This window comes from Sylvia atricapilla, chromosome 3, assembly GCF_009819655.1.
Source record: "Sylvia atricapilla isolate bSylAtr1 chromosome 3, bSylAtr1.pri, whole genome shotgun sequence".
NCBI lineage: Eukaryota > Metazoa > Chordata > Aves > Passeriformes > Sylviidae > Sylvia > Sylvia atricapilla.
The window spans coordinates 44,441,618-44,585,796 of NC_089142.1; the positions used below are offsets into that span (position 1 = coordinate 44,441,618).

Below are 144,179 nucleotides of genomic sequence, written 5' to 3' on the forward strand. Positions count from 1 at the left end.
GCCCAGAGAGGCAGGCAGTAGCAGAGCAAGGAGCACAGCTGAAACCTCCTGCCTCCTGTTACTGCTTCCCCAACTATTTCAGCCACAGGCCACCAACCATCTCTAAAATTACTATTATTTTTAATGCAAATCCTTTTTGCATTAATTCATGTGAATTTTTGCAAAATTCACGTTCTTTTCACCAGTGTCCTGATATTTGCATTTTGCCTATTTTGTACTGATTATATTTCAACCCTTCCTTCTACTGCTTGTCTTCACAGGCTTCTCTGAGGAGGGACAAATCTCTGACATGGAAGAGAAGCTTTTGGGGCAGGTGATGGCATGGTGAGGGACAAAGGACCAGGGCTTTAATGACTAGCCCTAGGAGGCAGGCTGAGATCCAGGGTTTGGACAGAGGGCAATCCACACAGCAATGGGGAAAAGCCCTTGTCCCCAGGGTAATCTCTGCCACTCCCCACAGATACCTTGGAAGAGCCTAAAAGAAGGATTGAGCTACCAACTCTTGCCCAAGTCATTTCAGACAGAAGACAAACCTGGCCATGGTCTGGGCTTTGCCAGGGAGGGATGAGTATCACGCAGAGACTATGCTGGATCCAGACCTCGAGCCACTGCCCCTCCCCAGCCTGTGGCTCCCTGGCACAGGCAGCCCAGCATCCCTGTGTTGGGCATGACGGCACACATCACTCTGCTGCTCTCCATCCACCACCAACATTAATAAACTCCCACAGATTGTCATTTTATTTCAAGCATTACCCCATAATTTAAATAATTTGATTCTTTAAACAATTACATTCAATTACCTCCATGAAATCAGAAAGCATTCAGAGTAAGTGAGAAAGGAAATCAAATATCCCAAAACAACATAAATGTGCACAGGCCAACCTGCTGTTTGGGCAGATGATCGGGGCGGGGATGGAGCTCGGAGCAAGTCTCTGCACCTGGCTGCAGGAGTGACGGTCACCCTGTCAGTCTCTGCAGCACAGAAGAGATCAGCAGGTATTTTGGGGCAGCTGCCTGCCCAGGTGATGCCCTGTACGTGATTTTTTTTCCTGCCTCTTTATTAGGCATTTCAGTTTAACAAGATTTTTGCCTATAAATCTTTCCGGATGATGAATCAATCCCGTGACACCCGCCCTGACCCTCTTCAACCCTGACACGCTTGCACAGACACCGTTGGTTAAGTTATGATGGAGTCCGGTTTAAGGGAATGAATTTAAACAATTACCTTAATTACAAGAGCAGTATCATCTTTCAAGACAGAGGGTCTCCGGGGAGGACAGCTGCTGAGAAGTCATTTAGATGCATGAACCTTTGAAAACAGCGGTGAGAGGAGCCGCGACTCCTGCCCTGGCTGCAATCACTCCCTGCTCCCGCCCCAGCTCCTTCCAACTTGCCCAGCGAAGGAGGCGATGCGGGATGGCAGCGCTGGGGCAGGCAAGACCCCCCCAGGCTGCCGGGACCCCACACCATCCGATAGTCACGCCCTGGCCCTGGAGGTCCCCTTTTGTTTAGGCTCGTCGCTAAGCGGGAGCGAAGCCGCAGAGGCTTCGGATGCGCTCCCGCAGGCAGCTCAGGAGGACGAGCTGAAAATGAAGCCCATGCCTGAGGCAATGAGAACCCGCAGATTTGAGCCTGACAGCAGCCGAGATGGGCAAGGGGTGGCAGGAAACAGGGGTCCCATCCTGCTCAGACCCCCTCCCAGCCCAGCCCGTGCCCACTGACAGCCCACAGCCCCTTTGCCCCCGGGATGGGCTCCGAACCGGCTCTGCTCCTTCCACCCCGGCACAGAGCCCCTGCAAGGTCACCCAGCCATCTCCCTACCCCAACTCTCTCTGCTCGCTTCAGGACATGATTATTTCCCAAATCACTAAACATCAGGAGCAGCTTTGTAATTTGCTCGGCTCTTTATTACGTTTATTGATTTTAAAATATTTTAACGGCTCGTTTATTGCTGTGTTAAAGAGCTCAGAAAGGCAATAAAGTCACGCAGCATCCTTAGTGATAAAAGAAAGAATCCCTTGAGCTGCCGAAAGCGTGCCTTCTCCTGCCCTTCTGAGCTTTTTTCAAGCAAAAATAAAACCCTGAGAGGAACTGCAACCAAGAGGGCAAGTGCCTGGGCAAAATCCCATGCACCAGGAGTGGGTAGGTAGAACAAAGTGAAATAAGCTGTAGCCAAAACAGCAACGTGCTGCAGCTTCAAAGCAACCTGCTGCAGATAAAAAACAAAGAAACCTTATTAATGCCCCAGTTTAAGGTGCTTGACACACGTGGTCATTAGTTAAATGTTTGGTTATACAACTGAGGTGACTTCCCATGGACCATCTCTCTCTGGCCAGTGTCAGCAGCGATGCTGAAACAGAGGTGAGCCTCCAGAGTCCAGAGCAAGGAGCTCCCATCGACGCTTGCTAGGGTGTAAAACACTGCCTTTATCAGCTGCAAATATCTAGGAGCTCTCCTCTCCCCTGCAGGCTTGGGCCCACTTTCCCCCTTGTACATGTCAGCTTGGGGGATCAGCCATCCAGCCCCTGGACACAGCTGCCCCCGTGCTGTGGGCAGCTTAGCAAAGGCCCCTGTGGAGGGGCTGAAGTGGCAGAGGGATGGCCCCTCATGGACTCATCTTTGAGCATCTCTCTCAAATAACTTGTCTCAAGCAGTCTCACTTTCTGCACTAGAGATAACTGGGCCTGAGGAGTAATTAAAAATAAAAAAAAAAATCCTCCAGGTGAGAGGTTTTGTTCCTCGAATTACTCCTCTGTTTCTGTAGTCATTTCCATCCCAGAGCCTCCCCAGGCACGTAACCAATTAAACACCTACAGGCCGGTGGCTCCTCGCTCTGCAGCAAGAGGCCCCGGCCAGCAAGGACCATTCCTGCGTGAAGTACCACTGGATTTTTTGATCAACCCCCCTTTCAGCAGGAGGGCAGCACAGAGGTGCCTGTGCTCTGTTCCTTGTGTGCCTGGCCCTGCCTTACAGATGCACAGCCCGAGGTGCTGGGACGCCCTTGCTGCGTGGATGTGAATAAGAGAGAAGAAATGGCAAGCTGTTGTTGAGCAGAGGAGGTCCGGGGAGAGGAGCCTTCTCCCTCCCCAGCAGCTGCCGCAGTGCATGCCGTGCCCTTGTGTCAGCTTTTCCCCCTCAGGTTAGGGCAGGGGCACACCTTCTCCAGCCTCCTCCCTTCCTTTAGGCTTGGGAAACTGGTCTGACACTAGGAAAGCTGATGTTATATCCCCCGCCCCCCCCCCCCCCCCCCCCCCCCCCAAAAAAAAATTACATCTCTGAGAGCAAGTTAGCACAGATATTCTGAAAGAAATAGTGCCGAAGATGCAGGCGGGTAATGTTAATGGGCAATGAATGTCACACCCGAGGGGATTTGAAGGCCAAGAAAACCATTCCCAGCCAGGGATTCAGTCCCAAAAGTCTGTCGTTTAGTAGTCATTAAGACTCCTGCAAGGAGGGAACTGTGCTTCACCAGGATCCCCCACAGCAGCCACTGCCCAGCCATGGCACAAGGAAAGCTGTTCATCCGCAGCCTAAACACTTAGCTCACACACCAGAGACAGGAAAGACAAGGTGTGATGGTGCCATCTCCTGCCAGAGGAGCACTGCATCTCATTAGCAGGATGGGCTCAGCTGCCGCCTTCAAGCAAAGCTCATCACAGAGAAAGACATTAGTAGCAATTTCATATAATAAAATTTTATCAAATGTCCAAGTCGAGTAGGTTTCATTTTCCTTCATAGAAAAAAGAGCAGTAAAGATATATGTCTCTAGATAAGCTATGTTTGCATACTCCTTTTCCTAATTCAATAAAAAAAAAAAAATAAAATCAGTCGCAATCCAAATTCACTGTAATTATCTCTGTTTTTCTCTCGGCAAGTACTATTTTTAGTCAATACGCATGCATAGCCATACTATAGCACAGCTATCTTTTAAATTACATATGCCAGCATAGTTTCTAGATTTTAATTTGCCAGGGAGTTGGATAGCCATCAGCAGTCAGAGCTGTATGTTGTTTGCATACAAACTCAGTCAAGAAACTTCCCCACACAGCATCTGCGTGTACAACTGAGGAGGGGCAGACCCTCCCCGGGAGCCAAACCTCGGGACAGGTCAGAGCCTGTTCAGCCAAGGGCTCGAATTTTCACGGCTCTTGCAGGAGGGAAGGGGAGCCTGGGTGGATTTAGGAACAGAAATGCAGCGCTACACTTGCCGAAAACCTGACAGATGGTCACATGGGACAGGTCAAAGCATCGCCTCCGACGCCAGTCACAAAGCCCATTTTCTGCTTAGGGTACAACTGCACGTCCCCAGGAAGGAATACAGAGATCCCCCCGCATAAACACTCCGGAGCTCAGTGCTGGGGAGAGGCACGGGATGCCCCAGCACAAGGGATGTGATACCTGTGGGTAGATCCAGGCAGCAGGGCTCTCCTGCAGCCTGGCTGAAATGCAGCTGTGCAGCTGCCCAGGCAGCTCTGGAGCCTACACGTGATTGCCTCACCAAGGAAAATGCCACCATCTCTTAGTCACATATTAACTTCTCTTAACCAAAAAAAAAAAAAAAAAAAAAAAAAAAAAAAACACTAAAAAACCCCCAAAAAAACCACACACACACACACACACAAAAAAAAAAAAAACCCAAAAAACCACAAAAAAACACAAAAAAAAACCAAAAAACAAAAAACAAAAAACCCCACCCTACACCAAAAAAAAAAAAAAAAAAAAAAAAAAAAAAAAACCAAAAAAACCAAACCCACCAGCAGAGATCAGAAATATACCAAAATTTCAGCTCTCAGCTTCAGAAAATAATTTGTATCTGGATGTTATTTTACTGGGTGGTAGGAAAGTACTTTAGTATAGTTTAGACCTAAATCACCCTAAAGCCGCATGAAATTCAGAATCCCAGGACAGATTGTTGCCTCCATCCACAGGTACCTCTGCAGAGACTTGTTGGATCCTGTCACAGGTGGGCAAATAGCTGAATCCAAACTAGTCAAGGCTATTTGAACTCCTCAAGTGGTCTCTGCTGTGTGCCAGAGAAGGCTTCTTCTTTTTTCAGATGTGAAATAGCTGCCAACAGAAAAAAAAAAAAGGGGGGAAAAAACCCCAGAACCAAAACATACTTCCCAGGGATATGCTGAGATAACTGATTCATTGCTTGCAAGCTAAACTTCAAAAATCACATTGTGGTTATAAAACTAATCTAATTTTAGTAGTGATATCTTCCAAATAAAAGGCTTAATTTTAGGGTTTTCCTCCTATTTTCCCTCTGCTGTTTTGACATGTACATCATTTTTGAGGCTGGCATGATGTGCATACCAAAAAGCCTTGCCTGTGTCTAACAAGCTGAACAATTTTATTACTGCCTAGCCTGCAACCTCGCATCTACAGAGACCTGGCTTACAAAGGCTGGTGTCAGCTTCCACATCAGTGCCGTTGTAATGTTTAACACTAAGCACTAACATAAAGATTCAAAGCAGCGTGGTGATTAATTGCTGTCACTCCTGCGAGTCTCCCAGGCTCACATTTGACCAAGAGGTCCGTGCTTCCCTTTTAAGACAGAGTGGGGTTTGAAGAATATTGCTGTGTTTTTTGTTTTAATGGGCTTTTAGCAGCGGGCGCGGAGGATGCTGCGCTGGGCAGGGCTGTCCGGGAGCGTGCGGCCAGCTGGAGCTGGAGCTGACCCACAGCTGTGCCGGGCACTGACAGCCCAGTGACATCCCACAGGCACCGCTCAAGGCAGCAGGTTTGGAAGAAGAGGTTAGAGGCACACTATGCAGGGATAATGTCAGCATTGATGTTACAAGGAAGCAGTGGACTGGACAAACTAAGCTGCTTTTATCCCAATTATTTCTCTTTTAAGCCTTCTGCTTCTCCGAGCTCATAACGAAGATGATCCCCCTGACGTTGTCACCCATTCCTCTCTCTCCTTGTCTCACTGCTCCCACAGTGCTCAGTGCAGCACTCTGCCTGTTGCTGTGTGCCTGGCAGAGCCAGCTCCACTGTCTCTGCAAGGGGCACAACATCATTGCACCAGCACCCCCGTCCAACACCCCCTTTTCCAAGAGACAATCTTTCAGTGGTGGGGACCACCTTTCTGACTTTCATGGCTACCAGGCAAGAACAACAATGGGGAGAAGAGATTCTTCACTCATTTATAAGACCCTGGTCCCTCCTGTGACTGTCCTCAGGATGGGGATGGGCTGGGGGACAAGCAGGTGACAGACTACTTGCTCCCCACTGCGAGGTCCAGCCCCAGCTGCCCTGTCTGATCACCTCCAAGTCTTACAAGCTTGCTGTGAGGTGAGACAGAAGAAGAATGAAGAGCCCATGTGTAGCCATCCCCATATTTAAAAAAAAAAACAACAGTAACTTTTAGTGTACCTACTATAGATTAAATTTGAATATAAAACATAATGGCGCAGTTTTTCATCTTTTGAATGAATTTTTCAGTCCTGACTGAATGAAGGAGGTAAAAAAAAAAAAAAAAAAAAAGGAGATCAAATACACCTAACAAATCTACATCAGGAGGGAACCATAAAAAGATACAACCCAGATAAAACCTTATGTGGGGAAGTTAACTGCAAAGAGTAAATCCTCATAACTTCGGGAAGAAGTACTTGTATGCAGCAGCCCCTTCTGCCCCAGGAGGTTAAAGAGAGCTAATGATGTAAATGAGGTTGCTCAAATTGCCTTGCAATGGGAGGCTGACACCCACTGCCTTGTATGTGAGGCCAAGAGAGCAACAGGCTCTCCAGAGTCTGATCTGATCCAGAGGGACCTGCACAGCTGGGCCATATGGGTGGACCAACAGCTGGCTGCAAATGAAGCAAGAGCTGTCTCATTTCGAGGGAGCAAACTGATTGTCATCTGGGCCTCCAAATCTCACCACCCTGTCATGGTCTGTGTCTATTTTACAGCCATTATAACCTAATCTCAGCCAGTGTGATTTACACATAGTAATTAATGGAGCTTCAGTGGTGAGGAAATTGGTCATTCAATTTGAGTTTAATTTACTGCATGTGCATACATTAGGAATCACAAATTCCATAGCTGTGATCTGGGCACAGAGAAAGGGTTGTGTGCTGGAAAGGAAAAAAATAAAACACCCAGTAAAACATTTCACCACTGGCCTTTCACACCTCCCGCTCTGCAAGTCTCTCCTCAGTTGGGAGCATGACAGACAAATAAACCTGGACATCTCAGTTTGGATGCTTGGAGGTGGAAGGCTGTCACTGCTATCACACTTCCCAGCTGCAGGAAGCATCACCCTGGCATACTGGTGAGTATGGCCTCATTCTGATCCTTGCTTATGTTTGGATGTGTTTCCATTAGAGAAGACAGAGTGGGTTGATGGAGTTCAGTGGTACAGGGTGCAAGGGCTATAAAAGATGCTGTGTCTGTGGCATACACATGAACAATTCCAGGGAAGGAAAATCATACCTAAAAACCAGGACAAACCTTCACAGCAAAGGCAGCATTGCATTTTCAGCTACCTTAAGTTAAAGGTGGCCTCATACCAGCCTGGTCTTTGGAGCACCTGATAACCCCACCCAGCAAAGCCAAAAGCAATGCCTGGGTGATCCTCACCGACCCATGAGGGACCAGGAATGCCCCAGAGGGATTTGGGCTCTTCCAGCTCAGGGACTACGCTGCAGGAGGTACCTACAAGATGTCCAGCTCTTCCAGGGTCTCTCCCATGAATGCCTCCATGCCATGAAGCATCTAGCTATGTTGCTTGCATAAAAGTAAAAGCAGTCACACCTTATTTTAACATAAAGGTGGATGAATTAAAAACAGTTGCTCAAGGTGGTCTCTGCAGGTTCCTTTGTGATGGTAAATTCCACAGATGCAATGTAAATGTAATGTCTTCCCTGTTTAATGATTAGAGAATGTATGTGGAAGGCTTACACACAGTGAAAGGTTGAAAATTATTCAGTTCTTCCTTATTCAGCACACATCAGAAATCAAATTCTAGGTAGAGTGTACACAATTTGGTTTTAAAATATTATCATTAGCTTTACAATCCATCGTGCTAATTAGATTTATTAATAGGTTTCATTGCCAGTGATAGTTCTGTTATTGAACTGAATGAAATATATAAACAATTTTGGCACAAAATTATTTCTAGCAACTCAATAGTGTCTGCTGGCTCATACTGCATCTTAAAACAAAAGATCATTGCATAAAAGAAATCAGGTGCAACCATGAATACCAATAGATGTAGTGTGAACAAATTTGATATCTCAGCTAGAGTTCAATATTAAGCAGAAGCCACACAGTTCCCTCTTCTCTGTCTTCCAGCACTTCTATCCAGCACTTGGGTGCTCTGCCAAGCCCTCAACAAACCCTAAGAAAAGAGATTTTAAAGCTGCTGCTGCCAGGGGCAGTTTTACATGTTTCTCTGCACATCATTTAAAGCTTGAGTGATGACGGCATGCTGTGGGTGCCCACAAGGCACCCCAAAAATCAGCTCTTCAAGGTAGGAGCACCCCGTGGTGGAACCATCTCATGTACCTCACTTTGCAGAGCTTAAAACACAACCGAACTGCAGATACCTGTACAACAATCATCTTCTGCACACGCTTTCCCAAAAACTAATGCAAAGCAATGTTTAAAGCCCAAAATGGAACCATTAACACCCCAATTACCGCTAAAAAAGGAAGCTTTGGCTTCCTGGGGTTTTTATTTTAAAATAAATTCAATAATACACTAATCCCAATATTCAAATGGGTCAGGTTTTAAATGGTCAGCAAGGAGGCTAGGGGAAAACTGATCCCAGAAAAACATATAGAAATCAGTCGTTTCTTGGAAAAAAAAAAAAAAAAGATAGGTCAAAGAAACTTTCATCTAATCCCTCTTAATCTAAAGCCTCCAGAAAGGGGGAGCACAAAAAAAAACCTACAGCTCAAATACGACAGGTATCCCCTGGAAAAATCCCAGGATTTTCTGAAGAAATCCATGCCCCAGTCTCCCCCTGCTGAGCGCGGCAGGGAACTGCGCCTGCTCCTTGAGGGAAGCACCTCGTCCACTACAGCTCGAGGGTTTCCCCACTTCAAGACACTTGCCAGTTATTGAACGACTTAATTTCATATTAATCGACCACTGCCAACGCTTGGTGGGAGGGGGAGGCAGAAGTTTAAATCATTACACAAAACAACCAAGAGAAAACCTCATTCTTGTAAATTCTTGCTTTAAGCTACACCTATCTACTTCAACAAGCAGCATTTAGCAGCCAAAATCTAACTCATGGTGCCTCTCTCTACTAACGGCAGCCACAGCACCCTGCATCCATGGAGGAGCGGGGCCACTTGCACTGCATCACCCTCCTGGCTGTCCCCAGACAATCCATTTGTACCCCTTGGCAGTGCCATAAGCTCTGAAGGCATTGGCAGGTTTGGGAGGTTTTGAAGGTACTCAAAGGCCGGGAGGACAGTCAGGCCCTGCACAGTTGCCTCCTCTGGCATAGAACAAGGGGTTACAAACAGGAGCACGACAGCAAAAGGGCAGAAACAAACCTGTTCAGGCTGAAAGAACAGTAGCTGTTTCCCAGTTATGCTTGAGTCACTATTGTCCAGGGAGCACAGCAGGAAAGCAGATGTTATTTCCAGAACTTTTCCTTTTTTGTTCTTCAGTTACTGGCCCAGAGTTTTAGAACACTTAGGTAGAACACTGGCTAGACTGATTCCTAAACCCTATCAAAAAGTGAGGCTTATACAACAGTGAATGCAAAATGCTGCTTCTTCCTGTAAAGTTTTACCCATCCTGGCAACTGTTAGGAGAGAGTTGATCAATGTTCAAATGATAATTCATAGTTAATAAAAACCAGTTATTAATGGACACACCAGGCAACAGAAGACCAACAACTCAATAATGTTGGGCAGCTGCAGTTGGGTGGTTTTTTAACTGTGTGAATCTCTTCAATACCTCCTCAATCCTCTTCTGCATCTCTCTTGGGAGGTGTTGTGAAACCACACACAACTACATAGCTGGTATTTCCATGAGAAGAAGTATCAGCATGCCTTTCTCATATTACCAACTTTTCCAATACCACCACAATTTTTCTCTTCACATTTTTTCACTAAGTTACTTTGACTATACGAGAGACACACCTTGGAAGTATTAGATTCAGCCTTTGTTGGCTCAACAGAATTATCCCGTTTCCAGACCTAAAGTGTTATCCCAGCTGTCACCTTCAATCTTCAAGAAGAAACCACTTCAGTATTCAGACCAGCGACATGATGATTTTCAATTTTTTTCTTTTTAAAATCATTTAAATGCATTCGTATCTTGCCAGTATATACTTTGACTGTTAACAGCAAAATTTAGGTATCAGTGGCCAGAGCAGCCCAACCCATCCAGAATGCTCTTATTACCAACTCTACCTCCTGACTCACCACTCTCCTACTTTTAAGTGCAGACTTTCACTGTGAGTTGTTCAGTCATCCTTGCATTCACCTTGCTGACTTTGCTTGAGGAAGAGTCATCAAGACTCTTTCTTATCATTTCTCTTACCAGTGCAGTATTTGGCTCAAAAGCCTGTGGAATACAACTAGAACTTTTGCGTTGCTGTTTCTCTGCTGTATTTTGCAAGTTAGAACTGGAGTTAAAAGGCATCAAGTGTGCAAGCCATTTAATTTAAACCTAGCCTTCATTCTTGAGTTTGAACACCTGACACTGCTTATGGTTTACAAGTTTTTCCTGCACAATGTGCACTTCAGAAGTACTTTGAAAAATACCATAATCTCATTAGAACACCTTCAAATTTTATTTGCATCTATCGTAATTACAAAGACTATAACAATATAAATTTTAATTTAAAGTGACAACCCTTTCTAACAAACAAGGTCACAAATTAGTGTGCACCTATTCTGGCTTTTGGCAATTTTTATAGGATGGAAATTTTCCTGCATGTGAATTTGTCACATTTTACAGCATTGTATTTTCACAGTTCAATACACAGGAACAGAAAACATCTATTCCTACTTGCAGATACTCCTAAGTATTTCTGAAGTATAGAAATGCACCATTTCATTTGTTTTATTGAGAGGAAGTAAAGGAAGAATCCATCCCCTGCTTTTGTCAAGTTCCATAGAATACACTAATAGTCCTGACACTCTCCTCCCTGAATTTATTCTCTCATTGGACTTGTTTTTTTTCTTTAAAAGGGCTAGAAACAGAATCACTGTCTTGTTTACAACCTTGCAGAAGACATGGGTAGGAAAAAACCCCAACAAAACAACAACCTCAGATAAAGATGCACACTATTACAAATGCAAACAGCCATCAAATTGTCCAGTTTATTGATGGGAATTCAAAACTGATACAAAACATGCCCTCTCTGCATGTTGTATTTTACCCTTAAAATGTTTCTGACAGTGTCAGGTAGATTCAGAATTAAGAATATAATTCGGCTTTCAGCATGTACCTTTTATAAAGGTATTACACAAAAGCCACTAACTTACATAACATGTGGTCCCAAAATTACTTACAGACATTCTGTTTATCAAAAGACTCAGATCTCCTGCTGATCTGATGAAATAAAGGCTTAAAAATGTTTTAAGCCATTAAGTATCCTATGGTAGAGTCAAGAAAGTTTATGATTTCCATTATAATCTTGGGCATAAAAAGGCAACAGTCCTAAAAAAGCAGCCCTCCGGAGTATATGGAATGTGGCAATGGGTATGATGCCAATTTGTAATGATCGAGTTAAGTAAAACAGATTCTTAAAGCTATGAATGATGTCAGCAGTATCACAGCAAAATAGTTAATGAATACCACAGAACCAATCAAGTTTGAAAGTTGAGCAAATGTTGTTTCAATCAACAGAGATTTGTAATGTCAAATATACAAAAACATTTTCTAAAATAAATTCCTAATGCAGAAAAATTGATTGAAAGTTTGCTCCTAGCTAATAGTACCTTTTATTTAAATTGGACCCTAAACTCATCAGACAATACATAGCCCACACTTTTGGACATTTATAATAAAAAAAGCTTTTATTTTCAATTGAAACAAATGCACCATCCTGCACTTTGAAGGCTATAATGAGCCATAAGCATATTCCAAGGTGTATCAATGGTAACAGATTTGTTTCACCTCCACTGAGAAGTTACGTAATGCACTCTTAATTGGTAAAGAAAATTTAAACTCAGCCTTCTCAAAGCTTCTGTACTGTGTTTCTTGGTTAATTGTACAAGTTCCACAGTCAAACCAAGAGCTTGCACTGTGTGCAGATACTGTAGTCAATCAATAGTGTGTTTAATCGTCATCTTCCTCCTCTTCCTCCTCCTCCTCAAAACTGTCTTCAAAGCCCTCACTGTCTTCCTGGTCCTCATCACCTTCTATTGCTGTATCCCACTGTGGGTGATTTTCTGGCACTGGTTTTGCTTCATGAACTTCCAGCTGTAATTGCATAAGGAAAGAGAAGGCAGGGGGAAAAAAGGTTACAGACAATTAACAGCAATTTGGGAAAACAAACAAATCCACACACACAAAACAAAAGAACAGTTTAAAAAATTAACTAAATACCAAATCAAATCCCATCTCACTCCCCAAACTAAAAACAAAACCAAGAACTGCTTCCAGAAATAAGGCATGCTAGATTTTTCCCATTAACTGGATGAATCTAGGTCTAAGAAAGGGCAGGGAAATGGCATGGCAAACCTCAAGGTATAAAAAGCCACAGCCAACCATATTGCATAAACTGAATGAACGTTAGAAAAACATGAATTAAAATACACATGCATGGGAAAGCATCTCAAATTTTAGTCCTGTTTAGTTCATCATAAAACTACCACTGTACATTAGACAGAAACCATTTGTAAGTCCATCCTTCCCACTTGTTTTAAAATTAGGACAGGTTGAATTCTTATAAACAGGACTTCTGGTGTTTTAATGACCATATGAAGTAGCTTTTGATGTAATACAAGTATATAACACAGTCAAACATCACCTTCAATGGTTTAATCTGGTCCAATCCCATATATGAGTCCGATCTTAAATAAACTGTGTACTGATAGTTTCCAGGCTTGCCTGGTGCTGGGAACTTCAGCTCTACCTACAAAAGAGATTTCATACCATAAAGTTCTTACTGCTTTCAAATGACACATTGAAACAAGTACCTGAGTCCTCCACTGAACACTACTACAGAATAAAAGAAAGTTTTCATTTCTACCTAGGGACACTTCTTTGAATATCTCTATGTAATAAAATACCTGCAGAAAAGAGTCACAATAACTAAAAAGAATACCTGCCATGAAAGCTGAATAATTGAGTCATTCAATCATTTGTTTTCTTTTCTGAATTAGGCCAAGTAACTACAATTTAATCCTGCTGTATATGCTAAATCTCAAAACCTCAAACAGGTTAAATTGTTTAGTCTGTTGAAAGTTTTATCTAACTCTGCTGTTATTTGAAATTGAATGTAACACCTAATTTGGAAGAACAAACACATTAGGTCTTCATTTTTCAGAAAAGTGGCAGAACACCGCTGAAGGTTACAGGTTCAGTAAAGTTCACATGAGCTAAAGCTAATTAATTTGTCACAGTCTCTGGTGTACAGAAAAAGAACACTTAATATTTCTAACAACTTGAACAAATTTAGGGATTTCACTGTGTATGAATACTGCTTTTCATCATCTTTTGATATCAAGAAAAAAAGCCATATTCCACAAAGAAACTTCCAAGTCATCTTAAATTACTTTTTCTTTTTCCACTATCAATTTAAAAAGCCACTTCTCTCCTTTTATCAAGAGAGTAAAATTTGTTTTCCATCTTAAGAGATACATAAGAAAAAAATTAAAATCTACATGTATTTACATACCAGAGACACTTCAACAGTTTTGTAATAGCCCAGAAAGCAAACTCTCCAAGTACTTTACCTCTTCTTTATCTTTTAGTGTACAAACGTGATATGGCATACATATTAACATCTGCTCCTTCCGATCTGCAATATACAGCCACCACCATTCTTGTTTTTCCTTTCAGAAAGAGGAAAAAAAAACAGAAGTAAAAAATTACCAGGATTACTGAAGTCATAGAAAAAGATGCCCCTACACTTTCTGACAGACAATTAGGATTCACTGATCTTTGTAATACAGACAGAAAGGAAAGGTTTGTGTTTGGTGGCTTTTTTGAATCCTTGGATGTGAATGAGTAAAATACATGTACACTAAAAGCAAAGAGGTTATCACAAGTAATTGCTGCTCTCCAAAGGCTTCATTCCATCTATTCAACTTCAGCTACCAGGTGGGACATGGAACCACCCTGAAGAATTGTGACCATTGATGTTAACGAGCAACTTCGTGCAATACAAAACAACCTTATGTCCTTCAACACAAATCCAACCTGAGTAAAAAAATGAGCTTATAAAGCAAGGGAAGTATAAAGACAGATAAAGAACTCTTCACAGAAAAGTCTTTTTCAGGCAAGTATGCTCTGTCCCACTGCTTTCTCCTCCAAAAAGTAAAACAACATTTGAACACACTGAGATTTCACTTCAAGGAAATGACTTAGTATCAGCCAATATTTGTAAAGGATGCCCAACAACTGCTCCCTGTTACACACACAGGTTTCCAAGTAACTGCAGATCTCAAGGTTTTGCCATTGCAGATGCTAAAGCAGAGTTCCTAAATTAATTAGTGTGGTCCTTCATAAAAGACAGCAATACTGTACAAAAATAGTGTTTGTTTCCTTCAGCTGGAGTCAGAATTCTAGGACTGTGACGCAGTTCAGCAGCACAAACACTTTCAAATGGTAAAGAGAGTTCTTTAACACCAACTTCTTCATTTAAGCGCTACATCTTTTTGGTTAACCCTCTGGCACTCCTTTTAGGCAAAATCCACTTTGTTTTAATAGAAGCTGAAACCTTTTTATTGTAAAAAAAAATAGTTTTACAATATTGTAAAACTTGCAAAGTTTTACAATAAATACAAATACAATATTGTATTATTTGCAAAGCAAGTTCCTGTTTTTACACATCCTAAAGCCTGTTTTAAAAACAAGTGAGAATAGTGAGGGACAAGGGGGAAGACTTCTATATGGTTATGAAGAAGTATTTTAGTAGATAGCTAATAGTCACAACAGCATGATCTTATCCTTAGGGGGAAAAGGGGTAAGAAGAAGACATACACTCTTTTTAGACAACCCAAATGTTGAACTGTGTTCCAAACAAACTTTAATCCACCCCTGATGGTTTGGTAACTTTCTATGTTTATAACAGACTAGAGCCTGAAAAAGTGCATCATATTGGAGTTACAAGTAAAAGCTCCCAATCAGGGAGCAAAGTTTTACACATTTACACCAAAAACAATCAGGCAGTTGCTTCACTGTCCCATAAAAAGTGGTTGTTTCGTTTAAATTTTAATCTAACAGCATTAGAAGGACTGAATGAAAGGATGAAGTGGACTTTCAACACCACCTGAGAGCTACTTCTAAACTGCACAGTTTGGAAGCAAATGTTGTTAATACATAGAAATTGAAGAATTCTTTTCTCTACTGAAAGAGTTAAAAGTTCAGTAGTTACAGATTTTTTTGACACTTTGGAAGCCAGTGTTTGGTGATCAGAGATTTAAAGTATGCCTGTTGAAAAACTACAATTAACTCCTTCTTTCTTTTGAAGTGACTAATTGTTATACTATCACAATCTCACTGAAATAGTCAACTATTTACAACAAACAAGACACACACAACAACAACTAAAAATATTGATTAGCACTCCTGAGTTCCTGAACCAACAAATGTAAAATTAACTCAACATGTTGAATTTCCCATTTTGAAGTGCATAAAAGTAAAAGCATCACAGTGAAGCAACAGCACTCCCTCTTGTTTTTGGAACAGGCACAGAGAACAGGACAAAAACCTATTCATATACTATTTAAGACCAGAATGTGCAGAATTCTAAATCCTTCTTACAACTATTCCAAGTGATTTACTTTAGGAAAAACCATCCCATGTGATTACAAGGCATAAGTTATTTTATCTGTTAAGTTTCAACAGTAAATTTATTGTCAATCTTCTTGACAGCTGTAGTGAAGAAGACTCTTAGGCAGTCAAAGTGTTTAGTTCTTAGCCAAGAGGCCTCTAGGAATAGAAAGATGAACAGTATAAATAGTACAGATGAACAAGAGCTACAGAAGCAAGATCCGTTACAGAAATGGCTAATCACCATTTTGGGCCTATGAGGACTGTAACCATAATAAAAAGGACCTGCAGTTGTATCAATATGTTATTTTTGGTTTTACCAAAACACTATGATGACTTACTATACATTGTTCTCCAACAACAACAAAAAAATAATTCCTTGCTGTTGAGAGCGACGGAAACAGACAAAGATCAAAATAATCAAATGGCTTTCCATAAAAGCTAGTAAAAATAACAGCCAAGTGGGGAAAAAATACCAGTGCAAACAACAATCATTGATCTAAAGCTCAAAGGATTCTATAGAGTAAAATTTTTGGAAGTAAAGCTCCTGACCCTGAAGTGCCATCACTTTTTTACAGAAAGAACAACTGTGCAGGACTCTGATTTTCCTCTTGCTTATTGGGTGGAATTTAAAGTTTATGCCTGTGAGAATCTGGCAAACTAACAGGCAAGTGGGCAAAAAGCCCTTTAACAGATGGGTGCAAGGTTTGGCATGCCAGGGAACCAGTATGTTCATGAAATTGGAACACTAAGGCCAGTTTTTACCTAAAAAATGTCAAAGCTACAATCTGTGCGGTTTCTGGACCCATGGATACAGGAGCAGAAGACAATCATCTAGGAACCTGCATAGATTAAAGACATCTCCAGCAGAGTAATCAACTGCTCCAAAACTTGGATTAAACAGCATTAAGGCTGCCTCCTGAGAACAAGTATTATTATGCTCAGCTACTACTCAAATATCTTTAAATTCTGGAACACAGCATTTTATCTCTAATTTTTTATCTTTGAACTGACCATGACCACAGTACAAATAATACTCTAAATAACAGATGGGGAAAAAAAAAACCTAAACCAGAGTATGATAGGTTTTGTTCTTCATATGCTGCAATCAACTATCTGAACATGCTCCAACTGCAGCTACAGCACAAAGTACAGCTGCATTCAACCTCCATGAAACCAAGTAAAGAGAAGTTGGAAATTTTACAACTGCAGTACCATGAGAGGATCTGTGTATCTTTCAAGTTCAAGCATTCAGATCAGCCCTACATTTCTTTTTAGCAGCAAGCTGTATTTAGGTCTTTTATCACAAAACCCATATGTAACTTGGTTACACACAGCTGAAGCTTATGCAGCTTTATACAGAGTAAGTATATCAAAGTCTCTGAAAGGACCCTCACTTCACTGAAAGAGAAATACAAATATTCAGCACCCCTAAGGCACTGGGCATGGCACTTACTACCTGTGAGCTTCAACAGATGACCAAAGCCAGCTGCCTTCACAGCAAGGAGGTATTAAGACTCTGCAGCACATTTCACATGATCTAAGGCAGCCAGAAGAGCAGAATGCCAGCACAACTTTTAATATTATGCTGGTGTAGTGCTGGGAGCTGTACTGAGAGATGGGAGTGCACCCAAGTGTCAGGAAAATACAGCTTCAAGTTCAGCCATTACAAAACTAGATGTCAGCTAAGGCCTTCAGGAAGACAATTTATTCACCTTATGTTCTCTCTGGGTCCTCAGCAAAAAGTCTTGCTTCCCACAATTTGCTTTTTTAATGCTGCTAGCAGGTAAAACCAGCAGGAACAATGTGATCACAAGCATGTGGACAATGGCATACGTTTGCACATACAACAAGCTGTACAGGGTACGGACATAAAGAGCCCTGGGCACTGAAGAGAGATTGCAAATATACACAGGGTTTTCCTTTTCAGTTCATGTTTTACTCTTCTTTCCCATCTTAGTTGTCTTATTTAAACCACAAGAGGAAGCATAAGCCTTGCATCCCACCTCCACTACTGGAAATAGCACAACAATAAAGAAGAGATCCTAGATTAGTTCCATAGTCAGACTGCAAGGAAGCAAAGGAGACCTCTGACCACTGTCCAGGAAAGAAAATGTGGCCAAATACTCCTTCCTCCTGGTTCCAACCAGGTCACCCCAAGGACCTAACTTATCTGTTTAGAACACAAACCCCTCCACTTAGAAAAATCCCCTCTTTTTCAAGGTTCCACTGCTGTTAAGGGCTTCTCAGACAACTAGTGAGTGGCCAGCTGTTAGTGCAAGTAACACTTGATATATCAGATAATACTTTCAACACCAAAGGCTCCTGTAAACACACCTCAGCCTATACTGAGTCATCATTCTCAAATATATCATTTTCTCTGACACTCATCCACACTTCAACTTGTATTTTTGAGCTCTGTAGGAAAGACACAGTTGCCTTCTGCCACATCCAGACCATGCTGTGGTGGCAAGAGACAGTTTTCCCAACCATCCCATGTTCCATAGCTGCACACTGTGCTGCCACCACATTGCTGCATTGAGACTTGAAGTCAACCAGTAAGCCAAAACTATCTGCTGATCCAAATGACTCACAAACTCTCCTGTGATTACACAGGAGGGGTCAGGACCTCCTCCAGTCACAGGCACTTGCAGTGAGATGTAGAGTTAAAAATATCTCAATATTTCACCTTAAGTTTTACACAGGTTTGCAAGTCTTTGGGAACAGGGTAGAAAGAATAATGAAGAAAAAGATTTTAGAAAAGTAACCAAAAGTGTCTAATTTTATAAGTTAGGACTTTATGAAATTAATACTAGATTTTTTTTCTCAGGCATTAAGCTTTTTAAAAGCCCAATATTTACAATAAAATGTAAAAGGACCAGTTAATTTATATTATTATTAAGTTTCATGTTTCACAACTGTAATTTTTTTATTACTGACCTCAGGAAAAAAAAGACTGTAAACAGGATGTGTTATCTTCGACTTCGTTTCAAGAAGGGCTCGCTCCTTTCTCTGTATACTTTGCTGTAATTCTTGCCATTCCTGTCAAAAATAAGGTTAAAGAATTACTGTGCACTAAGCATCTTTTGCATTAAAAAGACAGAAAATGGTCCATGAAAATGGTACATGTGACTAGTTCTTGTGCAATACTAAACATTATAAAGGGAAAAAGAACATCTGTGGGGTTTGCACACATTCTTCAAAACTCAATTTTACAACACTACCTATAGACACTCTCTACCACAGCCATAAGAGTCCTGATTACAAGTTTGATGATTCCTTTCCCATCAGAAGCTTAATCTCACCCTGTATGGACCATCCAGCTGTCACTCAAGTCTTTTACTGTAAGACTGTGGTGCAGAAATCATCTACCACCACAATGTTTCACTCTCTATTACAGTATTACAGATTCAAATGAATAACCTAACAGTTATAGGAGTTTAGTAAGCATCTGTACAAGTTGGTTCAACTACTGCATGCTTAGTATGCACTTTGCAGCATGCAACATCCACTGCCAGTAAAGAAGACATTTCAAAGGAGAGACTTTAAGTCACAAATCTGTAGCAGATAGTAATCAAATTCAGCTGAAAGAAACATTTTTTCACCTGAAGTTTAGCAATTTTTCTCATGTCCTAAGTTTTTTGAGCATGCAGAAAAGGCTCTTCACTACTCACTCTGAAACAAACTTGCAATGACAAAGCTCTTATACCAGAATGAGGTCTGTAAACCGCTAGAGAACCGGTATTACTCCTTCATCCTAGTGTTGCCTAGCCTGAGGGGATGCTAGAGGATTAAAATGCATTTTCTCTCAACCCCAGAGGCAACATTACCCTTCAAGAAAAAGTAAGGCTTACAGCTTCATCATCTTTGTTTTGCTTCTCATCTTGTTCTCTGTCAGAGTCTCTGTCACTTCCATCATCTTTTTCACTTTGAGAGTCCCTGTTTGTTTCTTCTTCTTCAGAGTCACTTCCTTTATCAGAGACCTCCTCCTCCTCTTCCTTCACAACGACTTCCTAATGGGAAAGAAAAACAAAAACCCAACACCTCTAACTTAGTTTGTCTGCATTACTGCAGTACACAGAATTCACAGCACCTGCCTTAAGGTTGGGTCACACAATCTTCACTCTTCTTGTGTCACAGAGTTATGTCTACAGTGAAGATTAATCCTTTTCACCTCATTTGCTAAGAGGAGCATGGAAGCCATTTTCCTTCTCCATATGGCACTTGTGGACACGAATAGGAAAAAAAAGTATTTGATTCCCAGACTGGATGTCTCATCCCTGCAAATGTTCAAGGCCAGACTGGATGGGGCCCTGGGCAAACTCATCTAGTTAGTGGCACCCCTGCCCGTGGCAGAGGGGTTGGAACTAAATACTCTTTAAACCAGATTCTCTTCCAACCCAAACCATTCTGTGACTCTGCGACTGCATTTCATAGTCTTCAGAAAATTACAGAAAACTTAAGAAAGTACAAGCTACTTAATTTATCAGAAGTCTCATTTCAGTTTTTTTTTTCTTTAAATAAAAAGTAGAAGTTATAAAACAATTCACCTCCAAGAAAGTAGCATAACAAGAACTAATAGTAAGAAGGGACTGTGAAGTCAAATTTTTTAAAACAGTTGAGCAGAAATTTCAGCAGGGCACTGGAAACATTACCACAGTGGTTCCTTGATTACTTCACTAGTAATTTTAAAATGTAAAGAAAACAAATGCTACTTTAGAAGACACACTTCATAAAAACATAAACTGAAACATACGAGACAGATACAAAACCCTCCACCAGATTACAAGTGATGAACTGAATAAAATTATAAATATCATTGAATCTGTGATCTACCCCATTAGCTTGTTTTTGCTTCTGCTGTTTCTGTGGTTGCAGTGAAGGTGGCACGGGCTTCTTTTTCACTGGCTTCTTTTTCTTTGATTTTGAAGCTCTCTTGGCTCCTTTATTCTTTTGCTGCCATCCTTTGCTCTTAACTTTGCTGGCATCTCCTTGCTGCAGGAAAACAGTATTAAAATATTTATTCAGTTCATAAAATTTCAGTCATTCAACTGTAATTTAAGTGTTTTAAGCTGAGAACCAAAATTAGAACGCACAGCTCAAAGGACACTTCGGTAGGCATTTCTGAAAAAAAATGCTTGAGAAGTGCACAATTAGCAATTTAAGATCTGAAAGAAAGTTCTCTTTAATTAGCCAGAGGAACATTCACTGTTCACTTACCCCATCTTCTGTCGGTTGCTCTTCTGCTGCACATATAGACTGCTCCTTTTCAAACACTTCCTGGTTAGAGAAAGATGTGAGAACTACTAAGGCCTTTCTGTACCAAGAGCAAGTTATTATTTCATATTTGAACCTAAACTAAATCACCTTAATCAGGTCTGAATTTTCTACTCATGGCAAATTCTTTTATCAGTGACAGACACAAGAGGGGATTAACAGATCAAAGTTAAACACTATTTCAAACATTTGATCTCAGATTTTTCCATCACTAGTATCATAAAGAAATTAAGTAGCAACATGTCATGTTGTTCCAAAGAATCTACTTGTTTTATAAAGCACAAAAATCCTATATCACAAAAGCAAGCAGTAGTAAAATGCTAATTCTGCTCCAGTTGTCAGAGCATTAAAAACTTCAACAGCTGCTCTGTTACTCAGGGACACAGAACAAATCAAACCAGAAATGTGAAACGTTAAGACACAACACAATGTTAGTATTCTGTAGACTGGGACACCTCTATGCAAATGGATTTTCTAATGCATTTCTTTCTTCAAAATATACTATATGCCATTAAAAAAAAATCCCCACCCAAACAAAATAGTCACAAGGAGCTGTCATATGTAAAGATGACAAATAGGAAATAGCACAACAGAAAACATGCATCATACAAAAGACTAGCTCTCATCTTACAGTCATGTGTTTCTATGCCAGACTGCCTAGTGGAGGTCACACAGAAACATCCAAAATTAATTTTCTATACACTGTTAGACATTTTAGTTTCTAAGTACAGTTTGATACCCTCATAATCCTCAGTTTCCTTTATTTTGCAATTCCAGCCTAGTGATAGAGGTCTTTTACTTTCTACCTACTGCACCCTTGGCTACCACAGCATGTGCACATGGAGCTTTCATAAGAGACTTCCTGCTGAACTGGCCTCAGCAGCCTTATCTCCCCTGTAATACTCAGGCTCGTGTGCCTTACCTTAGAGGTGTAACTCAGACCTTTTGTTTACTTAGACAATTATGTCATTAGTAGAGATGCAAAAATTGACACTGTAGTCTTTGAAATGTCAAAGTTTAAGTTCTGTGTATTAAAGTTTTTTTGTTCAATGAAGGCCATTACTCAATTTCAAGCTAGGAAACAGGCACAACTCAGAAGTTTAACTGGTAGGGTATAGCACTGCTTTACTTATGCCATACTGTTTCCTACACAGCAGCCCACTTTCTTTATGTGACACTGGTTACCTCCTTTATATTAATTATGCATATTCAGCATTCTGCTAGACTGTGTTTCTTTCATAAGAGTGTCTAAAACACCCAAGAGATTTGTAACATTCTGAGCCCACATAAAGCAAAAATCAAACACTGTCCTGAGGACTTGAGTATTTTATTTTAGTTAAAGAACCAAGTTTCTGAACGTCTCTTTTCCTGTTGTTTACAAACCTCAGAGCAGTATCACTTGCCATATTATTTTACTGTTCCCTAGACAACTGCAGTGGGTCAGACTGATCTTTGATTGTATTCCAGGAAAACTTTCTCATTCAGAAACAAAACCATAAGGATGGATTAAGAGCACAAGTTTTCAATTTCAAATCCTAACCTCACAGTTGTGTCTACAAAACAACCAGAAATGCCTTTTTACTAGTGCACATCCACAGTTACCATGAAAGAACAAGTATTCTTAATACTTACTGCCATGGTCTGTCTTGTTAGTGTGACCAGAACAGTGACAAGAGAACCTACTGTGATGTTGTTGCTGTCTTCATCATCCAAAACTAGTGCAAAAAGAAAAGCAACACATCTATTAGACTTCTTTAAAGCCTTTTTCTCCATTAAACATTGCTTCTGCTACTTCTAAACGTAAGCATTCCCATTCCACAATTTTTAACAAAAAATAATTTCAAAGTATTATTAAATAAGTCTCTTACAACTTCAAATATACTATCAGAATGAGAACTGATAATCCAGCAACCTATAAAACTGCAACAATGAGTCTGAAATTTTAATTGCATGAAAGTTAGAAAATTCAAAGTTATAGCTGCTGTGGGAACCATAACCCTGTAATACTGTGCATTATATATTAAAGCATAAAACTTCAGAAACATGAAATATCACACATGACCAGAGGGACCCTGTTATATTTGTTCTGGGAATCATAATTTTCATTTTCCTGACTTTCATATGATGAACAACTCAATTTCAATACCACATTAACAATCATGCATTTAATTATTTTTTAAGGAGAAGGCAAAGGAAAATAAAAGAACAGCAATGATTAGTTTAACTAAAACATCAAACAAACCCCACAGGGGACCCACTGAGGAGTTTATTCCTCCAACCTATAAATTGGAGAATGTCTCAGGTAGGAGAGGAAAATCCCAGTGTTATATGCCAGTGTAGACATTTTATTTATTCCCCTCCAGTCCCTCCCTGAGAAAGCAGTCTTACTATTCACTAGTCTTACATATATATTTTCTATAATGGCAATACTGAGCTAAACAGAAAAGCATCTGCATGGTTTAATCCTCCACACCACATTTGAGTGCAGTTGTGTGACAAATGAAGACTACAGGCAGGAAAATATTGTTTGTCAAAATATGGGGAGGTACCTCAAGATTGAATTTTAAGCAGATTAACAAGACCGTATGCAATCCTATGATACAACAACACAGTTTTCTGCTTATTTGTTAAAAAAAAAAAAAAAAAAAAAAACACCAATGAAACAACAAAAACAACATTCAGAAACACCAAAATTAGCAGACGTTTGCTTCCTTAACTGGTATTTCCTCTAACATTTGCTTTTCACAGGGGACTACACAAGTCAACTTACAATCATGCTCCCCAAACAAAGCGTACCACATTTTGAATTTGATCATTGCTACCACAATGAAAATATAAAGTAGAAACAAGAATTAGAACAACCTTTCAAATATCACACATTTACTAGCACTGATCTTCTACAAAGAAAAGGGGACCATAGAACCAATTCATTTTTCCCTGCAAAGCTGTCTAACAGGAACTGCTTACAATATACCTAATCTTCAGAGAACGAGAGCATTATACATTCACTAAAATAGTGCACACAAAATGCAGCTAAACATAGCTTGGACAAATTCTGCCAGACATAAAAACTGTGTCAGTATTATCATGAAGAAACCCATGAATATTTATTCATCAGTGTCTCCAACTCAAAAACCTCACGAATGACTGCATGCTGAAGAAAGATGAGCATAAATTCTAGAATAAGAGTAACTGTTTAAGATAGCTAATAAAAGTGGCATTTCAACCAGAATTCCACATCACTCATGAAATATTGCAATCAAAGATGAAATTTCAGATAAGCTCCTGGATGAGAAACTACTGCTGGCTTGGGAATACACGGAATGTTCCGATGCACTTTACCTCCTCAGACTGTAATTCTCATGTATGAGAACCCACCATTCCAAAGTAGTATGTAATTTCCAGGTCACATAAATAGCAGTGAGTTCTGTTTCAGCATCCTCCAAAAGCTTATTGCCAGCAGACTATCAAAATGTCAGAAGAGTGACATACACTGAACAAAAGGACCTCCCACTCACCCTGTGGTTTTATATCCATAGTGACATATGGAAAGCTGCCAAGGACAGCCATAACTTCTTCATATTTCTTATCTTCTAGGAAATGCAGTAAATTGCGACGATCTGAGCCTTTCAAACTCACCAAATCCTGAATACTTTTGATTTTATACTGAAAAAAAAAAGAAGAAAGGAAGTCCCATGGTAGCACAGAACACAGTCCATAAATAAACTCTTGATAATACATCACTGGTGTCCCCATGTTACTAATACATACACCCCACTACATTAGTTCTTATAAAAACCCCACGCTTCAGGAAACTAGCAAACCTATGATTTGAGAAACAATAAACCAAAGAGGTTGCACTCAAACCAACTAAACAGAACTGCTCTGAACATTGGTGTGCTCCTTAGTATGTCACCCCCTAGAAAAGGCTCTTTATAGTTTCTTATAAAATTGTTATTTCAGATAGGTTTTTCAGAAAGTTGAGCTAAGGAATCTTACCAATAGGAGTTTTTAATCTAGATAGAATACTTGAGTGCCTTCAGATTTACATTAGCAGAAACATCCAAATACAAGTTTAGGGTTTTGATATTTTTTTTTTTTACCGGAACTGCAAACAAATCTAAATCTACTCCTTCTAAGATTTGCAGAGCAGAGCTAAAAGGATAAAACAAACATAGATTTGAATACTTGATTACTTCACCATTGTAAATGCATGTACTTTATTAAAAAAAAATTTAATGCATCCAAGTAGACTGATCACACTACCAATCTAGAGTACTGTATTTTTTAAGAACTCAAGGCATGTGATCCTGTACAAACTAGCGTAAAAAACTGGGATGGTTCCCCTCTTTCACAGCAGACAGAGGTGAGATTATAACATAGCCAAATTATTTGGTTTTATTTACTTAGTTACAATGCACATGTCAAAAAATACATCTAAAATTGCTTATTTTCTCATATGTTCCCTGTAGGCTAAGACTAGATTTATAAAGTATGTCTTTAATGATATCTGTAAGAGAATCTTTTACTTTATCCAAAGGATATGACTACTTGAATATTTCATGAACAAGCATCTTCAGAGAGGATTAAAAACATGCAGTACCTTAGAATTCTTAGTCTTCACACTAACACAGAAGCATTTAAACATCCCCTAAGGCTGTAGTTAAAGCTAAATTTTCATCAGATAAAAAGAGTATTTTCATGATTCATCCAAATTAACCACTGTAATAAAACTATTAGAAAAGTCAACAGCTTCTAGTAGAAGCAAAGAGCTGTTTCTAACCATGCATTCCCAGAAGATACACAAGATTCAAACAAACAAGCAGGTTTAAATGCAGAGAGTTGGTGAAACAGAGTGAAGAAACACATGCAGGTATTCAGACAAGACTGGTTTTTTTCCATCCTTAAATTCTACAAATACCAACACTTACCCAACTACAGTTACCTAGCATAAGCTTTTTAAGACACTCTTTCACACAAAGGATCACAAAACCTGAAATGCTTCCCACCGTAACCGATTATTTTTCTTTTATGAACTCCTCTGTGTAAGCTTCCAAATATATTTTCTATCAAAGTTCTTACATTAAGAACAATGTAAAGCCAAAGAACCCCTCCACCCCACCCATCCCCAGAAAAAAAAGTCCCAGTAGGATAGTCTTGGCACATTCTGGAGGAATATTAAATAGGAGATAGCACATTTTAAAAAGAAAGCAACTGTTTCTGTTGTTACGTCAATACAGACTGATATTTTAAACCTATTTACACTTAATAGATCTCTGATCATAATTCCCACCTCCTAACTGAGATGGACTTGAAAGAAACCAAAAGCAGACAGAACATCTAGGAAGTATTGTATTTAGTTCCTTAAAAATAAATCTATTTCTCTTCTTTTAGTTGATTCATGACCTTGCTTCCTTATCCACAAATAGGTAAAAGAAGTAGCAGATAACATTTAAAGAGGTTACCAAGTATCATTTGTATTTTTATACCTTTTTATGATTGGAAACTCTCCTCAGATTGTCCTCTTCAATGTGAGGCAGCTGTAAAAGGGGAGACTTGAACTGCTGAAGCCCCTGGACTGTCATCTGGGAAAGCTTCATGCAATTTTCCAAAGATCCCAAAGATGGAGCACGGAACTCCCTTTCTTGGGGAGAATGAAACAAATGACATAATTTTTATTTTTTTTCTTCTTATATTTTCCAATTTTCCATACTTCTATTATAGAAAACCTTATTTTCAGTCCACCAACCAAAAGAAAGAGACATCTTAAACTGTTCAGTATAATTAACTAGGCAGCCTTTTTACTCTCACTCCAGCCACACAAACCAGCAGATATTGTTTCCCCTCTATTTAGGATGTCATAGCTAACCACTAAGGAAGGGAAAGGCTTCCATCTAACACTGTCTCAGGGAACAACTGCACAATGTTTCTATGTAATTACTATAGACAAAAATTTCACCAATTCAGTAAAAAAATTCAGCATCAAGCGAACTTATTTTATATTTGTTTGTTTTTTGTATGTTTGTGTGTATAATGTGTTCAGTGTATCACTTAATATAATTTACCATCAAATATGAATATTTTACAATACTACATTATTTATAATATTTTAATCTTGAGGAATGAACATATAGGTAGCAGCCTATCACATGCAAGAAGAAAACTATATTTATAATTGAAGCTAAGCAGGGCATTATATTATGTTAGAAGGCAGTAAGAAGAGCTGCAAAAATATCAAATGCATGACTTAGAAATAAACTTACTGGTTAAAAGGGGTGCCTGAGCAAACACCTATTTGACTTTTGTTTTAGAAATTACCTATAATTCTTTCCATATTTTAATGTACAAGAAGGTCCACACTCATAATTAAAATTATTACAAAGTAGACAAGGAGAAACCTTAGCCAGAACAGAGCAAAAAGAAAAAAAAAACAACCCAAAGAAAAAAACCCACCCCACTAAGCAATTATTAATACTCATCACATCTGCAAAGAAATGAAAAAGCAAAGTAGACACAAACTGCAACATAACTTTGTTTGACAACCATTCATTTATAAATAAATTTCCTCATAAACCCTGTTTAGAGAACTCATTTCAGACCACTTATTATCTTGCTGCAAATTTCTAAGCAGTGATGAGGGCATAGTAACTGCACATGAAAGATCACTGTTCCCTCTGCTTCAGTTGCCCCTCTGCTCTTCAGTTTGTCTGTTTCTTCACTAATTACACCAAGCTATAAATACCATCAGTTATCAAATCAAATTACATGGAAAGACATGCAACAATTATATGCAATGCAAGGAGAAATTTAACACACAAATGGAACTACCTGGCTAGACAGATAGGTAACAAAGAAAGATGTAACTTCAATCTTTAAAAAAATGTAGCAATGGAAAGATTAATGTCTCAACCACGTAACACTACATTTACTTTCCATCTTACCCAGCTTCCACCTCCCCTGTAATTTTTTTGGATGCTGCTGCTAAGGAAAGTCAGAGGATTTTTTTTTTTTAAAGTCAAAAAAACACACTGCAAACCAAGTCAATAAAAGAATCCTAAATAATCTCTGACAAACTGTCTTTTTGCAGGAAATTCACCTAGAGCTTTGAGACCACAGAGCACTAGTCAGAGTAGAAAATATTCTCTTTCTTATAGGATTGACTCATCATCCATATGACAGTAGAAAAATATTTTAAAGTTGGAAAGTTATTACCTTGATTTCCTGACAAGAACACAGGTCTTTATATTCCCTGAGAGTGGACCTGAGGACAGCATAGCTTTTAACATCCCCCGAATGAGCCTACCATAAAATTAATGTCACTTCTGTACCTATTTTGACAGCTTCTGATTGTCAAATTGCACAACACAAGACAACCTTTAATGTAAAGCTATTCAACTGACCAAAAATACAGAATCATAAAATACTTTGCATTGACCTCAAATATCAGCTGGTTCCAACCCCCTGCCTTGGGTAGGAACACCTTCCACTAGACCACGTTGCTCAAAGTCTCATCCAACTTGGCCTTGAGCACTTCAAAGGATGGGGCATCCACAGCTTCTCCGGCAACCTGTGCCAGTGCCTCCCCACCCTCACCAGCAAAGAATTTCTTATCTAAAAGCATCCTCTTTCAATTTAAACCCAACATATGACAGTGAATCCCAAATTTAAATGCAAATTTTAGTTGCTTGTGAAGGTGTGGCATACACTTGGGTCAAGCCACAATGTCTTCATTACACTGCAGTTTCCAACCTGAATTACGGAACATGCTTTAACTGGACAGCTGAACAGATGCCTAGATTCTGCAGACACTTATTGGAGCACATCCCATGTTTTTGGCAACAAACACCTCACTTGGCAAGGCAGCTATCTACTTAATGACGATCTAAAGGAAGCCATGAAAATAATTTACATCTGCTGGTTCTCAGGTATCTCAGGTATCAGTTAAATTGTCACAGAACAATGGATGCAAGCAAGGAATGCCACAAAGGAAAGCTAAGTGCCAAGTTTGAAAAGATTCATATTAAGTGTCTTTCTTTGAAAGACCTGTGACAAGGTAAGCATAAATAGCTGCAGACATTTTTAAGCTTCTAACAGCAACAAAAACATTTCAGAATATTTCAATGCAGGAATGCAGCACAAAATGAGACTTCTCAACCCACTATCAATTTCAGTTTCACAAAGTATGATTTGTCCCCATAATATTTCTTTAGGTAGTATTAACACTTGCTATTATCTTCGTACTTTCATAGAGCTAGAATTGCTGAAAATCTATGACTAACTGTAGCATGTGTTCCTTTTATGTACTATGTCAAGGTTGATTTAAGTGAAAATTAGAACTAACCCCAAAACCAACTGCAATTTAGTTTTAAGGCACTTAAAATTATGGTGACAAATACAAACTTGAGCAAAGCAGTCACTTAAAAATTTCAATCTCTAACTTCAATTTTATTAATCCCAAAAAACCCACAAATGACACAAAACCAAACCAATGTCATCTTTACAATTTCCAGTTGTTTCCTAGGACGACACAGTTCTCTCCCCAGGCACAGTAATCGAAAACAGGGTCAATGCATTTTGTTTGCCAAATAAATAGTAAGTAGTAAATGCAGTGACTTCACTTTAGACCAATGACCAAAATTCTGAAACTGTTTACCTTGAAATCCCCAATTTCATTATCGTTGGATGTTAATGACAACTATTGGATACCATCTTCTCTTTTAACACCATGTGCTGAGAGCACATGAACTGGTTGTTCAGTACAAATTTCTGGCTACTGCCCCTTTCAAACTTTGGAAATAATTATGAGAAAAACTGTTAGAGAAATACCAGACAAGTCCTCAACTATACCTATGATACATACCTACTTTTTCTCCAAATCTAGGGAAGTGATTTCTACCATACATAACAACAGCTATAAATTCTCTTCCACTTTCACAAAATGATTGAGGCTGGAAGTGGTAATGATAATCTCTGGAAATTGTTAGCGGTAGCAGTTGCTCAGATTTGGTTTACAAATAACCATTTCAATTGCTAACAGAAAATTAGTTTACACCACAGTATTTCAAAATACTGTCTCATTTTATTTTAATTTAAGTTAAAATCTAAAGTTCTGGAAACTTCAAAGCAATTTATTAAGAACAATGCATTTATAAATATTTATTTTACTGTCAAATTAAGAATGTATCAGTGTATATTCAGAACTAGAGGAAAAGAATAGAGCTACTTGAAGGTCATTTAAGTTGCAAAGTATATAATGCACTCTCTGTTCAGTATCTTACTTCAGCTTTTACAAGAAGAACTGTAAGTGTTCCTCATTTTTCAAAGACTTCCAATTCTGTTGCATAAAAAAGCGCTTCTGCCTGTGTTGTTTTCGTTGCATTTTGCAGAAGAGAAAACAACTATTTGCTAGTTGAATAATAAGTACATAGGCCATCTACACCATCTTAAAGGTATTTTTCAGACCCTTGAAGTATTTTACAGGATCTCAGAAGTCCAGGTACTTTTTATAAAACACTATCCAAATTTAAAAAAAAAAAATCTAATCTAACACACAACATCCTTATCTGCTCAGATCCCCTATCACACTTTATTTTGTTATGGAGCACTATTTCCAGCATCACTCGCAATAGTTCTGGGAAATATCTTCCCCAAAACAATTCTTACTAGGAGGCTATCAATGCTCATTAAAGGAGTTTCAGTCTAGTAAAGATCAACCAGTAATTATTGTTTGATAGCAAAAAAATGGTCACCAGTTTGACATAAAAAATGCCTTGACTGTGTTTGGTGCAGTAAACGAATGATATCCAAGTCTCTGCTTCCTTGCACTGCAAGGAACCATCTTCTGAGTAACTGCCTTTTTACAGTGGAAAGAAAAATGCTTAAATATTATATTTAAATTAAATTATAATTTCTATGGCAATTACAGCTAAGCACCTGCCCCTACAAGTTCAGAATAAAACTACATAGCAGACTAAAGAGCATAGAATTCTGATGTGGAGAAATATGAGCAACATACAAAGAAATAATGGCAACGAAATTATCTAAAAAACAAGAGGCATTTGTACTATAGAAGTGCAAATGGAGAGAACACAAGTCTTATACTAAATGATTTGCTACTGAAAATTAACCACAAATTCAAGACAAGGTTTTCAATTGCATTTAAGGAAACTTTAATTGCAAAAATTACAAGCAGGACAGAGATACTCAGGATTTCAGAGCAGAGCTTGGCAGCAGCAGCACCGTTTTAATCCCCAAAAACTCTCATTACAGTAAAAAGAGCAAAAGGGCATTTAGGCATTTCTAAATAGCACAGGTTAAGTTTCCCACAAGAACCAAAGACTTTATGAAGTATCACAGTGAAGAAACATATTTACTGGTTTTAATTATACAATTTCTTATCTTACCTTCCCTGCTTCGAGCCATTATTATTAGTTGGCAGATCACATTAATCATTTCTTGAAGTAGTGCAGGACTCTTCTTAAGGATAAACTGCTGATCTGCAAGATATAACTGGCTGCAATTATGCTGTACTACTTTTAGGAAAAACAATCAGTTCACATGAACTGGACCATTTAATTGGAATGGTCTTCACTTCTATTCATTCTTGTATTGCGGCAAAAATGTTGCTTTATTCTCACTGACATGTCCATCTGTTACATTCCTTTAAAAAAACAGGAAAAAGCAAGTGCTAAGAGGAAACAAATTTTGTTTCCACAAAGCTTCCACACCAAATGAAACAAGGCTTCATAGATCCATCTAAAAAAAAGCAAAATGATGGCATAGACAACTTACCAGCCATATAAAAATCGCATTAATTCTTCAGGCAATCACAAATTAAAACCAAGATTTTTAATTTTAAGTAAAACACTAGTTTTACAAAAACATTATCTGCAAGGTATCAACTTCTTTTGAATGCAGTTCTGTGAAGTTCTAAGTACAAACAGTAAACTAAGCATAGGAAAAATAAGATATTTTTCATGACTTCCTAAAACTGATTATTTTTCTTTTGAAAGGAACTGAAAAATTTGAAGCAAAGCATCTTCCCTGGTTTGTTGGTTTGGGTTTGATTTTTTTATTTCCACTAAAATGTAGAACATCTCAACTTTGCTGGTCAGCTGAAAACTATGGCTTTCATGGCTGAAACTTAAGAAATGTATTTAGAAACATTTTGTATTAAAGTATTAAAGTATTGTATTTTGTATTAAAGTATTAAAAATTTCAAAACACAAACTAAAGCTCACAGGTAAGTGATATTTAAAATTCTAATCTTGTCACCTTTACTTCACATAGTGGGCTAAAAACCTCCAAAAATAAACACATAGAAATGCTACAAGAACCAGCATTATGCTGATCTTGGATTTCCTTGCTCTGAAAAGTAAATATACTTCATGTTAAAATTTTTATTCTATTACAAAAGTCAAAAACTATTTATCTAAGCTATATTTGCAGGCAAAAGCATTAAGAAATAAAATACCAGTATTGCAGAGCTGTCAGGAGAGCGAATAAATGCTGAGTAAATGCTCTAGAGGGGACTAGTTGAAAAACTAAGCAGCCTGCATAGAAATTATTGAACAGAGATCCATTCAACTCTTTATAGGACAAGAATCAAAAGTCCTATAGCATGCAGCATCTTGCTCTGCTTCCAGTAATATCCAATTAGGGGAGAAGTCATTACCTTCTTCAAGGACCTCAGGAACTTGCATCCGGGCAAGATGAGTCAACAGCAGAACTCTGGCTTTCAGACTGTAAGGGTAGGTGAGAGGAGGCTCATTCTTCTTTAAATTTATGCCACCAATTTCTCTGATTAGCTAAAATAAAATAGTTAAACACAAACTGCTATTTTATTGCTAAAGACAAGCAAATAGAGGAGAACAGTTCACAAGGGAAAAGAAGTATGTTCACAAAAGCGAGAGTTTAAGTAATTTTTCCTTGGAAATTTCTGCAGAGATGAACATTAGCCATTTTTATTCAAAACCCAGCTCCAAAAAGTTTAAAAGTGTCTTTATATGCCTTTTTTCAATGTCTGAATGAGGGGGTCATAAAGATTTGCATGCAAGAAACTTGTCTCATGTAGTGTTAAGTAAATTTGTATTGACAGATAAATATTTTTAGTATCTGATTTTATTGCCAAGGTTTACTAGATTCAACCATATTTCTAAGGCATTTACATTGAATTTAATACGCACAAGCAACAGCATCTTGAGACCCTTCACCCATCTAAAATACAGCAAATTTCCCTAGGAATAATTTCAGGTAAAACATGTTTACAAGCCTGAAACCCCTGGTAGGCTACAAGTATTTTAACTTCTTTATAAACCACACCAACTTGAAAAAAGTGTAGTGTTCTGTACTCTGGATGACCCTTCCTGATCCCCACAGGACCAATACCCACAGTTCAAACAGGTCTGAGTAACAGTAGCTCAGATAAAGCAGCATTTAGTACATGGCCCAGAGGCTTCACTTTTTAGCTCAAAAAGTTACCTGAGGAGACATAAAAATTCCAGAATCTCAAGACAAGGAGAGAACTTTGGGTATCAACAGCTAAGTGGTAACACCCTTTGACCAGTCTTTTCCCACACTTGAAAAAAACATCTTCTGACAAGAAGTTTCTTATAAGCACATCCTGGCGTAACCTCAGATCAAGAGCAGTAAAACTTAGAATTTTGTGAAAAATGGGAACATTGATCATGGCCCCAAAAACAGGGTACACTAGCAGAAGTTATTAGCAATACTCTGCTATACTGATGCTTCAGTGAATTGTTCTGCCATGTAGTCAGAAAAAACCACAGATGACACCGAGCACTGGACCTTTAGAAAGGGAACAAAATCTGTCATAAAATGCAAAGTCATGCACTTGGATACTAACGAGAACTGCAGCTTGAAGATGGGAACCTGTTACCTGGAAAACAGAGACACCCATGATGGGGAAATCTGAAAATTTACTGCTCCCACTCTATTTGCACTAAACCACCATACAAAACATATGTGGAAAAGAGTATGTTGAACATCATTCCCTGCAGAAATATTGGAACAGTAGTGCCACCAACTGAGGCACTGTTAAGACTTAGCATAGAATACTGTGGACATTTCTAAGCAGATAAAAAATAATGTAAAATTTAGAAATCTATCATCAGGGAACAGTACCCTGTTCAGTACATAGCAGGAGGAGAGAAATGAACCTTTTGGAAAAGAGATGAATGCAAGACAGCAGCTTTTCTAGTTTAGCAAAACAAAGACAAAAAGATAACTAATGGGCTATTGCTTCTGTCCACAGATGCATAAGGATATACATAGCAAGAATTGTTTAGACTCCAGAATAGTGATGACAAAAACCAAAGATATAAATTGGTCATAAACAGGACTCCTAATCACTAGAACAGCTTCTCAGCAGGATATGTTACAGAAGGCTTGACTGCCTTTTAAAAATTGAATGATTAAATGTAAAAGGCCTTGCAGAATGCCAACGCTGGCAACAGCACGGGTAAAGAACCATTGATCAAGGGGATCTTTTCCAGCCTTTTGCTCCCATTGCTGAAAAACTCCACTTTACTGCAATTCCATCTTCTGTTCAAAATCCACAACATGATAAAGAATTTGTAGAAGAGACAGAGACCATTAGTAAAAGAAAATAGACTGAGATACCTCTTACATTTGGGTCATGTTTAAAAAACGAAAATTACATTATGTGCATGCAAAGGTTAAATCTGTGAGACTATTTCCCCCCCTCTTTTTGCCAACTCGAAACACTTTCATTGGAGCATTTTGTATACTGTGCTTTAAAGTTCTTAAAGTGTTAGTTTCTGATAAATAAGACTTTCTAAAACTCTGCTGGGAAAAATTATTTGCCACAGTATGCATTTATGGCAGATATTCATGGAGGAATCTTCATGATACTTAAAGACATCACTAATTCAGATATCAGATAATAATTTTATTTTATTATGTTAACTCACTCAACCAGGTTTGTGTTAATGATTTAAAGGATCATCTCCTTATGTCAATACTCAGAATTTTTATGGATTAACACTCTATTTTCCTATTTACTTTACCCCTCCCTAAAAAGCCCAATGCAGCAGCCTATATACTAAACCAGTTCCATCTAAAACAAGCATTAGCACCATTAATGTTATCTTTTCTTTTAAACAAGTTTAAATAGAGCCTAGCTTCTAACTCCTATTTCTGAAGGGATACAGTTGCCTCTCTACAAAGTTAATGCCTGAAGAACCTGAATTCTGTCAGCTGGTCACCCAGAAGCATCACCTCCCTCTTCCCTTGAAGGGTCAGTTAAAACATCTCTTGCCATAACTGACCTGAGGGATCTGGATGTTGTCTGCTGGTCTACTCGTCGCATCTTTATTGTACTGAGGATCAAATTCAGATGCCCCTGCTAAAACCATTATGAGCCCTGCAAAGATAATTGGAGTCAGACAAAGAAAATGTCAACATCCTAAGCCACCAACTGATCTCTTCAGAATCTTCAGCCATAAAACTTATTCCCATTCCTCCCCCAACAACCATGAATATCCATGTTCTCTAGTTATGGATCAGTTACTACGGCCACAGGGCAAAGTAGGCAGGAATCAATGTCTGGCACCTGACAAAAGAGATCATTCAAGGCTCAGTTTTGCATGGTATAAAATCCAGCATGTGACACTTAATGTCTTGAAAAAAACATAATTAGACTTCATTAGGACTAGCAGACATCACTGCACCGCAGTTTGACTACTTCTGCATGCTCACAGAACCATTCCTCTCAGCAATCCATGTGACTGCAGCAGCACCATGATGTGTATGGAAGAGGGAGGCAGGAAGAATAAAATTTCAGCTCCATTTTCTGTTCAGTCAGCATTGAAACTTCATCAAAAAAATTCTTGTAATTATCAGAAAAGCAGTTCAATAAATAATCCTACAAACAAACTGCACAAAGATGATGGACTGCTCTTTTCTTAATGTGATTAAAAAAATCTGTATTACCACAAAACATTCTGTAGTGTAACTAAAATTAAAGGCCTAGACAACTGACTATTTTAGTCCCATTGTGAGTTTCCTGCTCATGAACATACCAGAGCCCTCAGCCACAGACAATGAGAGAGCTCACAGAATCATTTTCTCCAGTTAAAATAACTTAATCAGTAGTTACTCAAGCTTCCTTCTTAAATTTTGAGCAAATGCTCTTACGAACAAGTCAAAATTATTTTTGCCTACCTGCAGTGCCCAGTGAATTCAAACTACTAACAATGAGTCAAGTTCCCTGAGCCTCAATTTTCATTTCCATGCTCAATTCTCTATTCATTTCCTCAGCCTAGCATATTGAAGACTTCAGATGACTATAAGTATCTCCCCATTATTTAAGATCAACAACTGTAAATCTCCAGGAAAGGAGATTCTGAAAGTTTGTTCATCCTGAAACTTGAAAAAATACCCTAAAACAAGGAAAGTCATGGAGATTTGTCTTATCATTTCCCTAGCCTGGTTTGATTACATTTGCTGACACTGAGATACCACAATACAGTGGAATTCACAACCAAGCAAAAGCCTTACCTGATCACTGTGTGGTTTGTCTAAGCCACCTCAGTTGCACCTTAGTTTTCATTCAGACTGCACAACAGACCTCAGTAGAAAAAAATGACCTGCCTCTGATCCTGGAACTACCTGAAAGTGTTGAGTCCTTAAATAAGGCCACTTAAATCTACAGTTAACTTTTAATATAACCTTTAGAAGAGACAAGACAAGCCTCAAAGCTGGGTTCTGAGCAAGGTTCTATATGAAATTACTGTTAAGAACAAATCCGAAGAAAGAAAGTGATCTCCCCAAACTTCTTAAGGCTCATCTACTCTCTCTTTTCTCATCTAGCTGAAAACAAAAAAAAAACATAAGAGTATGACAAAAGAGAGTATGAACCAGTCTGAACTAATCCCACACACAAACTCATGTGCCTTGTGAATAAAAGGATAACATCTTTTCATACTCTTGGTCCCTACACCCTTTGGATCATCTGTGAAGCATTTCTGCTCTGCAGGAAAAGGATGGATCAAGAGCAGATTTCAGCAATCTTCCAGCAAATTTAAAGCTGAAAAAAAGTGCAATTCAAAGGAGTAAGAGAATATATTTATGAACTCTTTTTCAAAGATTTTGGGGGTCTTCTATTTTGCTTTTCAATTGCTCTGAGCATGCAATCCAGTTAATCCAATCTAGAACTAAGTAGTATTGTGCCAAATCTTCAGGCTCATTCTAGCCCCTGAACTGAAAGATACAATTTTGCACCAAGGAACGATATTTGCAGTTTTCTCTAGAAAAATGGGGGCTTATTCCTTGAAAATCAGGGTGTAGGCAAGAAACGTAAATATACTGAAAGCTACAAACAAGTAACAAAATAACATAGAATTTATAGCAAAATATTTTAACAGACACTTAACTCTCTATTTCTAACATCTAAAAACAAGAAACGCTATTTCATTCTTTATGCATATAAAAATTTTATGAAAGCCCTAAAAAAATTCCAAAGCCTGTCTTTTTACACTAACAGAAGAAAACACACAGATAGAGGTTGACTCCTACTGGCAACTGAAGGCTACAGGCAGGTCAGCAGTTTTTTCCCAACATACAATACCCCCCCTTTTTTTTTTAACGTATAGATATAAATATAGATCTATACAATTCCCTCTCCCAAACATTTAAGTCTTCTTCACAGAGTATTCTTTGCCTGCAACGGAATTAAGTTTTAAAAACACTCTAAAGGAAGCAGAAGCATTACTTTAACCTAGTTAAGGCTTACAAAATAGAAGTATTTTAATGTCAGCAGACTGACACTTCCTGGTGAACACATCTACAGTTGAAGATGCCTTTTACTTACGTTTCATGTCCATGTTCCGGGTTTTATAGACAAAATATGTATAGATTTGAGTGGTCCGAATGAGAATCTGATCTCCACTGTATCGTATTGATCGGTACCACCAGGAACCCTGAAATATTCAACAAGAACAGACTGATGTCAGCTACAAGGAAGCATCAAAACAGCCATACTGCATGAATTCATGTCTGTCAACAAGCAGGTAACCCAGCCCAACTGATATTATTTATGTTGAGGTGAACTGAACTTCAGAAAGGAGAGGGAAACAAAATATATTTGCTGACACAAACTTTAAAAGCACACTGATAAATTCATTTGAGAGAATCTAACACTAAACATTTTTCAACGACCTCTAGCCGAGAGAAATTTTCCCTAGCACGTACATCTGCACACATATACACTGCTTGGTTTATTTCTGGTGTTGTTTTAATAAATCCAATAAACAGTAAATTCACTCGATTTACCACTTTTTTTATATGATGTGATAACTCCTCACAACTCAGCATTCAAATCTAGTTTAGGCAGGCCAAGACCAAACCAAGAACAAAGAGATTTCTCTCACTATGAGAAAGTTTGCAAAACTGTGATTTAAGTCTCCTGACTACAGAATGCTTTTCAGAAGAGGAATCTGGAGGTGGCATGGGGCCCTCACTGCAAATTTTCCAAATTGAGCCATACACCTTCAGGTTGACACAAGAAGAGCAACACTCTTATAAATGCTTAATTAGCATTACACCAGTAACTCAGATTACAGAACTCACTCTACAGTGGTTGTATTCTCTAATTTATTTTCAGAAAAATGGTGTGCTGGGTTATAAACTGCAATCTGTTCATTAAACTCCTCCCTGCAAGCAAAGCTCATTTACCATAAGAAAACACAAAGATACTTCTCAATCTACTGTGAAATTCATTATCAGTGAAGAGCAACAAGCAGTAAAGTACTAAGTGATGCTTACTACTATTAGTTTAATAATAGTGAATTCTCCCACTATGGAAAGAATTCTGCAATGTACCTAATTATGTGGAAAATACTCAAGGACTGGCTCTAACAATATTTTTAATAAATTAGGTTTGATTCCTCCATGAATAGATGACTGCTAACACAAAATACAACACAACTTTCTACAATGTTTTCCTGCATAAAAAATTAATTAAAATCCCACAGTTATCAAATAATTGTATGAGCACAGGTATTGGAAGAAAAATGTAACAAGCTAGTCCAAATCCACATGAAAAAGGCTATTTTAACTGCTTCAGCAGATACAGCTCCTGTCTCTTGCCTCATGTACATGACATTATTTAGGTCAGTGGAAGTCTGGAAAGAACTACTTATCAGTACTGTCCTTTTTCATTAATCTGGATTCAAAGGGCAGAAGTACCCTGACTTTATTTTAGATGCCCATCAAACATAGGATGACTACATGGTATTTAAGTTCATCTTCTTTAGTGATTCATGAAAGAGAAACAGACCCATTAAAGGCATGAATTATCTTGTATGTCTGCTTTAAAATGAAATGATAAAATAACTTGCTCCATAAAAATGACTATTCCTCTTCACTGGCTTATAAAAGAAATTTACAGTGACAAGTCTAAACATACAAGTCGACATCTGGTATGGGGCAAGAAGAGGCAGGACATTTTTTCTGTGCTCAGAAGAACATTTATTTGTACCAACAGCAAAGTTGTTTTTTTTTTCATTTGCACTATGATAAACCTCGTGTAAATCACCAAAAGTATGTGTATACAAAAAAGCATCAACTGAATCCTAAAAGGAAAGGCATGAAAAATTTTTATATCCTGGATTTTAGACTTTCTATTTAACCATTTGTTGAAGTCAGCACATTTATCTTCTAAACTAAATTGTCAATTACACAGAACGATTCAAAGGGAAGGGATAATGTCTCTCTGAGTCTCTGCACATACTGATGGAAGCAGCTGCCAACACCTCAGGACGCTTTTTCAAACAAAAAATCTTCTTCTCAAGAACATGAGGGGGTTTTGGTGTCAGTTTTCTGAGTCTTGTTTCATGCACCCCAAAAGCACAATCACTGGTTAAGGGGCATTGTTCAAAAGCAACACCGCAGGGCAAACCCAAGCCCTGAAACAACACTCACCTATCAATTGATTCCTCACACAAAGCAATGTCAAGGACAAACATCTCATGGTATACAGAAGATCAATAAAAACTGAAGTTATGAAAACAAAGGCAGCCAGGAAAAACCAAATCAACCACCTGCTTCACCTGCAGTAATCATTCTAGCACCACCAGCTAGAGACATCTCAGTCTTTACCACCGAATATCCTCTTGAGCTCATCACCTCATTAATTTTCTTGAGAAAGAAGCTACAAGACAAATTACATAGCTTAATAATTCTTGTGATATCCAGTATTTTCCCTGGAGTCCCCTCTTTATCATGGCACTGCATTCTTCTGGAAACTCTACAGCAGCCACACTTTTCTCACAGTTGAAAAAAACACCACCTTTTAAAAATCAGCTTACTTGGTGAAAGGCAAGAATGAGAACTCTATGGCTAAGACAGCTTTGTTTACAACTTGGTTACACAGAGTAGAGTATCAGATACTACTTACCACAACAACTGGAAGAATAACCATAAATGCTAATCCATACACAAACAACACCTACAGAAAAAATACAAAACATACTCTATCAGATACTGCGGCTACTTAATACCACTCTTGTTTAATCTTTATTCTAAAACATAGTCAAGTAGTACTACCACAAGTTTACTCAAAACTATCACAAGCTTATTGCATAATAGCTGTCATTATTTCTGAAGAGAAACTTAGCAGTAATATAACTAGGTATGGCTTAAATAAGGAGTGTCAGTTTAGTGTGATTCACATATGAATTAGTTTAAATTATTTACACACTGACACAGGTCAGTTTCTTTAATAATTAAAAAGTTGGCAGCTTAACTGTGATGCAGTGGACAGATGATCAAAAGAAATCAATTGATTAGGAAAAATATCTTGCAGTAACAAATACTACAGGCAGAACACTTAGATACTGTATGATTAGAGCATCACTAGTCTAAATGTGTTTCCTTGCAAGAGCAAACACACTTTGTAACAGGGGCGACCACAGCAGAACCTCATTGCCACTGGAATGAGATTTCTCAAAACATATTCGTACTTTAATCTCCATGGTTAGATTTAAACTACTGTAACACTTATGGCTCTTGAAATTTGCTTCAAAGAGGTGCACTTGGACCAAAGTCTTTATGTGTTTTGACTAAAAATTGATTAATATTAAGCAAATATTAAGCAAATTTTCTTTTTCATAAACACTTGAAAGTTCACCTTAAAATCTTGAGCTAAGCAAGCTGACTCACCAAAATTGAATTTTTCTGATCCACAATCCAAGCTGGCAAAGCTATACCAAAGCTTGTAGCTGTAGGATGAAAGAAAAAAATTCACTATCAAATATAGAGAAACGTTTTCAAAGTCACATTACATCTAATAGAGAAACAAAACCCCCAAGCCACAAAAAACCTGTTTTTGTTTATTACTGCAGTAAGCAAAATTTTAACAAATATAGCAAAATCAAGCAACAAATTAGAAATACGCCAAGTATGCAACAGCAGGACAAATACAACACCTGAAATATCAAATATTTTAGCTTAACATATTGCAGTGAAATATATAAGCAAGACATATACATATGTGTATATATATATATATATATAAATAAATTTCAGAGATTGAAAGATTTATGAGTTTTGCATTGCAGAGTTTTCAGCAGTTAAAATGCATATAGTTAAGTAAGCAAATAAACTGCAAGAAAATGGTCTGAGCAAATTATTTCTATAGGACATTCTATTGGTTTGTCTCTCTAAGAAAACATTCTAAGCTATAAACACAAAACTCTCTGTCAGTTCAAATTCTTGCGTGATTGGTAAGAAAGAAAGAAGAACACTTTTCAATTCAGAAGAAGTTAGGCTACAGAAAATACAAGACATGATTCTCTAACATCTCCAGCATACAGATCTGAATAGAGAATAGCATAAAAATAGCCTTTCAGACACAGGTGGTAATAAATTAAATTTTGCAAACACTATTTATCCCAATACTAAGAGCTCCATGAAACCAACGGGGAGAAGAAAAGAAAATAACACTTTGTATATTTCTAGGACCTGCTTAAAAGAAAAACAACATGCTTACCTTAGTACTAGCAGTTATCCATGAGGAGCAATGCCTCAAACAAGGATGGGCTAGAATCCCTACGTATGCGATCTCCAACAGACTGTGACAGTCATCAATTCAGATAAACAGTTGTTGTGCACAAGCCTAATGTGACTTCTCTGAGTTGAAAATTACTATTCCTTGAGTCTCTAATCAAACATCTGAAAAGCCTGACCACACCTTAGTCATAAGAGTTCAACCAGATGATACCCAGTGAATTTACCACATTAAGTTACAGGAAATGCCTTGCTCTGGAGAAGAAAGATCTCCAGACTGTAATCTGTTAATAGTCATGGGTTTTTAGAAGAATCTACTAAAAATCTATCTTTTACCAATTTAATAAATTTCAGTTTACTACAATATTTTTGACCTTTAGGACTGTAGCCTCAAATTGTTCCAGGAACAGAAGTAGCTCAGTACAAAGCTCTTTCACTTCTGGTTTGAGAGTCTCCTTGCCCCCACTCATCCCCACTGAGCTGAAGCACCCAGCAAATACCTAGGGGAAATAGGCCTCAATCATAAGGCACTTCAGTAGACTACCTTTATACTCTTCAGATCCCTCTCACTTGCTTGTAAACACTCTTTGAATGATTTTGCATTTACTTTTCGTAAAGAAGCAAGTCATGCAAATAAAAAAAACCCTTGTTTGCCTGCCTCTGGCCTCACACTGCCTCAGCTGGATGAAGAGGAATGTTCCTTCTCCCTGTTCCTCTGTGCTGGGGTGGGATGTACACAATGAACTTGATTAGGCACATCTAACCCCAGATGTGCTCAGCCCGAAAAATACCTCTATGAGGGACTGTATCCATCCTTTGTCTATACCGAACCAGAAGACGAGAGTACATAGCTTGGGTACACGTTTTTACACTCCAGATGTATAAAGAGAAGATGAATATCACCGAATTAGAAAGCCCCTCACACTTCAATGTGGAACAAGGTTAGAGAATAGAGGAGAGAGAAAATTTAAGGGGCTTCTCTCACCCTTCAGATGTCTCAAACAATAATAAGAGGTCTAGAAATAAACGAGAGAATTCTAATTCCACTGGAGCCTGAGGTAGAGTTTTCAGAAGAGCAGGAGGCTTAACACTCACAGTACTAACTGCCAGCCTGCCAAAAAATCATTTTATTTTGCCCTCTGGGAATCCAAAGTCTCTTACGTTTGTGAATACAACCACTAAGCCAGCCAAGGATCTTCTCAAGTTTTGGCTGAGTTGTCTTTTGAAGTCACAGCTTCAGGTCCATTCAAGGACACTGACTCAACTGCCTAACTTCAAATCCTATGCCTTGTCAACACTAAGTGAGTAGCTTATGGATGTGAAAAACAATTTAGCATCCAGAAAAGTCCTAGGAAAGCTATTAACATTTACTGTATCATTTTGCTGAAATTGTGACAGCATTTCTGAAGAAAGATTTTATCTGTTTTTTGTAGCAAAAGGGATAGAAACCTCTTACTTGCCAAGTAAAGGAAGCATTAGAAGCTAGGAGCTGATATAAATCTGTAATGCTATAAAACACAATGATTGAAGAAGCTAATCCACCTCCTTAGTCCATCAGAAATGCCTTTGTTGGACTGTGATAAAGTTGGCAAAGCTGTTTTTTCAAAGGAAAAGGGAGTATTTTTTTTTATTTCTTTGAAACACAAGTTCAAGGGCTGGGGTTGGTTTTTTAAGTTGAAAAATTAATGTCCTATGTTGGGCGGATATAATTCAGAAGAACTTACAACACAGATGACAGAGTACCCTCATGTCATCCTGTAACTTCAGAATTAAGTTACAAATTCCATTTATTATTTCCACACAGATACATTGCATAATTTGCCTCAAAAAATGGGAAATTTCCATTTAGCCTGTAATGAGTATCAGCTAGAAACATGCAATATTTTTCCTTAGTAGGCCACTTAAACAATCACAAAGGTGTTTTACAAGCAATTCACACAACTGCAAATAGGGAAAAAAATATTAACTTTCAGTCTTAAATTCATTTAGTTTGGATCACCTACTACTCTTAGTTTGACACACCAACACCAGGATTATTTTAATGTGGCTTCCTGCCCAGAAACAATATCCCCATGTACATCCTTTCCAAGTGTGCTTATTGCACTACAGCTAGTTGCCAATTTTTCAATATACACCTCTAGTATTTGATCATAAATGCCAAGAAATGTTCAAAACTGATACGTTTCTGGTCTTTGCTTATATCTCCATTAATATTGGCAAGTCTCCCTAGATACTTACTGAACCTGACTAATTAAAGAATTCTTCTCTTTTTATCATAATAAAAAGCTTAAGAAGTGTAAGGCAAAGTCATTCTTGCCTTTCCCTGCCACACCCCCAGAGCCAGTTTCACAAGCAAAGAATTGGTCAGATGTGTTGCTTTAATCACAGGAGAAAGTTATTATATAAAGCTCTGAGTGCTTCTTGACTGATCAGATATTACACATCTCAAGGTATAGTGATTACAGGACCTCTGTCATTCATAATTGTTACCTTGTGGTCCATCTGGATTACCAAATTCTTCCCAGTTTTTCCGTGACTCTTCATCAGTTAAGCTAGTTACAAGAAGAGATATTAAGTTAATACAGAAGACATTTCTCTAAATCATTAACAAACAGAAACTTTAAAATATGGCAGTCACACTAACCTTTAGAGGTGCTTTGGAAAGCTAAATAGCTTTTGGTATTTTTTTGTATGAAATCTAATAGGAAACAATACTGCTGTATTCCTCCTTGATACACAAATTCTTTAAGGACTCTGACAGGAAATGAGGCACAGAAGAGGCACATGCAGGAGATGGCACAATCACATCTCCCTTTCATGACAATGACTGCATACCCAACAGCACACGGTATTTTTTGATGCCAGGTTACAGCACAGTAAATTTTGAAAGACAGAGGTCTTAATTTATCTCCTTATTGTTGGAAGTAAAGTAAATACGGAAGATTAGTTGATTGATCAGAAGTAGCCCATATGAGCATTTATCTTATTCTAAACCTTTAGCCTTTGACTGCTCATGTTTGGTTTTTGTTGGGTGTTTCCCTGGAACTCCCAAGTTTCACAATTTAATGCTCCCTTTTTAATAAGACACACTTCCTCCTAAATCTTACAGTTTCTGTGCCTGTTCAGCAATGACAGTTTTTTGGCAATTGTATGCCACCCTGACAGAGTCCCTGTTACTAGAAGGAAGAATACTGCTTTAGAAAACAGAATACCTGGCTTTCACTGCATGAAAGATTTTGTCTCACATAAGAAATCCAGTGAAGAAGCCAGGCCTCTCCTGATCATTTCCAAGTCTCCCATTTGTTGACAAGCAGACTCACCGCATGGGCAGCTCTTATATTCTTTCAAGACAGCATAGCTAAGGAACTTCACCTTCATTTATCTCACAATATACCTCTGCCACAGCCCACGCACTAGTGTTGGAAGTATCAAATCATAGCACCAAGTGTTTGAGTACTGGCTTGCAAGGCAAACAATTTACACACAAAAAGTTCAAAAAGGCACGCCAGAATTTCCAGCTGAAGATATTTTCAAAGTGATACAGATGTGTTTAAGCAACAAGTACGATTTCCAAACTGCTCATGTGAGCATGGTGCTGGTGCTACTTCCCACCTTTTCCCAAACAGGGCTCTCCATCAGTAAGGTTAACCACACACACAGGTGACTTCAAGGCAGAAATCACCAATTTCCTAGGTTCTCTGATGATGTGACTGACCCAATAAACTCCAATAACTGAAGAAGTCTCAGAGGTGATGGGCAAGAGCAACATGCTGTGAAGATCTGAGTGACCACAGTGACTAAGCATAGCTGCTGCAAAGAAACTGATTCCACCTCAGCACAAAGGGGACACGAAGGTGGAGTTTGTTTTACATAAAAAACCTATCAACAGGTGAGGGGATCAACTGGTGGTATAAACATGTCTCTTCAAGTGCATCAAAGAAGTCTGAATCTTCAAGTGCATCAATGAATGTCTCAAGTCTGAGACACCAGCATGTGGGTAGTAAATACCTGGCTCAGACCATCAGAGTATAAAAACCAGACAACTAGAATTCTGTAGAGAACAATGGGCTCCAGCTGGCTTCAAGCCCTCCCATCAGCAGCATGACAGTGAGTGTATTAGAGACACCAGTAACGGGAATCCCACTGGTATTATGATTGAAATCGATTGGGTATTGAAATTCCTATATTTTGATTTCCTTTATACAAAATTCTCATATTAGACATCACTCAGATGCTAAAAAAATAAAAATGCTGTAAGAGATAAAACCGAAAAATACTCTAGAGGAAAAGCAGATTCAAGGACTCAGCTTTTAAGAACTACATAAATATTATGAAACAGTCACCAAGTAAAAAATCAGGACTGCATGGCATGCATAAATGGAAAAGGATAGGGGCAAGCTGAGAGAAAACAGATCCAGAATGAAACATCCTCTTCACTGGATGGAACAGTTAAAGTACTGTCTATTACTCTTTAGCTTTACCACCAGGTGAGATGAACAGTATATATATTTTCTAAGCATCACTTCAAAATGCTGTAACAGGATCAGTTGATTAAAAACCACAACACGCATTTTGTTCTTTCTCGTCTTTAAGATTTAATATGTGTTATACTGGAAACACTTTCCTAGCTGACATGAAAGTTAACACACAGAACAAACATCTTGCAGTATTCTGACAGGTGCAAAACAAATTATCCTTCCTAACTCCTACAAAGCAAATACACACTGCAGGAAGACGTTTTGATTTTTGTTATGTATCTGAACACACTTTTTCCTGCCTGCTTAGACCATCTTTGTTCTTACTGTAAAGGCTGTTGTCCCCATAATATTATTTTATCACAGGCAAAAAAGGAACTTACGCTGCATAGGCCTTAGCAATCCTCATGAACATAACTTCATCTCCTCCTTTATCTGGATGGTATTTTAGGGATAGTGCACGGTACTGTTTCTTTATTTCCGATATACTTGCTCCCTTCAAAAGGAAAGGTTTGCATTTATTAATAAACACCTCAAATAAAATTCATTCTTACATATAATCCTAATACACATTGCGTAGTATTTTTCTGAAGAATTCACTGAAAAATGATATTCCAACATAGGATCATGAAACTATATATATATTTCATGAAAACATTATTATTATTTTTCTGATAACATTCTTACAATCACTATGTTTTTAAATGAAGACAAAAGTCACAGTCTAACCAAAAGACACTCAGATGACTGAATACTGGCTTTTTCCGGATTATTTTGCTTATCTATCCAAATGAAAAAAAAAAAAAAAGGGAAGGATTTCTTATCTGAAAGATATTCTTATCCTTATTATGAATACGTTTAAGATTTGGCAAAATCTTAAACAAATTCATGAATACAAGGAATTCTCACTTGCAATATTTTTCTATTTAAGCATAGTCATAGATCAAGTATGATAGCCCACTTAAGTTTAGTAACATGCAGAAATAAATCTGTCAGTCACCAGGAACAGCAGATTTCCCTCTCACCTTAAAATGTGTTTGACTAGAATCATCCTACCCATAAATTATTTCAAACTTCTTGAACAAAGGGAATACATTACCTATAACTGAGAAAGACTGATTTTTATTCTACACTACCATGTTGTTAAATGTAACCAACACAATCCCCTGTGTATTAACCTCCAGCTTGGACTGTGACGTTCACTACTCAAGAAAACTAACAGAACTTTATAGTAAGTTCAGCTAAAGGTTTTTCTATATGTTATCTGCTAAGTTTCGCACAATTACCATAAGACTTTTCAATATTTTGTGCCAGAGAAACCTAGCATTCTGACCTTAACTCTGTAATAAACACACAAGAAGTTATTTACAGTTGATGGTAGTGTTTCAATAAATCTAAACCAGAAATTAAACTACCCCGAGGCTTCATTTGCTGTTACTTTATCTTATTTTATCTTACCATATTCCAACACTATTTTTCAAAAGCATGCCTGCCTCATTTAATGCACAGAGTGAATTTACTCCATCATAAATTAGACTTCAACTAAAAGCAGGTGTTTCAAGTCTAGATGACAAATGCCATATAGGGAGCAGAAGCTAGAAAGTAGGGGAAAAAGAACAAAGGAAGGAAAAAAAATCCAAGCTGTTTGAGTAGAGATGTGTTTGCATGGCTCACATGAATGCCACCTGTAAAAAAACAAAACTAATTTTTTCTCTCTGACACAGAGGGTGCACAAACCACGACAAGTTGGCAAGTTTTCCATCTATGTTAATTGCTTACTCCTCATTTTCCAAAGCTAGGCTACAGAGGTTAGGCCTGACTTACAGACATGCTTAGTAGCCTCGGACAGCTGGTGTCAGTCTGCTTGGAACACAGAGTGTGCCTGTATATAATCACTTTTGAGATTCACCTTTATACCTTGGATCTCATCTCTTAAACTGCAGTACAGATACTTATTAAATAAATCGTCAGTATCTGAGTATCTTACATGTTAGTGAAGTCAAGTGATGTGCTTCAAAAAGAGCTATTCTATGTTCAAAACACAGTGCTGATATTACATATAAAATCTGGTAAGTACATTATCTGGACTTTGTTGGTGCTGTGGTTCTTCTCTGGAGAAAAAAGCCTCTTGTTATAAACTGATATAATACCACCTAATAGAAAAATAATTTTGACTAGAGTGTGAATGCAAAGAAGTGAATTACTGCGCATCAAAACTTTCAAGTGCTTGCATCTGCAACCATTTTAATTTTTCTAAGTTGGGGGGGATTTGCTGGTGTTTTGGGGTTTTTTTTAACAACAATAACAGTTCCATTATCTAACTACACTTCAACGTTGGTAACGCTTCATCACCAGGATAGGCTACAACTCTCAAGGTTCCACTAAATGGTAAACAGAAGAAATCTGTTAATTTTTTACATAGTCCGAACTGAAAGTCTTTCAAGAGATTTAACAGAAATTTCCTGATAGCAAGAAACACACTCTGAGATTCTGAACTCTTATCTTGAGCCCTACTTCAACTGTCTAGCTTCATAACTATCTTTTCATTCCCCTTTTAAAATTTCTGGTTTTCATTCATGTTATCCCCGTGACAACATGCTCCATCCCTCAGAAACCATTCCAGAACTGGTTTCTTTGCCTGGGTAAGTTGCACGACTTGAGTTTTCATCAATAAACACAAAGCTATAATCCACTACATGTGAATTCCTTTCTTTCCCCTCTGGGTTGTTATTTGTAGAAATTTCACAAAGATAACAAAGGAAAATACTCTGATGACCTAATCCCTAGCCTGATTTGTTTAATCAAAGTTAACCCAGTTGTATAAACATTTAAATTGCATGGGTCCAACAGATACCATTCAACAGTAAAAACTTGTATTGCCCCTTCCTGTGCATCAGTGAGAGAACTCAAGCCAGCAATCAGTGAGTCACGGAGGAGCTGAGCAGGGGTTGAATTGCAGTAATTTAGCTCTAGATGTGACAGGCAAGTGTTCTACCTGTCTAGTTAGAAATAAGCTATAGACTTCTTACCTGCTATAAATGGCTTTATAAAAGCAGCACAAGGTGCTGCTTTTCTCTGCTGACAAGTGAACACCATTTAAAGGCAAGAGATGTATTTGCTAATGTTCACATACATGTTAAGCTCTCTCACACTATCAATGTACATCACGTTTAATCAGAACAGGTACATTCAAAACTCATTCATGTTCTGGTGCTGAGCTGGATGCACAGCGTACTTCTTTAGACTTGAGAGTGAACCATACCTCAGACTCCAGAACTGGAAAGATGACTTTACTGTTACTCAAAAGAGGAGCCTTGGATCAGGAAATAATTAACATAAGCAGAGAATCTGCTTAAGGTATTGTGGTTAAGATTAAGAAAAGAATTTAAAAGAAGTTCAGAAAGTCTGTCCTTGGGATATGTAATTTTTTGCATTCATTTAGAATCAGTTCTTCAGTATAAACAAAAGCACTGCATCTGTTTTCTAGATAAGCACTATTTCTTTTTTTTTAATCCCAGTTTAATAAACCTATTGGCTGGGATCATTATTTAGAATTTGTTGTCAGCATCCACAGATACAACCAAGATTCAAGCTAGCATGCACTACATTAAAATGTGCATCACCAACACCCTTCTGTGAAACCTTTCATTTACAAATACTGCTCTGTACAGAAACTGTAAATCAAACAAATTCACATTCTTGTTTATACAGTTTCTTCAGCATCCCTGAAAGTGCCTATTGAGAAGATTTACACAGGGCATACAAAACAGATTTTTTTTTTGTTTTCCTGTACAGAGAGAAAAACGACATCAGAATAAGATTTTTAAAAACCCACCTAAGTACATTAGTAGAATTTTGAAGGAGCTAGATACAGAAGTTATAAATTGGTACAGATATAGGCAAAAAACAAATAACTATCTTTATAACATACAGCATCTACTTTCAAATGCCAAAAAAGAACAAAAACAAGAGATAAATTCACTAAACTTACTTTGTTTAGAAAAAACAGTCTAAGATTAGACATCTACACACAGAATATACAGTTACAGTAGTACAGACTAGTAAAAGATGGTATTACTTACAGGATCCAAATGTAACACTTCATAAGGGTTGTATTCTTGATACTCTCTGTCTGTTTTGGAAACCTTGTATGCAAGGAACAAAAATAATGCCCAGCCAGCAAGGAGGACTATTTTCCTGTTTGTAAGAAAAGAATTTTTTAAATACACAAATCTACTTCCTCTAGCACCATTCTAGTAACATTAGAAGCCATCTTATTATCACTCTTCAAGAAACAGTATTAAAGCAAGAAACAGTACACCAGGTACTAGTATTTCAGTTATAATACTCAGTTTTCAGCAAAATATCACTTTTCCTCCTAGTTTTTAACAAGGACAACTCTCTACCACAAAGTCTCTTTCTATTCTTTAACTGTTTATCCTCAGCAGGTACACATTATTATTTCCTATTTTTAAAGGATGTTTTTAACTAGGTCCCAGAGAATATGTTAAAAAAAAAAAAAAAAAAAAAAAAAAAAAAAAAAAAAAAAAAACCACAAAAAAACACCATGAAAAGCTGACACAGGTGCATATCAGACAGCAAAATATTTGAGAGTGGGAGTAACAAGGAACTGATGGATATAAAGCTTTCACCTTCAAACATACAAAGTTATTATTCTTTTATATTTGCATATATATGTTTACATATTAAATATTTAAATCAAAAGATTGCACTAGCACTACTAATTTCAGTGAGAGAATTACTTTTTGAACAAACAAATATATTCTTTTATTTTTTTACAGCTGAGGCTCACTGGTCTCATTTCTCAGATATTTTATACAGGACAAACAGCATGCATCTTGATTTCAAGCCCTAGCAGACAATAATGATTACCAATTAATTATTCAAATATAGCAGATTGCAAATATCTCTTTAGTGACACAAATGTAACTAATTCCTGCTTTGACTACAAAACAATTCATTTCCATCTTTAAAAAAAAAAGTAAGAATTGCTTTACTAGAAAGTCATGCAAACGAAACGTACGTACTTCACTGTAGGAATTATGTTCTGCTGTGGTTTTAGCAGTCGCAAGCGGTACCACAAACACCTTCCATACACGTTCCTTATATTCTTTAATCGAATTTGTTCTATAAAAATAGAGAGATTGTGATTAACCAAGCTGACAAAATACAGAACAACATGCTTAGCTCACCTCGAGCAGGCAGCACAAGGTTAGCTGGAGGACTAACACAAGGTCCAGCACGACCAGAGGAAAGAATGCTTTTAATCCATTTAAGTGACACTGCACATGCATGAACACAAAAAGTTGGTCAGATTACTCTCTCTACCTAAAAGGAACCCATTCTATTTTCTATATGTCACAGAGTAACCATCACATGTGAATCCAGCCTTTGCCTAACATGCATCTGTAAACTTTGCTTCTACCACGCTCAAGTCCAAGTTTCCCATTTCAGTACGTCAGCTACCGCATGCAGGAAAAACAAACAGACAAACAGAATGCAACCCACAGGCAAACTGGTGTTTGTGTACAAATAAAGAGTATATCAGGAGCAACAGCCTCTTCCTCAATACAAAATATGAGGCATTTTCTTCCTCCTTGTGACATCTGCTTTTTAAGCTGCCTTCATTTAAGTTCTTCTGCTTAAGGGTAAAAGGAAGGAAGATTAAGATAACAGCCACTTGTAAGCCATGCAGCTCAGTAATATACGCCTTCAGCAAGGGAGTTTTCACTCCCTTGATGGAGCTGGAAGGAAATTGCACTTACACTGTCAAACTCACTACGATAAACCATGGAAGCTCATGGAAGTTAAGAGAGTTTTAATTGTATAGCAGAGCTAATCAGAACCAACTCAGCCTTGGTCCAGGAATTTTTTTATTATGAAAAGTATAGTGGGAAGCAAATAACTTGTACAGAATTTCTCCATATATTGAATTTATATGTTATAATTAAACTCCTGTTTAAGTAACTTGTCTATACATAACATATGCAGTCTGACCTGTAACACTTCTGAAGTTAGGATGTCATTGTAATTACCTTACTTGAGAAAGAGTAAGATCGCTCAGCCCTTTTCAGATTAAAGAAAAAGAATCAAGACAAAAGAAAATTCATCCTGTGTCAATACACTTAGATATTGCTGGTGAACAAAACTGAAAAGACAATCATGAATTATATAAATATAGAAATTATATTAACAACTTTGATCCAACACACATGTCAGTCATATCCTACTAAGCCTTAAATCTCAACTTAGCACTTTTGATCAGGTGATGCCCTCATGGAATCACAGGATGGTTTGGGTTGGATGGGACCTTAGATATCCTGTAGTTCCAACCACCCAGCTATGGACAGGGATGCCACCCACTAGACCAGGCTGCTCAGAGCCCCATCCAGCCTGGTGTTGACCTCACCTTAATTAAAATAGCAGTTATGATACATGAAGACATTTTTATCTGGCTGATTTCTAAAAGGTAATAGTGGAAGACAGTGACAACATCTATTTAGTTATCTTGAAGGTGTTGGAAGGTGGGATACGGTGTTGATCTACTCGAATTTCTAGGCAAGCACACAATTCAGACGAAACACATAGAATTCAAATAGCAATCACCAAACTCTGAGGCTGGAGAAAGATGACCATTGTGCTTCACACCAACTAGGAGTTCAGATTAAAGGCAGATTAGATGTGAGCTCTGGATGGTATTTCAAACTCTGGCTGATTTGGCAGAAACAGAGTGGGAACACGGATGACGTGTGGCCACCCATGAACTAGTAAAGCAGACAACGATTAAAAGTTTGTACAGAAAAGGTACAGAAAAAAGTGTTATCACCTTACTCTGAACTACCTAATTATACAGAGTATAGCTTCCCCCAAACTTGACATGACATTAAACAGTTTGATGCAATTCCTGTGAAGATTATATAGTAGTTCCATCACCCCTGAAGACAGAGAGAGATTATCAAGGATAATTCAATCCCCTGCATCTCACTGAACTCTTCCCATGCTTCAAAATAAGCTTCCAAACTTCTCACACTGTTTTGTGCAACAGATAAACCACACAAGTATTTTGCAGCTCTCCCAATCTGCAAAGATTGTTCACATACCTAAAACACAAAACTTTCTAAACAAAAAAGAATATGACTAAAACTTGGTTATGCAATCCCCCATTTAGTTTAACTTATGTAAGGCTTTAGAAAGCACTGTAAAGGAAAAATTCAGCAGACAATGAAAACATTGAAAATGCAACTCTCACTGCCTACCAGTAGAACATAAATTAATTTGACGTTTTGTCTTGGCTTTTTTTATTTTAAGACAATTGTAGGAGATGTCTCTTGGTTTAAAACTGGATTCACCACAATCAGAAGTTAACTGTAACATAAAATTAAATTAGAAACTTAAAGCAAAATAAAAGAGACAGAACTAAACAAAGAATTTGCATTTTAAAAAAACCCCAAACCAAACAAACAAACAAAAAGAAAAGAAAAAAAACCACCAACCCAACCAACCAAACTTGATGCCATTAAAGACTACACTGACAACAAAGTCACGAGGACGAAAAAGCTTTGCAACAGAAAGGGGGAAGAAAGTCCATACTGTGCTGCTTTCATAAAAAATTACTGATTATACTTGAATAAATCAGGCATCAGAAGACTCAGAGAAGACACACGTGCTTAAGCCTAAATGACTTATTTCAAATACTCTCAATCAATTCAGTTGTTTGGTGCTGAAGCAAGATGAAACCAACTGTTCATCAATTCAACAACACGGACCCAGATGAGCACCTGAACCTCCTAAGTGCTTCTGCTAAGATTTTGATGTTTTACCAAACTACACAACCTTCTGTGCCTTGACTTCAAAGACCTATGCCACAATGCCCCACTTCTCAAACCTGTCAACTGTCCAGCCCTCCAAGGACCAGATGACTCTCTCTTTTCCCCACTCTCCCTACTCACTTTTCTCCACATTCTTTTCCCCACTTCCCCACTCACTTTTCCCCACATTCTCCCTACGTTCTATTCTACGTTCAGTACGTTCTATCTCACCATGCCAAAAACCTTCCAAAAATGCCTTAGAGGAAGGCACCTTGTAGAAACAAAACATAGTTGAGCAAGATAAACTGAAGAGCTGACAGAAAGTAAAATAAAAATTGACCACTAAATGTGGTTTACAATAATCACTGAATTGAGGTTTTGGAACAGCTTTCCAGTAACAGCTGCAGAAGACATGTTTTGTGCCCAATCTGCACAATAGCATCTAACAAAAAAAAACCAACCTGAAAACATCAACCTGAGCCAAGCAGTATGAGCAAAAATTAAGCCCTTTGAATACTTGGCAAATGGAGTCCCGGAACTGCTGCGCTGTACCAGGAGACCTCTTCAGCCAAGCACCAAGTTAAGGCACAGTGCTAAGTAGCCACTGCTTTTTTTACACATGCCTCTGAACAACTCTGGATCAAATTTAATTACAGTTGATCAAACAATATCAAAGCAAAAGCATCTTATTAACCTTTTTTTGATCTTTGGATAGCAATGGTCTCATTTGAGTAACAATCCCAACAGGAAACAGTGCACTAAAAAGATGAATGATTGTTTACAATTATCTGTTCAGAACATAAAGAAAAAATCAAAATCTACCCATACTGAGGCTGAAGTCCAGACTATTCAAACTATTTGGAGCTATCCTGAGGCACTTCTTCTGTTTATATCATCATTAACACATGTTAATTTGTGGAATTCAAAAACAGGCACCTACTTGGAAAAAAGAAGGAGCAATACAGACAGCATAACTCCCTGTTTAAGCAGAAAGCCACCGGCAAAATACCATACTAAGAAAGCTATATTCCTACTGTATCCAGGAAAAACAGGTTTCCTGTTTATTTACAGACAAAGCCTGCAATTGCACCAAAGAAAATACTTATCATATTAGGAAGACAATGGTTGCAGGAAAAAGAAAAAGGGGGGAAAAAATGAGTGAGCAAAATTAAAAAGTAGAGAAGAAAAAAATTTTAAAAAATTATAAAATTAGAAAAATTAAAAAAAAAAAAAAAAACCACCGAAGACAAACAAACAAGGGCTTGCAAAGGACAGAATACTAGATAATTTCAGTGCTTAACAAAAGCAGCAACTTATTCCTAATGAGCAAGTTGTGGATAAAACAGATCTTTTTTGCTTTGCCTTTGTCTGACAAAAGGAGCTTCCTTTTTACACAAGTGAATTTACCACACCACAAAACTGGCCCACTCCCCTGCAATATCCTGCCGACCCTAATCACACTGGAGTGAATACCTTACACAATCCTCAAGGCAAAGCTTTGCAGTGAAATATGAATTGCACTTTCTCTGGATCTCAGCTCTGGAATCCATATTCTGTCAGGGAAAGAGGTTCAGAGTTTTAAAAGCAGACAAGCAGAGTTCTCTTGTTTCTTCTCAGTCCAGATCATGGCCTCCCATTACAGTGTAAGAGCACTTCAGACAGCATCCTTTGATATGAGATTACAGGGAGACAAGTGTGTGTGGGGTGGGAGGAAATGCTTTTCCTCCAGTCAAAACCACTTCTCATTCGATGGGCAAAACCCTCCACAATAGTGAATCTCTCCTACAGTTTTAGGAATAGGTATTAAAGAGCCTTGGAAAGCAAAGGTATAATGCACCCATGGGCTTTTGAGTAAATCTCACTAACACTAACCCATGCATCAAGATACTGCTAAAGCACCCCTCTCACACAGGGATTAGACTGCCACTTCATTCCTGTAAATAATCTGGGAAGGCATCCCATGCTTGCTTTATTTCCCTCCACATTGCTCTCGATGCATCCAAAGTTCCTGAGATTCACAAGCAGATTTTCCCCAATACAATTCTTACTCACAAGGGCTCTCACAAGTGCATATTATAGTAACATAAAAGAAGTACATGAATATCCAGGCAAAACTACATTTTAATATACTTTTGAAGTTCAAGAAATGTAACTAGTACTGATACAAAAGAAAATCTGAGTGTCATCTCTTTCACAACTTTGTCAGAGACCTTACAGAAGTTTAGGCAGATGACATAGGCTGGTATTCCCTTGTTGACTTATTCCATACTCCAGGCATCAAAACGGGTATGAGCAGAAAATGTTTAAGTAAATAATTGACTTCTCTTGATCAGAACTCATGCAAAACCTCTTGAATATCCAGTTCTTTAAGCCAGAGGCATCTGCTTATTCTGCATGGATAAACCACACAGTTCATGAGTAAAACAGAACAACCTAATGGATTGGAAAGGGTGAAAAAGACCTCAGGACATCACCTAATCAACCCTGCTGCTGAGAGTCAACAAAGCAGCTGCTCAAGGTCTGGCTGTAGGCCTTTGCAGTAGCTTCAAAGACAGCTCACTGTGCCTCTGAACAACCTATTCTACAGTTTGACCATCCTCATGGGGCAAAAATTTCTCATGTCTGTCTCAACCTCTGTTCTGATTTACCAATCACCCAGTGGGTGAGGACACAGGACAGAATGAAGCTTATTACAGGTTGGGTTTCCCATTTCCAGAGATTACATTCAACCTGTGTTTACAACTAAGTCATGTCTGGCTTAAGTTTGAAGTTCACCCATCTGACATACTTGGTTCCAAAGAAACAGGAGGATACACCAAATCCTCAGGAATGCTTGACAAAAATTACCCCTGCCTAGACCTACTATTTTTGTTTCAGAATCTGGAGGTTGCAAAAGGTGCTTAAAATTATAAAAAAACACCTAAGGGGAGATTATTTTTTATCCTTCTGAGAAAAAAGAAAAGATTACACATTTATTGTTATTGGAGACAGGTAATTATAGAAGAGAGAGAACGGAAAGAGGTACAGCTACAATTATATTGAGAAGTTTCAACCTCCAGAATCTTCTTTCAGCTGCAACAAACAAAGGTCAATTTCAGGGAAAAAAATACCACAAATAAGACTATTTGCATCGGTATTTATATCTAAAGCATATAAAAGTTTTAAAGTCTCAGTCAATTTTTACTTGCCAAAAGCTAATATCCAGAATATGTGGAAGCCACCAGTTTTCCATTATTTTACCTCAGACTGCAGGAAAGAACAGAAATACTTCCTAGCCTTCTGTGTTCTTTCTACCTTCAGCTACTTGCAAAAGCAAAGTCACATAGTCTAAAATACAGCTCCAGTGGACTCTGTCATAAAAAGAAATAGAAGGAGGTGCAAATGAAATATTATGCCCACCAAGCTGCAGGCAATTCATCCAAAGGAGAATGGTTTTGAAAGAAAATTACTTCTTTCAGCAAGGAACACAGAATGACACAGTTCTGCAGCCCTAGGAAATGCCAAGACCACTTTAAAACCAGACTTTCACAAAACTCATTTGTAGTGTGGCATCCTCTCTCCTCACTTGAACGGAAAACTTGTACCTGTGGAAAGCACGAAGAGGTGCAAGTAACACACACATTATGCAAGTCTTGAGTAAAGGTTGCAGGCCAGGGATAGCATGGCTCTAAGCATTACATCTCTTCTGTTAAAACTGATGGCAACAGGCTCAGTTTAAACACTCTCAAGAGTTTACAGGTTCGCTGGATTTTATTCAGGGTTCTATTGTTTTAATCCTCTAAACTGTATACTTAAGTAGGCTCCTATTTACTTTCAACAGTTATGTATATATATGTTTATATATATATGCAAAATATGAACCCCTTAGCTTTTTCCTACTTGAACAGTAACAGAAATTAAATAATTGTACAAACAACCTATTTACTGAGCTCTTGAACGGAGGCTCTCCAAACAAATTTACCTTCTTAAGCACACAACTATTTCTCAGATAAGAGATGAAGTAAGAAAAGGCCACCCTACTGTTTCACTAGGCCATCAATGCTTAACTCAATTGACATTTTCCTTGATAATTATTATAAAATATGAGTCCACATGGATATAATATGTTATCTGAGAATAATTTAAAAAGTCACAGGATTATGAACAAAACTACACACTTACTTTCAAAAAAGACACTGACAAACACTTACAACTATGTTGTGAAAGCAGTGAGCTATCTTTGCCACCAAGTAAGAGGCAGGATTGAAACTTGCAGCAAACCCACAAAGTCAGCAGCTCCTCTGAAATACTGAGTAATCTCAACTTTATTATAATAGGATTGAGTTCTACTGTAAAACCCCAAATTAAGAGGCATGAAGCAAATTAAATTGATTTTAAAGTGTTCTGAAATGCTGTTGTTTAAATGCAAAAGCCTTCAAATAAGCAGTAGTGTTCGCATTAAGATTATTTTTTTTAAAAGATAAATTAAAAATGAAAAGCACTTTTCAGGACTTTGAATAGTCCATAGCAGTGAAGAATTAAACCACCTGATAGATGCTTTCTAACTTTAATGTCTATCATTATAAGAATTGTCCTCATTATCCTCATTATTTATCTATAAAGAGGTCATGTCCAGGTTAGCCTCTTAACTAAAACATTTATAGCTGAATAATCTCACCCTAGTTGTTTTCAAAGAGACTTTTCTCTATAGTAAATATTCACAGAAATAAGCCAAAAAAATCATGTGTTTTGAGTAACATGTTAAGTATTAAAACCCCAAGCAGTTTATTAACTACAAAGAGACCTGTGAAAGACTTCACAGCAAGGCTGATTTTTTCCAGAGCATGTTTTGCAGCAACTAGATAAAGCTTAAAAGGAACAAAAAGTATCCTAACTTTCCATTCCCACAATTCCACACATATTTGCCGACCAAAAGATAGCATTTGATACTAACAGCTTAAAAAAAACAGCAACATAAGACAATTCAATATCTTGAAAGTTCACTTCTTTTCAGAGTTTACTGACTCAAGCTTTCTATTTACAGTCAGCCAGGCACAGTTCCACATTACACTACTGCAAATCAAGCCATTTCCAAACCTTCTCCTTCCTTTTAGTGTCCTGCCTCATTTGTACCGGCAAAACTGTCAGTGGAACTAACTACAATAACCTTTAAGCCCTATCATCTAAATGACCAAATTCATAGTAGGGCTGGATTTATAGGTGTATTGCAAGGCTTTAATAGAATCTGAGAGGAATCAGAAGACTGGACATTTTACTATGGAAAAACACCCACATGAGTCAAGGTTAACAATTTTAGATGAAGGCAACAACAATGCTGGGCTCCAAGATTACACAGTCTTAACTATTAGCTTAATGTTATCAGTCTGGCGTGGGGAGGAAACCAGAACACATTCAATCCAAAACAAATGTAAACAAAAGTCTCTTAGAATATCACCAACCATTAAAAATGCTTGTAGTCAGTATTATTCTGATGCATGCCCTGAAGAAACTCTAACAAAGGATAGAATTAATGGACGCAAGGATAAGTACCATACATCCATTTATCATCAGTAGAGTCTTTGGTAAGCACCTTTCAAGGAAGTAAACATATGGAACAGACCCTGCTGGTACAGTCTGTGGCATCCAAAAGGCTTTTGAAACGTTTCTCTTACAAATCTTTCAGGACAACCATCTAACCTATTGCAAAAATGCATATGTGACTAGAAGACAGTGAACTGCCAATTCTCCCAGCACAAGGAAATCGCCAGGAGCACTGCAGGAATCTGTGTTGGAACTACAACACATTTCATTAATAAGTAATCTGACTAAAAGGGTGAGCAGTAAAATATAGCTTCTGGATGATATTAACTTATTCTAGGTAACAAGGACAAGGGCTTCCTGAAGAATTGTAAAGATCAAGCAAGTGCACTTCTGAATGGCACATGAAATTGAGAGTATGAAAACGTAAAATGCAGTGAGGGCTGTCCTAATTCTACGTATACAAGGATGAGCCCAAGGCTGACCATTATCTCTCAGAAATGCAATCCTGGTGTTGTGAGAACCTGTTCTATGTACACCTCAGCTGAATGCTTATTACTAATAAAAATCAGAGCATGTGTTTAGAGCATCCCTACAAGAAAAGGAAGGGATTATTACTCTACCACATAAACCGGAGGTATGTGCAACCTTGAGGCTGTACATACCTCAAGTATGATGCACAGTCCCAGTCCTCATCTCTTAAAGAAGGACAATCAAAAAAACACTCAATTAGGATGAACAAGGGCCATCAAACATATAAGCAGATTTATGTCCAAAATGTAATTTACAAATCTTCCAGCTGAGAGAGTAAAGTGCAAGAAGAGCTAATGGAAGGCTGTAAGAAACCCTAAGTGACAGCTAGGACTGAACATTTACTGCCTCTTCCAGTAGAGCAAATAAGAATCATTAAGCAACACCAGAAGCAGCTGCAAAACAAACATGATTGATTATCTGTGGTGTGGGCAGCAGATAAGGTGACCACCCCCCACACAGGATGGTATGGATGTTATACCAAAAGTTACTGAACTCAAAACCACTGGAAACACAGAGAATATGCAAAGAAAGCACCACTTATGGTTGTCCTGTTACTGCCTCCTTAAGGCAATTATTTCTGTAATAGTACATAAAAAACCTGATCTGACCCAGTATGTCCATTCTTTTGTTTCTAAAGAAAAAAGGGTATTTGAAACTTCATTGGTAAGGTAAGTCTTTGCAGAAGCCACAGTGCTTACAAATAACCTAGTTTCAAACAGTTCATCCAGTCAAGCAGGATAAAGGAATCTTCTGAATTTAAAATGCTTGTAAGCAATTTCCTGTAAAAGATAAATACTAGGTGAAAATCTGAGAACACCTCTTAAATCTTCTTAATTGTATACTTATTTAAAAACTGGTGCAGACACTAATCTTTTTGCTCAGGAAAGAAATCAGGTACCTGTTTTGTGCTCTTGTACCTGGACCTTGCTCTTGATATTTCTAGCCAGCACAACCCTCCTCACCACAAAACGGAGATGTGTCAGGCCTGGCTAGTAAAGGAGGGAAAGGCCTGTAAAGCCCAGAACAGGAGAAAGCAGCACCACAGAGGGCAAGGATGCAGCATCAGCCCCAGTAGAGACTTGATCAAATTGTTGCAGATCTGAACCCTTCTTCACAAGCATGAATTTGAAACACAAGTTTAAAAAACAAAAAGAAACCACACCCAACAAACCAAAAAAACCCAAACTATGGAATCACTATTGATTCTATTCCTTGTCATTTACCTTACTTCTTTCTCAAAATTCCTGCTCCTTCTCCAGGAACAGTTTAGCTGCCCATGAAACCATAATTGAATCTAATTCTCTAATCCATATATCCTGGTAGTTTAGAGTCATCGCTGCGAGTAGTCAAGATAACCTTGCGGCAACTATTAAATGAACAAAGCACATAATAAAACCTTCAGTACACTGTTTTCATAAGTTTCCATAACGTAGGATGAACTTTTCAAAAACAGAAACTACTTTATTTTTATGTACATGTAATGAAATATAAAATTCTTGTAATGGCTTGATCTTTAACTTGCCACAAAAAAGCTTTTCAGCATTTTGTATTCTGCACAGTCTTGAAGCTACTCAACTAATCTCTAATATAGAACTATTAATTTTATTTTGCTGCTAGGACGCTATAGTGGTTACAGTAAGATTACAATACTTTTTAAAAATTCCATGGAAAGACTGGCTTTTTTTTTTTCTTCAAATAACAGAGTAGTTTGAATAACTCTGTGCAAATGCTTTGTTTTGACAAATATTTAAGAGACAACTGCTAAGCATTACTAGTGGCATCTCAAGATGTTTGCCCCTTCTTCAAACGTTTCTCAAAAAAAACCTACTCCTTCAAAACAACAACATAGTAAAAAAAATTGACAAAACAAAGTACCACCTTTACATTATATTCTGCCTTTAAACAGTATCCTAATAAACTGTATTTTTCTGGTTTTGAAATGGTTTAAGTCAACCATGGTACACTCATTCACTCAAAAACCTCAACTTGTATGTAATAACAGTCCTTAAATGCGTAACTGAGTTTCACGGACTCTCCTCCCACTTCCTGACACAAAGAGGAAAGGTTATATTTAACAGGAAAGGATAAGCACAAACATATGGGCACAAAATGCTTATATTCACAGATATCAAGTTTTCCCACCCATACTTATCCACCACATTAGCAATAAGCATGTCATCCTGTCCTTTTATCCTGTTCTTTACCAGCATCCTGTACCTCATCCTGAATTACCAAATACCAAAATGCTGTGAAATACTTTGGAGCAAGGTTAATGAGATTTCAGCGAGCTGTGGGCAAGGACAAGCATCACAGTTAACCCACTCCAACCAATCTTATCTCACACCAGAGGATTAGAAGCATCACAGAAGAATTTTACCCAGAGTGGGAGCAGCAGCAATGCTGCTTCCTCTCCCCCAGCTGCTGTGAGGTACAAGGGCTCATTACTCCATTACAGATAAAACTGAAGAAGTGCTGCTGCATTCACAGCACTGGCTTGAGTCACGTCCAAATTGCACACTCACTGTTTGTCCTCAGCCAAATAAACTTCACAGCCTTAGTTCTCCCACCTGCTTCTTAAAGCAGAGGTTTAATATGAGAATCTCTGAGGTCAGCCTCAACACACAAAGATGAAAACTACACCAAAACATTATAGAAAAACCTTCATTATTGACAGTACTACACAGAGATATCCAGTATAGTGGGCAGATACGCTGAGAAGTATGGTTCCTAAGACAACAAACCTTTACAGAACAACTTTCTCAGGACTTTTGATCAAGGTTTTGAATGTGAGTGCCAACTACTATCTACAGAAGTACACAAAAAAGCCCTGCTGCTTCAAAACAGCAACACAGTAAAAAAATTACAAAATAATATTAAGTATCAACATGATACTATACTCTCCCTTTTAACAGTCACCAAGTAAGCTATGTTTTTTAAATATTTCTGTGCTTTGACCAGCCTCAATACAAAAAAGGCTGGAATAGTACTAGGGTTCTCTAACTTCCTACGCTACTTCCTACAGGCACAGCAACTTCAAAGATGAGCAGAAAATTGCCTTCTTTAACCAGGTTTTTTTAAGGTTTTCTTTTTATTAGCCCAGTATCCTTCAAGAAAACTTTAGCAACAGCAACCACCACCACCACAAACAAACACACACCAAACAAATAATTTTTTTAAAAAACGAAACACCATAGACTTTGTATGGATTTCTATTATAATGAAAGTAAACTAAATAGCTTTTATCTATATCACATCAATACTTTTTTTTTAGATACAAAAATGCAGCCACTCATCTGGTTTTTTCCCCCCTTCCCTACAGCCGGTTTTACATTTTTCAACTTCAAGAAGGAAGATACTACAGTCTCTTTCTGCCAGAGAGGAGACTGCAAACTTCTATTAGAGTTATCCTTGCATGCACAGCTGTTATTCTTTGGGGTTTTGAAATGTTTTTACCATCTTGTTTTGTTCAAGTTACTATAAAAAAACTCAGGATAGATACTCTTATTCTTTTCATCAGCTTTGTAACAAATTTTGAATACCCAATACCCTTAAAAGGATAATTTATTGAATGTAAATAAACTAAAAAAGATGAAATAGCAAGCTTTCAGATACATGTACTTATCCACAAAGTACATGATAATCTATGACCACCTGTTTCAGCACAGCTTTATAATTATGTGTCTCAATCCAGCAGCACAGGTAGAAGTCAAAAAGTACACAAAGTTCAGCAAACACATCAGCATTGTGCAACAACTGCTGTATTATCCAACTACATTAATTCACCCCTTGTCGTCCATTTCCTTTCTAGATGCTGATGTTTAATCTACACAAGTTTACACCGAAACTTCAAAGCAAGTCCAACAACAGGAAGATACTTTGATGGACATTCCTCCACCACTAACTACTGAGGAAAAAAAAATAAAAATCTTTCTCTTCAACTCTCACTGTTAGTTTTTTGAAAAACAACTTGAACATTCCCATTGCAGAAAATATCTTCTACTTAGGAATGAATCTGACCCAGAATAACTTTCTGGCAACCATTTTTTTTGTTCCAAGAGCAGTCCTTGCAATGGTTTTTCTCACAGTAATTAGGCTAAATTTATACCAGTATTTTCCTAAAACAAAGGTAACCCAGAAAAAGTATGACTTTTTTTTAGTAATACAACATATATATATATATATATATATATATATATATACACACACATATATATGTTTTTAAGAAACAAGTCAAGGATAAACAATATAGCCTGAAGTCATATTCACCATCACCAACACTGAAAGAACCATATTTTTTTTTCCCTCGGTCACATCCTATACCATCCCAGGCACCCAGAGTCTTACAGAGAAACTAATACACATTAAAAGTAAGAAAAAAAAATAAGGGCCAAAAATTCATTTTAGCTAAAAATTACTTTCTTCCACTCCCATACACTGGTGCCCTACTTGGCACAAGGAATGGGGAGAAATAGAAGACTTAACTCTGCTAGAGCACTGCGACTTTGATGCAATTATGAAACTTCAGTCCAAGACACAAAACTGAACAATTAACCTCTTATAAAGGCCTTATTAGCTCTGGAGTGAACACCAGTGAGGTGAAGTCATTTTGACAAATCCAGTTTACAAAGTCAATTACCTGCTTGCTTAGTTTATCAAAGCTGAGGTAATGAAATTATGGGACAATTCACACGGTGACTAGCACACCACAGCAAAACCCTCCGAAATATTAGCATCAGCCCCTACTGCAGGATGCAGCAACACTTCATATGGACTCTTTCAGAATGCCTGGGAAAAGCAGGTTTAGACACTCAGGAACAAAAAAGCAGCTCAATTTTTTTCTCAGGACTTTAGAGACATAAGTTACATCATGCTGTTCTTCCAGACAGTAGGATTGAAAAGGCTTTCCAAAAGTTTATTATAAGAAGAACTAAAAGCAAAATGTTAATGGCTTGCCAAAAAACTATTCTACTACAAATCTGACACAACACGTTTTGAGTTTCCTCGAAGTAGAAAAGCAATATAGATCCAGGCCTACTTTCCATTCTTCACTATGGCAAAAACACTGAGCATTTTTTACAAAATTACAGCACAGAACAAATCCCATGATATTACAGGCCATCAGCAATTCCCAAATTTTTGCTGTACCTCTCCCTCCACTGGCACTGTCCTGTATCACATACCAGCAATCCATGGCAGCACATTTGTAGGTGGAAGCAGCAGGCACCAACGGCGTGTCCTTCCTGCAGTGAGCATTTCACCCTTGCATCAAGCCAGCTCTAGCCTGTTCTTACAACACAATGTGGCTGAAGCTCCACTTCCAACCCAGTTTTGACCAAAAAAGGAATCTGCTCTGTGTCTTTTGGATGCTCTGGTTTGCATTGCAAAGGGGTCTTGAAGTGGGGAGGACAAGCATCTGATTTGCTTCAAACGCTCCCACTGATCTGGTCTTCTTCACTCCCGCAGCTGGAGCTGTAAGAGCGCGCCAGCACAACTACACCTCACCAAGTCCACCAGGGGTGACAAACGCTGGGTTCTCTAAAACAGGTAGGGCAAAACAATTCCAGAACAAAAATGCTACTTGGTCCTACACACAGAGGGCAGCGGTCTCATTCCCTCTGGCCCAATACTGTGCCTCAGTACTGGAAACCCCACTCTAAACTAGCATCAAAATAACATCTCATATTAACATCTAGACATTTCTGCTCATCAAAGGAAGCAGGAGTTATTAGTGTTGAAAGATTTCTCTTCTGAAGACACAGGCCTTTTCTTAGGTTCTAAAATAAGTGGTTTTGCTGGTTTTTTAAACCAGCAAATTACTCTGAAAACAAGAAGCGGCAGCTAAACAATTAAGTATTTTTCATCATCACAAGGTTTTAATTTATTTCTGAAATTTTGTTCAAATCCTGGAACAGGCATGGTCGAATACATACAAAAAGCTGTGAGAAAAATACTGAGAGGATTTTGCTGGAAATTACTTGCCTAAGAGCCATACACTTAAACAACTTGAACATCACAATGTTGTACTACTTAGCAGATTTACTTTGTAAGAACTTGCTCAGTAGATCAACATTAGTCCCAAATGATGATCTGCATGACACCTCAATTCTTTGTTTAAACAGAGCCTGCAGAACAGAACTCAATCAAGAGACTGTAGGCATGCCATTAATGCATATACTAACAACTGGACGACATTCACATTTTAAAATCCATTAAGACAATTATGAAGCAGAAATCATCCATCCATCTCCCTTCATTTCCATTGGTGATTTTCACTTAGTTGACTCATTTCTTCGCACCAAGAGCATAACAAAATCTACCTTTCGCTTTGGAAAGTATGGCTTAATGTAGCTTCATAACAATCTAGCACTGAATGCAGAATAATATGCAGAAGGCCCTCCATATACTGGATAATACCGGCTAGATGGAAAAAAATTAGTAATGTATTTAATGGCCTATTTGGAAACTGGGTGAAATCCATACAGCCAGTCCGAAGTCAGGTTTTAATTTTCTGCCATTCTGTAAGGATAGCTGAGGATCAACCATGTAAAGCTAGTAAAGTGCTTTCAAGTTTGACAGCATTTCTACAGCTTTTCCTGCTTCTGTCAGCCCCCTGAAAACATCACATATTGTCCCTGCTGGCCACATCATTCCACACAGCATCTCAGACAAGTCACAATCATTTTCCCAAGAAGCAGCTTCTAAGAACTACGGAGGAAGTAAAGCATTATTCAAGATAAAAAGTGATTTTTCTCCCCCACTGCCTCCCACCCTTTACCAGAACAAAAATAAAACAAAAATCTTCAGGTTTGGAAAAAGGTTACAGAAGTAATATTCCCTCTCTGATCCCCCGCTCCTCAAGAACAACCCAAAGATTACAAAACATCTTCAACAACAGTAACGCCTCCCTCTTGCAACAGTCAGGATGCAGAAAGAGGAGGCAGAGAAACCTTTCCTTTCAGCAGAGGGAACTAACTCCTCAGCTGTAACAACAGGTAGTAAGTAGCTGGAGGGCAGAGACCAATCCTCCAAAGATGTTCTCCAGCCAGGGCTCTGCCAGAAGCCACAGGCTGCAACCAAGACCGTGAACAGCTGTGATTTAGCACCAAAACAACATCTGTTCCATCCTACTCCTTACTAGAAGGTACAGGATTAAGATTTCATTGCTAGGAATTTCTTTTACATATAAAGCTAAGTTAAGCAGAAACTGGCAAGCTATTTAAAATGGCATCAAAGCCACTGAGTAACCACCAGAAACTGAACGCAAAAAGATGCAAGGAACAAAAGGGACTCTTCTCAGGCTGCAAAGCACAAGTGTTCTTAAGAGGTCAGTAGGTTTCTGCACTAGGAAACAGAATCAAGCATCTCTGTTTTACTCAGCATTTACCACCCAGCCTTTAAGCACAATTTCTACAGCCTTTTTAATGTCAGAACTGCTGTTAAAAACGTGTTCCCGTGCAGCCTCTCTACCAAAACGCCTTCTACTTCCAAGAATCGAGGGATGCAGGAAAGACAAAGTGGAAAATTACTTTGAAATAAAATTCTGAACTAGTGAAAGAAACTTTATAACACTGTTCAGGGATACAAAGCATCACCCCGAAGGGTGAAACAGAAACGTAGCACTTGGGATATTTTACTGATTCGCAATGGGAAAAAAAAAAAAAAAATCAATCCCCATTTTCGCATTCGCTGTGACCTTATGGCACATAAAAGCTGAGCCCGGTAACTTTTCCTCTTTGTCCCCAACTCAATAGCTTGTTCTTTCTCCACCATCAAAATTTAGGTCATCCGCCCTGAGACACTCCGGGAAGACAAGGGAAACCCCAAACCCCAAACAAAGCCCCGGAGCCCGGCGCAGCGATGACTCTGCAGGAGCCGGGCGGCTCCGGGGGCGGCGGGACCCCTGTACCGCTAAATGGCCGCCGGCGAGCGCGGCCGGGGCCGCCGCCCCTCCAGCGGGCCCCGGGGGGCGGGCAGGGCCGGACGGGCGCCCCGACAGCGGCGGCTCCGCGGCGGGCCCGGCCCGGCCCCGCTGTGCCGCGGCGCAGGAGCCGGCCGTGCCCGGGGTTGGGCCGCTCACCGGCGTGCTGGTCCCGCGGCCACAGGTAGTAGGTGGCGGGGATGACGATGAGCCCCACGAAGCTGGTGAGGAAGTAGAAGAACGTGTTGCCGCTGTCGTCGTACTGGAACTGCTGCCCCGCCATGGCCGCGCCGCCCGCCCGTCCCCGCCGCCGCTGCCGCCGGCGGCCCCCCGCTGTCGCCGCCCCGGGATCCCGCGAGATCGCAGGCGCGCCCGCCCTGCCCAGGCCGCGCAAGGAGACGTGTCACCGCTCAGCCACCATAGCCCGAGTGGCGTCACGGGCCCGCCCGCGCCCCGCCCGGCCGCCCATTGGCTCGGCCCAAAGCCCCGCCCCGCAGCAATCGCTAAAGCCCGGCATCCGGCCGGCCCGGCTGCTGCGGAACGGGCTTGGCTGTATGGGCTGGCTTCTCTGCTGAAGCTGGGCTGTCTCAGAGCAAGTGCCACAGATTCACACGTTCCTTAAGGCTGGAAGAGATTTCTGGATCTCTGCCAAGGAGCAGGTGACACAGGAACCCGCCAAAGTGGATTTGGGATGTCTCCAGAGAGGGAGAATCCACGGCCTGCCCGGGCAGCCTGTTCCAGTGCTTTGCGATCCTCCGTGTAAAGTTCTTTGTCATGTTGAGGTGGAACTTCTTGTGTTATAGTCCTCACTCTGTCGCACGGCACCACAGAAAAGACTCTGGCACCATCCTCTTGACAAGTGCCGTTGAGAAATGTGTGTGCATTGATGAGATCCACTCTCCATCTTCTCCAGACTAAACAGGCCCAGCTCCCTCAGTCTCTCCTCCGAGATGCTCCAGACCCCTCATGATCTCTGCTGGACCCTCCTCAGTATCTCCTTGTCTCTCTGGTACTGAAAAGCCCAAAACTGGGCACAGGACTCCAGGTGTGGCCTCCCTAGGGATGAGTAGAGAGGCAGGATCACCTCCCTTGACCTGCTGACCACACTCTTCCCAATGCACTCCAGGCCATGAGGGTGCTGCCAGCTCGTGGTCAGCTTGTCATCCACCAAGACTTACAGGTCCTTCTCCGCAGAGCTGTTCCCTAGCACATCAGTCCTCAGCCTGTACTGATACTTGAGGTTATTCCTCCCCAGGTACAGTATCCTACACTTGTCCTTGTTGAAGCTCATTAGGGTTCTCTCCACCTGATTCTCCAGCTTATCAAGGTTTTCTGAATCCATTCAGCAGGACAGGATTGATCCATATGGTTCTTGAGTATCTCCAGTGAGGGAGACCACGACGTCTCTGGGAAACCTGTTCCAATGCTCAGTCACCCGCACGTGAAGACATCCTGACTCATGTTTGTGTGTAACTTCCCGTGCATCAGTTTCTGCCTGTTGCCTCTTGTTCTGTTCTCAACAAGAAGAGCCTGGGAATAGGAAAGTATTTCAGACATAATACAGTTCTCAGAATTTGGAGGGTGGACCCTCAGCAAACACGTGAGAGCGAACATTTAAAATGTGTCTCATTCCAAATTTAGTTGCGGGGATGATCATGCTCTACAAGGGGTTTGACCCTAAAGGTGTGAAATCAAAAAGCAGGTACTGTGATGATTCTGTTCACAGAGTTAATGGCAAGTTACCTCTTTGAGGTCGACAAGATTGCTGATCATGCCTGTTTGGGGGAATATGTCCATCCCTACAGACTCACAGTCCACTGTACAGCCACCCATAACTTGGATCCTATAAAAAATCTCGCACCTTCAGTTCTTACAAGTTCAGGCTATGGGAGACCACGACACAGAAATGGTGATGACATCCCAGGTAAGACAAGCATTAGGCATACCTTGGAAAGAAGTTCTGTCCCAACATTAATGAAGACTGATAGGAGAAGTGGAGAGAAAGGTAACTCAGTGCCCCAACTAATGAGTAGCCCCAAATACCTTTGTGCCACAATATGGTAATCTGTGAATGGACAAAATCTCTAGTTTTTCTTGGAAATTATTTTGTGTTAATTAATTTTTTAAATAAAATATTCTAAATTTTTTAATTGATATGCTCTTGTAATTGCCTCTGGTTAGATCCTTGTAGAGTTCATAGCCAAAGTTTAAGATATTTCCTTCAATGTCTTTTGCTGTATACCCTGAGTATTGTACACTCTCTGCAAGGATGGCAGCTCTTGCAGTAGATGTTTTGGAAGGTCCCTGAACGCAGTAAAACTTACCACCCTCTGGGTTTCTAGTCCTTAATATTTTACAGCAAGGCAGTGAAAAGCTACTGTGCACAGTAATGAGGACATGACAAGTAAAAACCTACACATGTAATCAGAGCAGTTTTGTAGGCAGAGGAAATGCTCTTCCTCCGTGTTTATTTGCTGAGTTTGCTACTTTAGGCAGATAAAGGGACAGAGCTTTCACAGACCATTATGTTCCTGCAGGTTTGGTGAAAGCAGCCTGTTCGATGAGGAAGGCTTGTGAGGGCACCAGCTTGAAAGATGAGCAGTGGGTGAGCCAAGATCTAACAAGGCACTGTAAAATACATACAGGAAGCAGCATGAGTAAGTGCCCTGTTGAAAATCTCTGGTCAGTGCATTCAACAGATCACAGGAGCCAGATCAGGAGCAAAGCAGGCACTGCTCCTGTTGTAGATCATCAGATGGTTTCTTTATGCCATTGTTTCTGAATCCAGTTACACATTTTCTATCTGTTTTTGGCAACATCACTCTTTTGACCCCATTGGTGTGTGAGGGGATTGGTTGCCTGTGGCATTAGCTGACCTAGTGAGGGAATCATAAGGGGCTGCTTTCAGCCTTACGCCAGCCTGTTCCAGCTATTAGCCAGGGGCCACAGGAAAAAGAGAGCCAGAGAAAAAGAATTCCTACCATCAGGTAAAAACAACCCTAGCTCCTTGGCTTTAAGAAGCAGTGTGGTCCACTGCAGGTGAAGATAACATTATGGGATATCTTGATTAGGTAACGATTTGTAACCCCAGGGGAATCTGATCTTCCCAAAATGCTCTCAAAATACTTTAAGGACCTGTTATGTCAATTCCCAAAAGTGCCCTTTGTTTGCAACACAGCCCTGTCATGCTCCTAGCAGTGGCTGTGAGCCCTTCCACAGGAGCAGAGTCTGCACAGGTGGATCTGCAGCCATGGGGGCTGCCCCCAGCATCTCACAGTGCACTTCTGCCATCCACTTGGCTTCCCTTCAGCACCCTACACTAGCTTCAAATTATTCAGCATCTCACAGCTGGTCATTTGCACAGTGGTTTCACAGTCACCGGCACCTCTCCTGCATATCCCCTGCTGGTGTTTCTGATCTTGTGGGGCATTGTCATCTGCTGATTGCTTCTACCACATCTTCAGGCTTTTATCAGGCTTAGTTACAAAAGCGCAGGTGACTGAGTTCAATCTTACCTCGATCCCTAATCATACAAGCCAGGGACCCAAATTCCTGGCAGAAGAAAGTGTGCTTTGACAAGGTCCCAAAATCCCTGCTGAAGAAAAGCAGTGACAAACCTGGTATGGTGCCAAAGATGACAATCAGACTGGTTTAGTGAGTAGGAATGGTGAAACTTGGAACAGTTCAGCTGTAACAGATACGTACTTTCCAAACAGAACAGAAGATTTTATGACTGTAAAATGGAAATTAAAACCTAGCAGATATGCTGTACGCTGTGGGAATTTGTGTCCCACCTTCCTAATCTTCTCTGAGGTGATGGACTGCCTTCCCACCGTGGCTGACAGTCTGGAGAGCAGGGATCTCGGGAGGTAATGGCTGGCCGGCAGATGGTGCTGTGGAAATTACGCACAGCAGGCACCGAACAGGGCTCGGCTCTAGGCTTAGGAATCAGTAAGTGGGAAACAGACTCTTCTATTAAATCCTGTTTATTAACAGTGCTCCAGATCAAACTAGGCACCTCCGAAGATGGACCCGAACAAAGGAATTCCTTGGCAATTATTCCTTTACAATCTAAGTTCACCTTTCGTGTGACAGCTTGGACCAATGGTAATATTGGAGTCTGGGGTCTTCTTGCTTTTTATTGATTTTCTTGCCGTTTTGTTCGTAGGCAGTTCTAAGGGGCCATCTCCTTAGACAATACAGAGTGGTTCTGTATCCTGTTTCTCATCCTTTTAGGTGGTTTTCTTCTGGTCTATAGTTAGCTACTCGGCAAGCTGTAATAGGGATATCACAGCACATATACCACAATCTACAGGCTCTGCATACTCTATTAATGTTTGAACTGCTAGTGCTAAGCTGAAAATAACATTTTCTACAACAGTCCTCCCTTTGTTTTTATTAACATTGCTCTTATATGGTAGCAGAATACCCTAAGGTGTTGAGTACAGCAAGTGTCACCACATTTAATACAAACAAACATCATTACATCAAACATCAAAGATCATCATTAGAATTAATAACCTATAAAGAATTCGTTTTTCCCAAGCTCCTAATCTGGTACCCAGGAAGGGAGCCTTGCTGAATAATTGGTGAAGAAGTTACCATACTTCTTGGAATCTTGCTGAAATATTGTCAAATTATATTTTATGCATCAATTTTACCTGTTCCCACAACTTTGGACATTGGCTGAAGTCCTTTCACTTTGGTCCATGATATTGCTAACTGTGCATATGCCTCCCCTTGTGAATGTAAGAAAATTAAGCTGCTATCACTAGTGAGTGTTTATATCCACATGCTGCAGAAATATCCATATAATCTATTTGCGATCTTTGGAATGGGAAAAATGCTTATGGTCAATTTCACAAATCAATTTTATACTTAATAATTTGTGACAGGTGGGACAGGTATTAGTAATTGTTTTTGCAGCTGTGTAGACACCCAGATCTGCCCACACTTGCTGTACTTGATTAGCCACTGCTTGCATTCTTCCCTGAGCATCATCATAGAACCACTCAGTTATCAGTTACTTCTTCAGTAAGACAGGTTTCCCCGCTATTGTTCATATTACATTTTCAGACTTGCACTGCTTCCAAATTTTTCCACAGTTCGTTTTCTTCACTTGTCACACCGGATTGATCATAATCCTTCTGGATTGTCAACGTCAGGCCATGAGCTCTTATCTGGAGTAACTGCCAAAATGTTCACTGCAGGTTGATGAACTGTGACCTGTGCTGCTGCTTCAGTTAAGACATTCCCTTGGCTGATTATAGTAGTGTACTCTGTACAGAATGCACAGCAGACCACAGCAACTTCTTTGGGAAGTTGAATTGTGTCCAACAAGTCCCAAATTTCTGTTGCATTAGCCACACCTTTTCCCAAGGAGGCGGGACACCCCCTCTCTTTCCACAATATGCCTATTGCGTGGCATATGCCAAAAGCACACTTTGAATCTATATAAATACTTACTTTTTGCGTCCCAGGCACTGCTGCTCTGGCTAAGGCAATTAACTCTGCCCCTTAACACTAACTCTTGCTGGAGGGCTCTGGCATCTGCAACTTGCCACTGTTCCACAATTGTGTAGCCTGGCTTTGGCTGCCTGTGTAAACAGTAGGATGACCCATCTGCGAATGAAACAAGACCTGAGTTTTGTCTGTCTGTGATCTGCTCGTGTCTCACCAATAGTCTGGATTACCATGCCACATCAGTGGAGCTCTTCCCCTTCTCCTGGTATTGGTAATAGTGTTGCCAGGGAGAGTCACACATCTACATTTAAAAGAGTTTGTATTTATGTGCATGCTGGGGAGACAGGGCTTGTGTCTTTAGTGATCCTGAAGTAATTCAACTTCATGTGGCACATAGATTGTAATTGGGTGCCCTAATACTAAAGATTGAGTGTTTCCCCTATTGTAGCTGTAGGATTTAATATATGTTGAAGCTCCAGCTGCCAACAGATCCAGTTGGACAGAATAAAATGCCACAGATCTTTGCTGGAGTTCTAATTTCTGCATTAATACTCCACTAGCCACTCTCTTTTTTGTATGTATACACATATCAAAAGGCTTTGTGTAGTCTGGAAGTCAAAAAGCCAGAGCCAAAACCAAGGACCCTTTTATAGCTCTGAAGGTTTTTTCCCATTCTGTGCCCCATGTAATGGGTTCTATTTATTCATTTTTTGTTGTTTCTGTCACAGATTCCCCTAATCCTAGTATCCACAGTTGGCAAAACCCAGCTGCACCTAAGAATCCTCACAGCTCATTGTGGGTTTTTTTAACTGGCCAAAGAATTTCAATTATAACTTTTACTATTTCTGTATCTATTATTTGTTGTCCTTCCTTTAAAACAAATTCAGGTTATTTTACTCTCATTTGACACAGCTCGAGCTTGGATGGAGATGTGCCCTTGGTTGCTAAGGAAGTACATAAATGTTTAATATCTTTCAAGCAGTCATTGCAATATCTAGTAGCTATTGTAAATAAATCATCTACATATTGCACTAAAACTGATCCACCAACTCAATATCCTTTAAATCTTCTTTTAATATCTGAGAAAATATGGTGAAAGACCCATTAAAGCCTTCTAAAAGACAAGATCACATCAGCTGAAGTCTATTCCAAATGAATGTGAACAAGGGGTGGCTTCCTTCATCTGTAGGAGTACTAAAGAACGCTGCAGTCAGATCAGTCACAGTAAAACACGTAGCCCAGTGCAGGATTTGCTAAAGTGCAGGAGAGGAATCTGGCCCTGAGAGGTGTGAGACATGCTGGCTAGTTGCTCTCAAATCTGGAATAAATTGAAACTCAGCATCGCCATCTTTATCCGATCTGGGTTTTTTTTTCCAGCTGGTAACGTTGGGGTTTATATAGGAATTCAGGCACTTCCAGGATTCCGAGGACAAGGTGCTGATCTACTTGTTTTGGAATACTTTTCCCTGCTTCCAGGGGATGGGATGCTGCTCACAGCAGAGGGCGCGCCTCCCTTTGTTTTGAGACGTATTTCGGCAGCCTCACGTCAGCTCCCGACTGACTCTGCACCACTTCCAGGGGTTTAGGTATCTCTAGGTCGGGCTTCTGAGCTTCAGATGTTACGCACACCCCCGTGACTGTCAAATCAGGACTCCGAATTACAGATGTAATTGTACATCCAGGATTTGGAGATCTCTTCCTAATAATAAAGACAGGGATGCTTCTGCTAATACAAATCTTCAACACAGCCCTTTATTTCCTATTTCTTACAATAATTTCCACATACCATGAACTCCCATTTCCACAGTATTCTGAGTATTTGCCTTCAGTCATTGCAGATTACTTCATGATTCCTGTCTTACTTCTCCCATGACCAGTTCCCCATGATGCCCCCTTGTATGCAGTGGGCATTTTCTTTGCCACTGACCAGGTTTCCCACAGTAATGACACTTTCCTCCCCATTTATTAAAAATTTTCTTTTTTTTTTTTTTTTTTTTCTTTTTTTTTTTTCCCAAATCTGCTATCTGCCCTCTCTTCAAGGGGGAAATCCCTTCTTTCACCCTCTTAGCTTTTAACTCTTTGCCAGTACTGCCACTAAAAGACTAGCCTTTTTGTTGCTTTTCCTGTTTCTTTTCCTTTGCAAGTTCAGCTCTATGTGTGTTTCTTCCCATCCATCAAACATAAACATGTAACACATAACCATAAACCTTGGGGTCTTTTGCAATGTCCCCCTGTGCCAACCAGTCATATGTTCTTTAAAATATTTCTGGGTATCTGGGGTGACTTGATAAAAAAATATTCTTGCCACTAGCTCATTGTTAAAGTTCTGCATGATCATTCCTCTGTGTTTCGATAAATCCCACCCACCATGGCCATCCCCAATATCACTAAGGTGTTCCTCTAGCCTCTGCCTACATTCCTGTACTTTGCTCCAGTTCACTCCAGATTCTCCACAAGCTCTAATAGCTTCCACTAAATTATACCTCTGTTCAGAGCATCCCCTTCACTGTGCTGGGTACATTCCCCATACCTGTTTACCAGATTTGTCTGCCTTACTCCGTTCAAGACATGCTCCTCTTCTACCATGTTTCTGAGCTGGAACTTGAAGCTGCTTGAAGACAGAATATCCAGAATTTAGTGGTGGAATTCTAGCACTCAGCAGTCAGTGCATTCTCTCCCCAAAGTTCTCAGGTGATGCCTGCAGCTGGACATTTGGAGACAAGAGCATCCAATATCTAGTGGTGGATGCCTAGAGTCCCACTGGGTCCCCAAACTGCTAGGGAAATTACACACAGCAACCACCACTACAGGCTTTCAACAAATCAATAAACTGAAAAGAGATTTTTCTACACAGCCCTTTTTATTAATAGCACTACAGCTTGAGTTGGGTGCCTCCAAAGAGCAACCCTCAGCAGAGAGATCCCTGGGCAATTATTTCCTTACAGTCTAAACTCCCCTTCCCTCATGCAACAGTTCCATACTATTGGGGTCTGGGATCTGCTGGTTTTGCATCAGTTTCATTTTCTTGCTGCTTCAGTACTAAATGGTGATCTTATCCAGTAAACAGTGCTTCTGTATTCTATTTCACATCCTCTTATGGATGTTTTGGCCAATTCTGTAGTTAGCTATTTGGCATGTTGTAATATGATTGTTATAATTCATGTGCCACAATCTATAGGCTTTGTGCACTCTGGCAATTAATGTGTAAGGTGCTAGTAGTAAATTTCTACTAACTTCTTCTACAACAATAGCAATCCAACACAATGCTAGCACATTCTCCAGCACATGCTGCTGCCAAACTGGTCTGATGAGAAGGTGATGAATTTCCAATGATTTGTCAGTTTTGTAGGTATACTAGTTCCCAATAAAATGCAGTGTGGCATTACATAAGCCTAACATATCTGGGCTATCAAAGCAACAAAAGAAGAAGGCTCTTTGTGTGTTTAGGTGAGAAAGACAGGAGATAGCAGGTTTACATGGCATATTTCATTGAAATGGGCTTTGCTAACAAAGCAGCTCTTTGTGAGGGCTTCAGAAGAGCCTGTCACCATGGAAAAGCTACAGACACCAGAAAGGCACCAGGATCTGCACTGTGTGTGTCTGAGATCCACCTCAGGCTGCCCAGCCATGTTGGGTGGGCTTGCAGTCCCTGTTTTGGTTCTGCTCCTGATCCACATTGCAAGCAGTGTCGCACAGTCTTTGTGTTTGGCCCAGCTATTTTAGAAATGTTCTTTCTCTGTGTCCTGTGACACAAGATGGTCCATTCTTCCAATTACTTCCAGTCACAAGTTTAGTGTGACCACCCTGAAGAGCCATGAACCCGAAACAGATTTTCATGAAGGGAAACACACTATAGGAGGGAAGCTGCCCTCAGCTAGTTCCATGAAGGCAAGTGAGTGCATGCACCCACTTCCGTGCAGTCACCTTCTCACTGGCACTTTTTATTACTGCTATTTTATTTATTTCTGACAAAAAAGCCAGAATAAAACTGATGCCTCAACGATCCACCTTGGGACCCCAGTGGATCTGCCTTCTTTAGATTTGCTTGTTGTTTTTGATGGGAATAAAACTGGCATTCTTCAGAGCCATAGAGGAGTTCTAACATGACCATACAAGGAAGAAAGTCCCATGTGTTAACCTTTTCTTAAACTGCCCACAGGAGCATAGCTCCCTTTTGGCCTTGCCCCATTCTTGCATACCCAATGTCCAATTTGCTTCCCAACAGGGGTGTGAAAATATTTGTATCATATTTTCCTTGGCACACTTCCTAACATTTTCATGCAATTTCCACAAATACCTTCATAGATCCACTCCTGGCTAGGCACAAAGATTGTGCCAGACCAGTAGGAATGGGATGGGGAAAGTGAAGGGGAAGAGCTGAAGGGCAGGAGCACTGAAGTTTGTAGGATGAATGCCATGGTTAACCCCGCCTTGGCTGCTGAAGGACAAGGTGAATCCAGTCGGTTTGCAGAGGGAAAGATATGCAGATGGCTTTAAGTATTGCACAGTGATATTCCTTGTGTAAACTGGGGGGCACTGCCCGTGGTCTGGCTGGACATCAGTCAGAAGGTGGTGAGCAATTGCTATATAATATTTTGCTATATAATGTCATCACTACTATGGTTGCTTTGAGCACATTAACCTCATTACAGTAAAAATTACCCAGGAAAAGCACATCAGTGATGAAACAAGGGCTGGTTTCAGCTGGCAACTCTGTCCCATGCAGCCACTCACTCCCTCACTCCCTCCCTCACTCACTCCTGGTGATATAGGGAGGAGAATCAAGAGAGTGGAAGGGAGAAAACACATGGGATAAAAACAGTTTAACGAGTAAAGCAAAAGCACACATGCAAGCAAAACAACTAATTCATTCAAAGTTGGGCATGGCAGTGTTCATGGGCAGGCAGGTGTTCAGCCTTTCCCAGCAGAGCTCCGTCACACTTAACAGTGACTTGGGAAGACAAACACCATCACTTCAAATGCCTCCTCCTTTCTCCTTCTTCTCCAATTTTATATGATGAGCATGATGCCATATGGCGTGGGCGATCCCTTTGGTCAGTTGAGGTCAATTGTCTGGGCTGTGTCCTCTCCCAGCTCCTTGTGGAGGCCCCTCTCTGGCAGGGTGGGGTGAGAGGCAGAAAAGACCTTCACTCTGTGCAAAAGCTGCTCAGCAGAAGCTAAAATATCCCTGAATTATCAATTCTGTTTCCAGCACAAATCCAAATCATACCCTCCTCATATCAGCTACTGTGAAGAAAATTAATTGTATTCCAGGGAAAACCATGACAAGCTTTCCTGGGCATTGTGCTGAATACTGCAGAACTTCATGAACCAGGTAGTTTCAGATAACAGTAAATTGTGGGTTATTCCTGCTGGGAGGTGGCAAATTTGGGAAAAAGGTTCTAGAGCAGAATGTTGGAAGCTTGTTTCTAATAAGGTAGAGGTTAGTGGCAGCTCAAAACCCCACAGTGCTCCTGAATAAAGTGCAGTGCCGAAAGAGCCAGTAAAGTGGGAAGAGAAGAGCTTCAGCACCTTATATGTTCATCTGTAATGTTTAGACTGTGACTTCCTGGAGTTTTACCCTTAGCAGAAATCCAGTGGTTGGGTTCCATCAGGAATCAATTTGGTTGGCATTTTGGCCTACTTTGTTCTTTCTTGTTGTTTGCTAGGAAGTAAATGTGAGGATGCAATAATGAAGCTGAGCAGTGCTTTAGAAGCTGAGGATTTCCAAATGCCCTTTTCCTCTTCTCCTCTTTCTTTCTTTTTCTTTCTTCTTTCTTTTTCTTTCTTTCTTCCTTTCTTTATTCATTTCTTTCTTACTTTATTTATTCCTTTCTTTCTTTTTTTCTTTCTTTCTTTCTTTCTTTATTTCTTTCTTTCTTTATTTATTTATTACTTTCTTTCTTTTTGTCTTTCTGTCTTTCTGTCTTGCTTTCTCTTCTTCCTTCCTACCTACCTACCTTCCTTCCTTCCTCTCTCTCTCTCTCTCTTTCCCCTTTTCTCTGCCTTTCACCCATCTGCACGCAGGGAGCAGCCACGAGCAGCCTGAGCCTTGAGGAGGTGCAGGCTTTGCCACAGGGCTTCACAGGGCGCTAATGCCAGGAATATTAGCAAAAAGCTGGAGCACAGCTGCTGCTTCTCTGGAAGTTGGTAAGTGTTACAGCTAAATCCAGCAACTGGGACTCAGGGGTATTATGAGGATAGGCACAACAAAGATGCAGTAAGTGGATTATCTGAAAAGTTCACACCCCCCTTTTTCCCCCTCTGAGTTTCCCATTTTTGTTTAAATTAACTATTTTATGCCATATTGTTAAACATGACCTAAATATTATGCAATAGTTCTGCCTTTAGAAACAGAAAATAGTTTGTAAATTATGCTCACTGCTTGTCACTCAAAGCTCTCCAAACTATATCTGTTTTGATAGTTGACCTTGCAAATTCAGAAGACAGAAGTAAGTCACAAAGATTCCTGTGGGTTAAACTATTTTGCAAGCTGATTATGAAGCTTAGAGCTCAAATGGTCTTTGCACAGAAACGCACAAAATACCTTTTCTTTTTCAAGGGCTATCACCACCTAATTCATTTTACCTCTGATTTTGCATTAGAGGTATTGCTTACTCCTCTGCTGCTCAGAAATTGCTTGGGAAGTGTGATATTATGGTCTTCCCCACAAGTCTGCTCCAATATACAGCAGCCATCTGTTCACCATGGCTGGGCTTTTTTAAAGGATGTTGTTTGAATGTTTAAAAGAGGCTTTCCCTGACATTTTGTTTATTATGATTACAATCATGCTGCCAGTGATCAGGAAAAATTCACACTGACACCATTGCCTGGTTGCTAGCTGCGCAAGATTTGTCCAAGAAATAGTTGTAAACCCATGAATGTACTAAATCATGAAAGAGCCAGAGAATGTCCTGAGTTGGAGGGGACCCACAAGGTCCAGTTAGCCACCCCACATAGACTCCAGTTTATGGCCCTCCACTGGAGAGCCCCAAGAATCCCACCATGTGCCTGAGAGAGTTGTCCAAACACTTCTTGAACTCTGTCAGGCTGGTGCTGTGACCGCTTCCCTGGGGAGCCAGCCATTCTCTGGGTGAAGAACCTTTTCCTGATAACTAAACTAATCCTCCCCTGACACAACTTCAGGCCATTCCCTCAGGTCCTGTCACTGGTCAGAGGCTTGTCTTGACTTCAAGAGTGTTTTTATCAGCTTTCATTTATGATTTTTAATTAACTACCATTCTCTGATTAACTTTGTCCATTGCTTTGTTTTAAGGGGCAATACTGTCTGGGTTTAGATGAACATTTCAGAGGGCAAAGAATGAAAATTCTTTCTCATTATGATTGAAACCTAATGTCATGGCAAAAATAAAAGGGACTTTGAAAATTGTACCTACTGGCTGAACTGATCTACACATACCACTTGGTGGCTGGAGCAAGGAGGACACCTTGCTTCAGACACCTGTTGACCTTGTACATAGAACTAGAGGAATGTTGGGAAAGGGCAACTGAAATGATTGAGGAGATCATCTGAAGATCATCTTACGAGGAGCAAGGAGGCAGCCTGGGGTTCTGCAGAGGAGGTGGCTGAGAAAGGACATGTTGGAGGTTTACAAAACTTTGGCAACAGCAGCCAGGTGGAAGAGCAACTCACAAATACAGCAAACATCAGTGTAGGGGAGACTGGAGGAAACAAGGAGGATCTTGGTTTAAAAGAGGCATTCATTAGGCTGATGGCAGTGAACTTCTGTTGCTGGCAGCTACATAAAGCTGGGGGAGTCAAATGGCTTCAGCAAGTTGACTAAGGAATTAGATGGACAAAGATCCATGGGTAGATACTAAAAGAGCAAGGCTAGGACATACCCCTGAATATCCCTAGCACAGGTAGCACTAGATGGATATAGCAGAGAAAGGGGCAATGGGCTGCAGGAGGTGGCAAGGTTCATGTGCTCTCTTCTATCAGCTTCTTCCCAGTGAAAACACCAGTTTTCTCATATCCATGTGTACCCACTTGTTGGAGTCCAGAACATCCCCTTGGATGGCCTGGGACCTGAGGAAAGGAGTTTGAGCCCTGGACAGGGGGGTGTGGAGACGGTCAAGGGGGCTCGGAGACCTTGGCACAGAGCCCAGGGAGACACCGGGTTTGATTTTGATCCATGGGAAAAGCTTTCAACATTGCAGAAGTAATTACAAACTCCCAGGATGTGAAAATTGTAGTCTAGCACAGTAGATGATGTAGAATTTAATAGTCTTAGAATTTTTAGAATAGAAGTAAATGGGGACAAGATGGTGGAATTTGGGTGGTACCTTATGTACTTCTCCTTCTTCCTCGTCCCCCATTTTCTGGGGCGGTGATGGCACAAAGTAGTTAGAGTAGATTGGACCAAAGTAGAATGTCACTTCTGGTGTGGGCACTGGGCATTGGCACAAAATAGTAAATAACTAGTATGTAATAATCTGTATAAATGTTAGGGGACGTCCCATCTGTGGGGCAGTCGCCTCATGTCCCAGCTGCTGTCCGGACCTCGGCTGGGAGCAGAGAAAATTTTGAGATACCAAATAATAAACAACACGAGAAACCTGAAAACAAACCTTGAGGACTCTGCTTTCTTACACGGACGTGACTCGGGGCTTTTAGAGAGCCAAGGACTTTAAACCACCTAAAGCTCGGGTGAGGAAACCCCCCCGACACCACTGACTTCAGCCCACTTCTCATTGAGAAGTTTCTTTGCTTCAAAAAATAACTTTTTTTCCCATGAACAGGCTTCTTGGCAGCAGTGTAATTATCAACTTCTTGAAGACAATTTGACTTTTCTGCTTCTGTATCAGAAATGTCCAGCCCAAATCCATCTTCTTCAGGCAAGGTAATTTCCACTTGGTCCCAGCTATTTCAGATGAGATCTTTCATACAACAGGAATTGGCTGTGGGATCAGTCTGGCTACACAGTTCTGTGAGATTCACTTCAGTGCTGCCCATGGTAAAAAGTGGGAAGTCAGCAATAAATGAAGAAGGGGGTGAAGCCTCTTTTATAAGGCCTTTGGTGCCTTTGGTCCTCTGCTCCTGAGCTAAAATAATGGTCATGGGTATTTCAGGTCCAGAGTGCAGGGAGTGCAGAATGAGAGCAATTTAGCCCAGCCTAGCCAGAATGGGGACATGCACATTTTTGCTGTGAATAAAGCAGAGTGATTTACATCAGGCCAGTAAATGCACAGTAGCTCCAGCCCAGACAAGGACAGTTCTCACAGCTGCATCAGGGAAGGCATGCCCACAGTGGGCAGCCTTGCTGCTCAGAGGGGGGGCATTTTAAAGCTTTTTGGGTTTTCCACCATGACGTCTGTCAATCTGTATGAAGTAAAGAGCAGTAAAAATACTGTTATGTGTTTTCATATTTATTTTTCCCTCACTGATTCCCATGTTTTTCCCCTTTTTTTCCCCTCTGTAGCTATGCCTGACAAACCGTTTTGTATTCTCCATCTTATACATCAGGCACCAGGTAATAAAGATCTGTAAACCAGATGCGGAGGCTGTGCAAGCATAATGAAAGGAATAATGTGGTTCTGTAGAGCTTTTATTCTCATTCCTCACTAAAGCACTGTGCTTCGTGACAAAATTCTGCCACCTCAACCTTTTTGAACATGGGCTGCTATAGAGAGTTATTACTTTGGTGAAGTGAGGATGTGAGATTGATTTGTACAGTGTCATCACACTGTGATGACATTGATTCCATTAGCAGTATTTATTTTCGAAGCTTTTCTATTTACAGGTCATTTACCTTTTTAAACTACCACAGTAAATGGAAGGGCTGTGTTCACTGCCACATCCACAGATGTACTTGGGCTCCCCATGTCCCCAGTGTGCCACACACTCCCTGCCCAAACTGCACCCAGAGTTTTGCATTATTCTTTCAGATGTGCAGTGCTCTGCATTTTACTACAACTTTCTGATCCAGTAAGGACAAAAAGGATAATGTACTAACAAATGTTTTTGTAGGCTCCTAAAACCTACTTTAAATTGTTTGAGCAGATTTTTAAAGACCAGTACAAGGACTTTTAGTGCTCTTCTCCGATTCTGACAAACGATTAAGAGAGACCAACACCAGGCTGAGACTTTGTGTGTTGTTATGTTGATTTTTTTCCGCAGCTGAGCTTTATATCTCAAAACACCAGTGTTTCTAATGCAAATGCTACAGCCCTTCACTGTGGCAACTTAGAGGAGCAATGCTATGATTTTAATAAAGCTGTCAGATTAAGTGACTGCATGGTTACACCATGATATTAATACACGTTCTTAACTGTCAATTAGTTAACTGGCTAATAAAAAGAGCCAAGCTTATAGGATTTCACTAATGAATATAATGCTTTGTTTCTGGGCAAAACATATGCTTTGGATATATAATTAGAAAAAGGCCCCCCTTTCTCTCCCCCATCGAGAGAGCATGTGCAGCTGAATAAAGGAGCTCATTATACCTGTGAGGGGTCAAAGTCTGTGGATCTGTAGCTTATGGTATTATGACAGATTACAAAATCACTCTATTATGTTAGTCAATCTGTTTCCAAGCACAAACTAGCAGGGAGCAGGGCACTAGAACCTCCCGAGCAGGGCACTCTTTGGCTGTTCCTGGCAGTCTTATGATGGGTCAGCTGGCAGTGACACCACCTCTGACAGCTCACATGTCAGACCTTCCCTGCCTGACTTCTGCCTTTGTTACCACAGAGCCTCTTCACAGGCAATCAATCCCTGCTTCAGGCTGCAAAGAGCTTCCACTAAGAGCTGAAACAAATTTGAAATCCATGTGTAGCCATCACTCGTGCTAATGAAAGAGAAAAGCAGAGCACTTATGCTCCAGCTGACCTCTCTCAGGCTCTCACCTTAACAAAATAGTAAATAAAAAGTTGTAGAGAGGGGAGCAGCCAAACAGCAACAGCTGGGAATGAAAGCATTGGGTTCAGCTTTGGTGCATGCATCAGTTCAAAAGGAAAAAGGTCATTCATATGGAGGATAAAGAGATTTCAGACATGATAGAGATCCTAAGAAATATTTGACTTTCCTAATCTTTCAGGGAAATTATTCTGCTGGAAAGTCTTACTCAGTCAACTCAGCATAAAACTCCTTGGTACCAAGGGGAAAGAAAATCCTCTTGTATTTGAGAAACTCTGCAGTAGTCAGCACTGTAGGCACATAGATTTCTGACAGACCACAACTTTCTGAGATTCTACTGAAGAGAGGTGGTTCCACCACTGCCTTGAGGTGGTTATTTTGCCCTCTCACCAGTCTGGCAGCTGTGCCAAGAACAGGAGGGCCCCAGGACTGCCAGCGTGGCACAGAAAGTCTGGGGAGTAAAACAGAACCAGCAGGCTAGCTTAGATAGTCCTTAAGGACTGGAACTAACATTTGTGCACCATGATCAATTGATTGTGGTGCCCAGGAAAATGCAAAGTCTGGCTGTAGCTTTCCTTGCAGCTGGGACTTCTACAGGCTCTGTCCTGTGGAATTTTTGTCATGGCTAACCAATGGTGAGGTCAGGCTGCTACATCTTTGAGGGATAATTTCTGGATGATTTCTTCCTTCTCTTCAGCAGCCCTTATCAAGAAACTTGTCTCTTTGTATGTTCTCCCCCAAATCCAGTTTGATTACGATTTGCCAAGAGGTTACAAATGTAGGAGGTCATAATCTTCATTCAAACCCCTTAAATACACAAGCTTGCCTTCCCCAGGAAGTCAAACTCAGAATGTGTCCGCCCAGCTATTAACTGAGAGCTTTTTTCTTGAAATATCATGTAGAGAACACAAATTTAGCCATTCCTTGTTTACAATAGCCACTTGAGTGTCACTCAGCAGCAATATCAGCAGCAGCTTCTTGCATGGTCAATAAGGGATCAAGCTTAGGGCTGGTCCCAAAATGAAGAAATGTCAAATGCTCACCCTGGATTGGAGTTAACAAGCATTTAGGGAGCTCTTTGGCCCTCCCTGAAGCAGACACAAGGCTCCCAGCTCCTGCACAGTGCACCGCTCAAACCTCCAGAGATCACAGCAGGAGCTTTGACACCAAACCCACAAAATGTCCCTCCTAGAGACGCCTGTGCTTGGAGCCAGATGCCACAGGAAATACAGTGCCCAGAGCCTCACCATCAGGAGGAGCCACAGCCCCTGGAGGACAAAGACTGGGCATGGGATCTGACACCCAGCACTCCTTTCTCCGCACCTTCCTAGAGGTTCTGGGTTCACTTTTAGATGTATCCCTGCAAAAACAGGTAACTGAGAAGCTGAGCATAGACTCACCTTGGGGCAACTGTGTCTGGGTGATCCTGCGTGAACAGGGGGATCAGACCAGAGGTCCCTTCCACCCTCAAGTATTCTGTGATATTTTGAGGAGGACCAGTATGAATTTGACAAGTATAACACTACTGAGATGTGGATTCATTTCATAGCCTGCATGACATAAGGGCAATGATTCTGGAATCAAACAACCACTGGAGTGATGACAGATGAATCTTTAAAGCCACCCTGGGTGTTCACAAGTGAAGGGCTGCTCATGGACATGGCTGAAACACTACAAGGAAGCACTGGAGGGAAGAACTGAGGATTTATGTGAAAAGCAAGCAGAGGAAGCTGCATACAGGACCCAATGAGCAGTTCTTCCCACCCTGCAGATTCCAGGAGCTGTGTCAGCTGTCCTGCCCTGAGTGGAACACTGCTGAGACACCCAGTCCTGATTGAACCATGCGCCTCTAGGAGCTCCTGCTTCCCCACAATGTGCCTGCCCGTTTCAGCAGTGATTTCCTTGGCACTGCAGCTCCCTGGGCTCCCAGTGATTCCTGGTCAGTGAGCCCCAGACTCGGCAGCACATGACCACAGTTAGTCACTGTAGGTGTTCTGGGCCCTGCAAACTCATCAATGCTAACCTCTCCCACAAACTTCTTGCTGCACCCCTCCTTGGCTTGCTTGGTGTTTACCAAGCGATCATGCCATTACCTGTTCGTGGTAATAAACTACAGGACTTCACTGCAGTTGCAAAGCACTCTCATAATTTTAACTTTTTCGTTTTCAGTGCCCCTCCAAATTAGCAGGAAAAGTTCTGAAGGGTGAAATATTAAAGTAGGAAACCTGTTCCTTTCTCCTTGAACCATCAGCTCAGGTAAAGATGTGGAAAATTTCCCATAACTGAGTTTTGGTGTTATTATAACAAAACTAGAAGGGAACTTCTTTACTGGGGAGTAGCCTTTCCTGGCAAACACCAAAAAATCAAAATTGATGTCTTTGGAACAATGTTTCATTTTCAGTAAAAACTCCCAAATTTTTAGAAGAAAAAATGTGGTTTCCTTTCTTATCCATCACCTCAAAGATAGGCAGTTTCTCAGTCTCTTTCTCTTGGAGATAATATCTGCTGTATTTCAGGAGCTAGCTTCTCAAATACACCACAGGTTTTCATACACATTTACCCATTTCAATACAGAACATACAGAGTTACCCGTCATACAAACACCCTGTTAATCCCTGGAGGCTGCATCCAGTCATGGCAGGAGTCAGCTCATGTCCTTGGAGACTGACAGAGTGACATTAGTTTACACCAGGCAATGCTCTGATGTACTGGCTAGCAGCCAAGGAGTTCATGACTTTTATATGTTTCAACAAAAGGCGTTGAAAAGAGCTTTTGATATGGTTATTTGGTGAAAGAGATCAAACGCTTCCCCTCTGCATTAATCCATTTCATGTTTTCAGGATATAAGCTAATTTTTAGAAATCTTATCTTGCAGGTGTTTGAGCACATGGTTTGACAAACAGTTATTTGGGGCATATGTGCTACTGGGGGAACTGCAGAAGAGAAACAGCTAAGGTTTAGGAAAACCCAGTGGCTATAGAAAACGTGAACAAAAAATGATGAGTCCTACCCACGGTGCTGGAGTTGGCAGGCACACTGGAGACAGGCTCCTGGAGTAGAGATTACCCACTACAGCAGCTCTGATGTTCTTCAATGGGCACTGCTCATAGGCAGCTGTCACCCCAAAGCCTGTGCCTGGAAACTACAGATGCCTGGGGTCTCCTGCTCCTGCATTGTGCCAGGCTGCTCCCCCAGCCTGGACCTGCCTGGCCACTCCGGGCTCCTGCCAGGCTCAGGCAGGGGCAGGTTTGCCACTGGGTGCAGGCAGCCGGGAAAGGCTCCGGCTTCCATGCGGGAAGGAGGGTTTGCCCAAGGGTCAGGAGAGGTTGAGTTCATTTACACACCACTCAGCACTTGTTTTTTGACCTCTGCAGCCCCTTTGTGAGCCCTGGCCCACACTTGTTTGTATGAGCCTGGCTACTGTATGTGAGCCTGGTTTTACTGTTCTTCTTAAAAGCTGTCCTCAAAATGAGATTTCCTTCTAAGAAATAACAAAGCCCAGGCAGGCAGTCATACCTTCTTCATAATTCCTGGGGTTTGGATTTCTTTTTAAATGACCCCTAAAATATTTTCCCATTAAAGCCAGGTCTATTTTTAAGATACCAATGTCATTTAATTAGTCATCTTGCACAAGAGGCACATCTGACTGGAATTTATGCTCTTTTTATCCCCTTTTAGCAGATACACATTTTTTTCTAACAGTGAGTAAGATGGGGTCTCTTAGTCTCTACATTTTTTCCCTTTTACCTCATCTCCCCTCTCAGATGCTGGAAGTGAGAACAGTAGAATCTGTGCACCCCCATTTCACAGATTTTCTGACTCATGGCACAGGAGCTAAGAAGTAATACACTCTGAAATCAGGAAGGCGCACTTAAAAGGAAAAATAAATACATACATATATATGTACATATATAAATATATATATAATCTATTTTAGACACTTTCTTCTATTACTTCTATTTCTGTCCATATTGTCTTATGCTTATTGTCCCCTCAGAATGAGTTTCCAGTGTAAAAATATGTGAGTTTCATAATGTCAGACCATAAAGATAACTCACAGCTTGATTTCTGCCCCAATCACATAAAGGATGGTGCTGTTCCTTTTACTGAGATATCACAGCTGTCTGAGCATAAATTTTCAGGGGAAAGAATGCAGATCTTGAATCAAAATGATCGGAAACAGAAACCAGAACAGGGAAGAAAACATAGGTTTTCCCAGCTTAAGTGCCCTCAAGATCTTATGGTTGATTCAGAAGAGTTAGTTCAAGTGCAGAGCACACAGGTCACATCTGGCATCCTCGTGCTGAGAGGCCATGTATCCAAATCTCTGTGATGTGTCCTTTTCGCTTACAGACTTCTAGACATGGCAGCAGCAAAAGTATTGAGAAGATGAGAGATCAGGCAGAGCACATCTGTGCCTGCTTTGCTTTTCTCTTGAGGTTGCCTACCTGCCTGCAAGGTGTGTGCTGCAGAGCAGCCATCCCATCTGGGGATGAGCCCCTTAGCCAGAGGGGGAAGCCTGGTCCCTGTCCCAGAGCTTTGGGTCCTCTGCATTCTTGTCAGAAAGCACAGGGCACATGGTTTTACTTCTGACCTCTTACTACAGAGAGCTGCTTTCACTTGAACAGAAGTCAGTGGGCATCTGTATGCATAAGAGGCAGAAATCTGTCCCTGTTACCAGTCACTGGGGATGGGCTTGTGCACACAATCTCCTCAGGAAAGTGAGAGAGAAACCTCATAAAGACACTAGGCATGGTGGGGCCCTTCACCCGCTCGATTTTTGGAGTGGTTCCTCACTATCCAACCATTTGTGAGACAGCCACATGCTCCCTAACAAGGCTGGCACACACACAGCTGCTGGGCCAAAGCAGCCTCTGCTACATGACTCGTGCAGGATGCAGATAAATATCACAGATAAAAACAGGGAAGCTTGTTTTGACCATGCCAGCCAAGAGGCAAGCTAAAAGCCAATGAAATTGTTCCAGGAAAAAGAAAGAAAAGCTTAATCTTAGTAAAAATATAGTCCCTGAGCACTGGCAGGGTCAGGGTCAGGTTGGGTTACGTGTTGTGTAAGTCCCCATTATACAAGCCAAGGCAGGGCAGAGGCTTTCCCAGGACTATTCAATCCTCCTTTCTCCTGCTCAGTTTCACTATTGCTCCCTCATTCCTTCCTTCTCACTATCCCTTCTGATGCTTGCTTGGACATCAAACAGGTCAATCCAAGTGCTTCCATCGCTGTGAATTAGAAGATCACACAAATCACTTCCTCTTTGAATAAAATATGACTGTAGGAGCTTATGAGTGGGCCTAAAGTTGCTCATGTGAATGGCTGCAATAAAGGCAGCTGCTTATCTGTGTAGCAGAAAAAGATAAGTGTATTACGCAGTAGGAACTGACCCTGCTGTAACACAGAGTGACCAGAGCCCAGGGGCTAAATGCAAGCATCATTTAGATCGGTGCATTTGAACAGCAACAGCAAAGAATGCTGAGAGGGCTCCTCTTAATCAAGAACAACCACACAAGTATTCCACAGAAACATGACTGCTACTATTCCTCCATTTTAAAACAGCTGCTTACCCCATGAAGCCTGCATGTTCCTCTCAGGGCACTCCATCATACTCACCTTCAGATTCTGTTCTTGTAGAATGAAAAAGTGTCATATCAGTGGCAAATTTATATCTTTGCCAACACTCCCAAGCCCATTTGTTGCATCCCAGCACTCACCCTTCAGGCAGATGCTTTGAAAGCATCTTCCTTCAGGTTTGTTTTTTTCTTTAAATGGAGCAATGCAAAGTAAGGCTGCTGTCCCTAACAGACTTCCAGATTGCATTTGCTCTTCCAGAAACAGCTTCCTTCAATCCCTCAACTCTCTTATTACCAGATCACTTTTGATTCCGTGTTCTGATCACCTGGACAAAAGCAGCATTCACCAGAAATAACATGCACTTTCCTGAGCAAGAACCACCACTCGCATTTGAAAACCTGTTCCAGCACAGTGCAAATGCACTGTTTTTGGTTTTTTTAATAATTTCTGCATGCTTAGGTAATTGCTGTCAACTCAGCACACATCTGCAATACTTTGAAACACATTTCTCTGGGGTTGATATTCTAAGTTTGACTCCAAGACCCAAAAAAGCTGCTGAAACCTGTTGGCAACTCATCATAATCTCCCAAAGAAAAAGAAACATAACGTACTGCAAACAGAAAATTTATTGCAATTTTGAGAACTATGGAGAATATCAGATGCCCCAGGAAATACAACTTGCTTCTTAATAAACAATAAGGGAAGGTAATTATCTAAAACATGCATTTTCATGAGAGAAAGAACAAAACAGTTATCAAAACCACTCCAAACCCAGTTTGAAATTAGCAGGAAGAGAACACACTTTTACCTGGAAACTGGAGAGCTTAAACTTTTCAGACCTGCCCAGTATTATGGAAAAAAACAGACTTTCTATTATTATGCATTGCACAATACTGGACAGGTGTAAATACCTGTACTCCCTGTCTCCTCCTACAGACTGCTTTAAAAACCTTCTGTCTTTACCACATCTCTCTTGGGACTCTTCCTTGCAAAGCCAAGATGCCTGCTCCTTGCAGTATGTTTTTTGATGCAGCACAGTAAATTGCTGTTCTTTGAAATGCTTGAAAAATGTGTTTTGAATAAAGTCCAAAGGAAGATTGTGATTGCCAGTGGCTGTTCTCTCTGCCTGAACCTAGATCAGTTTGACATAAGCCATTTATTTCATGGTTAACCCCGGAAAAATCCTGAAGGGAGTATAAATTTGTGCATTAATCCTGCTCACTGGTTTGGTTCCACTTAGGTTTGGATGAAGGAGGTGCCACATTGCAACTCTCCAACCCATATTTACCATTTCAAATGCTTTAACCAAATGCCATTTGGGAAGCCTTCTGTGACTCTCACACAAACTCCACGTTGCAGAGGAGAGAAAGTCACTCCACTGTTAAGTGCTGAGCATTACAATGAAATAGAAAGCAGCATTAAAGTTCCTCCATGCTTAATGCGGCAGTTTAAGCAGCTAATCTTGTTTCGGTTGAATGGCATGTTCATTACAGCAAATAAATCAGTAACGTGTAGGATTATTGAAGAGGAAAGGCACATTAAACCAGTTTAGGGCATCATATTGATTTTTCAATTTTTTTTTTTTAGTGTCTGATTTAGCTTGGCGTTTTTCAACAGTCAGTTCTAATAAACGCTTGTATAGCACAGATTAAGCAGGTGGGAACACTGCCCAGAAAGAGTATTATGAATAACTTAATGCACTGGTTTAATTGCAGCAATCCATGATACTTACTGTGCTGGCACCAGAGGAGAATTTTCAGTATTAAAAGTTAAAAATTCAAGTGAGCTACTAGTGAATATCTTTCTTTTAATAATTATTTGGAAAAAAATCCATTATTTTCACCTCAGATGGGAGCAGAGGAAGATTAGCACTCATGTAACTATTTAACTTATTTCTGCCACAACTAATTAAGATATTGTTAAAAAATAATTAGCATTTACTTGACACAACTTTGCAAAGCATTGCAGCAGTGTCCCTGCTGTCTTTGTGCTCACTCAGCCCTATTCTGTTCAATCCCCTTTGCAAACAGGATGCACAGAAGTGAAAAAGCCCAAACCTAGCTCATATTTCAAGCAACGGGCTCCTCTCAAAGCTGTGCTCTAGAGGATCCCCATATTCCTTCCCTACAGCACCAGCTCCCTGACACTGTCCTTACCACAGTTCAGAGCAGATTCTGGGGAAAAACAGTTTGGAGCAGCACCAACTTTCCAGCAGAGCAAAGCACTGAAGCTGCTGCCATCACGGAATAGACGCTAGTCTGACAACTCCCTAAACCCACACTCGGTCCTGGGTACAGACCATGCAACACTCTGAAAGGCCAGCAAAGACGCTGGTAACCTCTTCCAAGTGTGGTGCTTGATACAGATATCACATCATCTGTTTTCTTGCTTTCCATATTATTTTTGTCTTAGGTTAGATTAGGATCTCCAAGATAGCAACTGCACTTCAACGCTCAGCAAAACACAAGGCTATTGTTGCACATGAATCACCCTGGCTGCCTCCAGCAAGTAGCATCAGGCACCCATCACAATGGGAGAAGCAACACTGCAGAGAAGCTGCAGGATTTACTGCCTTCGCTCTTCCAATGTAAGTTTTCACTCTGGTGAAGAAACAGAATGCACATCCTGCACAAACTTAATGAAGGTCAGGCTAAAAATGCTTACATCAGTCCCAGAGGGAAAATTCACAATGAAATATGAACAAAAATTGATAAGTTACCCATACATTCTGATTAGGAGTACAGTGATTTTACTAATCACACAGGTTATCATTCCGGAGGAACTCTATATTCAGGGCATGAAAACTAAGGTAGAAATTAGAAGAAACACAAGATTTGATGGTACTTGATTAACTGGACAGAAAGCACCAGAAACAAAACATTAGGAAACTGAAGCCATTTTGTGATTATAGCAGTTATTTAATGAAGACGCAAAAAGCAGCCATTACACACACACACACACACACACAAAAAAAAAAAAATCTGTTCGTTTTTTTTAAAGGAGTCCTCACTCAGCTCAATATAGAACAGGAGCTTTAAAGAACCTTTGAACTAGGATTATTTCAACACCATCACACAATCCAGGTACCTTCCCAGAAGAAAGCAGTTGCTTTTAACTCAGAAGCAAGTCCCTGTTGTCAGGCCACTACTCACTCCCACTTCTGACCTGTGCAGGCACCACCAGACCAGTGTAGGGCTCAAGCTCAGCTGCACTGCATCCAGCAGTCCCCAGCCTCGCTTCGACCAAGAAGTCAAAGCATCCCCCTTACAGTTTAGCTGCCATCAAGGTCCCATTCGTACCCTCTTTTCTCAGCATCTTTCAACCCCTTCAGCAGCCTCCCCTCTGTGTGCTTTCTGAACCTCTGCTCCGTTCATCAGTTAAAATCCTCTACTCTTTCCACTTGTCTTTCTCCTGTGCAGATTCCCTTTCAAGTTTCTCTCCCAAGCATACAGGCAGCCAGGGCCACACCGACATTGCAATTCCCACCTTCCCGGATGTCCCTCGCCAGGGACACCCCGACACTTAAACTTGCCTTTGCAAATCGCACGGCTAGAGCACAAGGCTCCTGCCACCAGGGGAGACGCCCGGCTCTCTCCATGGTGAGGCACTGCGCTGCTGCTTTTTAAAGCTTGCAGCCCAGCAGCGATCCAACACCGTGCCTGCTGAAGCTCTAAGGGGCCAGTGCAGGACACCAAAAACCTCCCCACAAAGACAGCAAGTTATCCCCATCAGCCTTGCTTCTGCACACCCATCCACAAAACTCAGTTGCAGCTGACACGAGCCCTTCCATAGACTTCGGGAGGCTTCGACACAGGTGAAATGCCTCTCAGCAGCTGCTGTTCTGTTATTCAGCACAGCACTGCTTAGGAAACACCCTTCTGATGCTGCTGTCCTGCAAACAGCAGGATGAAGATTAAAATGAAGATTTCATTAATTAATTAAATGAAGATTAAAAGCAGGTGCTTCTGAACACAAGTCCAGAAAGGAAGAGTATAAAACTACCACAGATGAAGCAATTAAGGAACCACACTGTTCACTGTTAATATTGACAATCTTTATTAGAGCTGACTTTGCACCTTCAAGGGGTTTCCTAGTAAGTATAAATATAAATCAAAGTGCTACTCCCCACAGTAAGAAATCTTTATTTCCACTAAAAAAAAAAAAAAAGATACAAACAACCAGTATTTCAAAGTTTATGCTTTTTAATACATATAATACCAAAAAGGCAAAAAATAAAGATTAAAGACTAGCAGCAAAAGGAATTCTATTTCTCTTTCAATGGTCTGTTTGCTTCCACATTTCTCTAGCAAATAGAGTATAAAGAGAATTCAATCAATTTTTATATGAAATATCCTACCAAAAATATAACACTGTGTAAAGAAAGTTTACAGTAGAAAGTTGCAGGGGGAGGGTGGGGAGAAAAAAAAAGGAGAAAATAGTAGATTTAACATTAAAAATCTAAAGTGTAAACTTTGCTGCTTCTTTAAAATCAAAACCAACAAAAGTCACATGAGTATTTCCGTTTGGCTTAGAAGCCAGGAAAATAAGAAAAGCTGATTTTTTTTAAAGTGCTTAACCACCATATCCAAAAGTAATGACTTTCAGACCTACTTAACATGAATGTGCTCAAAAAGCCACCGCTTACAGTATAAAAGCTGTCATTCTGAAATGCTGCACATACAAACTGGCTTTATCTGCACGAATGAAAGATTCCTTTGAACAGCTCTCAATCATATGATGTCCCAAATCAATGTAATGCTATTAGAGCAGGCAGCTGAATAAGTACCAGAAAGTTGAAGTTTAAGAATGATAGATATAAAAATATTTTTTGTCTTAAAAGGCAGCATGCCTCTCCCAGCCAAATGAAGGTACTGTTACGCAACAAGCAAGAGAAACACAGTTTTGTATCTTTGTTGTAAACTACCTAAGACAAAGTGACTGCTGATCTAGTAATTCACATGTTAAACAGAAGAAGATAGATACTTCTTTCTGCTAAAACACAAAAAGGCAATCATACGGGTGGTACCAATTGCTAACAGAGTATTTTACTTATTATTAAACATACTGTTTAATAAACTTGTTAAAGTTGACTTCAAAACCAACAGCATGTCCTAAGAGAAGAAAAATAAAATAATTAATAAAATCAATGATTTGAAGAGCTTTAGGACTGCTTTTGTTACACTGTTATATATTTATTTGAGCCTTAGTGCAAAGGAAAAATTCAACATTATAGGCTCCAAAGCAAATCAAATACAACTATTTCATGGTGCATTTTGACAGACATCAGACACAGATTCCAAGAGAAATTTGATTTTTTTAGCTGTAATGACCATTTTTTTAATATCAAAGTTAGAAAATATATTTTAAAACTGGAGCAAAGACTCTGGCATTCATTAACCTCAGGTACAGCTATAAATAATTTAAACCCCACCACTCTCCCAAATCAGAAATACAATAAACAAACTGAACTTCCACTATTGCTGCAGCCATTTAAATTGTGCCCACAGCCTGACAGCAGCGCCACCCATCCCTGCAGTTATTGCACAAATTTCTCCATCAGCTTTGGAGTTCTACAGGTTTGAATTTGTTTACATCCATCTGTTTCACAGGAATAATATTTTAAAACTATTTCTTGAAAGTCACCAAATCCCAACACAGTATATTCATGTTCTTCAGAACGGTTTTTAAATAAGAGAACACGCTGGTTCACTTACTGCTAAAATACATTACCTAGAAAACACAACTTTTACCCTACAAAGTTCCTGTAAACACCTCTATATTAAGCCACAGCAAGCTCTAGGCCAGGAAATTCAGCATCTCCAGTGACTTGACTTTACCTCACTTTTCCTCCACAAAAAAATGAAAAAACACCAAAATGTTACAATTAAAAAGGAAAGGAAATGGCATAAGAAACAAAGTGAAACCTTGTTACCCAAGCAGGTATGTAAAATTAGCTTCTGAAAATGTAAGATTTAAAAAGCAATGGTTTTAGTGGTTAAAGTGTGCAAAAGACTAAATATGCCACCAGTTTCAGAGAAAACAGAATACTGTAGCCATCAATAATTACTATTCAAATCCAGCAGTGGTAGTTGTGCTGCTTTTGTTGCCATTTTAGACACTATATATTACCACTTTCTCTGCATATTTCATGCCTCTTATCTAACAGATGCCAGCAGCAGACTTTTCAGTAGTATAGGAAAGATCGGACCTTTTTTAAAGGGTTCCTTTCATCCCAAGTCTGAATATCATCTGGATTTAAAAATAATGTTTTAAGCAGAAACAGCAAACATTATTTGAAATTTTGTCTGTCTATCAAAATCACCTCAAAAATATTCAAAATACCAGGTTTTTGTGAAACAGAAACAGGAAAATACCATGCAAGGGAAGTGCAGCTATTCTACTGATGTGAAGTACAAAAGCTTAGGAACAGAAAAACACCAGCTTCAGCCCGAGACTGAAAAAAAACCACCACAGATTTTTCAAAACCAGAGTCCATACAGTGTCACACAGCCCTGCCTTGTCATGTTTGTTAATATCCTTGCTTAGAAGTCAGACAGCATTTTGTTTAACTTGTGTTGCTCTGTATCATTACACTAAACCATAATTAACTCCTCTTTTGTGCCGGCCTCATTCCAACACAATTGTACCCACTGTATACCAGCAGCAGTTCTCAGGTTTTGTTCCGCAGCTCAGCTGTATTTTTCTTGGATGTTCACAAGATTGGCATTTGACTGGATGCGCTTGGCTAGAAAAGAAAAAATTATATGAAAATTAAACACAAAGAATTCCACCAAACTAGTCTCTCCACTCCCTCTATTTATCCGACACAGACTTGCAAACAGCTTTCTGTTCACGTCCAGAAACTTTAATGAAAAGATATGGCTGAAGCTCTTTACTATCCTTCTTCAGGGGACAGCAGCAGACTAATAGTTGCTATTAGCGCCGTCAGCACAGCTGCAGGCAGAGCTGGCTGGGCTTCCTCTTCCACAAGAGCCAAGCAAATCCCTGGCACCTCCCAACTCCAACAGTGAAATGCCAACACCAGCACTTACGCAAAATGAGTATCCGCTTCTTCTGCTTTGAGTGAAGGAAGCTACTAAGATAAAAAACAATAGGTAGGAAGAGAATAAAGGATGAAACTGCAATCACTGGGACTGTATCACTGCAGGGAAGAGAACAGTTGAAAGTCCTACTCCAAAGCTTCCGAGTGATGTTCATCTAAAAGGAAAACAGAAGTAAAGCATGAAAGCAAGCACATGAATTTTTTCTGTGCAGCATGGCATGGCAAACACTCAGGCCTCAAGACATTCAAGTGTTCAAGTATCACCTCAGAAAATTGCACTTGAACAGATCTCCCTCCAAAAGCAAGCAAATACCCAGAAATGTTGAAGCAAAGTATTTAGATGGAGCCAAGATTTCACGTCAAAACTTTCATAAGCTTCAAAAACATAACTATATTCAGATACATGTAGACACTGCTGCATGCCTGTTTCCCAGAGAACTCACTGATAGTCTGTGGGGACAGGGCTAATCCCATAGTTTTGAGGAGCACTCCTTCAGCCTCGCCACTTAAACCCCAAAATATACCAAAGCTTTTTCCAAACATATGTCGTCAACGCTGAGGATCCCTAGAAACAGCTGCTGTAATAAGGAATTAATTAATACACTAGCTAGAACAATAGCAGCAAAGCCTCACATTAAAAGCCAAAAGATTAAGAGATTTTTTTTTTTAATCCATCTCCTTCACAGTAACAAGAAACGAAAGTGCAGCTACTCAATCTGGAATGCGCTCGGGATATCAGGAGCTTCGGTCACGCTCCCACGGCACTGCCCAAGGACAGGACCCTGGCAAGACAGCCCCACAAAGCACCTCCAAGCAGGGAACATCAGCCTGCCAAAGGTACTGCTGCCTCTACTGCCCCAAGGAAAAAGCAATCCTAGTAAGAAAAGCACAAATGGCTCAGATTAATAAAGTGTATTAACAAACACTTACTGCATCCTCCACGTCGATACACAAGTGTGCGGAGTGAGCAGACTCACCACCTTGCCTGTTCATCCTCTGCAGGTGGTTATACAGGTCATTCAGTTTTGTGTAGGTTTCGTTGCAGTTTTTACACACTTCTGTGTAGTTATTTGGTGACAGATCAATGGCTTGCCCCTAGGGTTATAAAACTCTGAATGAATGACAGTTTAAGGCATTAAAAAAAAATTGGTTCGATTTGTTACTGCTGAGTTACATTGACAGGGACAGATTGTGCCATACCAAATAATCCTTCCCATCTGTGGCCTTCAACACTCCATGAATGCAATACAGGACACACAAAAACAAAACTACAACTTCTGAAGATATTTCAACCCAGTAATGGCTGTACCAGCTACCCACTGGGTTAAGTTCTAGCTTAATCACTTGAAGTTTTCAATAGGCCAGTCCACACTGCTCTTGACCAAGGCCTATAAAGGGACATTTCCTTGAAAGCAATAATAAAAAGTTTCTGAGTTTCCTCAGAGATTGTCCCATACCATTGAAGTAAACCCATATTACTACTGAATGATCCTGAAATCTGGCCAGTGTCTGACTGAAATGGAATATGCAGTTTCTTAGGCTATATAGGGCATTTTCTCTGGGGTCAATTACCACATTTATTTCACTAAGGAAGTTATATTGTCCATGCAACATGGCCAACCTTTAACTACAAGTAATTTTAACAGTCAAAAGAAACGCTGTAAGAATTAAAGGTGGCTGGTCCTTCTGAGCTAGTCCATATTATCAAAAGGATATTTAAAGATTGAATTTCTACATAAAAAAGACAACAATTCTACAAAGCAAGAGCATGCAGACATGCTGGTTTTTACTATGTAATTATCAACTATTGTGAATTCAGAAATTTTGATGTGAAGTAGCATTGCAATTACAGATAAAATGAAGTCAAGGTGAGTATCAATTAGAATTAATTTCAGGCAGTCTGTAAACAATGGCATTTTACCGATCATGGATTTATCTGTCTACAATTCACAAACTCGGCAGCAGTTTATTTGCCTAGTCTGCATCTGCTGTTTATTCAGCATAAATAAAATTTTGGTAGCAGTTAGAGGATTTAGTGCTTCTCTTAAATACACAGCACAAATACCTGAAGGTTATGTTCAAAACATGTCAGTGATTTATTGAATAAGTCCAGGAATTCTTCAGTAGAATTTGATAATCCCTCACTGTTATTCTTTAAACAATCTGTTGAAAAGAAAGAAAAACATCAGGAGATTTTAATGTCTAACATTACCACAGCCAGCAAGTCCCAGACACTCCACTCGTGCAAAAAGAGCTCTCGACTATAAAGGACAGGTCTAGTCAACACAGCAGTTTCCTTATCTGCCTGCCACTGATATCTCAGACCTGCTGACCTAACGCTTCATCGAGAACACACAATTTCACCATTAATTGGCCTTGATTAAGTGAAAGATGAAGACTATCATCAAGAGCTTTCTGAAGAGGGGGACTGAATTATCTCTGGACTTCGAGATAAAACATTACTTTTATTTCCCAGCCCACAAATCTGGCTTTGCCCAGCAACAGTAACAGCCATTTTGTGGAAGCAGAAGCACCAGCAGGAGAGACGAAATGGAGAGCACCCAGGAAACAGCTAGACCATGAACACAATAGTAGAAATCACAGTGTAATTATTATTCTTTAAGAAAAGAGCTGAGCTTTTTACCAGCTTTGAGGGAAGCTCTGGGGCTTTCCTTCCAGTCATGGGCTCAACCCCATGTTACTGCTTCTGTCCATCCTACCCTACTTCAGGTGCTCTAATCAGCCAGACCTTTAAAAACAACAGTATTTGAAGAATTGAGGAGTTCAGCAACAGCACTGTGAGAGCAAGTCAACATCCTAGAAAATTCTCCTGAAAGTAGTAAGCACCATCAATAGCTTTCTGACAGACTACCGCCCTCAGATTTTGGCCCTTATAAAAGAAAACACTCTTGGACTGACTGTAGTTCAGGATTTGTGTGTTATCTACTGGCTGTATTCAAACAAACACATACAATTCTGATCTGTGCAAATTTTGGGGCTACGTCATCACAGCAGCATGAGAGCTACAGAATGAGTCACGTACTTGCACAGTTGGCTGCCTCCCAGGTTTCATTGAAGAACTCTGAAAGGGTCACAACTATCTGCAGCCTGTCTGAGGTCAAGATGCTTTTGGCACAATTGTGGCTCTCAGAGGAATTCTAGAAATAAAAAGAAAGGAAGCGAACAAGTGTTAAAAATACAACGGGGAATTTCTGAAATGTATTTTACACAAGTGCATCTCACACAATCACAACACATCAAAAGGATATTTCTGGAAAAGGCAAAGCAGAAGTGATGGAACGAAAATCTTTTGATCCTCCAATTCATACTGTGAGCAACACAGCTTACTGCACGCAATCTCTGCAGGTCTACTAGGGCTGCATGCAGGTCAGTCAAAAATACATGACAAAGAAAGAAAAAACAAGCACATAGACAGGACCTTCTCTCCCAAGTGGCTCACACTCATCCAATTCCTGGGCCACAGCCCCGGAAGCCAGCTCAAGGCATGAGCAGTCAGAGAAGAGAACAGGGTTGTTCTCAGTAGACAAAAGGAATAGTTGAAGGAGCTGAACCAGCAGACAGGCCTCAAACAAACCAAACCCAAACAGCCTCCAAAACTGCTGCACCAACGTAGTCTATCAGCAGCAAACTTCCCCCAGTGCAGCAACAGCAGGAACAGAGTCCTCTGTGGAGCAGTGCCCGTGCTCACTCACCCAAGCATATCACCAGGCCAAGCTCTTGCCCTCCCCAGACACAGGTACCAAGCTCATCCCTCTTAATGAGCCATTCAATACATCCCCATCCTCAAAGCAGGCTCTGCCACAACTCTTACAGCAATTTATTCTCTGGACCAAGCTCATAAAAAATTCACAGCGACTGTAAAAGCAGTTGCAGAATAAACAGGAAGTATTCTGATCAGAATTCAGATACAGAACCATGGCCTCCAGTCAGCTGACTCCCATGCTCTAGCTCCTGGTGTCTGGCTGTAAATTGACTTAAGCACTTCTCAAAATTGCCAAAGCTGCCAAAAGCCTCTTTGATAAGTGACGTGGGACACAGAAAAAAATAATCTCTTTAATGAGAAACTTGTTCCTTGTAGTGCTTTACAAGAGATCCAGTTTCTGCCTCTCTTTGTTAAAATGAGGAGGGGAGGTTAAATAAGAACTTTCCCCTGGAGGCTCAACTGCAGAAGTCAAATATTGCCACATCTGGTAACTCCCACGTTCGCCTGCTTTCATTTTTACTGAATTACAGATATGCAAGAATGTTGTTTATGCAGGAAACTCTGGTTGCTTCACAAAGACTGTGAAGCTTCCTCACCATCTGGGCTCATGAGCAGGAAAGTACACTTTACCAAAACTGAATGACATAGACCTAAATCATTCCTTAAATAAAGTTTGCCTAATTGATTCTTTAATTACCCTGATGAGAAGAATTTAATATTTCAGAGATGTCCAAAACTTAAACTGGCTGCTTCCGTCACACTGGACTTTTAACTACTGTTAAGACAGAAACATCGGATACCTGGTCAATTGTAATCAGAGACTGAGATTGCAAGAGGTCACCTCCTTCACCCACCTAGTTAGTTAATCCACACACATAAGGAAAGCCAAGAGATGTGTCTTCCAGACCACACAGTGGACAGGTCCCCCCAGGCTGCTGGTACAGCAGCTGCAATGAGTTCATACATATTCTAAGTGCTGGAATACATTTGGCTACTTAGTCCTAGCCAAAACATCGTGGTAAAAATACCCAAGAGAATTACACGTTCAATTTCTCACTTTCACACTGCAATGGGCTTCCATAAATGAAACGAATATAACAGACCACAAGTTTGCAAACCAAAACATGAGACCACTGGCTACATATTTGCCCTGGAGAGGACAGTTACTAAGGGAACCTGCATGCACTCTTCCAATACAAGCAATAGGGTGGTGAGGGGAAAGAGGAAAACAACCCAAAACGCTACCCAAAAGTTGCAGTGATACTTCTCTAGTGACAGGAAACTGCAGTGAAATGATTTGCAGGCCACTGTGGCACCTATTTATTGCCTGGGCTTGAAGAGCAACAGATTTTTCTCATCAGAGGCAATTCTAAATCTTGGAATTCAGAAATCCCAAGACTGAAAGCACAATCCAGGGTACATACTCCTATAAACTTGCTCTCTGTCTGTTCTCTTACCAGGGCACCCACTTTTAGCCATTATCACAGAACAAAGGTCCTTTGATGTGGTTCACTAATGCCATCCTCAAATAATGCCAAGAACTAACTTTTACAAATGGAGTGACTTGATGAGAACACATAAAACAAGTCATGAGCCACATCCAACACTAAGAAAAGGAGAGGAAAAAACCCAAAACAAAGCACAATCAAAGTCTGGAGGATGTAATCAGAAGACCCAGCTTCAGTCAAACTTCTCCTACCAGTAGAGTGCACTGACCCCAGTGCTCAGGCTTTCTACACACGCTCCCACCAGCTTTGGAGCCAAGATCGCTGTGACACGGCTCCGCACAAGATGATGTGCCTCACTCGACACAGCTTCACAGACCATCAGTTTTCCGGGAAGTGCCAGGCAGCTAAGCTCTAACAGCGTTCCGCATTAGTGCTCATACAACCTGTGAGCCAGAACACCGCTTCAGCCATTGCTACATCAGCAAGAACAACTCAAGTTTTTCCACTCGCACAGCTTTCTCTGCAGGTGGAGCTCCTTGCCCCCAGCCACGCCAGGAGCCGGCGGCACGGACCGTGCCACAACAGAGCACAAGGCGGTGGCCGTCCCTGGCAGCAGCGCTTCCCAAACACTGCCAGCCTCTGACAAACCTCCCCCCGCAACCGAAGCGAGGATTTCGGCCTTCCGAGGAGCCCACCGCCACCTGACGGGGTCCGGCACCGAGCTCACAGGCCTGGAAGCCTGGCGGAAAGGGGCCAGGCCCCCAGCCCGCCCCGGCAGCCACGCACCCCCCTGGGCCCCACGGACGCACCCCGACAGCGCGGGCGATGCTGCCGTACTGTGCGAGCAGGCGGCGGTAGTGGCCGTGGCAGCCCTGGCACAGCCGCACCGGGCGGGCGCGCCGGCCCAGGCAGTCCGTCAGCGCCGCGCTGCCCTCCGCGAAGGCGGCCAGGAGGCTGCGGCACTCGGGCTCCAGCTCGGGCAGGTCGCCGGGCAGCCCCGCGCTCCACAGCTCCTCCGCCAGCTCCTCCGCCAGCTCCAGCACCGGGGTCTGGCGCGGCCCCGCGGCGGCGGCGAGGCCGAGGAGGGCGAGGGCCAGCGCCGGCAGCAGCGCCCGGCAGAGGCACCACGGCGGCGCCATGGCGGCCGCGCCGAGGAACCGGAAGCGCCGCGCCGGGAAAGAGCCGGCCCCCGCCGCGGGGCGCCGCCGCTGATTGGCCGAGATGGGGAGGGGGCGGGGGGAAGGGCGGGGCAGGGGCGGGGCCTAGACGGGAGGTCCCGGGGGGCGGGGGGGGAGCTCATCCCGCGGCTCATCCCGAGGCTCATCCCGGGGCTCGGCTCATCCCGCGGCTCATCCCGGGACATGGCGCTGGCGTGTCCCCCGGCCCGGAGTGTGTGCTATCTGTGCCTGTACCTTCCTCGGACGCATGCTTCTCCGCTGAGAACGGGGTTTCCGTGCCGTGCGTTTCATCCAGGTCATATTCTCCCCATCCGATAAGAGGTTTTAAGAGTATCTGTCGTGTGGGAAGTAACTTTAAAATATGCTGAAATGCAGCAACAATTTAATGATTAAAAAATCCCCCAAACAGAAAAAGAAATTGTGATGGAGAAATAAACTGCAACTTTCTGCAAACAAAATATTCCCCAAGTTTTGTCTGAAGCTGGACACCTTTGTTGGTACCTGGCTCCAAATTTCCCCGTGGCGGACTCTGAATAAAACCACAGCTACCAAAGGAAAATTCTTCTCGGAGCGGGAGAAGTAGAGCAGTGGGACGCCCCTCCCGGGGGCTGAAGTGCCAGACTACCTGATAATTGTCCGGCAGGACCCTGACCCCGGGCCCGTTCCTTCTCACTGAAGCTCTTTTCAGCCACTTCCACGGGCCTCTTGCCGAGTCCGGGGTTTGTGGCGCTCTGGTAAGACCCACATCAGAGAGATAAAGGCGGGCCCTGCGCTTACACAGCATGGTGCCCTCAGGAATAACAGAGCCAAGCGACAATGGCCACATCCTTTTTTTTTTTTTTTTTTTTGCAGCCGATTCGGTGCTGCACAAATGGCAGCGATGGTAGGACACAGTGCTGGCCGACAGTGCCGTGACAGTTTTGGGAGCTCAGGACTGTGTGATGCGGCTCCCAGAGCAAGCAGTTGTACCCAGCGCCACCAGCACCTCCTGGTGCAGTAAACGTCACGGCATGGAAATATTCAAGACACATTTACAGAAGTAAAGGTGATGCAGATGCCATCAACAGGCAAGGAGCACCCAACAGAGAGTATTTACTTCTGAGTGTCCTGAATGCCTCACCTCTGGAGAACTGGCTCCTAAAGCAATGAATGAATGAATCAAACAATTGAAAACCACCATAAGGATGACCCAGACAAATGCGGCAGTGTGGTCCAAAACGTACCACGTCGCCTGTACTTGCAAATGACGTGGGCAAGGGCCCTGGATTGGGTGCCGGACCTTCCCTGAGCCTTGCTGTCCAGATGCCAGGCAAGTCCCTCCGAGGTGTTTTGCAGGCAATACCTTCCCGCACAGCGCCGCTTGGTTTGGGACCTCATCTAGCGAGTGGGAGCCTGAGGCTGCTTAGCAGGACGCGTGTGCCAAGGTGGCACCACAAGATTGTCACCCTTCCGTGGCTCCCTGGCAGAGGCGCAGCCAAAACACCGAGAAAGTCTGGGCCGGTGAGGCTGCCTGCACCAAGCCGGCACCCGCAGCCCTGAGACGGGAACAGGGGACGCTTGCAGCCCCTAAGCCACCCTCGGGCCAGCCGATGTCCAGAGAGCTCCGTTTGCCGGAGCGGGGTGTCCCTGCAGGGCGGGGTGTCCCTGCAGAGCGGGGTGTCCCTGCAGAGCGGGGTGCCCCTGCAGGGCGGCGTGTCCCTGCAGGGCGGGGTGTCCCTGCAGAATGGGGTGTCCCTGTAGAGCGGGGTGTCCCTGCAGAGCGGGGTGTCCCTGCAGAGCGGGGTGCCCCTGCAGGGCGGCGTGTCCCTGCAGGGCGGGGTGTCCCTGCAGAATGGGGTGTCCCTGTAGAGCGGGGTGTCCCTGCAGAGCGGGGTGTCCCTGCAGAATGGGGTGTCCCTGCAGAGCGGCATGTCCCTGCAGGGCGGGGTGTCCCTGCAGGGCGGGGTGTCCCTGCAGAACGGGGTGTCCCTGCAGAGCGGGGTGCCCCTGCAGGGCGGCGTGTCCCTGCAGGGCGGGGTGTCCCTGCAGAATGGGGTGTCCCTGCAGAATGGGGTGTCCCTGCAGAGCGGCATGTCCCCGCAGAGCGGCATGTCCCTGCAGGGCGGGGGCGGCCCGGGGCCGTCCGGGGGCGGCAGGGCCGGGCTGCCCGCATCCCCCCGGGAGAGGGCAGCAGCACTCCCGCGCATCGCCCCACCGAGGGGCTGCGGGGGCTGCAAAGGGACTGTCCTACACCGCCCCGACAGCAGCTGCAGCCCAGGGGAGTGATGCAAACACGCCCCAGGACTGGGCTCTCGGCATCCTCACCGGAGCTGTCCCGCCCGTGAGTCTGCGGGCACCGGCTGGCGGGGGCAGGGCTGAGCCTTCATCTCGAGGGTCAAGGGGGATGCGCTTTCCCACGTCGCAAGAGACTTTAATATTCTCCTGTAAGATAATGTGTTCACCCTGGACTCGCGGGGTGTGGAGAAGGAAAAAAGAAAGGGAAAAGGGAGAAAGAAAAAAAATTAAAAAGAAAAAGCGGAGCGGGGAGAATAAAGGTTGTAGGGGGGAAGCTCAGGAGTTTCAGATGAGATCTCTGAGGGGTAACCAGTTGCTGCAGACCAATAGGGAAGATGTCTGGTCACTAAGCGCTTCTCCTTTTTATCCAAAATAAGCATGACACTACAAAGCAAAAAAATAGAAAGCCACTAACTTTTTCAGCTGTGGTTCAGAACCAGTCTTGAAGAAGGCATGGTCTCCTTCTCTGATAATAGATAAATTTGGTTACCAAGCAGGCACTTACACTGAGAACTCGGCCGTCAAGCTCATTCCATTATTCTTGCTATAGACTTGGTGCCATTACCTTTCTGCTTGACCTCATCAAAGGGGTTATACTCATGAGCAGGATTTGGCCTTGACCAGCAAATCCCAAAAATATTCAAGAATATCAGAAATCTTGTGTGGGTATACCCAATTATTCTTCAAAACACAAGCAAGTATTTCAGTACCTGCCCTGACTACAGGCAAGAGCATTATTCCACAGAAGGAAAAAACCTTATCTTTAAAGTGCAGAAACAGAACACAAAAATTAATATCGATTTCCTTTGCCATCTCACTGAATCTGAGGAGACGACCGTGTGAGCCAGCAAAAATGAACAGTTTGAAGCTGTGAACCTGTTTTTCCCCTCTGATTGTCAGTCTCCCTGTTTCCTTCAGTGCTCTTTCTCCTGAGTTATGCCACTATAAGCTGAGAAACAAGCTCTTTTATCAAGTTTTCTTGTTATCTTTGAAGGATGATGACTTGGATAAAACCTTTACACCAAGAGGGCTGGAAAAAGAGGAACAGACCATAAATGTCAAGGCAGTGCCAGAAAAGTAAGTGGTGACTAAGAGTGAAAGGAGTCAGGGCTGACAGAAAGGCTGGGTGCCTGGGGAGTGCAATGGCCTCTCTGTAAGGGAGACTGTGGCAGGCAGCAGCTCAGGGGACAGGAAGAAAGGGGGAAAAGGGCTCTGCCTCCTAGGCCAAAACTGCTACACAGGAGACACTACCCATCATCTGAAATAGGGGCTGGTAGGAGCAGGGGGGTATGACAGTTGTCACCAGAGAGGTGCCTCTGGCATTGTGGAAATGGAACAATATTTTAATCTTGACTCATTTCATTGCAAAGATTACAAAGCTCAAAGTGAAAATAAGATCAGTGTATTATATCTATTTCCTGCCTACAGAAATATTTTCCTCCTGCTCTCCATCACAGTCCTGCACATCCCTCTAATTCACGGGGCCATCGTTGGCTCCTTCATGTGCTGACTGTGGCTCATGTCAAAGCCTAACTGTGGGTCACCTGATTAAATGAGTGTTTTCCAGGTCCCACAGAGAATCAGAAAGTGGTTCAGGAAACAGTAGCACATATATAATTAATAAAGGACATGCACACATCTTCATCACACCCTTGAAAGTGAACTTGTGAGGATATAAATATGATAAATAAACTGTCAGCATATTGATGCATTTTTGGTTAGTTGTGAGTGAAAATCACCGTGGCAATTCTGTAGAGCTGGTCTGAGCCAATACTTATTTTCAAAATACTATGTGAGCTTTGTTTAAAAGAGATTGACAGAGCCTTGTCTAGCTGCACTATTTCTGACCAGCCTGAGCCACTGTGCTTGCTATCATTGTTCCGTTGTTGCATTATTTTTTTATGTGAAGAGCAAAGAATATCAAAACCTTGTCACTCCAGGCAAGACTGTAGTGTCACACCTGCACTAAACCATGAAGAATGAGCAAAAGCACCCAAAAGTCAGGAAAGCAAAAAGCAGTTGATTCACAATCATTTCAGTCCTTAATCCAGAAACTCCCAAAATCTGTCAGTGTCTTTGCAAATCAGATGCCAAATCATGCCTGGAGCTTTTAGGAGCAATAATTTTGCATAAACTACTTGGAAGTCAGGGAAGATCAGATGCTGGAAAAGTAAAGACAGACCCAGGAACATCATTCTCTGGGTAAGAACGAGAAACTGCTATGACCAACTGTAACTTCTTCAAGGTTATACTTAGAGAAAATATGTATCAGTGCCTCATACAGAATCTTTTTTTGGAATGTTCTGCAAATTGGTTTGTTCTCTGAAGTGCCAAAAGAAACAAGGGAACACTCATAGCATCACAGTTTTACGAAGAGCTGTGGCTAGGTCTATGGTGCCAGGCTGTCCAGCTCAACTGCCATGTGTTTGTCTTGGGCAATACCATGGAAACTTGTGAAACAGGCTCTTAGCTCACCTACGCCAAATCACCACATTCTCATTTTGGAGAATCACGGATCTCCTCAGTGTCAGAGTAAGGCTTAGGGTTAAATGCTACCTGGTACAGCTAACCTCTCCTTTCTGCTAGCTGTTCACTTGCGGGGAGGCTGCACCTGCACTTGACATCCTCAAAGGATCAACAGTTATTTTTCTGACTGTCACTGTCAGAGACCTGCCTGTCAGAGACCTGCCCAGGACCCATTTTCCATATCCACCTGCTCCTGAAGTCTCTTCTTGTAGCCTCTGTGGATACTCAAGCCATCTTCAGCTGGAACAAGGTGGGTGGAAGAGCCCTGGACGCTGTCCTGTCCTTGGGGCTGGGGTATCAGAAGGCACTGAAGTGACCTGTGATGATAAGCCAGGAAGGCAGCAGTAGTTTCCCCATTTCCAAACAAATATAGAGAAAACAGTGAGACAGGCCATCTGTCAGCTACCCTTCTTCCCTATTTAGCACCAGCACACTTCTGAAGAGAGAAAACTACCCTACCTCTTTGTATGAAGGCTTTTTCTGCAGGCATATAACAGCATAATAGCTTCAGAAATCAAATCTAGTGCCATATGATCTTGGCTTAAACCTTAAATGTCTCCATATAATCCTCTCTATGAATCCAAAGACACAGAAATGTCATTTCCACGCACCTGTCAGAGCTTTTACTGTGGAAAGGGAAAAAAAATAGGTACATTATATTTTTAGAATAATGACTAGAAAAACAATAATTGTCAGTGGCAATCATGCCAGCCTGTAAAGATACAGCTAGAACTAAGTTGATGGAAATTTTTTGTTTGGATTTTTTTTTCCCAGGATTCTGCACTTGAGCAACTGAATGTTACCACATTTAAGGTCCTGCGTGGCATTGCCATTTCCTTACTCATACGCATCTAATTAAGTCTTAATTGTGCTGTTCGTTATGAAATGAAAGAGCTGTTAGACTGGATATTTTTCATGCCACTAAAACACGATGATACCGATGAAATAGCTAATGCATAGAAAAATAAAATATGAAAAAAGACATCTGAAGATAATGTTTAAAATGCAGCAGAAAGATTAGAAGCAGCATAATAGCAAATTTACAACAAATAACTTCTTGATCAACACTAATAATACAAAAGCTGTATTCTTTTCATAGCTCACTGCTGTGTGGATGACTCCATGCTCAGAGATACCCAGTGAGCCAAGTTTTGATCTTTGTCACCCTGAGGTTGGTGTGCTATCATCCCACTCCTCTCCAGCAGGAAGCAAACCAGAACTGTTCTTCCCTTTTGCACAGATTGCTTCCTGCTACTAGTATATCTAAATTGAATTTCATCAAGTTCCCAAAGCACAAGCCTAAAACCTGTCTCGTGAGGGAAAGTGGCTGGGCTTTGACAGACATTGGACCCACTTGTACATCTGTCAAGTTTCATTCCTTGTGTTGCAGCCCCTCTGGGATGAGCCAGTGGAGGACACCCTCCAGAAGCAGGAGTCCTTCCCTCCTGTACTTATGTGGCCAGGATTGAAGCAGTGCTGCAGGAGCTGACATGAACATCTAAACTAATCAGCTAAGTGAGAAAGAATATTTTTACAAGGGTCTCCATATACATTTGTCCTGGTGAGTTTTTGCTTTGCATCTCTTCTTTGAATTGTACCTGAGTACTTTTTTTTACACATGGTAGTAGAAAATTATCTATTCACTAATATAATTTTCTAGAAAAGGTTTTCGCTTTCTCCTCTGGTTAAAGGATCACAGCACAATGATGACAAACAGAAGATAGCAGAAACCTGGCAGGTAATTTCAGTAATGTATTGAATGCAAGCATGGATTATCCTACAGAGTTGCAATCTTACCTGAAGTACTGCCCACCTATGTTAATTCTGAGAAAGGAAAACAAAACCGAAAAAGAGTATTCAGCACAGTTTTAGGTTATTGTAACAACAAGGTGGCTTCTGGCAGAGGGTTGGCAGAGACACCTGTGGAGGGCAAGTCCACTGTGGCTGCATCCCACTGGGCCTCAGGCAGCTACAGGCACACTGTTGTGAGATGTGAGTCACTCAGAAGAGCCAAGCACTGTTCCCACCTGGGCTATGTCACCAGCATTGGTGCATTGTGGTTTCCATAAAGGGCCAAATTTTCTCATTTGTGAATTTTCAAGTCTGTTTCAAGTCCATCGAGGCTGTGTGCCAGCAAGAAAGAGAGCATGCTTTGGTCAAGTGGCTGTAAAAATAATACTGAGTACCAGATGGACAGCAGGCTCCAACAGGCACTTCCAAAAGGTTACACGAAGCTGAAGACTGGGTGAAATTTTGTAAACAGTTGCCTTCACACCTTGCAGTGTTCATCACCCTGTTTCACTTCCATCTTGCTGCTGTGACCTGAAAGTCACTTCCCCTCTTCCAAGGATTCACACAGAGTTTATATTTAAAAAAAACAACCAACAAATACTGTCACCGTTGTAAATATCACATATAGTAAATGCAACTTCAAGTTGGGAGGATATTTATGGATGTTTAATTTGTAATAGCTTCTTTTCAAAATCATTTTGTCCATTTAGAGTGTTTTTATTTTAAAAAATGGACATTCCGCCCCCTCCCCGAAATAGAACACCTAAACAACTAACCAACAACCAGAGATAAAAATCCCACAACACATTTCCAGCCTTAAAACTGATCTAATACTGTGTACTCAGTCTTTTTCTGGAAGGAGGGACTGTGCAAACCTTGCTGCAGGGACAGTGCAGGTAGCCTGGCCATCTTCGCCACACCATGACTCTGAAATCTCTGGCTGCCAGAATTTAGCTCCAGTCCATATTCAAGGGAACATTTACACTGGCTCCTTCCAGGGGCAAAGGATCCCAAGTAAATTTTCAAGAAGGGAAGTTTCAGTGGCAGAGGAGAGGTCAGGCTGTGAGAATCTATAAAAGAATAGAATTTGACTTTCTTACCTTTCTACACTGTCTTCATTGAAGTGCTTAAAAGAGAGAAGTTAATTATTCAACACGATTCTGTCAAATCTTCAGCAGCTTGGCCAAGCCTTTCTGAGCAGCGCGGGTTTGTGAATGTCCGGGACTGTCTGAAGTGAATTGACGTCTCACCGTCCTCCAGCTATTCAGATCCTGCATACCTTTGTCCACAAATGATTTTAAGAAAATAAGGGACGGGTTATCCCGCGAATTTCCCACGGGATTTCCAACAAGTTCACTCGCGGTGAAAGCGGGGACGGACACACACACAGGCCGGAGAGTCTCCAGCACGGGCTGGGGCCGGCCCCCGCTCTGTGAGAGCTCCGTCCTGCAGCCGGACACCCGCGCTCCGAGCTCTCCCTGCCCGGTTCCTGGGGCGAGGTGCGGGCCCGGCGGCCAGCGTGGGTTCCCCGCCCGTGGGGCTCTCCCGCCGCAGCCCTCCCCTGGGGACACTTGGGGACACCGTGGGGCAGGCGGGGGTGGGGAGGATACGTGAGCGTCCAGACGGGTGGACAGATGGATGGAGAGACTTCAGGTGCACCCTTCCACTTGATCGCGGCTCTGTCTCCGGGACGACAGTGCTGGGGCAACCCCCGGAGCTTACTCCCACGCAGACCTCTGGAGAGCAACTATGACTTTTTTTTTTTTTTTTTTTTTTTTTTTTTTCTTCTTTTCCTTCGGAGCACAGCAACACAGAGACCGGATTTGGGGCTTTTTTCGCAAGCCAGGTGTTCCCTTACTCACAACTCCCAAACTTGCCATAGGGGAGGCTTACACAACTCAGCAGAGGAAAGGACAAGAGCCGGGGAAAGCCAGCACACACCCAGGGCTACACGGGACTCCTCCACAGCCTCAGGCACACGGGAGCCGGGCACACGGCCCCTGTCGCAGGTGAGGTGGGCAGCGAGGTGCGTGGAGCTCAGCGGCAGCAGCAGCCTGTTGTCACCAGCGACCCGACAGGTGACCTTCCCGGGGCCAGGGGCGGCCTCACACTCCCCCCAAAACCTCCCACCCTTTTCTCCTGGGCAGGGTAGAGCTGGGGGGAGCCTCTGGGGAAAGCTCGCTCGGTGCTGCGCGGGGATCCGGGATATGCCCAGGCTGTCCTGCAACCCTTGGGTAGGGAACTTGGGGGGGGGGAGGGGGGGGGGCGAGGGTCCGAGAGTCCGGTACAAGCCGGGATTTTTTGGCATGGGAAAGGAGCTGTTTTAGGGAGCGGCAGTGGCTGCAGCCCCGGCGGTGGCTTTGGGAGCGATGCCGCCCTCCCGCCCCGCTCCCTCGGGACCCCCGGCCCTGCCACCCCCTGGCCCGCCCCGCCGCAGCCGCCGGGGTCGCCTCCCCTGCCCGGGGCCGCTTTGGGACTCGGCTTTTTGTTATTTTCACGGAGAAGATATTAATTAAAAGAAATACATGATTAAAAAGTAATGAGTTGAATAAAAATTATCTCCGCTCATTTTCTGATTATGTTAATTGTTAAAAACCCTTCAATCACGCTGTTGCAGTCAATGGGTTTTAATGTGAAATTAGTGGGCTCTTGATAACTTACAGTCCAGAATAATCCTGGAGGTTTAGTCATCATTCCTAATAACGAGATGTTACTGAGAACGGAGATTTTACATGATTTTGCCACATTCAGCCCTTCCCCCATGGAAGGGTCTGTCTTTGTGGCACACAACTTCAATTTTCATGCCTACGACTACTTTGTTAGTCTTCCCCTGTGCACTGCTCCATTATACGCCAATTATATATGTGCCTCTGTGTTGTCTGAATATTTAGAAAAAAAACCACCATGTGTCTGATACAAGAAAAAAATTTTTTTGTCCCTCGTGGATTTCTAATTTTATTTTATCCGTCCAACCCGTCTTGGATATTGCAGCTCTTCCCTAGCTCTGATTAATTATCTCCCTAAGAGATAAAACCAGGTTTATATTGGAAATATTACAAGTAATTAAACTCTTCAGGGAGGGAAAGTATTTTCTGCAGGCGTTGGTTTTCTGCAGGCTTAAAGACTACGGGTTGAAATAAATATGGAGAGTTTCTCTCATGGGTGATCGCAAAGAGCCGGGGATTTGTTAACTTCAGCCTCGGGGTTCGGAAATGCCGTGAAATCTGCCTCTCAGACGGGGACGAAATTACGGCCCCCAGATCACTCATTAGAGCCGACGTTTCTGCCCTAAAAATTATTTAAGAGAGGTTTCATTTTCATGCAGACAACTAAATGTATCCTTTTCTGTTCGACAGCCTTGAAAATTGTCACCTAAAAGCCTCTCCTCTCACCCACCTAACAATTTAGCTAAAATCTCCGGCACTGACAGCAAACTGACTCCTCGGTGGAAGGAAGGAAAGAAGGGAGGAAAGGAGCGGGGCCGAAGAGAGGAGCGGCTGCGGAGCAGCGATCCGTGCTGCCAGCCCGGGATGCGCCCGAATTCCTTCGCAGGGGCTGTACCCGCCGCGGGCGGGGAGCCCTGGGGGACACACGGCCCGATCAGTGCCACTCCTTGAGGTTCAAAAAGGGGAGGGGGAAGGAAAGGGGGGTGTGGGGGTGGGGGAAGGAAAGAGGGGGAGGAAAAGGCAGCAGCAAAATTGGCGCTCTCTGTGCCTGTGTGTGTGTGCGCGCATACCCACGTATTCCTTCCCCCTGAGACAAAGTGATGGTGCCGTGCGTCCCTCTGTCACTGCAAGGATATCTGATTATTTCTGACAGATGAGAAAGGACGTTTTCGGGCGGACCGAGTGGGCTGGCGAGGGGAGCGGCGGAGTGCGGGGCGCATTCCCGGCCAGCCCTGCACAGATCAGACTGTGGAAAAGTCTCCGCCACGGCGACTCGGGCTGCCACTGGTTTAATATTGATCCCCTATTTCCACCAAGGAGGAGCGGGTGTTTGCTGACCTTGCGGGGAGGAGAGGGTTAGGGCCGGGTCCTGCACACTGCTTCTGGCTTTTTTGGGGTGGGGGGAGGCCGGCCAGAATCGGTCCCTTCGTGTCCTCCCTCCAAGGGAAGCCGCGGGCCAGGACCACCTTCCCTTTCCCACCCGTGCCTCCCCTCTCCCCGCCCCCGCCCCGAGGCAGCTCCCGAGGGCGCCGGGCCTCGGGGAGGAGGGGGAAGTTTATGTCCTAGTTTGTTGTGAAGGGGAGCGCTTGGGGGATTGCAGTTTGGTTTGTTGTTGTTTTGGTTTGGGTTTGTGTTTTTTAATTTTTTTTTTATTATTATTTATTTATTTTTTTACTCTCGCTTCTGGTTAAAAAAAAGAGCCATTTGTTTACAAAGCCTCACTGCCCCCATCTGAGCCCACCCGGCGGGGCTCCATCAAGGAGAGGGGGGGGATCCCTCTGTGCAGGGCCCCCTCGCCGGTTCATTTCCCTATTTGCATCCGCAGTTAGCTGAAGATCATTTTAATAAATAACAATGAAAGAGGAGCGCATCTAGAGGGCTTGTCGGCAACATTCAAAAGCCAATAGAGTTTATAATTTTACTCTATCATTTCTTATTGATTAGAGTAATCAAGATAAAAAGCTAGCCGGGCTCCGAGAAGTTCAGCGGCATATCATTAAAGATAAGAGTCAGTTAATTCTGGCGCAGGGGTAATGGTGCCGGCGATGAAGAGTTCATTTGCATGAGATGCTGAGCCCCGTAACAAGAGGACAAAAATCACTAATTAGGACTGCAGAGTGTCTCGAGTTCTTCAAGCACCCTTTAGAGATGAGGGATGATGCAAAGCGACCGCACTTTTATGTAAATTCGGGCTAGGACACCGCGACCGGGGTGCTGCTCTCCGGCAGGGATTGCCGAGCGGGGACGGGTCGGGTCCCCGGGGCCCCTCCGGGCTCCAGAGTGCGCGGTGGCCGCGGCACCGAGCCTGCGGGACGCCGGCAGCCCCGAACAGCCCGGGGAACTCGGAAGAAACACGGCCGCAAAGAGTGGTGGGTTTGCACTGAAATCTGCGGGGTGGGGGAACAAGGCAAGAATGAAAAGAAAAAAAAAAAAAAAAAAAAAAAAAAAAAAAAGAGAGAGGAACAAGAATAAACCAAAAATAAACTCTCTGCGGAAAGGTTTATTCGTTCGTTGAAAGAAAATAGAGTGAAAAAAATAAGCCTCACGCCAACGAAAAATAAAAAGTCTGCACTAAGGTACTCGCGAGCCTGCGGGTTGCTAAAAACTAGAGAGCTTCTCGGCAAGCTGCAAGCAGAGCTCTCATCTCTGTGGGGAACGGGGAGCGCCCGCCGTCCCCCACCTTCCAAGAGACGACTTGGGATCAGCCACTCCCTCCCGCCGCCCGCGGGTCCCGGACACCTCCTTCCCCACGGGGCACGAGTGGGACCGTCGCCCCCTCCTTTCACCAGAGCTGCCCTCTTCCTCCTTGTCTCCAGTCTTGTCTCACGTCCTCTGGTCGCACAGGCAGGCCCAAACCCGAGCGAAGCCCCTCAGCTTCGGGCAGCCCTCCGGGGAGGAAGGACACCACACCCGTGGAGCTTTGGGGAAGCTCCCCCCAAAAGCCGGGGGGCCAGCAGCAGGCTGGTGGCTATGGAGTTGTTTACTTGCCCGAAAGGTATCAGCCGCGGGAGGCTTGGCAGCTGGCTGTCAGCGCTAACTTTGCCCCTCGCTTGGCCGGGGAGTAAAGGATTCACGGCCTTCTTTGGGCTAATTGTAGGTGTCAGCGTGGAAAGCGGCAGTGTTTGCCGCCTCTCAAAAGTCTCACTGTGTCTCTCGCCCCCCAGCAGCTCCCGGCCGGCCCCGCCGCACACCGCCCCGCGGGCAGGACCAGGTGTGGCGGCTACCCGCACCCCTGGCCGTGGCCACCTCCCGCTCCCTGCCGTGTTCACACCTTTCTGTCCGCACACGTGTCCCTCCTCAGCCGCCCCGCGGCGCACACACCTCCCGCGCACGCACAGCAGCCGTGACCTCGCATCCACGGGCGGACACCCCTCTCCCCGCCCGTGCCCTGCGCGCCCGAGAGCCAGCCCTCACACCCGCGCGTCGCCGTCTCGGGTGCGAGGAGTCCTCGCATTCCCAAAAGCCCTTCTCGCCCACGTGCGCCTCTCGGCACCCCAGCACACTCATATGCACATGCCCCCCAACTTCCCTGCAAGCTCACCTGCTCACACGCCCTCAGAGAGACAGACAGACAGACACCCCGCTTCACAGAGCTCCCCCCGGCCCCGACACCCCCCGTCCCCTCGCACACCCCCTGAGCCGGGGCCGGTGCGGAGGAGGGTGGCCGCGCTCCTCCCGCCTCGCCTCCCCGGTCCCCGGCTCTTTGGACTTTTGTCTGGCTATGTGGCTGAAGGCTCCTTTCCCCTTGTTCTTCCCATAGAGAATAAAGTCAGTCTGTATTTAATGGTTATGGCGGATGTGAGGAGGATTTGGCAAATGAAGAGGCCTTTTGCTCTAAAATATTGTTCCTTACGTCGTGTGAGTCTACCAACCCACCACGACCCCATATTCTTCTCTGGGTGTCTGACTCGAATGACAAACGAGCTGATTTTTTCAGTACATCGCTGGGAAATGTAGTGAGTGATAATAGAGATTTCTCTTTCATTTTTTACGCTTGACTTGGTTATTGTTGCTTTTCTTTTCCCGTGATTCCTTCTGAGGATTAGCTCTGACTTCCCCACTATTGGCGGTCAAAGTGGCCCAAACTCTGGATGACAATTGATGGGGATCAGGGGATTGCCCATTCTGTGCCTGTAAGAACTGATTTGTGCCAGAGAAACTCATCAAGTATAGGCGAAGAATAAAAAGCATTTGGGGGTAAATGTATTCATTGAGAAGGGTTCTTCCAAATTGCTTCTAAGTTTTCTTAATGAAAAGTAACGCTTGCAGCAATCAACGGCTTTTTGACGGATTACAAACCTGGGTAGGACTATGGGGCTGCATTTAAAAGTGCCCCAGCCTTAGCATAAGGGCAACTCTCTCACAAAAGTGTAGGAACGAGGGTCAGGCCGCAAAATACAAAGCTGAGGTTTGATGCGTGCAGGAGTAATGAAAGGTGCATTAATTTATTAACATGGTGCGCACAGGAAAAGTGAAAGAACAGCCCGGTGTAAGAAGAATCATTAACTCTCTACCCCAGGGACCCACCCAGGCCTCGTCATTTACATCAAAATAGTTATTGTATCTTTAGAGAGATAAAAAAAAAAAAAAAAATCCCTCAGCAGCAACAGTCCGTGTAAAAGGTGGAGGACAGGAGAAAAGGAAAAAAATTGAAGAGGAAAGGAAAGGAAAGGAAAGGAAAGGAAAGGAAAGGAAAGGAAAGGAAAGGAAAGGAAAAGGAAAGGAAAGGAAAGGAAAGGAAAGGAAAGGAAAGGAAAGGAAAGGAAAGGAAAGGAAAGGAAAGGAAAGGAAAGGAAAGGAAAAGGAAAGGAAAGGAAAGGAAAGGAAAGGAAAGGAAAGGAAAGGAAAGGAAAAGGAAAGGAAAGGAAAGGAAAGGAAAGGAAAGGAAAGGAAAGGAAAGGAAAGGAAAGGAAAGGAAAGGAAAGGAAAGGAAAGGAAAGGAAAGGAAAGGAAAGGAAAGGAAAAGGAAAGGAAAAGGAAAGGAAAGGAAAGGAAAGGAAAGGAAAATGAGGGAAGAACGAGTGAGCGGAGATAGAGGGGCGGCGAGAAGCTGCAGGGGCGCGAAGCCCGGCCCGGCCCGCGGCGGCTCCGCCGAGCCCTCTGTCCCGTCTCCCCGGGGCGGGCGGGGCCGGTCCCCCCGCGGGGATTTTGGGCAGCAGCGGAGGGGCCCCGGGGCCCGCCACCCTCGGCGCCCCTCCCCCGAAGTGTGGCTTCGGGTGTTTAAACATCGATTTTGTTAATTAGTCTAATCATTAGGGGCCGGGGACAGCGCCGGGCGAGGGGACCGCGCTGGAGGCGGCATCTGCGAGGGGCGCGGGCTTTGTCCCGGGCCGGGTCAGCGCTCGGCCGGCCCGTCCGGGGCTGCATTTCGCTTTTCGTGGGGCTTTTTTTTTTTTTTTTTTTTTTCCTGTCGTATTTTTCTTAAGCAGTCGAAGGACACAATGAGAACGGTCCCGGAGTGAAAAGGGTAAGGCCGGGAAGCGGAGCCGGGAGGAATCTCCAGTCCTTTCCCGCATTCCCTTCAAGCCCGAGAGGCCGGAATATTAACTTTCTTCCCCCTGCATCTTGTCAATGCTATCATGGCTTTGATGGGAGGGTCTTCAAGGTGGCACATTTCTGAACTTAACCCCTTTTCAAACTAACTCTCTACCTCCCTTGTTAGTGCCCAGCTCTGAACTTCTGAAGAGTATTTTTGTGTGAGTCAGGGTTCATTCACTCGGGGGCTTTTGTAGGACTTTCTTCCTTTCAGCCCTCAGTGTGTTACACCAATTAAAGGACGACGTGCTGTAAATGTAATGGGCCGAGCAGTGATTGTTTTTGACAAGCAACAAAACACATAGATCCACCCCTTAGATTAGGCCGTTGAAGGGAGGTTCATGCCGGTCAGTTTACTGAATAGTTCATGAACTGTAATTCTGAGGGCTTGTGTGAAAGAAAATGTCTCTCTCCCTTTCTTTTCTTTTTTTTTTTTTTTTTTCTTTTTTTTTTTTTTCCCCTCTAAAAGAAGAAACACCAAGCATCTAGGGGGAAGGGGATGGCTTGGGAGGGTGAGGGGAGTTGGAGGAGAGCAGAGGTGGCTTTGTCTTGTCATTTAGCAAGGGAAAAAAAAAAAAAAAAAAAAAAAAGAAGCTAACAGTCAAGCCACTTTATGTCACTAAACATGCCAGCCTCCTTTGCAGAGATGGTCCTCTCCATACATCTTCATAGGCAGCCTCAAGCTAATAACCTTCTACCTGCTCCAATCCACTCAGTATTTTTATCTTGTTCAGAGCCCCCTCAAAACTGGATCAGAAGCATTTCACAGGAGGAAGAGGATGTGGATTAGAGTTGAACCTTTGAGAAGCATAAAACACAAGAAAAATTGTATCAGATCATGGGCCTGATCCTGTTCCTCTTCAACTCAGTGGATGGAAGGGTTGGAGAAAAGGGAAAATCCTCCACAACCTGTACATGACCTGAGTCAAAGTGGTTTGGAAAATGGAAAATGATCCTTTCTCAAATGGCCAAGGGCCAAAGGGGTGCTCGAGTTATTTATTTAAGTCAAAGCAACTTGGATATTATCAGGAAAGGGGTAGACACAAGTCACAGGCTGTGGAGAGAGTGGGAATAATGAGATGGATGCTTCTCCTTGAAAAGAAGAGTATTTCTTCAGCCTTTCCTGTGGAAGATTATCCTGGGAATGTCACGTTCTCTTTAATCCCAGAGGCATCTGCAGTCCTGCAGCTGCCCGGGTACCACGTGTGGGTTTGTGAAGGGAACCACAATAGTTCAACTCTGTGGAGATGGGTTGGGAGCAGATACAGCACAGGAATGCCTTCAGAGCCCTGTGAGAAGGGATATGCCTCTGCACGTGACTCCAAATTCAGCCTGTGAATATGTGAATACCTTGGGAATTCCTGCTGAAGAAACACAACATGATCTGCTCTCCACTTTTGCCTGGGCATCATTTCACCCCCGAACTGATAAATTAAATAAATAATCCTTCTTGCATTCAGATATGTTGTTTCTCTAGGCATTTTTTAGTGACTCCCATGCTTGGCTAAATCCCTGTTAATTCCTGTGGGGCTCCAGCAAACCCCAACGACATTTGTGGAAATTATGTGGGCAGCTGTCACTCCAAGATCCAGAATTACTGTCATGCAATAACCACACTGGAGCCATCTGAGCCTAGGTAGCAGTGCACAGCATTTTTCTTCTAACCCTTCCTTCCTATAGTTCAGTACAATGGGACCTAATTCCTGCAACACTTTTTTTGGATGCAGCAAGTTGTTTACACTGGTAATAAGCTCACTGTATGTGCTGTAAAATTTGTACTTGTTACTGCAGGAGATTAATGAATATGTGAATCACAGCTGAGGAGTTTAACTCTCATTGACTTCATTATGCAGAAGGTATCAGGAAACAAAAAGACACGTGTGCTAACTCATAAACAGAAGTACATCTCTAATTCCAGTCTGCAGGCCCCACTAGAGCAGACTTTACATCTGCTCCCCCAAAAGAACAGCGTGCTGCTCATGCTGGCACACAGACCACAGTCGTTTGAGGCCACAAATGCCATAGGATAAGGGGACGTTGTGTGGATGATGGGTGCATATCAAAGGGGAGATGCCTGTTTTGGAGGTATGAGATCTGCTCCCGACGGAGGTGGATCAGAGCAGGATGGAGGTCAGTGAGTGCCCTGGCAAAGGATGAGATCACCATCTGATCTGTGCGTTTGATTAATGACAGTGCAAAATGCTGCAAAACACTATAGCGTGCACAGAAGTAGGTGTTTCCCACCCTTCTCTGCAGCAACGGGAGAAAGCTCCACCTGATAAAACTAAGTGGATGTATTACTCCAGACAGAGGCTTCCTGGAGAATCTATTCTTCTCGTTCCTTTTCAATCAGATCTTTTGAAAGACTTAGCTCAAGAAAGCTAAGGAAATTGTCTTTTTCAGGTTGGGACATAATACTCTATGCAGCCAAACAAAACAAGTTATAAATTTGTAAACATTTCTGTCACGCAAATTGCCTGTTCTGGTTGCAGTGGGGCAATTCTCACTTGGGAGAGAAAGCATAACCTGCACAGGGGTTGCCAGTTGTACGTAATGTAGCCGTCCTAAGCCCGTGCCAAACAACCTTTCTGCTATGCCAAACCATCCCAGATTTTGTGTAAATTTATTACACCAAGCACACAGCAGCTGTTTAATTGCAGAGAATTTAGGACAGGAAGTGAAGAATAAATCTGCATCCAATTGAATCTGCAGCATGTAATTATCTGGAGCACAAATGGGTAAATAACTAAAACTAATGTGTCTAGGAAAATAAAAGCACACATATAGACACATATTTGTGTGGGGAATGAAAGTGTGTTTCATTCAAGTAAAATGACTCACTAGCTGTGTTCCCTTGATCTGGCTCCAAGTGTTTGCAGTGTGCCTCTGATTCTCTCCTGAAGAATGCTACATGGCTTCAAAGCACGGTAACTTTTTTCCAGGTGGTACAGTGTACTTTACAGCAGCAGATCTCACGACCTGATGGCTCAGCATAGTAGGCAGGAGGAAATTAGCCTGTTAAATTCACCATGGAAATCAACAGAGGTTTGTGCTGTATAAGGCTGGCTTTACTCTCTTCCAAGGGATGAAGATGAATGAGAAAAAAACACCTACTTTCACCAGTGAAGAAATTACTATGTTTGTGGCTTCTTTTCTCCAGAACTAGAGAAAATGAGGACTGGGAGGCATTAATTTTTATTTATCTCTTCTCAGACAGAAGCGCAATATTTTTCAGCCTTTTTGCAATTCTGTACTATTCCCAAGCAGAACAAAGAAGAAGGAATGCGGGTGTGTTTTTCTGAACAGGTTTTAATTTTTGCTGGTTGCTGTGAAAATTCATATTGGAAAATGAACCAGTAGAAAAGTATACATTCAATGAAGGTGGACAGGCTGCAGTAAGCTGCCCCCTTCCTCCCCATCCCAAAATGTGGGGAAAGTTTTCTCTTATAGAGAGATGATTGACAAGTAATGTAATCTCCTGGGGAGATGGTTTTCAGATCTCCTCCCCGCATAGATGTCGAAAGCACCGTCCTGCTTATCCAAGTTAATACATTGTGAATACTGCACTGGGTAGCTGCATGCAGCAGGATGGCTGCAGTCTGAAAAATCTGTAACCCACATTTACTTGTAAATATGATATCCTGAAAGAAAATGTGCCTACTAATCTGCTCCCTGCATTTTCCCTCTTCTCCTCTATGTAATTTTCTGTGGCTTGTGTAACCATTGGACACTCATGTTAATGCTGTATACCCATTCCCAAAGCTATGAGCCACTTTTGCAATCTTCTTAGCTCTTAGGGTTTCTCAAACAACCCACTGCAAGGGGAAAAAAAAATCCACTGAACTAATCATACACATTCCTTTTGGGTGGAATAGTTTATTAAAGATTTTTAGTTTAGTTTTGTTTTGTTTTTTTTTTAATGGAGATATTTTATTTTTATTTTTTTTTAGGTGAAGCAAACAGAGAGGATCAAAGCAATTTTTCATTACTGGGTGGCTGAATGATGGTTAGTGAGACTAGAGGAGATTGACTGTTTTGTAGAGAGATTAGCAGAATTCACATTGCCACTGAATGAAAGGTGGAGGAGGCAGAAACCCTAAACAAGTGAATTCAATTACTTATGAAAGGAATAGGGTAAATGAGGATTCTCTCTTTGGGCTTGCTCCAGGAAATATTTCTGAAAAGTTTGTTGAAGAATACCAGTCATCCAAACCCTAATTTTGCTATTATGTAAAAACTCGTTGCTCCGTGGCAGCTTGTGATTTGGAAACGCTTCCCTTGTTTTGTGTACGCTGTTGGCATGTCACCTCTTCATTTAATTTCGTTCTCAAATTACACCACACAGTGCAACTTGTTTGCGCATGTGGCAAGGATTTCAAAAGGAATATAAACCTGATCCCAAGCCCACCAGGGTTAAAGAACACATCCTCCTCAGGTTCCCTGGACAACAGCCCCGGTGGAGGGAGCAGTGAGCCACCTTCACGGGCTGCGGGTGTGTTCGCAGCCCCTGGGAGGTTTGCTGTGCTCTGAGCCCTGGCGTGCCCTGGCACAGCCTGAGACAGCCTAGAGTTCATGACCTGGGAAGTTTAGAATTTCAGTTTATCTGCTATGTGGCAACACTGTAAGCAATATGGCATGGTAGGAAGTGGCGTTTGTTCCACGGGCTGTTAAAGCAAGGTCTGTTGACTAAGAAGCAGCATGTTCTCAGTGCAAGTCTCTATCTCTTTTGTGCTACCCTGGAGCAGGACAGCACTCCCAGGTATGCAACACCCTCTCCATTTGAGGGTGCTAAGCACAGAGGGATCCCAGCTCCCCTAGGACCTCCAGGGACTCCAGATCAAGGACTAAGAGCTGAGGCGGTAAGTCCTGCAGGACTAGGTAAGGGTAAATTTCCCAATGGTACTACTTTCCCCATCCTGTTGTACCAGAAGACATTGCTGAACAGACTCAGAGTGGAGAGACAACGATATTCCTGCAGATGTTCCTTCCAAGCAGAGATTTCTCCTTTCCACAGCAGCTGAGCCCCTGCCATTTCCAGAATTTTCTGTTACTTCTGCAAACCTGAGATAATCTTATTGCCTTCCTACCCCCTGCCCTCCCTCAATCTGTTCCTACCAACTTCTGTTCCTTTCCCTGTGGGTGCCTCTTCCCCTCGCAAATTCCCCCAGCTCAAGGACACAGTTACATATCTCTGGGCATATCAAAAACCCCCTCCATAGTTTTAGATGCCACAGAAAAGGCCCCACAGTCATCTCAGCAGTGTGTTATTCAGCAAGGTGCTGCACAGGATGCAGGGGGCAATTGGTCCCTGCCTTTCTTCATCTCCTACATACATTCTCAGTTTATCCTGTCCCCTCCCAGTCTTCCTCTCAACCGTTCCCACTGCAGCAAGTGGGGGTTAAATTTATTCACTCTATTCATAAGTGTATTTTTCTGTGAGGCCTGGAAGTTTAGACAGGGACTTAGATTAATAACAACAAGGTAATTGGAAGATCCATCTCAGCTTTCTTTTCATTGCTGCAAAAGCAAACAAAATTTTCTGCTGCCCAAGACTGGCACGAGGGTCTTACACACACCGCAGAGCTGTCAGGAGTCATGAAGGCAGATCCCTCTCTGCAGCAGAGTAAGAGAACTGCCCAACCAAACATGCTGGGTTGACCTCAGGGGCAGAAGTTGGCTCAGGCTGGCTGTGTAAGGAGTTATCTTTTCAACTGTTTCCAAGGTCCACCTTTGGAGGACACATTTATTCTTCTCCCAAAGCCACAGCAAAAAGCAGCGCTCAGAAAGCAAAGTCGCTGGGGAAAACTGCTGCCTTAATGGTGTAGAAGAGCGCAGAGGATGTGAATCTGCCGTTGGGGGACCGGGTGCTGTTCCATGAAAGTAAATGAAGCAGTGCTGCTCCCTTCCAGCTGATGATGTGGACCTACAGTCCTCAGCTGTATAATACATGCCACATACAACATGTAACAGACTGTCTTCCTCATTGGGGGTGTTCTGTTTGCAGGAGTTCAGGAGACTGAAACAAAATCTTTTTTGTTTTTGGGTCTCTTTTAGGTCTCTTTTTGTATCCCGCCTCTAATAAATCATTAGTCAGCTTCTTCCTTACTCTGTATGTCTATATTCCATTCCAACAGTCTAATTATTGCAAAGAGCTCATTTCCCACCCAATTTCTTATTGCCTTTTACTGATGTTCTATTCATCACAAATCCTCTAATAGTTTGTCCAAGAGTTTTTTGCGTTCTCCAAATAGCCAGCAGTTTTGAAATTCGTATATAACTCAGGACTGAGCTGTGAGGTATTTAGGATCTCAGCTTGTACCAGAACCATTTCTGAATAGGTTTTCCCCCCTTTTTACATACTTTCCTCTTTAATGACAGTTCTGACAATGACACTTCTCCAATACTCAGAGATTACAGTATTTGCCAATAGATTTGCTAGTTCCTCAACACATTACATCCAAAGCAGAGTCTTTGGGAAGTGTCTACATTTCTCCACATATCTATCCTAGAGTAGTTTTCAGGACATCCACTGGAAAATTTGAACCATGTTATGAAAGTCAAGGGACTATCTGCTCTTCTAGAGTGCCCCTGTTGAGCAATCTGGCTCAGGGAACATTTTGAAACTCACTTCCCAGCAGGCAGCTTGGACAAGTTGTCTTATTCCAGGGAGTGGATGTGACTATATATTCCACTACTTCTCCCACTTGTAACAACCTGCCACTCTGAACTCCTCTTATTAAGATTCTGGTTTACTTAGACCATCACTGACATTAGATCTTTAACTTTATAAATTAAATAGTAAATCCTCACATCGATATAACTCATATATTTTTTTTCTTTCAGAGCATCCTTCTGTCTGCAGGGACCTGCATCTGGGTCCAGAGGGGCTACAAACCCCTTTTGGGGTTTTAAAGTTGGCTCTGCCAAGAAAAATGAAACCCTAACTCTGAAGTGGTTAAATCTCTCCTGCCACTGCATTTGGTGCTTTCTTACCCAGTTTATATAGTGAGTCTGCAATTGGCAAACCCACAAATAAGGTCTTGGTAGTAATTCGAGCCCCACAAAACTCTGCACATCTGTGACTCCTGGAAACTGCCCAGTCCTGTGCACAGCCATTTTTCTTTTCGCTAGAGAAAACTCTCTCTGCAGGTTGTGTGTCCATGAGAAGGAGCCCTTTTCAGAGCAACTCTCATTTCAGAAGGCTCAAGTTCAGTGGGTAGCCTTGATCTGATCCCAGCTAGTTGTAAATGCAGCCTTTCTTACCAGCAGCCTCTGAGTGAGCCCTGAGCCATCTCGGCAGAGCAGACAGGCTGAGAGGGACCTATTTTGCAGTGACTGCTTCCAAGATCCCTCAGTGCCAGCCAGAAGCCGGCACTTTCAAGTGCTGCTTACTGACGCAGTAGAAATGCTGTCTCCTGCCTTCTCCCCTGCTCTTTGCTTCCACTGCCACTTGCCAACTCTTCTTGAAACTAAGTTTGGAAAGCAGACTGCAATATCCAAGGTGTTATTCTCTCATGGCAGCAGCTGCACCTACAACGGTGTTGCTTCTTTCAGCAGGTTTTGCTTAGTCCCAAGGCCTGCAGTACCACCTCCCTTCACCAGACCTGTGGATGACATCCAAGTTGCTGCTGAAGGCACCTTTAGGTCTTCAGTGGTCTGTACAATGCCTTCTCCCCAGACAGTGTGGGGCAGTTTAATGGGTCATTGCCTCCAAAGATGAGCCTTGAGTCTTCATTATGAAGTAAACAAGTGACTTCAGGACTCAGAGGAGCTATCCTTGATCCCTTACCAGAGGCAAAGCTTCAGTTTTTTTCATTAACTAGAGTCATTAAAAAGACATCTGACCCAGCACACACACTCTCCCTGTTTGCTGCCCATAACTCACCACTGCACAGTCACCATATGTTCTGGCTCTGTGGTGTTAGCAAGAATTTTGGCTCAGCAGAGGACTGCAACAATTATTGGCCTACAAATCTGCACTGCCTGCAGCCTGGGGAGTTTCCTTCATATGACATTTAGCCAGCGTCCCTCGGCCCAAAGAGCCCACCACGCAATGGTGTGCTGCCCAAGTGGTGTTTCTCTGACAGGGATTATCTTGTGAGCACTTCATGACTCGTGACAGAGCCAGCCTGCAGCAAGGGTCACCACAGCATTAGCTTCAAACCTGCACTTCTGCTCCAAGCAACCGCCTAAGCAGGCCACCCCTGATGCACAGTAGAGAATCACAGCCAGGAGCTCCCAAATCTCAAGATGCATCTTAGATCCTCCTCAGCTTTCTTTTACTGTCTCTGACCCTCCTACTTCCTTGTATTTTCAGGTCAATAAGCTGCACCTTTTCCCCTTCAGAGCTGGGCAAGGGCTTTCACTGGGTACCACCAGTTATTCCATTTTGGCCACACTTCAGGCTATGGTTATCTTGGTATTTCTCTACCTTCTCCCCTTAAATGGGTAGTTAACAGGGCTTAGCAAACATTTTCCTCTTTGCACAAACCAACCTTACCCTTCCTTCTAATCACTCAGAAGTGCTACAAGGAAGATCCCATCCCATGTGCAGACTCTTGCCCATACTCACAGTGTCTGCAGCTCTAAGCCCCTCTCTCTGCCCCGCAGCAATGTCCCCTTTCAGCACACAGCTGCAGCTGAGCCCCGTGACAAATTCCAGCACCTCTCAGAATAGCTCTGGCCTCCTTTTGCTGGTCTTTGCAGGCCAGGCCAAGTCCAGCTGAGTCCCTCCAAACTGGTCCATTGCCAAAGCATCTTGGCAGCCTTTGCTGGAGGTGTGCCAGGAGGGAAGGTTCCTCAGGTTCTTCCTAGCTTGGGTAGATTCCTCCCTTCTCTTCCCTGAGACTCTAGAGAGCCCCAGTCTACTGGGATGTACTGGGATGATTTCTGGCTTTGGAATGAGTGCCCCAGTTTGGAAACTAAACCTTTTTTTTTTTTTTTTTTTTTTTTTTTTTTTTTTTCCCTTCTGCAGGTATTGGCTCAGAACTATTTGGTTCCTGGGAAACACTGTTGCTGTCGGTCTTCACTGACACAAGGGTTCTGGGCATGCCTTCTCAGATCATTCACTGCAATTTTTCAGCCAGTTTATGTATTAGTACAGTTTGACTTCTTTCTTTCCTGTTTCTGCAGCTGTAACATTGTTATAAAGCCAGGCAGTAGAAGTCCTCTGACAGCCTTAATTTCACATCAGGTTTCTGACTTTTGCAACTTTTTGATTTCCTTGTGCTGTTGGTATTTTTAGCTTTTTTAATCCTCACTGCTGTCCTGCTCAGTTAGTAACCTCCAAGCTTGCCAAAGATTCCTTGGCCTCCTCTGTCCCCGGAAAAGCTGCTGGTCCTCAGCCATCTGGTTACTGGTTCCTTATTCATTTATTTTGAACTTGTTCCAGCTTCTGCTGCCCCTAAAAATTTTACCTCCAGTCTCAGGCCATCTCCTAAGCCTTTCAGCAAAGCCTTCAGATGTTGCTTTAATCCCTTCTGCAAGGTCTCATGCTCTTTTCTTGGATCTTTAGACCTTATTTTAGTCACTTGTGATAGCCTCCATTTCTGCAGGTTTTGTTCATAGAATTCCACAGGAAGTCTCAGTGCATGGCAGAGCACAGCATTCCTGTTTTCCTTTTTCTACTGGAAACAGCTCATTTGATATAAACTGGAATTGCATTTGCCTACTTGGCAACCCTATAACTTTGGAGTCTCATGGTCAGAGTGTGGTGAGTAAAGAAGGAGGTGCTTTTTTACCCCTTTTGCATTTCTATGTAATGAACTTCTGGCTTCAAGCAGAGATGCTTCCGATTCACCTTTAAAAACATTTTGCACAATTACAAACCATCTCCATTATATTTATAAAGGCCATCTCTCTCCCTGAATAGTCTCATCCTACTCTTTGTAGCTGATGCTTCTTTATTTTGTATCCACCTATTTATTAGAAATATAAATCTTCTTGAGATATTCCAGGAGTGACATTCCCTTCCAGCACAGCCCCAGAATGGCCAACAGTCTCTCCTCTCCTCTCCTCTCCTCTCCTCTCCCTCCTCCCTCTCCTCTCCCTCTCTCTCCTCTCCTCTCCTCTCCTCTCCTCTCCTCTCCTCTCCTCTCCTCTCCCTCCTCTCTCTCCTCTCCTCTCTCTCCTCTCCTCTCCTCTCCTCTCCTCTCTCCTCTCCTCTCCTCTCCCTCTCCTCCCTCTCCTCTCCTCTCCTCTCCTCTCCTCTCCTCTCCTCTCCTCCCCCTCCTCTCCTCTCCTCTCCTCTCCCTCCTCCTCCTCTCTCTCTCCTCTCTCCTCTCCTCCCAGCTCCTTTCCCACCTCACAGCTCTGCAGTGGTCCTTCATTCCTCCCACAAGATATTGTATGCTGGAGCCCCTTGACAAGAAAAGGCTTCAGCTTTAGATGAATCACTCAGTTTCAAGAATGGGCTTAACTCAGATGAAGCTGTTCTCCAGATCCTTTTTATACTCAAAGGCGGGGACTGGGCACAGTTTAGCTTATCTTGACATGGGAGGCTAAAACAGGTCAAAGTAGTGAGATTTACATGTGGTTCCCTGCCCACTGTGAATAGAAAAAGACACTCAAGACATGAAAACAGAACAGATGACTATAGTTAAGAGGAATTATCTTCATTGTAGATACTCAGACTTTCCTTGAAATACCTTCCATGACACTTTTAAAGATGGCAGGGGAAGAGACTGCACAAGCAGCCAAAACCAGGCTCCAGAAAACTTCCATCAGTTTTGACGTCTCTTGAAGTCTCTTGACTTCTCTCTTGTAGCTGATTCCTTCCTGTGCCATTTTAAGAAATTTTAGTCAAAAAACCTCAAAGCCAGTGACTTCTCAGTCACTTCTGGCTATACAGAATACAGTTAAAAAACAGTATTAGTGTGCACCTTTTACCAGCCTTCTCAAAGCTGTATTAACTGAAATCACTGTAAAATTCTGTTTGCAGTGACTTTTCTTTTGCTTTGCTCCCAGTCACAGCTGCCAAAGGGAAAAAAATCATATGAAAACCCTGAATTCCATACCAAGAATACAAATTTAGTCTGCAACTTCAGGACCATCAGCTGAGAAAAAAACCATCCTCAAGTCATCATATTCTTTTGTTTGGTATGTTTCTTATATCTGTAGCTACAATAAGCTTCTCCCATACTTGAGATTTGATCCTGCCCATACACCTTCATTAGTGATGCACTGATTACCAGGGGCTTTGTACAAGTGCTGTTTGATAGTGCCAGAAAATTCATTGCAGGAGTGCAGAAGCTAACACTGACAGGAGCTCTTCATATGGAAGATGTAGTGGTATGAAAATATGTGTAAGCAACAGAGACCCTGTGTTGCCCTACCCAGAATGATTTTGAAAGTCTCCCAGGGATGCCACCTTCAATTTAGGAACTTGCCTCTAGTCGGAGTCTAAAGCTCTCAAAGCCTCAGGATTGCAACTAGAAGACAAAAGGAAGTGGGAAAACATTTATAAATCCAATGTAACTCTTGAACAGCCTCTGCTGCTTCGTAGTAGAACAATAATAGTGTGCAGCCCTTTTGTAGCACTTTATCTGGGAATGTCAGTGGTTTCACAATGGGTGAGTTAGTTTGTCTCTTAGCCTAAACTAGAAAAATGTCCAAAACAGAGCTGTGGGAACACAGTGCCTCTCCAGTTCAAATCACAACCTCTGGGAGCCCTTCAACACACGGAGAAAGCCTTGCTCATGGAATATACCTTGTTCCATCTCCATGATTCTGTTTAGCTTCAGCTGCCACCCTACCATGCAGCCACTCGCTCACACACACACCCACCCCAGTGGTGTGGGGAGGAGAATAGGAAAAAAGACAAAACCCATGAGTTAAGAAAAGAACAGTTTACTATCAAAAATATAATAAAAATAATAATAATTTAAAAAGTAGTAGTAATGAAAAGGAAGACAACAAAAAGAGAGAGATAATGCCCAAAAGAGGAACATTATACTCAACACAATTTCTCACCACACACTGACCAATGCCCAGCCTGTCCCCAACACACAATCAGCGCCTCCCAGACAACTCCCCCAGTTTATATACTGAGCATGATGTTCTATGGCATGGAATATCCCTTTGGCTAGTTTGGGTCAGCTGTCCTGGCTACGCTTCCTCCTGGCTTCTTCTGTGCCTCCTTGCTGGCAGGGCATGAGAAACTGGAAAGTCCTTGATTTTGGGTAAGCACTACTTAGCAACAACTAAAACATCAATGTGATACCAACATTGCTCTCATGCTGAATCCAAACCACAGCACTGTACAAGAAGCTAGGAGGAAATCTAGCTTTGTCCCAGCTCAAACCAGGACACTCCCTTTGGACACAGGAAGGATGCAGAAAAGCTGAGGGTCTCACGGAGGGTACCAGAAGCAACTTGGCATTTCTTTGCTACTGTTTCTGTGCTCATACTTATGACATCTTCTGCATACTAAAAATACAAAATTAACTTTAATTATTTTATGAGAGAGCTTAAATTATATGTATATTACATACACATATAAATAACACATATATGTGCATATAAATAATATGTTGAACAGAAATACATAGGCAATGAGGTGGATGTGTACCCTGTAAATATTAAAAAGTTGCTTTTTCTTGGCATTTTACATGCAAATTCTTTTTGGTAGATTAATTCATGCTACCATGAAGAAGCTTTTTACAAGATTTTGAGATGCAAGAATAAGTGCAAGATATTTTTAACAGCATGTTAGTCTTTAACAGCCTGGAATTGTGCATGATTTATCATGAACACCAGTCAGTTAAAGTATTATTTATCCAATTGTTTTGTTTTTAAAATCTTTCTAACACATTTTGTGCCACATGCTGCATAGCATATAGACCTCTAGATATCCAAACAGCTCATGTTTAAAACCCTCAAACCAATGGCTTCAGGCAATATTTTCGTGCACATTAGAGCTAGGACAGCATTGTTTAAATGTAAACATCTTAGATTGCAGTAGTCCTTGTCTTTGCCTTCCTCCCCTGAAAGGTGATGGCTTCCCATGTTCAAACAAAACACTTCTTCAATGCTGGGTCACTTTCTTGGTCTCAACACTGAACAGGCTGGACTCGCTGCAGCCACTGTCCTTGACACAGCTTCTTTCAGTGTGTAGGGAAAGTTGTCAAAACTAAACCAGTAAAAACTCCAGCTAGCCAGTTCTCCCAGTAGGTTAAAAAACAGATGTTAAAATGCCAGGACTGTCCAACATTTCACTTGAAATTCTCCATAGCAACACCAACTTGGTACCATATTTGCAAAAGAGAGTACATTTTTTGAAAAATCTAAGATCTACAAAAAAGGCCCGTCAGCTTTAAAGTGAGCGTATTCTTGGAGAAGTGAAGGGCCTGTTGTGCAGATGGCTGTTTGCTCTCATTGCTGGGAGCAGACACTCTCCAGTGAGGAGGAAAGGGGAGTCAGATAGCGTATTACCATGCAAAAGCAGCGAGCTCTGCCGATGATGACTGCAATATTAACTCCCAAGGCTTCCTGCGGCTGAGAGGCAGCGCGAGCAGCGAGTTTCACTTGCCCCCTGCCCCCCACCCCCAAGCTTCCAGGTTCAATAAAGATTACATCATGGAATAAGTATGCCATGTAAGCCTGAGAATCAAAGCCGTCACAATTGGCGGCTGTTTAACTGTAATGTCGCTGAAACACACACTCCCCTTATGTGCACACACTTTCCCCCGCACCCCTCCCGGCCCATCCCGAACCCTCCGCGGCTCCTACGATTAAGGGTAGTGTTAGCGGGGAGAGGAAAATCTGATCAAAACTGTCGACCGCAAACTGACAATTTTCTATGGATTCAATAAAGGCCACCTTAACGATTTCCCTAATTAATGGATGACATCTTTGGCTGGAGGAGAGGCGCTGTATTCTACTCTGCCTTAGTCTTTGTTAACCTTCTAATTAACTTTCGTAGGTCACCCAGGTCTCCCAAACCTAAAAGTGAAGAGAGCCATTGTGCTAGAAGCAGTAAACTTACTTTTTCTGCCTGGGTACTTAAAAGGGAGAACGATTATAGGCAGGGAAAAATAACTCCATTTAAACTCTTTGTGACCGTGCAGAATGCATAGGTCCCTGCCTTAGAAAATAATTGAAACACCTTTTATACCAATATTTGCATGCATAATACACCAAATTAGCAAATATACATCTAAATTCAGCTGTAGTCCTAAATTGATTAGAGATTTGGAGGGGGGTTGGTCTTTTTTTTTTTTTTTTTTTTTTTTTTTTTTAGTGGGAACTTCAGTGGGTCAACAAAAGGAATTGGATTTCTTGAGCAAACTGCAACTGCAACAGCCACCAGCTTTTACATGGCCTGATCTCCAGCAAAGAGCCTGGGCTAATAGTACACACACACACACACACACATTCTAACACTATAATATTAGGCCAGATTAATCCGTGTGGTAAGACCATTGAAGTCAATGGAATTGTATCAGAGATGAATTTGGTTCACTGCCTTTTGTGGAATCTAATATGAATTGACCATTGAGCTGGAGGCATCAAAGATGATAAATGCAGCCTTCTTTCAAACAGTCTGATGCAACCCAAAAAAGGGCAGGCAGAAGGCATTTAGGATGGGTGGCCTTTTCTTCTGTCTACAGCTTTCTCAGGGAAATTCTGTCCTCATTCACGCCCATTGACTGAAGTCAATTAAATTATTTTAATAAATTGTAATTAAAATTCACAGTGTACAATGAAAGATTGGAACTTCATAGCACAACTTGACTAATAAACCTGAAGTTAATTGCTTCTTGAAAGTAAAGATTTAGAGTGCTTCTTTGGCTTACAGAAGAGACATGAAATTAATTGTTCTGAGTTTTTTATATGCAGCAGAGAACAACAGAGAAGAGTAGAAGAGAATAATAATTGTCCCCTAATATAAACATACAGATGTATATCCCTGCACAAATATGCAACCCATATTCTTGGACAAAATGAATTGAGCTTAAAATTTACATTGTAAAAAGTTGGAAACAGTATGGTTTGGAGAAATTCTTTGATTAACTGAGGAAGAAACTTGACATAGTAGTTAAAACAGGCCTGAAAATCAGGCTATCTCCAGACTTATCCTTCACTGCCACTGGTTCACAGTGGAAAATGTCAGCTTTGACCTTGATGTAGTTTCTCCCTCTTTAGAGAAGTAATGTGTCAGTGAAGTAACACGAAAAAAAGAAACCCAAAAGGCTTTGAACTAGTCAGATGTGAAAACTGCAGTCATACAAAATGAAACACGACTGAACAAGAGTCTGAGTTCTTGAAATTCTTATTTGGATGGTTTGATTCTGGCACCATGTACATATTTGTAGTAGAATAACCAGCACGTACGTTGACGCCTATGGCTCTTTACTCTCCAAACAAGTGGCACAAAGTATATTAATGATTCTCCCAAGGGTCCTTGGATTGCCCTATAAAAGCCTTGGCTGTGGATAAGAAAGACCCAAATCTCTGAGGGGATTTGAATCACCCACCAAAAATATCCTCAGTTGGACAAACCTTCTATGTTTCTGCCTGCAATGTCCTGAAGGAGGTTTGAGATCATGCAGGACTGATTGATGGCACAGGTATGGGATCAAGGTACAGATAAGAAGCTGTTCACCTTCCCTCCCTCTAGAAGTCTAATCTCTGGACAGCTGGAGGACTAATGGAGGCTCAGGGTTCTACCCTGCTCCCACTGAGCACCACAACTGGGCAATGTTTCACCTGACCATTCAGCAGAGAGACAAGGGATGCCACATAGTGGTTATGCATTGCCCTTTATACTTTAGGAAAACTTTCAGGGTCTCCAGCATCAGGGTCTCCCTCAGAAGGAGTACTGGTACTAGAGCCAGAGGTCTTCAGAGAAGGAGATCGCTGTTAAATTCTCAGGAAAACTGGGTTCATTCCCAGGCACCAACACAAACCTCCCATGTGACATGGAGCCAGGGGGATTCATCTCACTTGACTTTTAATATTCATGCACTTGGATATTATTTTCTGCACCTGGGCCTTATGAGACTGAATGCCTTGAGAGTCAATGGAAGATAAGACATACAACTACTAACCAAGAAGTGCTTACTTTGGATGTCTGGTACAGCAAGAATGAACTGTGCTCCAGGAGAGATTTCCCATGATTGACTATGAGAAGTCCACATACAAAACTTGAACATTTGCAGCTAGTAATGCAAATGCTTGTCTTCAGGCAGATGAATCCCACCTTCAGTCTCTCTGCACCTTGGTTCCCCACTTCTGAGAAGGAGATAGTAATTTTTCCATTCTTCCATTTTCTGCCCATTCTTCATCCCTAAACAGTAAGCCCATTATGACCTGTCTAGGACTCACCTGGCGGGAAGTGGACAGATGCTTTTAGAGCATCTACTAAATTGATATTTTTATGAATTAATTTCATCCAAATTCAAAATCTAAAATAGATCTGAGAAGTGCATCACAAAATTTTTCTTTTCTCAGCACAAAGGGTGATGAATATAACCAAGTCTGCAACTTGGATTTTTAAATCAAGTAAAATTAATCTCCTGTTTGTTTACACAGTGCCATTCATAACAGAGGACTTTGATAAATAGTTTCAATTTCTTGTAGTACTGCCCCTGCATCTTAAATAATCCAATGACTCATTAATTGGGAAAACCTAGTTAATACTCAATAGAATAAAATGACATTTTTCTCAGTGTCATAGTTTAACCCCAGCTGGCAACCATACAGCTGCTTTCACACACACACACCTCCCATCAGTGGGACTGGGAAGCAGAATGACAAAAAAAGTTAAAACCCACAGGTTAAAATCAGAGCAGTTTAATGATTGAAATAAAATACAATAATAACCCTATGATAATACTTGTAAAGAAAAGGGAGACAACAAAAAGCCAGAGAAAAATAAAACCCAAGAAAGACAAGTGATGCACAATACAATTGTTTACTTCTGTTGACTGAATCCCAATCCATTCTGGAACAACTACCTGCCCCTCTCAGACAATTCCTTCCAGTTTGTACACTAAGCATGACGTTCTAAGCCATGGAATATCCTTTTGGCTGATTCAAGTCCCCTGTCCTGGCTGTGCTCCCTCCCAGCTTCTAGTGCACCTCCTCTTGGCAGAGCATGAGAAACTGAAAAGTCCTTGACTTTGGGTAAGCACTACTTAGCAACAACTAAAACGCCAGTATGTTATCAACATTATTCTCAAACTGAATTCAAAACACAGCACTGCAACCAGCTACTAGGAAGAAAACTAACTCTGCAATAGCCAAAACCAGGACACTAAGAAATAAACATAACAATTTAAAATGTGTTATTTCAAACTAAATGAATGATCAGTGGAAATATTTCACATCAGCTGGAACACTCATTATTTACCTTCTTGACGCAACACACTGGGTTGTGTGTAGCCAGAACTGGAATTTATTGTCTGACTCTGACGTTAAAGTAAATTTTCACAGTTTGTGAATGATGCCTCTTTGCAGTTCATTTTCCAGAGGAAATCAATTATTTTTACCAGGTAGTGTAGATCCTGGTAGTGTGCAGTTAAATTACATTATGCTCAGATGTCATCTCAAAATAACAATACCATAAAAATAACCATAAAAAGGATTTGTGGACAGACTGTAAACCAGGGCACCTATAATGCATTTAATTTGTCATGTCACAACAGAAACATGATCCTTTTTAAGTCAAACTAGACTGAGGTCCAACCCATCTCATTGAATCCACTGCCTTGACAAGACTGGAGTTGGACCTGAGGTACTGTAAATGTTCCAGCTCCAGTACTATTGCCTGGATAGAAATTCCACCTTGCCACCTTCTCAGCCCGAGGGGTGAGATGAGCTGGCTTCCCAGCCCGGGAGGCCTTTATGGGCTTTCTCCATCCTCTGAACTTTTCTGTGCATTAGAAGCCCATGGACTCAAAACAGAAACAGATGCCAGTCCTTGTCCTTAGCAACTTCAGAGCAAGATCAACTCTCAAAAGTGACCTTACACAAAGCACAGCAAGGCTGCACATCTGCTGCCTCTTGGTGGTTTTTATACCATATATGTTTCATTTACAGGAAAAATACAATGTTTCTTTCCCTCCATGGTGCTCTGGCAGAAGCAGCCTGGGCTCTGAGAGGCAGAAGGCTTGAAAAAGATATGAAAAATCAACTCTACCTTGTTGCCTAACTTATGCCAACAGAGTCCCTGTGGACTGATCACCCTAATAAAGTTGAAATACAATGGGTCTGCTTCTCTTAGAAGCCAAAAACCACCTATACAGCTCTTTAGATAGAAAAAAGCACACAAGTCTCATTTTTATTTCTCCACAGGTGTCTGTACTGTCAGAACTTTGTGCATGAGCAGCACTAGACTTACAATCTGAGACACAGGAAGGGTGACTGAGCTGCTCAGTACTGTCCAGTAATAGACAGGAAGAAAAAGTAAATACTTCATCCCCAGAAGAATGTTTTTTAAGTGCCTCCTGGCTGATATAGGCACCTGTATGTTGATCTTGCACACTGAAGAGAAAACATGGAATGAAAGGAAAGCACTTTGTTCAGTCCTAGTGCAAGAGACCATTGCTGAACCCTAGACTCTCTAGATAGGAAGTAAAAATAACAGGCTCAGAAGACAGATCTGTCTGTCCAAGATGCAAATCCAAATACCTGACAAGTTCTGAGGATTCCACGTGTTTTATATGGAGGAAAAATAAAAAAAAGTAGAATCCATAGATTCTTCCCTATCTGCTGTTGTTTCATTTTAAGAGCATCCTTTATACTATACCAACTGAATCAGTGGGCTTTGGAAACTCTTATGGCCACCCCTCAAACTAGATTAATGTGTCAAAATCCCTTGTATATAATGGCACTGCTGTGTCCCTAGCTCTCCTTGCCACACTGCAATCTCCATTATGTCAGCCAGCTGTGGTGCCAGTCCCTTTCTCCTGTTCTTTTATCTGCTGCCTTACAGGTGTGTTCCTGGTAACCATTCCTTCTCCTCCTCACTGTCATGGATTCGGTTTTGCTTGCTGATTTTTTGCAGCCTAAGTCCTGTATTAAGAACTCCAGTTTCAGCTGCCAACTCAACAGAGTTGCTGACCTCACTGCATAGTTGTTTCTGCCTTCACACCTTGTGCATTCTCCAGTTTACCTTTTGGCTACTCTGATTGTCATAATTCCCCTCCTTTTTGTCACTTCTGTTGATAGTTACCCCCAACTCTTCTCTTGGCTTCCAGCTTGGCCTCCCCAGGTACCAACCGCTAACTCTTCCAGCCTCTACCCTGCTTATCTCATCCGGCACGTGTTCTGGTGAATTTCTCTAGACCCTTGTGTTCATCTTCTGCATCTTTGCATTTATCCTAGAAAAAAAAATCCTTTCTTCACCCACTCCCTGCTAGAGTCCCTTCAACCTCCCCATTGCTACTCATTCTTTGATTAGCATTTTCTTTCTCCAGCTCACCAGCAGACTCTTTCTATGGATCGCCCTCATTCGTCGGGTTTCAAACAGCCTCTGAAGTCTCTGCAAAAACAACCCTCCTCTACATACCATTATGCCTTTCTCATCTCCTTACCTCTTATCCTTTCAAATGACCAGTTTACTCCCATTCTCTTGAACTCACCTCTCTGACACTCAGCAGTCTGGTTTCCAGCCACTTCACTCTGCAGGAATTGCTCTCTCTAAAATCACTAATGATGTCCTTCTAGTCAATTCTAACCACCTCTTCTCCAGTCTCTTTCCCTTTGATTTTTCCAACACCTTTGACGTATCAGACCATTCCTTCCCCTTGGAGTTCCCCACGACTCAGCTGCTGTGCTGAAAATTGCCTCCTTTCGTTTTAGAGCTTCATAGTTGACAGCCAGAATAGGGCACAATGAAAAGGATAATTCTTTGCATTGTCTTCTGCACACTAATGAAGCTCCTCTCAGGAAACCATGAAAATTTTAAGGGCATACCCAACAGTAGGGAAAACTCCAGCACAGGATCTCTTTGCTTCCTATAGACCTCTAAGCCAGACTTAATGCATATAAAGGAAATTCCACTCTCATTTCTTTGCAGTTTGCTTGATGAGTTTTGTAAGGAGGAGGAAAAAGGAGAATAAATTAACTAATCATTTCACCTTTCTACAGATCTGTTGATTCGTGTTTCTTTCTTTTCACTAATATAATCAGAGATTGATTAATTCAGAACCATATACAGATATATAAAACAGACAAAAGAGGATCAGCCTGGGAAGATAGTGGAGTCTTTCCAGTGTCAGGTTAGCCAAAAGTCAAAGAACATCTAGAGGGTAAAAGCAAATGCAGTGGCGTAGCGAAGGTCACAGGTCAAAGGTTCAGAGGAGGCGGGGGTGTGGTGTGGTGTTAAATCCTCCAGCACAGTAGTGAAGCCAGAGGCTCTTTTCAGTTAAGCTATACTTGAGAGCTGCACGGATAACTTGAACAGATGTTCCTACTGTTTGGGTCTTGCTGTACCCATTTCCACAAAGACAGCTCTACTTAAAACATAGACTGAATGTACCTGTAATCACTTTATGTGGAGCTTAAAATACCAGAAGTTCATGAGCAAAGTGCACAGAGATATTACACACGAGAATTATCATTGACTTCAGATAAAACTGCTGCACTCTTGTACTCTTTTACCCTAACTTCAAGCTGTTTTCCTCCTTATAGTCTGCAGCAAAGCTGTGGATGATAAATCACACTGTGTTTTCCATTTAAATAAGAATAAGTTGCAGATAACAGTGTTAAAAAAATCAAGGGAATTAACTTTAACTGTTGGATGCCCTACTCCCTCCTCTGTGTGTCAAACAATTAGTGAGAGTTAGATCAAAGGATCCACTCTGCAGAAAAGGCAGAAATAGAATCCAGTATGAAAGATCCCCCTGCAAAGACAGAATATATGCAAATAAATTGCAGGTAACCTGGAGATCTGATACTATACCACCTCCAGGAGGAGAGGGTCAGCAGGTACATCAGACAAAGCTTCTCTCTTTTATTGGGGATCACTATTTCTAAAAGAAAAGCTAAATATTGATTAAGTGATACCTTAAACACCACAAGATTATCAAGCAATTACAGGGATTAACTTCCCAAAATGCTCCAGTATAACCTCAGCTACAGAAACTGTGCCACCTTGGTAATGGCTAGTAACATCTGTATGTACAAGAGTAATCCCCTAGTTTTCTTTCTTTTTTTCCTCTCTCTCCCTGTGATTGCTCCTATATATATTGTAGTTTTTCTGAGTGCATGGGATATGCCTCTGGAAGCTCATTCAACGTTTCCTTGTTTGACCTGCTTAGAGTCAGAGGAAGTCAAAGGTTTCAAGGAGGACACAAAACATCTATTTGTGTTGCCCACATCCCACATAAGAAAACCTTCCCTAATGGAAGAAGGCAGGAGAATTTGCTGGTCATGAAGTCGCACATGGATATGCTGACTTGGCCGTGCTGACTCAGTTTCATTCCCCAACAGGACTATCTACCTCAGCATTGAATGCTCTGCAGACACCTTCCAGAGTCAGATGGCTGAAGAAGTTTAACCCCACGAAAGAAGAGCTCCTGCTTGGTTCCCGGCACAGTTGCACAGTTCAGGGGTCCTTGGTAGCTTTCTATTCCCAGAGCCCACTCTCATGCTCACAGCGAGAATGGCTCACTTTTTGCTTCCATTTTCCCTCTTCACTCTTCTCTTAGTGGGAGAAGCAACTTTAAAGCATGGGAGAGACAGACAGAGAGAGCATGACGCCCTATAATCCAACAAGTCAACTTCCCGAGCTCAACATGAACTGATTTTTTTTTTCCTTCCCTCGCCTTATAAAAAAGAAATTGACTTTTGTTTGGAGTTTGTGAAAAGTGGGACTCGGGGCCCAGTCAATGGGGCTCCCCGCGGCGCGGGCTGAGTGGAGCCATCTCGAACCAGTCAGCCGCGGCACCAATTAATCCGCTCTTTGTCACAGCCCCGGCCTCAGCAGCAGCGGCAGCAGTAGCAGCAACACATTTGGCCATTGTTCAGACCTTCATGCAACGGGATTTACCCTTTCAAAGAGGCCGTTTTGGTCCCAAAGAGTTCGAGCGGAAGTTTCTCACTGACAATTTGCCCCAAATAGATAGATTTGTCAGCAGCAACCTTTAAAAGCAAAAAGCCATGGAGGAAAAAGGGGAGAAAAAGAATTGTGGGGGGAAGAGCAAGTGCAATCCTTGTCCGTCTGTCTGTCCGGAAGCCTGTCCTGAGCAGGTGGGTGGGTGCCAGGCCTGAGGTACAGAAGGGCGAAATGGCATTGATGGGGGCTCTTGTTCATCTCAGGCAGATGGTAGCAAGGGAGCTAACAAGCTCCCAGGCTGTTGTATAGCAGCTCTGACTTCTGAAAGCCTTTCAGGGAACTTCTTTTACATGGCATTGTCATGCCTGCTACACAGCAATGTGCTAGGCTGGCCAGGGTTTCTCAGCCTCAAATACTCCAACAGCTCAAACCTCGAGGAGCAGACCTCATTCTCTACGGTCTCACCACCAAAAACTGCATTTAAACCAAAGCAAGATGCTTTTTGCAAGCAGGCTTGTGTACTTTTTCCTATGCCCAGTGCAGTGAGGCTCCATATTCCAATCAGGAAAGGAGAAACAAACACATGTGTGTTTCCCACGCTGATGCCGCTGTGCTCCTTATGGGTACACTCTCTGTACTCCAAGGTCTGTTCCATGGATGGACAGAGAGTCGAACCCGCTCTGTTGCAAACTGCAGCTATTCACAGGCACTACTCTTGCTCCCACCCTTGCAGCATAGCACTGACCAATATCCCTGGCTTATGCATGGAATCTGTTCTTTCCCATAAAACTTCCTTCCATACTCAAAAAACAGAAGAAAATGTGCAGGAAACTCTCTCTAACAGCTTGGATTCTAGCAGATCACATCCAGCAGACCCACATACAGAGAGCCTCTTCCAGCCTTGCTCTCACACTGGAGCAAGAGCAGCATTGGGAAGATCCAAAACGTGTCAGACTGATCTGTCTTAATAGCACAAATTTGGGGAAAAAAAAAGGAAAAATATGCCTACTCTCACCTGTGACTCCACCTTCTCTTACACCCACTGGGCAGGTAAGGAGGTGAGGGGGTACCACATTCCTGTGAGCACCATGGTGCTGAAACCTAGAGCCCTGTTTTTTCCCTAGGAAGAGCTGGGAAAGGTTTTTCAGCCTGACATGAATTGCCCTTTGCATACGAGAAACTACTAATCACCTAGACACCAAGTATAGCCTGCTCTTCCCCAGCAGCCTTTGCATGGCAAAGGAGCCAAATTCATGGAGAAAAAGTGATTCTGCTGCAGTCTTAGTGCTTATCTGCTGCCATCAGGCAGTTTGGAATGCCCGAACGAAGCTGAAGAAATCCAGTTCGGCCATGTAGATCTGCTGCAAGCATCTGGCCAAAAGGAGGGCATGGGAAATAGATGCAAGGAAGCTACATAGCCCTAAAACTTTGAAACAAACTCTGCAAACTCCATTGCTGGGTGACAGGAGGTCCAGCACTTCTGTCAGACTATTTTGTCTCGCTGTATCTAAAATGGGGTTTATCTACATTATTCAAAGAACCTCATTGTTTGAGTATAGCCCAGCCCACTGTTGGGTTAAATGATGGCCTTCCCAAGGCATTTCCTGAAAGACAGTTATATGAAGACCAAGTTTAAACTGATATTAAAAATGTCACCAGCCTGCATTTTACCCACCAAGTTCCCCTAAGCCTGCTTACATCTTCTCTTGGAAAGGGAAAAGGCACAAGTGGCTGCAAGCTAATTATAGATCAGCCTGAGGCAGGGTTTGTCCACTATTAGGTTAGGTCTGTTCCAAGTGATTTGGGTTTCAAGAGAATTAGAAAGCTTCAAGTTAAACCTGAAACTGAGTTGAAAGTCTGAGTTAAAACTGTAATATTTGGCTCCACAAATCAAGATATATACCAGTGGGTGTCACATGTTCTAGGTTCTCACCACAGAGGACAAAGAGTTGCAGAGCTGCAGAGTCTTCAGTCCCAGAAGGCAGATGTAGGACCTAAGACCTTCTTCATTTGCAAAGGAATTTTAAGAGACCCTAAAGGGCAGGTGAGTAAGGGTGGACACACCTTGCAATGGCCCAATGCACTGAGATGGGCTGGAAGTCAAGCAGTACAATGGCAAATACATTCAAACACAACTTTCTCCATATGGCATCTCTCCAGTGGAGGCCTCACTCCTTCAACTGTCATGGAAATGCACATGTACATTACCATTTCTTTCCTGATGTTCTTTCCTGGGAAGAACATCAATAGCAGGGACAATGGTATTTCTGAGGCAGCTTAGCTGTCCCTCCCTTTATTCCCTTAGCATGATTGGCCCCAGCTATCAATCAAATTGATGGGATTCCCAAGACCGAAACTATTCTTCCTTTAGTAGCAATTCTGCTCATGGTTTTCAATAAAAGAAAAGGAAGACTACTGGATATGACAGAAAATATTCTCCCAGCTACAGCATGCTTACCATGTGCACAGCAAAAAGAACAGAAGAAGATCACATTTCCTCTGTCTGTCAGGTTCTGAATCACAGGAAACTCATGGCAGCAAAAAGGCTGTCTGGATTTGAGCAACATCAGCCAACACTGGCTGCAATGACAATATACAGAAAATTTAAATATTAATCAAAAAAATGCTCCCGACAGTACAAAACTGGTTGATCAACCACACAGTAGGTTTGTAACAACTTCGCATGTGTACTGGCAGCCAAATTACAGTATTTGGATCACTCTTGGGGTTTCCTAAGCATCATGATTTACTACGGAGTATAATCTCTGCACTTGTAGTTGGAATAAAACTATTGTTGACCAATAATCTGTACATTGCATTTATACTGATTTTGCCGAGTGATCTGTCCTGCAGCTTTGCTTACCAGTGTCAGGACTGTCACAGAACAGAGTAATTATGAAAAGCAGTTAAGATAAGGATTACTAGTTGTTATTAATCCACAAGAACCATTCCATGGTGGATTGGCATCCATGCCAGCCCTCAGAGTTTTTGATTCAGGGCTTCAATACTTTGTGCTCTGTACTGCAGCATGAAGAACAAAGTCACAAAGTAAAACCCTGTCCTGGCATTCTCATAACACATTCCCCTGACGTATATTTCTTAAAAAGAGCCATGCTTCATGAAAAAGAGGAACACAGAGATAGTGGATCACACCTCATCAGAGAGATGTCATCTCCTATATACACGCATCTGTAATTCCCTGATATTTATGGTGATAAAATGTTTTTGTGACAATTGCAGCAAAACTGTACCTGGTAAAATAGTGTGAGGGGATGAGTAAAAATATTTGCAGTCTCTTTTAAGATCACTTAGAGTTCAGAATCCCTGGGTTGGTAGCATCTGGGTGCCCCGCACTGCAGAAAGCACTCTATGCACCAGGGTTTGTAAACCACCAAAATGCATTACAAGTTCAAGGGTATGCATTGAATTTTAATGGTGAAATTTTAGTTCAGGGCTGACAGGACTCTTCCGGTCACATAGGCTGCCTAAAACTTTGTTCACATCACATTTTCAGCTATCGTGCACC

The 144,179-nt window shown here is 41.8% G+C and overlaps 2 protein-coding genes across 2 annotated transcripts; both read right to left on the reverse strand.

Moving 5' to 3' along the window:
- Positions 1 to 11,968: 11,968 nt before the first annotated feature.
- Positions 11,969 to 68,867, reverse strand: SEC63 (SEC63 homolog, protein translocation regulator). The gene is made up of 21 exons (XM_066315219.1): positions 68,679 to 68,867; positions 51,770 to 51,869; positions 50,804 to 50,918; positions 47,105 to 47,217; positions 44,737 to 44,798; positions 41,401 to 41,459; positions 40,637 to 40,687; positions 38,051 to 38,159; positions 35,508 to 35,602; positions 32,873 to 33,005; positions 31,602 to 31,694; positions 26,688 to 26,842; positions 24,717 to 24,864; positions 22,831 to 22,913; positions 21,142 to 21,201; positions 20,758 to 20,916; positions 19,776 to 19,934; positions 18,862 to 18,963; positions 13,881 to 13,979; positions 12,953 to 13,057; positions 11,969 to 12,402 (listed from the first exon to the last, which is right to left on the reverse strand). The coding sequence occupies exons 1-21, from the start codon at positions 68,800 to 68,802 to the stop codon at positions 12,259 to 12,261; spliced, it is 2,268 nt and encodes a 755-aa protein (XP_066171316.1). The 5' UTR covers positions 68,803 to 68,867; the 3' UTR covers positions 11,969 to 12,258.
- Positions 68,868 to 94,477: 25,610 nt separating this feature from the next.
- OSTM1 (osteoclastogenesis associated transmembrane protein 1) lies at positions 94,478 to 103,833 on the reverse strand. The gene is made up of 6 exons (XM_066315216.1): positions 103,490 to 103,833; positions 100,552 to 100,666; positions 99,574 to 99,671; positions 98,439 to 98,603; positions 97,498 to 97,663; positions 94,478 to 97,190 (listed from the first exon to the last, which is right to left on the reverse strand). The coding sequence occupies exons 1-6, from the start codon at positions 103,817 to 103,819 to the stop codon at positions 97,135 to 97,137; spliced, it is 930 nt and encodes a 309-aa protein (XP_066171313.1). The 5' UTR covers positions 103,820 to 103,833; the 3' UTR covers positions 94,478 to 97,134.
- Positions 103,834 to 144,179: the final 40,346 nt, after the last annotated feature.

Coding starts and splice junctions, on each gene's coding strand:
- SEC63 (XM_066315219.1), bottom strand. CDS start 68,802: ATGGCGGGGCAGCAGTTCCAGTACGACGACAGCGGCAACACGTTCTTC. Junction 47,218..50,803: donor AAGTGTTACATTTGGATCCT/GTAAGTAATACC, acceptor TTCCTTTTGAAG/GGAGCAAGTATATCGGAAAT. Junction 12,403..12,952: donor ACCAGATTAAACCATTGAAG/GTGATGTTTGAC, acceptor ATGCAATTACAG/CTGGAAGTTCATGAAGCAAA.
- OSTM1 (XM_066315216.1), bottom strand. CDS start 103,819: ATGGCGCCGCCGTGGTGCCTCTGCCGGGCGCTGCTGCCGGCGCTGGCC. Junction 99,672..100,551: donor GGAGGCAGCCAACTGTGCAA/GTACGTGACTCA, acceptor TCTTTTCAACAG/ATTGTTTAAAGAATAACAGT. Junction 97,664..98,438: donor GTATCGACGTGGAGGATGCA/GTAAGTGTTTGT, acceptor TTTTCCTTTTAG/ATGAACATCACTCGGAAGCT.